The 141353-nt window shown below is 42.8% G+C and overlaps 1 protein-coding gene across 2 annotated transcripts; it reads right to left on the minus strand.

The window, feature by feature from the left end:
- Positions 1–292: 292 nt before the first annotated feature.
- On the minus strand, positions 293–95478 carry KIAA1324L (KIAA1324 like). 2 transcript variants are annotated; one of them, XM_032105418.1, is made up of 22 exons: positions 95146–95478; positions 46847–46967; positions 33049–33244; positions 32227–32374; positions 29582–29668; positions 27131–27236; positions 26337–26489; positions 25144–25232; positions 21712–21892; positions 20837–20965; positions 19799–19889; positions 18765–18867; positions 17865–18002; positions 17324–17587; positions 16274–16447; positions 14610–14799; positions 11195–11291; positions 9974–10075; positions 7666–7792; positions 6714–6892; positions 5862–6027; positions 293–3206 (listed from the first exon to the last, which is right to left on the minus strand). In XM_032105418.1, exons 1-22 carry the CDS (start codon positions 95272–95274, stop codon positions 3147–3149), a joined length of 3030 nt encoding a protein of 1009 aa, XP_031961309.1. In that variant the 5' UTR covers positions 95275–95478; the 3' UTR covers positions 293–3146. The 2 variants fall into 2 exon arrangements, with proteins under 2 accessions (XP_031961309.1, XP_031961310.1); XM_032105419.1 differs by lacking the exon at positions 46847–46967 and having other exon boundaries at positions 95146–95164.
- Between the last annotated feature and the right edge of the window lie 45875 nt (positions 95479–141353).

Consider the following 141353-nt stretch of genomic DNA (forward strand, 5'->3'; position numbering starts at 1 on the left):
CAGATGACAGATCATTGAAGCTACTCAGCAATTTCCCACTCTGGCTCTAAGACACGTAGTTTTCCCCAAACCTTAATCAATCATATTCTGTATTACAAACACCAACCAACATAATCAGAGCCAAGCTAGAACACATTTCTTGTGCATTTCCCCCCAAGCAAGCACTGTCAAATCTGAGACAATGACGTTCTGCTAATTTGCCAATAATTTATACAGACACCACTAAAATGTGCTTAATCCTCAAAGAGATTCAGTTGCTTGACTCCAGATTTCAAAGAAAAGCATGCAAATGTAGCAATAAAATGTATTCCGTTTAATCAAGTGAACACATAACAGACTGATTTACATTGTTTTATGGCATCAAATAAGTTTTCTGATGTGATTCCATGTGGAAGAAAAGGGGAAGGTTGCTGTTAAGTATATTTTGGCAGAGCATTAGAGGTCACAGACAGCTGATTTCTTAGTGAAATGTTAAAGGCTTCCAAAATTTGTCTCATGGGAAAATGGAAACTTCCCCTCTCTACTACATCTTTAATAGAAAGAAAAGAATAGCAGGAGTCAGCTCAAATATTTCAGTTTATACTTGCTTAAATTTTGGGAAATGCAGTTTTCTTATTTTAAGGTATATAAGGTCCACAGTATTTGTTTGCATCCCACTATGTTAGCACTGCACCAGATACGCCATTAGACTGCCTGGGAGAATGTTCAGTAACATCATGACAAACCATTTGGAAGCAGAGCTAAGAGTCATACAGCAAAGTCTGTCACAACTGTCAAAAAATTCCATTCCATTTTATTTGGAAAATATAATGGAAAGAGAGAGGAACCAAATGAAGCCTGTGTGGTATTAAGTCAAATTAAATATAGTTCATAAAAATTAAGGAATTTCTGCATTACAGAGATATGGGTCCAGTGATGAAAAAGGAAATAGTGTTGTGAAGAATGAACTGTAATTGTGGCTGAGAAAACATACAGAGAGAGAAGGGCAAAAACTAAAGGAGATGTAGACAGATGCAATTTGATGGCAGTGAAAAGCTCTACTCATGACTGAAGACCTGCAATGTTCAGGAAAGGCTGCAGTGCCACCAAACATCTCAAGTCCAAAATTTCAAATATATTTTTACTTTATTTTATGAATGTCCATCAGATATATATCTTTGATGCTACAACACACTAGTTGAATAAAAATCAACAACATAAAAACCCTCATCATAAAAGATCCAAGAAGTGAAATCCCAAAGCCATAACCATTTACTCTGTGAGCATATCATCTTTGACAACCATATATAAATGACATCATGGCAACAAATACAATGTACAATAATAAGTGTGCAATGGTACAAAATATACAAAAAGGAATGTGTATTTAATATACATTCAACATTACCCCATAAAAATCTTTGTTGGGAAAGTGAAGTGCCTTTTTAAGACCAACAGAAAATGTACAGCACTTCAGTTAAGATGCCTAAAGGATCTCCCATCAAAAGAGTAAAGCGTGTGTTCTTTCACTGGAACTATAAAATAACTGAGCTGAATTTTCCCTAATGAAAAAAAATCTAAACTTCATAAAATTTTTGTCCACATCTAGGGTATAATAAAATATTTAGAGTGCAGAAAATTCAGTTTAATTTAAATTTTACTTAAAAGTGGGCCCTCTTTTATTGATAGACCTAGCTCAGTCATATAAAATCAAAAATCTATATTCCTTATAGTAAAAAGACCATTTCTACCCATGTCACTTTTCTGGTTTTGATGCATTCCACAATTCACACAAATTTGCTGTAATGAAAATAGGAGTCTGACCAGAAGTCAATACATGAATTGTTGCTCATTTTCTCTGGCTCTATACATGTCTTGCATAATTTTACTCAAATATTTTTTGCCTAAATTTCAGATTCCTTTGAGCTCGACCTCAGTGGGAATTTCAGGAAATTATTACTGTGGATATTATGAAGATCACATGCTTATAATGTGGCTGATTTTATGGAAAAGTCCACCTAGCCTCCAGTTTCCAAGGCACTGCTTTGTGCCTTTCCTCCAGAGCTGGTACTTGCACTGACACAGAATGCATTTAGATGCTGTGCAAGTACATAACCCATGCTTACCTCTGCTGGACACCCATCCATCCATCCATCCATCCATCCTCCCTCCTTCCTTGCATGGGCCCAGGAATAAAGGAGGCTGAGTATTTCTAAGAAACCTCACAACTGACAAAGCTGATCCCTGATTCCCAAAAATGGAGATTTTTGCCGTACCTCCAGAGTTCAGGCTTTGCTGGTTCCCAGCCCTGTGAAAGATGACATATATGCCACCCAAGGGAGGACACTGAATCTGCCAAAGATGTCTCTTGAAAGGACAAGCCTCCACAGAGAGGGACAAGTGCAACTTGCACTGTAGGTACCACTTTACATCTCTTTATAGACTTTGAACCTGCTACTGCCTATAAACTCATGGGCCCAGACCTACAATTCACACAACAGCAGTTACCACATTTAAATTTAATAGCACTACGTTTTACCCCAGCCCTGATGGCCATGTCTTAGGCACCAGAATGGGTTCAATTTGCAGGTGCAACACTGTTCCCTCTTGCATTAGAGGTAAACCCAGACCATCCAAACCTTCAAACCATTAAAATCAGAAGTATTTTCCAAAGTTCAAAACTCACCTGAGGCTCATTCCGAGTACCATTCACAATTTTGAGTTCAAGAGAGACTCACAGTTATGCCAGTAAACAACAACACACAACCTTTGCAAGAGGCTGCAGGCCTCTCTGAAAATCATTTCTTAGCAATATGCATCGAAGGAGGCAGAAGGAAATGAAAGGTACCTATAAATCATATGGCATGCCTGAGTGATGCCCAGGTGAATGCAAAAAATTAATGTTATTTGCAGTATGTATATCTCTTCCTGAGTTGAATTTCATTCCCAGTATGGAATCCAAGCATCTGCTTTCTGTTTTTTGGCAAGGTACTCAATCACATGGTAAGGCAATCCAATTTTCTGTTTTGCTTCCTGTCTTCTTTCCTCCTAAATGGCCAAGCATTTCTCACCAAGATCACCACTACAATGTGTGTCAGAATATGTCTAAAATATGGTCCTGTAAAAATAGAAATTAGGTTTGTTTCTTTGAAGGCAGCATTAATTCTTCATATATTCTGGGATCTTGAAGATTTCAGCTGAACAGATTCAAAATTATCTTCCTTTTCCTGAAATGGAAAAGACAGGTTCCCATCAACTGGGTTTCCTCAAAATCTCTCCAGCAGTCAGCACAATCACTTCTTCTCTCAATATCCTTTGCCAAAAACTTCACTTTATTTTTACAACAGTAATTAAGGGCACAGTTTGACCCTTTAATATTTAACAACATTACTAATTCTGTAAAAATTTGCAAAACCAATAAAATTATGCTATAGCTATTGTTCATGGTACTTATTTTAGAGGGTACAGGGAAAGTCTGCATTTCATATTCATAGAACAGGACAGGTTGTCTGAGCTGGGGAATTGCAAGGTAATCATCTCTATGGTTATTATCACTTATTAATGTGTTTCCTACAATATATAAAGTGCTTGAAGCATAGTCTGTGAGTGTGAACACCACAGCCTTGCTCCTGGATTCAAATCTCAACACCTCTTCTGGGGCACCCACAGGACAAAAAGAGTCTACAGATCATCTGTCATCTTGCAAATCAGGGCTAGAGGGTTGAGTTTTCTCTCTGTTTCCATTTGCTGGGTGACAGCCTAGGCCATCTGGCCAGCAGGCATCAGAGTGAGCAAGAATTGTGGACATACACATCCAAATAGTTTAGAAACTATCTTAAACTACTTTCATAATCTGATTTCTAAAGCCACCCCATACAGATCAGGACTGCCTGGTGCAGATGTGAGAAAGAAGGGGAGAAATTGTCCTTTGCTAGTCTAGTGCAGAGTATGTGCTCTGAAGAACCTGGTACTGTCGTGCTGGAGACAACAGACACAACTAGAACAGCCTCCAATCTGAAACAGGTTTGTAATTATTTGACTTCTATCTTCTCATTAAAAATAACTCATCCCTTTCTATATTACAGGCCTAGCTCTCAATCCCTTGGGTTCTTAAACCCACTAATATCTTTGTGACATGCTGGAGAAACGCCATTGCCTGAAGCTTGAACATACAGTTAGGATGCTGCAGATTTTTCTTTTTCTCTCATTCTACATATCTCCTTTTTCTCCCTTGTTCTCCTCCATATATTTTTTCTACATTTGACATGCATATGTAGCAGGACATGACCCTCTTCATCTTTTGCATAAATGAGAAGTGATGTCTATAACATTTGTTTTTGATAAATATGTAACAAATTTGAGTTATCTGCAGGGATACAGGACACAGAGCTACGTAAGCTAATGAGGTACTGGAAGCTGAGTTTGCCAGCTATTGTTATCTAGCAGTAAAAAAAGAACAAGCTTAGAAATATCTGACAGGCTTGTTGAAAAAGGAGAGAACACTCAGGAAGATTGCTACAGTGGATACAGGAACATTAAAAATCTCCAAGTAGGCATTCAAGTTGTCTGAATACTGAAGTACTAGAGCTTGCTTCTATTTTTGCAACATCACCAGAAAATTTGATGTGATTTGATTTTATTTACATTTTCAATATTCTCAATATTGAATTAAGAATTAATATTGAATTTCTGCCCCTTTCCACAAGGATCAATATTGATTTTGCAGGACAAATAGTCAGGCAGGGGTCAAGGGAAAGTTCTGCACATTATCTGTGCAATGGTAACTTCTCCTAGGAGGGATATCTGGGGAGCAGGTAGAGTGTGGCAAGAGGACACCAGTCTAATAAATAAAGTAAAATAATAAAGAGAAGAGAATACTAAGGGAAAAGAAAGGCAGCACACAAGTATTAATTACACTGCACTCAATCACAGAAAGAAAAAAAAGGCATATAAGGAAAAAATCTCAAAATTCAGCATTCTGAGATATTATTTGGACAACAAGTTAGAGTACAATATTTTAAAATAAATTTTTGTTACGATCTTTTAAGAGACCTTCCTAGGAAGGTTCCTCCTTTTAAGAAACTTTCTAAGAAACTCACTTCAACAAAACTGTTTGAAAGGGAAAATGTTATTCACCTGTATCCTGATCATAACAGATGCCCCCACTGCAATCCCTTAAAGACAACACTACCCTTCCCATAGTGCAAACTTCAAGGCACTTGGAACAAAGACCGAAGTGCTTTTGGGATCTACCATGATGGCCCTCTGTGTCTCCTCTCAGAAATGTTCAAAGGACACCAAAGACTTTGGTGCTGTCAATTTAGACATGCAACAATCCACATCACATGTACTGCAGAAAAAAATGCTTTTCTGGTGTTGCTTCCCACTGAAATGGAGGAGGCTGCTGTACTGGACAACAGGCTGAAGCTGATGCTTCCTCTTCAGCTGAATCCTACTCAAAATTATGGTTCTCAAGTCAGCCATGAAGCCAGCCCAGGTGAGCTGCAAGCAGCTGGCTGTTGCCTGTGTTGCCAGTGTTAATTTTTTGTATGTCTAATAGCTTGGTTTGCCTCAGCAATGGAGGTGCCTGTGAGGATTCTGAGCAGAGAGATTTTCTCTGCCATTAGCTGGTTTTTCCTGGTGTCACCCATGTAATAAAAAATGCTGCTGAAATCTCTTTGTGGAGGAAGGAGCATTTACCCAAAACTCTACAACATTTTTTAATTTTATCCAGTCTGTGGATTTCAGCAGATCACTATGGACTGGATGAGGTGTGCGTGGGAGGCTGCACTGCTGTGAAATTAGCATCAAAGACTCATCACATCAGTAATAAATAAAGGTAATAATTATTTTTAGCGTTAATATTGGTAATTACTACTCACCTTTGTTGCCAAGGACTTGAGCTTTCCCAGCAGTGACTGCTTATTTGAATATACTATTTCTTCTTCATTATCTTCTCCTTCCATTATAGCACAGCTGTCAGCAGCTGGCAGTTCACACTCTTTTGAGTTCGTTGTCATCACTAATTTGGAATATTTATACTCCAGCCTGAAGATACAAAGACATACAGGAATGGATTTTTTCTCAAACGCCCCATACTCAGGGTTTTTGTAATTTAGATTATCTGCAGTCCTCCCACATAGTTACTTCTGAGGTATTTAGCAGAAATTAGATACTTTTCAATCATTAAAAATATGTAACCAAAATAACATTAACAATACACTGAGCTCTTACTCTCCAGTTAGTCCTCTATTCTTATAAAAGAACCATGTTTTCCCAAAAGACCACAAGTAGGTTGAGAGGGATCCTGCATGAAGAAGTGCTGTCTGGGGCAACAACCAAAATAGAACTGAGCAATATGGTCAAGAATCTAATTTTTTACCAAGGTGAAAGGGACTAATTAGACTGAAGAGACTCTTCTGGTCTTCAGAGCTTGAGAAAGCCGTGTTGCTTCAGAACCTAAACTCAACTTCAAACTCTCAAGGGTTAAAAAGACAGTTGCTATTGGGAAATTATGCCATTATAAATTACTGTGGATTTTCTATACTTTCCTCACCAGGATTTTTTATAGCCACTGTTGACAGAAGAAACATCACCTTGGTGTATGAATGGGTTGATCCTACAGGGTACTTCTCATCAACAGTGTCATAAAGTCAGATCCAGGAGAAGTCTTTCTGTTCACTCCATCAAGCTTTTAGCTAACTTTTATATATAATACAATTTGCAGTACTTACTTCTGGTTCTTCTTCCAAAAATAGCAAGTCAAGGCTATGAGCAGAACGGCTGTGAAAGCACCAACACCAGCTCCAACTTTAAGCCAAAAATCCACTGTTTCACAAGTGCTGGTCCTTTTTTCTGGCAAGGGAACTCCTTTGATGCAATGCTTTGGCTCATTCCATACATACAAGGTTTCCTTTCAAACAGAAAACACCAAAAAGTGAGCTGCTTGTAGGAAAAGAGAGAACTGTTTAGACTTAAGAGAAAACAAGCTGTTCTGAGGTAGAAAGATCAGATAACTTTTCAATGAAAGCAAACCAAAACACACCCGTCAGGTTTTCAGACTCTAGGTGAAGTCATATTGTCTAATCAGTCATCCCCTTGCTCATGCCTGCAGGTTCAGGCATGGCAAAAGGATTTCCTCTTTCATATAGCTCTCCACATGGCTCAATATGGATTGGACAGCTATTGGGAGTGAGTTGTGCCTGCACAGGAGCTCTTGATCAACAGGACAGTTTGACCCTGTGGAAGGACTTCCTAATATTTGACTAGAGAAGGTAGAAGCAAAAACATCACAAGCAAGTAGATGAATTTATGAACTGAAATTTGGAAACCTTTCCAGGCCTGCCCCTGATGTTTATGGCTATTAAAGAAACAAAGTCCTTTGGGCACTCCATCCTTCAGAAATAACTGGCCCGCATGTATGAATACATTGAGAGTTCTCATCCTTACTCACACAGTTGGTCAGCACAAGCCAGCTCTCCTCCAGGAACCACACTACCATTGGCACAAACATTCCTGAGTCTCGACACAGCTCCTCCCTCGGCCTGCATCCAAGCCAGCTCAGAGCCTGGGCTGAGATCTTCCAACCCTACCTGTACTTACGTATCAATTTGCACACCAAATTTCAACAAAAGTCCAAGTTATACCCAAATGAGCCCACTTGACTCGGAGACATGGGTTGTGTACCTGAAATCCTTTTTTGCAGGCTCCCTCAATCTCATGGTAGTCTTGCTCTGTGCAGAGAGGACAAGCTTCTGCACTTTCCCATACAAAGTAGAAAGTGCATCCATCGCAGGTGCCCGCGGGGCAGGAGCTATGAGGAGAGCAGAGCTCAGTTATCAGTTATGAAAGAAACACTCTGGGGTTTGCATCCTCACCCACATTCTGCTGCTGAAGATTGGGAGTGGGAAGTAGGAGAAACGGGTAAACATCCATCAAGTCAGCAGATGGAAGAATCTGGGGGAAGAATTTTTCCCAGTTTGTAAAATGCTTTCTCAAGTGAAAACAGGTGTTGAGCTATCAAAGCTCTAAAATAAGAATTCAGTTCGTGGCAGGGGGAGGGGAGGGCTTACACCAGTGTTTCACCAGTATACACCTCCATCACTTTTCCCCTGCACACGGTGGCTGTTCCAGGTGAATGCTGCTATCTGGTTCCTGTAGTTGTTCTAATGATGTCTGGGTGATTTAGTCCATATGGAATGGACTTGTCCTGTCATGGTTAATTACTAGAAGGATGTTCACCAGTTAATGAAGAGATAACAGCTTCTCTTACTCTAAGAAAAACTAATGGCCTATTTTGTATTCCGCCTGCAGAAGAAAGTTGTACTGGCAGTGGCAGGACAGTCACGTAGCTTTTGTTACTGACAATCACATCAGGTCTAACAGCAGCAATGGCCAAAAGTCCATGCAAGAAGTTTGGTCATGCAAATATGAAATATATTCATGCAGAAAAATGCATTTAAAGTTGTGTTGTTCCATATCATTTTGAAACCTGATATCCTGATCTGAAGCACTAAAATCCCCAGCTCTAAAAAGCCCATTCTGGCTTATCTAGATTTGAATTTCTGAATTCAAATTGTGAATTACAGAGCATTTTTCCAGCCTACATGGCAAGAGCACTGACAGACCTTTCTCCTCAGCTGCTTTCATCTTATACTGTAGCTTCATGTGATACTAAACAACATGCCTGGAGGATCAAGGAGCTACATTATTTGACATATATCTGATACCTCACTGCGTGAAAACAGCTGACTGCTGAGCTAATCAAAGGGGGATAGGAAAGGAGAAGTCAACATGAACTGAGATAAGGTACATGTGTCAGCTGTGTGCCATTTCTGCCCATGCTCACACTTTTAAAAGCAAGGTAGGTTGTTCGTCTCACTACTGATGCTTTATGACAGTTCACATCGTGTTTATCCTATGGTACTGGAAGAACAACTGGAGAATTTTCACACCACAGCTGACAGACAGTGGATTATTGCCCAGCATAATTTGTAGTGTGATAGGCCCCTCAAAAACTGGGGTAAGCATCTCCAAAGGTGTTCAAGTATCAATCAATCAATCCACTTCACCTGTGAAGTAGACTCTACTTTGCCTTCATTCAGGCAAGCACAGTTCATGTGTCCTGAGAGGGACAGGGATCAAAGCATCCCACACTTCTCGCACTGTTAACTTTTGGGAAGAGGACTTTTGGGAGAGCTTTTGGGAAGGAGGATGAGTAAAAGGGCAATTAGCAGATTTATACTAACATCCAGATGGACTAAAATGGGCCTTGATAACCAAAGAGGAGGATTATCAGTGTTGAAGGGAACTTCTGAAGAATCACAGTGTGTTGCTAAAAAGTAATAGAATTGATTCTTTTACTTTTTTTTTCCTTCATAATTTTTCAGTTATGCTTATGCTTGAAGTTATGTTTATGCAGGCATAAACAGGATTTTGGAAGAAAGAAGCTTTTTAAAGTCCCTCAAATCAGGCTGAAGGGAAAAAAAGTCAGCCAAATTGAACACAAGTGGTACAAGGTGGCCAGGATACAGTGATGAAACACATAAATAAATATATCCCAAACATAAAATAGACAGACAGGGCTCTCATAAGCATTGCAATAGCAGATTTCAAAGTCCCCAAAAAAATAATTTTCCCTAGCCACTGCTGTAGATCAAGAAAGAAAAACTACCTCTCAAAGCCTCAACTAGGCAGTTCTAATCAGGAGGCCAGTGATTAAAATAAGGAACTGAAATAAAGGAGAAGTGAAGACAAGAAAACATCACTGCATTTTCTTTTGCCTTTAAACTCAGAACAACCTGCCACACAGCCTAAACACAGTCAGTTGGTCTGCTGGAAGGTGATGGACACCTAGGAGAAACAAGTGACTGATGAGGGAGAGAGCACTCCTCATTTTTATTATATTACAATATAAAATTACTAATGAGTTTTGTAAAGATCACCTGAGGAGCAAAGACTTTTTGGCACTACTAGGACACAAAGACTGAAATACCTGGGCACAGAAAGCTCTCCTTGGTCTGGTTTGTTGGGGTTGCATCTCATTGTCACAACAGTGGCGCGGCCATTTTCACAGGAGGTTGTCACTGTTGAAGACCTAATGTCAAACAAGAGGAGAAAAGTAACACATTTCCACTACATTAAATGGATATTGCTCTTTCATAGGTCTGTAAACATTCATGCAGCTGCAATATTAATGAAATACCCTTTACCACAGCGCTTTTGACTTTGCCAGTTGACAAGAAAAAAAAAGAGCAACAGAATCAGGGTAGGCCTCACCAATTTATTTAAATCTCAAAGTGCTCTGAGATGCCACTTTGGGAACTGCTCTGGTTTTCTAGCTAGTTTGAAATCTGCTGAGTCAAGGACTAAACTTTCCCACAAAACAGAACAGAACAATTAAAAAGGAGAATCACAGGTGCTGTGGTTGGTGTGTTACTCTGCTGGAGAGGTTATGATGGCTCACTCCTGGCCTTGCAACCTGAGAACCAAACTTTCCTGAAATAGCACAGGGCAAAGGGGGTTAAAAAAATCTTACTCCAGCATGATAGACATTGTAAGCCAAGTTCATAGCATGCTCAAAGTCGGGTCACTGGTGTGGGGTTCAGTTTGCAGAATCAGATACATAATTCAAGTATTCACATAAGCATAAAGTGCTGTTATACAAAGTCCTATATTCAAATAAGTCTCAGCTTAGAAACACAGCTGACATGAAGACCAGCATGTAGACATTTGAACTGAGCTGATCTTTGAGCTACTTCCTACCCAAACTGAGGCATTCTTTTTGCAGAGAAGAGTGAAGAATAGGAAAAGCATACTAGTAACTGCATGTCAAAACAATTACTGTTAATCTTGATTAGTTTTTTTTTGTAGCATCAAAGTAAACACAAATGAAAGTGAAAGAAAATACGCAACCAGAAGTGGACATTTCAAAGACATATATGAGAAAATATGGAAAGTAACAGGACACTGAAAGTGGCATCTGGATGAATCAAAGCTCTGGTATCACTTCCTACAGATCAAGCATAATTTAGATTTGAGTAAAGAGTGCTTGCTGATTTTATAAGATGATCTTCAACATGTCAATCAATATCAGGCAGATACTGATTAAAGTGATAAATATTAAAGGTGAGTTAAAGCTTCCCCCTCACAGCTTTGCTTTCCTTTAAACAAATGAAGACATTAGACATAGCAATAAGCAGCATTTTTTACCTACTTGTAAAAGAAATGCACATCCGGAATTTTGCTTGGAGAGGGAGGAAACATATCTGCCTTGATGCTGATATTTTCCAGCATTGTTTCAACAGTAGCTCCTAAAATGTGAGAAAGAAAAAAAAGAAGGAGCAAACTATGAATGGATTTTTGAGGGTTTTACGTGTAGTATTTCCTCAGTCTGAAAGGTGTGGATCTCACTTAATAGCATTACTATACATTACACACACTTTTTTCTAACTTAACTTTGCAGATATATATGTTCCTCATACAGTCTGATTTCCTCATGTAGATATAGCAAAATGAAAAATTTAATAAAACACTGGTGTAAATATTTATTACTCTTTTACTTTAATTTAAAGCAATCGTTGGATATTAAAGAAACATAAAATAATTAAGGCTGGAAAAGGACTCCTGAAGAGATCTGATGCAACCACTCAGAGAATATGCCTCGAATGTATAACACTCACACCTCAAAATCATGTAATGACAATTTGCAGTACTGTGGGAAATGAAATAACAAGACTCAGAAGGATTATGGAATCATAGGCAAGCCTTGATGGCAAAATTTGGAACAAATGATAGCCTGGTGTGTGAACTACATGGATTTTGGGCAAAAGCTGAAAAGGAGGAAAATTCTATAAACCAAAGTTCTTAGAGATCCTTTCAACCCCATGAACCAAAGAAGACAGAAAATATTGGTGTTCCACTGCAACATTTCAGAAGAGGGAGTTGTACAAATGGCGCTGCATCCTTCTAGGGAGTTAAAAATTTCTAGAACAACAAGAAAAAGTGGTAGTGGTCAGAAACTGGTAGAAAGACTAAAGAAAAGAAGTTTTGCACTTGTTCTTGAAACAGTCCATAGAATCACAGATTCACAAAATGGTTTGGGTTGGAAGCGACCTTAAAGGTCATCTTGTTCCAACCCCCCTGCCATGGGCAGGGACACCTTTCCCTAGACCAGGTTGCTCAAAACCCTATCCAACCTGTTCTTGAACATTTCCAGGGATGGGGCAGCCACAGCTTCTCTGGGCAACCTGTGCCAGTGTCTCACCACCCTCACAGGGAAGAATTTCTTCCTAATATCTAATCTAAACCTACTGTCTTTCAGTTTGAAGTCATTCCCCCTTGTTCTGTCACTACACATCCTTGTAAAAAATCCCTCTCCGGCTCTCTTGTAGCCCCTTTAGGTACTGGAAGATGCTCTAAAATCTCCTTGAAACCTTCGCTTCTTCAGGCTGAACAACCCCACCTCTCTCAGCCTGTCTCCATAGGAAGAGTGATCAGCCCTCTGACCATGTTTTGGCCTCCTCTGGACTCACTCCAGCAGGTCCACATCCTTCTTATGTTAGGAAAGGCAAACTTCAACTATTTTAAAATTTAGCAATTGAGATAAAGAAAGGCAACAGAAGAGCTTGGTATCTTTTCTTTGTATTAGGAAAAAACAGGACTATCTCCTTGCTTTCCAAGTCAATGACTGGCCTCATTCCTTCAGTGGCAGGAGACAATACTGGCATCTACTTGGAATGAATGTTTGTGAACTAGCAAACCCATACCGAAGAGTGACCTTTAACAGAGCTTTTGATGACAGTGAATTGTCAAAAGACTCATGGAGAGGGGATATGGTGACCCAAATTACAATGCGGCTCTCACAATGAGTCAAAAAAATGGTAATGCAAAATGGGTTTCAGTTCATGGACAGATACACAATGAGTGAAAGGCAACAAGAATTTATGGAGAACCTCTCTTGTTGAACAAATTTGATCTCATTCCTTGAGTGCTGATGAACTTGGTTGCTAAAGAAAGTTATGTAAATTTATCAAGTATTTCACTAATTACCACATGAGATTCTAATTAAAAAGTTAGCAGTGTACTATCAATTAAGCTCACACTCTGCATTAAAAACTATTTAGCTAAGTCATTATAAAATTATCTGGCCATGGGATGTCTCCAGGCTTGTCTGGGCATCGATACTGAACTGTGAAAATGCAAGATTAACATCAGGGATCTGCAAGTAACTGTATAATCCATGCTGGTAAAGTGTGTAGATGAGACAAAGATTAAGAGGATTAAAAACAAAATACAGAGCAACTTGGTTGCTTGGTTCACTTGGGAAGATGGTCCCAAACAAACTAAATATATGACAAGTACAGCAAGAAATGAAGGCCAGTCTTAAGAAAGAGAGATTTTCCCTTGGAAACTGTAACTTTGAAAAAACATCCAGAGTGGACATCAGATCCAAGAAGCCATCATGAAATCCCATGAGTTTTGAAAAAGAAAGATGCAGGGATTCCAAATACAAAAGTGATTTTTATTGCCATTATAGAAAATTAAATACTGGAATACTATTTCATTCTATGCTTTAAGTATAAAAAGTTACAGAAACTGTAGAAAGAGCCACAAAAATTATTCAGATGCTCAAGATAAATACATGATAGCAAGACAATTAGAAGAACTTGGTCTGCTTAGTTTGTCAGAAGGGTGTGACAATTCCAGTACACAAAATATTTCTTCAAGAAGGAAAATGTAGCTGTGATATGGAGAAAGAATAACAAAAAGCAAGAGCTGAAAACTGAAGTCAGGGAAGTTGAAATAGGAAACAAGTCTGCTTTAAAAATGAACACAGAGACAGTGTTTGACCAGCGAAAAAAAATACCAGTGACCGTGGCAAAACTTTTATTTCTGGCAGTCTTAAAAGTCCAGGTTGAATGTTCTTCCAAAGATGTGCTTTTGTCAAACATGAGTTTCTGGGCTCAGTGCCAGGGGAAAGTACAAGCACTCAGTGCCTGTAATGGATAGGTGAGCAGACCAAATGACTTCATTGTCTAATCCGGCCTCAGATTCCGGGAACTTGTGAGCTGGACCAATGTAAGACTTAATGATGTGCACAGCCACGTGCTCCCATAAGCCTCCTGATTCCTCGCCTAATTAAGTCCCCACATCCGTTTCTTCTTGTGAAATTGCCCAAGTGGGATCTTGGCATGGGCAGAAACACTTGGATGAATGTGAGTATCACAGTCATTGGTCTTGCCCTGAGTGAGGTGGGTACAGAACATAAAAAAACCCCAGTGCTTTTTAATTACACTCTCCAGATTTTTGTGCTGAAATGCTAGGCACAGTGGGACCCACCAGACCAAGCACAAGGAAGAGTGAGTAACACAGAAACAGAAAACTAAAAATGGGCACAGCCCTTACTCTTCTCCTCCAGCCATCAGCTGAACTGAAACATCAGCAAAACACAGTGGCATCTGTGCAGAGCTGCTTTACAGCTCAGAAACCATCTGAGACTGATCCTGGGCTGCCCCTTCACTCTTCCCTCAAAGTAATGCAGCTGCTGAGCCAAGAAGGATTTACTCTGAAGCCCTAATATACGTGAGAATACATCCACAACCACAACAAGCAAAAGACAAACCATGTACCTAAGAACCTGTCAGCAAGGCTGTTGGACTGCAGAGCCAGGGCTGTTCGGAAACCCTTGCTGTCTGATGGGATGATGGTGGACTGACACACAAAAGCTCCCACAAAATTGGAAAAATCTTCCGATTCTGCAACCATGTCCTTCAGAGTAACATCTGTGATATTGTCAGTGCAAATTGCCATCTTCTTCCCCTGTGGACAATCAGGAAAAAAGGAAGAAGCCGTTGGTTGTTGGTAAGACATGAAAAAGTTTGGGAAGGGAGAGATTGCAAACTTCCTGATTGCAAACTGGATGAGATTCATTCCTTTACCTTATGACAAGTTGATGTCTCTATGTGTCTGTCATAAGAGGGACAAACCACAACAACAAACTGTGCCATCATCAAAGCTCCAATCAAAGCCTTGTACAGACTCAAATACAATGTCACCTCTGGCAGGTGTCTGATCAGAAATCTGTGCTGTGGAGCACTCCTCTTTGTTTATCTTGACAGCACAGTGTTTACTTGCAGAGTATAGTAAAATGGCTTGCAAAGGAAAACCCTACTTCCCTTGCCTTTAAATAATATACTGTAGAATACCTGTTTATTTGGGATTTAATCCAGATAAAATATTTTCAAAGCACAAATACATGAAATCCCTAAATAGATATATAGCCTTCAAGACTGCTTTAATGTCACATGTCAAGATCAGTGCTAGAATCAGAGCAACAGGAATGAAAGACAAATTACCAGACTCAGCTTTCCTAACAAAATATCAAGGACTCACCACCTAATCATATGGTTAGTTGTACTGTAGTACCTTTGTAGTAGGTTTGGAAAAGTGAAGACCAGACCCACAGAGGAGAGAGCATATCTGTACATTTGTGGATCTAGCTGTCAGCAGCTCTATCCCAGGTGGTAATTAAACACACACTGAAGCCTAAAAGTATGCAAAATGCTGTAAAGAAATGTGACTACTCATTTGTCTCAACTCATGCAAATCTTTTGTTACATGGGAGAAAGACTTCAGAACTTTACAGGGCTGAGCATTATTGTTAACTACACACATTGGCTTTCATGGGACACTGCCAAACACCGGTACTGCTCTGAAAGGTCAATTTATGTGTGTGACAACATGCTCTGTTTCAGTCCAAGCCCCAGACAGAGAAATCTTGACTCTGTGGCAGAGCCGCAGACTAAACAAATTTTTCTAACACTGTCCAAGGCTGCAAAGTCAGCACCTGGGCATCTTGGCCACTGGCAGACAGCAGGGTGACCAGGGGCTCTGCATACGTCTCCAGTGAAGCCATGACGGACACATATGGAAAGAAGTTGCCAGCTGAAAGACTCAGACTCTTCACTTGAGCTCCTTGGTGACAGCACACAAAGGTCAGGGTTCTGATGCAAGTGACTCAAAGGCACAAGAACTAAGAAAAGGGATGTGACAGGAATTTTCTTCTGAGCATTATTTATGGCCTAAACCACTGTCATCTCTGCTCTGGAAAATCACTTGGCTGCTCAAAAGTCCTCTTGCACTGCAAAGCGAGATCCAAAGAGAAGTGCTTATACAGTATTGGTGACAACTCAGCTAAAACAGAGTCCCTGTCCTGCCTCAGTATGACCCCAGAGCATCAACACAGGCAACAAATTGGCTCATCCTCCCAACCCTCAATGCCAGCTGAGCTCACCTCATTCCCACACAGGCTGATGTTAAAGAAGTGGAAGAACTTGGTCCCTCGGGAAGTGAAGCTGGGTCCACTCATCAATGAGCCCACCTGGCTGAGGCTGCTAAAATTGTAATTCAGGCTCTGGTTATCCTTGACATAGGACACCAGGCAGTCACTGAAGCATGCAGAGTGGTCCTGCAAAGCAGAGGCATCCATTAAAGAGCAGTTACAGAACAGCAGAAAAACATTCACCTAGGAGTTAAAGCACGGGTGCAGACAGGACTGCGTTCCTTGTTAAGGATGAAGGGGAACTCTCTCTTATTCCCATAACTGATCTTTCCCTTGGGAGAATTCCGGTTTCAGTCCCTTGCAATCATGTATCAGGACTGCAATGTTCCCTAAGCCTGGTCTTCCTGTCGTCTGCTGCATTAGCCAAGAGAATGCAATTTCTTGCTTTGTTTTGTTCTGGGTGCTTTTAGGATCCCAATGTTCCAGCTTAAAGCCCAGTAAACAGACCAAAACATGGCCTTGCTTACATTTGCATTTTGTAAAGGAAACACAAGAAACAGCTCAAGAAACAAGGGCAGGATATGAACTCAGTTGAAGACAGGCAGAATATGAACAAACTGGAGCTGTTCTTCCAGTACCTGTGCAGCTCCTTGAACATGATAAATGTTTACCTACGCTTACAGTTTCATGAAGGGGAAACTTGTTACACGTTTCTAGAGGCCCAGAAACATCATCCAGCTGAGGAAGTCCCTGAGTTTAAAAGAGCAGGCATCTGGGATAGTTTTGGTGGAAGTAACGTATATGCTTGCCCTGTTTGTACACTGCCCACAGTACATCTTCTTGAAATGAACCTTTTTTTGAGCTGATATTGTCACTTTTATATTATTATTTACAAACAGAAACTAGACTAGTGACATTGGAAGAGTGGGCTCATTGGTTATAACTATACTCCAGTGCTCACAAGGCACATGCCTGTAGGAAAGCACTTAAAGCAGCCCTTTGAGAGCTTCTAGCCCAATAAACACTGTCTGCCCATCGCCCAGAAACACTCAGGTTCGGTACCTTGGTGCTCTTGCTGCCAGGCCCACATGGGATGCAGGCCTCACTGCCATACACCTGGTGGATGGACAGGAAGGTGTTGGCCGGACACTCCTTGCACTGGCTGGTCTCTTTCTCAATGTAGTGTCCTGGCGGGCAGGGCACGCAGGACGAGCCAGACTGCTCGGAGCCCAGGGCACAGGCCCGGCAAGAAGAGGCGACTCCATCCACTGCGTTGGTCACCGTGATGGAGTAGATCTTGGCCATGTCATTGATGAACTGTCTGCTCTGGAACGAGAGCCAAGGAAACCACCCCGGGGTCATCACACCATGGCACTGAGACACTACCCTCATCTCTGTGCACCAGTTCAGGGATCAACTTATCCATGGCTCTGTCCTTCCTCATGGATTGTTTATCCACAGCTGCCTCCCAGAGGCTGCTTTGTGGTGAGAGCCACACACCCCTTTTGAGAAACCTGTGAGCTTCAACAGAGGGCAGGAGTTCTGGCAGTGAGTGTCCAAAGAATGTTGTGTTGTAAAGCCCCATACACAAAGAAGTACTTACATCTTGGCCCTCGTTTATTCTCTGAAAGGCCCAGGTGAATGTGAAGGAAGCATTTTTGGAGATGATGTGAGTGTAGGATTGTTTTTCTTTACTTCTTTCCCATGATTCCACCACATTGGTATTTTTTCGATTAACATCCTACAAAATGGGCATAATTTTTACAAAAAAAAAAGGAAGAACAAAAGTATGGTCATACTACACTAAGCACTAGTGTTTAATGATATAGAAATTAGTATATTAAAAGGACTCCACAATTTCATTTAACACTTAATAAAGCAAACGTACTTGTTTTGCACAACTGACAAATTTTCAGACTCTTCTAAATTTTCACTCAATTCTCTTTAAATTAAGAGTTGGTTCCTTTACACAGCCACTAAATACAAAAAAGAACCAGCTTCCCCTTCCAATGGAAGGGGCAAGGGATCTGCAGATCCAGTTGCCTTCCTCAACTGATGGACTTTCAAACAAACATTGGTCTGGTGCCCTACTGATCCTCCAGGTCATTGGCAGGATCAGGTTCAAATTTCCAAATTGTCCTCTTCCTATCCCTCTGTCCCACATCTCGACTTGTCTCTCCATTACTCCATGCTAACTCAACAGCACAAGAGACACTGATAATTTCATCAGTCAGTTTAACAGGGGGAAAATTGGCTCCTTAGTGCCCAATGATTTCTTTTAGAATAAATAGATAACCAGGAATGGTTCACGACTCACATGATGGAGGAATTTTACTAGGTCATTCATTAAATCCTTCCTGCAAGGACACTGCAGATACTAAACTAATGCCGTGCTTAATCATAATAAACCAAGTGCAACTAATCACACCTATGCAGAGGTATTAAAGTGACATGTGGAATAGCAGGCAGAGTCCTCAGTCATGGAGAAAGAGGTCTCACTTACTGCCATGAAGTACAGCACACAATCTGCTGAACAGATGGTCTCAAAAATAAAAGTAATCCGTCCGAGTTCTGACCCAGTTGCTCCTGTCACTGATGTCGGAGGTCTGTTTAACAGAGAAGGAACAAAACATTTACACGGCGCTCTCCAGACAGGCAGCAGTCAATCCTTCAAATTCCCTTTTGTATGGTGAAGCCATCAAAGTCCTGTCACAGAAAACCTGTCCTTGCAGAACGGCAGGTGCCTCTGCACTCAGTATTGGGTGCAGCAGGGTCATTTTTTAAGCATCTTAAGTTCTTTATGGTACAGTTCCCTCCTTATAATGAACACCCAAATTTGACCATATTGGTAGGGAACCTTATTATTAAAATGCATTACATACCTCAAGTGATTTACACCAATGTAATTGCACCTACCTCAGCTGGAATACAGCGAAGGGAGGATGAGGTTCATCTTCCACACCTGATCTATCTCAATATTCAGCACCTGGTGTGAGCTAGGAGTCTAAGCTCATTCTTTCGACAAAGACACAAGCAACTCAAGCAGGTATTTAATCCTGTCTGAGGGCTCAGGAGTGGTGGGATTCCCATTATTCTGCAGTGTCTGCATCTCCCTGCTGGCTCCAAGGGAAGCACAGACTGTGCAGGCTGCCTGGAGCCAAAGGGCAAAGTAACTTGGGTTTCACTAAAATACTTTTAGGGCAGGCACCAGTTTCCACCCCACAGCAGGTTTAGCTGGTTACTGTGGAATAATTTAGAAACAGAGGGATAGGAACATCTTTCCTCAGTTTCCAGACAGTCAACTGGCTGTATCTTGGACTGAAGCAAACACTGCTAAAAACCAAAGTCTTACACACTTGCCTGCCTCAATGGACAAACTGGGGACACAGGAATAAAATTTAAGTTTCCCCTTGTCTCTTATTTATTACATTATTCCACTTCAGAAAGGAAGACTCACATCATCCCTGGGATAGTGTGAAATAGGTATAAGGGACTGAAATAAATGCAAAATAGATGAAAAAATATCTCATTCCTTACTTAAATCCTGGGATGTGCAAGTTCAAGATAAGATAATCATTGTCAGAGCCTCCTGCACCACTCTGGATGTGATCACCAGCCACCTCCCAACCTTTACAGGACAGAAAAAGAAAGAAAAATTCAATAAATGGGGGGCAAAAGAAATCTATGTTACCATAATTTTTTGAAAATTCAGTATTTCATTGTATTTTAAAGATGCCTGATATAAATTACAGAGCAATATCATAATGCTTCCATTATGAAGAATTTTAGCAATTGTATGAACTGCTGATTTTACAGGCACTTGTCACCTTTGAAATCAGCAAAGCAATTGAAATTCCCTGACCTGTGCTGTGCAGCTCAAGGGGGATGATCCATCTGATATCTTTCAGCCTTAAAACAGATGAATCAGTGAATCTGCGTGTTAAATGTTAAGCACATACTTCAGTTCCCCTCTGCTCAACACACATAATTCAGAGCTTGAGTTACATCAGTCTGACAGGGTGGATCAGACTGAGGAAAATCTGTCAGAGAGGGCTGGAGACATCCCAAACAGGATCATTTTCACCAGTGAGCTGTGACTGCTCTCTGCTGCAATTTTAGCACATGTGCAGACAGAAAGCTTTGAGTGCTAAATGAATAAAATCACAGACTGTAATTAAGTTTCCTAAAAGAATTATGTGTGACCTCGCTGGGCACAGTTATCACAAAACAGAAAATGAGATAAACTATGGAGAAGACAAAACAGTGCTTTTTTTCAATGGGGATATGAACGCATCTAAAGATGCATTAAAGCCAGTGGTGGGATTGGTCTTTGCTGAGGGAACTCCATACAGGCTGCAGCTCCTGCCCTCTTCTGGTGTACAACAGATTTTTTATTTCTTTCTGATACTGTGACATTGCTTCCCACAAGCAATTTCAAGCCTGGTGCAACTAAAGGAAAGGGAGGAAACTGTGTTTTGAGTCATATAGCCAAGAGCACACTCATTTTGATGGGTGCTTCATTACAACAGGGATCCATGCAGGAGACAGGCAAACAACACAGGGAGTTTGGCTCACCATTCATCCCATCACACTTCGAGTTGCCAACATTAAAGCAAGATGTCTTCATGTTTCTTGGCAGGATGTTCCACCACTTGTACTCAAACCCAAGAGCTGGTTCAGTCCCAGCAGGGCAGGCTTTGCACTCTAAGGGTGAGAGGGCAGAAAAGGGTATCACACAGCCAAAACACATCTCAAACAGTGTTTTAAAGAACTTAGATACTGTTTTTTTCCTCTCTGAAGCAAGTAATAAGCAAAGAAAATAGTTTATTTCTTTGTAGTTAAACAGTCAAAGACTTATCAGGACCAGGAGAGTGGAAATGAGACCAGGATTTTATAAATTGTAGATTGTAACCTCGTGGTAACTAATCTGCAACTGGTCCCCCAAGTCACACTTAATTTTAATAGATTCAGCTGAAGGTTTGATAAACAAGAGTTCCCACAAAATGCTGTAGGGGACCATTGGGTCAATGTATCTCAGAATCAACAAGCCAGAGTTTAGGCTAGACAATGTTGGCAGGATGTTCATCTGACTGGGCTTAAAATGAGGTTTCCACAGCAAAGAACTTAGCATGGACAGGAGAATGGCTGAGAAGGAATTTCTGACTGTCAAAGTTCTGATTCCCTTCTCAGAATCCCTTAAAATAACTCTCAGGATGTTTATATCAGCCAAGAAATGCATCCAGAACACAGCAGGTCAACTTAGAGCAACAATCCCTGATAAGAAAGGACTTAGGAGAGAAACCAGATATCCACATCCTGCTCTCCAATGTTATTTAACAAGTACTTAACACAGAATGAACACTGGCTTATGATGATCTGTCACTAAACTAAGTCACATGCAAGCAGATGACAGCTTTTGGAGGGACATGAATTTTTTTGCAGATTCCTACCCTGTGTCCCATCCGAAAATGTGCCTGGTGGGCAGGGAGTACAGGAAGATGAGGCATTGTTGTAAAAGCCAGGATTGCAGGGTGGACAGTCCTGCCTCTCTCCAGAAGGAGGCAGGGTCAATGCATCGGGGAGATCCTCTCTGCAGATCTTGGGTTCAATCCACTTGTACATGATCTGAGTCTGGAAGGAAGAGACACTGAGTTCACACAGTGTACTATGAAGTTTTAGGACTAGATGCATCAAGGAAGGTCCCCTTTGTAAACTAAATTAGGGTATTCCCATCATTTGTGACCAAAAACAGACCTTGCACATCCAGGACAGTAAAGGGGAGGGAGGGTAAGGGTCACAGAAGTGATTAGGTTCATAGGAGATTCCACAATATCAGACTTTAAGAACAAAATAAAAATGTGAAGCTTAAAACAATTACTACTGTTCATTCCTATTTAATTAGTAAATTTCCCCATGCAAATGATTCTGAGGAACATCAGATAAATAATTCTAACTGGATATGCAACTTCTGCATTTTAACCACAGTAACACAAAATATAATTTCTGTCTTACAAAAGCCCTTTATTGGGAAGGCATCTCTTAGCAGAGAGCACCACACATTCTGCATTTTTAATTCATACTGGCTTGTTCTTTGAAAAGTCCCCAATTTCTCTCCTGCCATTTTTCACCTATTGAGAAAATGCCAAAACCATGAAGAAGCTCTCCCAAAACCCCTCCAATCCTTCTTCATCACATTAGAAGCAGTTTATGAACACTAACATGAGTCAGTCCATGGTGTTACCCTATACAACAGTATCACTTCATCATCATCACCCCCCTTTGAGGACACAAGTTTCTGTCTTCAGGAGAAGGATTAGGTGAGATGCATCACCCACGAAGTTGTATTTCAAATTTCATCTGATTTTGGGTCTGTCTCTGAAAGGGTTTTATATCTCAAGATGAAACTTAGCTGAGTTCCACAGCTGAAAAGCCCAACTGGCAAGAGTTTAACCTGTCCACAGCTCCCACTCTGGGTACTTCCACCCTTTGGTCCCAGTAATCAGGGATCTTGAGGCCAGAGGCTCAGGTAAGGGAGATTTCACTTCATGAATTTGATACAGAGCCCCTGTCACCCTGGGCACTGAGCTGCTTGCACTGAGGGTTAGCCCTCTGGTAACACAGCACACTTGAAGAAGTATTGATCCTCCTTGAAACTGTTTCAAAAAATAAGCTGGAAGAAGTTCAGGCTCAGGCCCTGGCTCCTGGGAGCTCCAATTAAGCTGAGGCTCTCACTCTTCATCCCTGCCTGCATTTTGTTGCAGCCATGCCTGTGCCAGGTCATGTTCCCAGGCTGACCCACATCCTGACTGACCCATGGACACAGTGTTCCAGCTTGACACTGGCCGTGCCTCATCTCCACGGACTCGTCTGGCCACCTTGGTTGAATCTGGTCACTGGCACTGGGTCTGCTTTGCCTGCTTTGTTCAAGCAGACTACTCCTGCTGCCAGAGTGGCACAAATTCCTATGGATCAGGACCTGTTCCTGCCCTTGCTGCTCCTGAACACTTAAGAGATTATCTGAAATATTGCTCCAGAAATCCTTCAGCAGCATCAGGGTGCACAGCATTTAAAATAAAAAGGCTCAGGAACTGGCAAAGCACCAGTGTGGTTGCCCAGAGCCCAGACACACTACACACCACAGGAAACCTACTGCATCTGAGCAGGGAGAAGAGGGTCAGAGAGTGCCTGTGGCCATGTGGTGAGGGGTTCTGAAGCTGGGGCTGAAGCGCTCAGCCTGGGATTTTAAAGCAGCAGGCAGATGAAAAGTCAAGAGTCAAGTGCTTAAATATCCTGAGGCCGCTTCTACACATGGAGTGGGACAGCAGAAGGGAGACAACAATCTATTGTTCAGTGAAAACCTGGCTTATTTTAGCATGGATCAATAGGCTGGTCTTTTACAGCCACTGTTCTCCTGAAGATGGCCTGCAGAGTCAGGCCCTCTCATTGAGCTGCATCACGTGGAGAGATGCCTGGGGAGTACAGCAAACTTGGACCGATTTTCAGAGATGCAGAGCAGTGAAACCAATCCTGAAAACTCAGCCAATGTGTGCCTGTGACACCTGCTGCTGTCATTGCAACTGGACAATGAAGGGTGTCTGCAGAAAAACCCACTTTGCATTCCAATGATGTCCACCAGTGAAGGGGAAGGCCAGTGAGGCGGCAGAAAAAGGGTCAATAACAGGAATCTATCCAATGCCAGGGAGACTTAGACCACACAGAGAAGTGACAGAACAATCTGCAGGAGGCTGCAATTAAAGCTGTACCTGGGGGTGCAGCCATGAACACTGCTGCTAATTTCTTGAGTCATTAGAGACAGTTAACAGAGCAGAAATCAGTGAGTCAAGACCAGGTTGCAGAGCCTGCCAGCTCTGGGGCTAAACTCACTGATGCTTCGTTATCAAAGCATAAGAGCTCTCAGCTGCATTTTGAAACTGGCTGATCAGGAGACTTCAAAATACTCCATCTTGCCACAAAATATTAGGCCAGAAACACACAGGTGTTAGGGAATTTGACTGACTGCAATCACATCTGAGAGATGGGATCTAAGAGAGATGGGAAAGAAACAAAACAGGCCTGACCACGTGTCCACACCTCTGTGGGTTTCCTATAGCAGTAAACAGAAGTTTCCTCTCCAAATTCCTCCAAAAATCCCACTTGACTGCTGAGACAAAGCCCGGCTGCTCCACCAGCAGGTCCCTCTGTGAGAGACTAAGTGGATCTAAGGTCTTTGGGTGAAACAGTGTCCTGAGAGTCCAGGTTATTTGAGGTATCCCGTGGGACAAACACATTACCAGCAGCTAAGCTGCTGCACATGAACACTCCAGGCTATGTATATACCATTGTTTTACCACACCACAGGCTCTTCTTTGATGCCAAAACTAATGGACATGACACACATCATACCTATGCAGCCAAACACTCTTCTATCTGAAACAGGAATGGTCCTATCCAATGTTCCTGTGCCATGGTATCACCTGAATTATGCCTGGGCATTGCTGGGACAGTTATCACAAGCCCAGAGTATGCCAGGAAAGATTATTAACAACTAAAGAGCTGGGTTTATCCTGGGACAGTACTTCACCCTGTGCTCCAACCAGCATGGAAGTATGAAAGTAGCACCAGTGACCTCATCAGACCCATCACAAGTGCAAGGAACTTATCATCTCACCACAACACATCTCTTAGGCAGACCCATATCTGGCAGATTCTTACAGAGGGATAAAGGCTGTGGAGACGGCAGGCAAAGCACAAGCCCAAAGCCTCAGAGAGATGCAATGCTGGAAGCAAAACTGGGAAAGTAATTGGGAAAGGGATTCCTAAAAAAAACTACCTTGTTTTCAAATGCAGAGATAGCGGTAAGGTCAATCATGCCTTCTACTTACTTTTCCCTCCTTGTCACATGGGGTATGGATCTGGAAAAAGTCTTTGCTTGTGCATGGAGGTCGCTCTATACACACACTAGATCCCTCATCTAAAAGAAAAGGTGAGAAACAGGATATTAAACTACCACATGGTCCCTGGAAACAAACATAACAAGCTTAAAATTTGTAGGTTAAAAAGAGTCAGCAGAAAAATACAAAAGGAGAATGAAAAAAATCAAATTCTTAATGAAGTCTGCATGAACCTTCCCCTGAACTGAAACGGGAGAATACCATAATTTTAAAAAATTAAATTAAATTAAATTCAAATTTCCATAGCAAGGAAAATACCAGCTATGCTCATACTGTCACACTGACTTTATTGATTCAAAATACCCAAGGGAGAATTACTAGGAAGAATTTTTTTACTCTGAGGATGGTGAGGCATTGGAACAGGTCACCCAAAAAAGTTGTGAATATCCCATTCCTCTAACCCTGTAGAAACTTCCTTACAACACTGGCCCAATTTTAACTCTTGCCAGATAACTTTGCAATATTTCCATTCCCTCTGTGAACACAGGCAGAGGTCCCCAGGCATTTGCCACCAGTGGTGATAGCAGGTGCTATGGTCAGGAACTGATTCTTCAAGGACTTTCTTAAAACTACTACAAGGGAGAAATCTGAAGACCTTTCGACTATGAAGACTAGATTAAGAGCATGTTATCTGATGATCACCACCTAACCACAGCTGGGAATGCAGAGGACTTTGGGACTAGGTTTTGCAACTAGATCACCACATTTTCCAACCACACAGGATGCAGGGGCAAGCCAGGAGAGAGCGCTTGGAAAGGACATTCCTCAAAACCTGTTAAGGCTGAAGATAGTGATGAAGCAAATTCGTGTCATCGCCAACCTATAACACAAATTACCACGAGAGGGCACAGCACGACTGTTCTATCCTTCAGGAGAACTATCCCCTTCCAGGTCATAAAGGTCTCCAGCCCTTCATATTAACACGGATGCCCCTAACAACGTTTGACTGCGGCCCATTATGTATCTATGTGCCCTCTGCATATTTTGGTAAGTCATTCATTTCCCTTTTACATCTCAACTGGAGACTATCATTGCTGGATACAACCACTCTCACATCTGAAACAGCTGATGACTGCACATTCTCAGACCTTCCTGGTTTTGCTTAACCCATTTGGTTTATGTACCTGCATAATAAATGTCTTCTTTACACTTGGTGCACTCTTTAGCCCCTTTCTCAGAGTAAGTGTCTCGTGGGCACACTTGGCAGCCAGATGCACCTGGTTTGTCACTGAAGGTACCAGGCTTGCACGCGAAGCATTCAGATGTGTACGCAACTCCTGTAAGAAAAATCCCAGGAAGAGCGCTGAAAGAGATACATCTGTAACTGCTGCCTACCTGGGCTTATGGCTGAGAGGAAACCAGCTCTATAAAACAGCATAAAAATCAGACTCAGTTTCACCACTCACTTTAGACACTTTGGCTTTGCTGACTCATAATTTAGGTCTTTAATCTTTACTCCTCAATGGAAGTCTGACCCATCTAAGAACTTTAAATGACACTCCAAGTTTTATTACGCTTACAACAGGACCAAAAGAGCAATCCTAGATTAAAAAGGTCATTTAAATATTAACTTAACTGTCACTGTTATGATATATATCTGTTTATCACTGTGGAGAGGCTAACCAATAATCACCGTCTTTCTATACTACATTAAAGAAAACCTGTTTGTTCCTTTTTTTGTCTATTTGCTAAGCCAGTCTTCTCCAGTAGACGGCAACATTTACAAGATAAACTAATTTTCCAGTCTTTACCTTACTGTGAAGTTTTGCTGTTCTGTTTCTACACTTCAAAGGAGGAGACAGGGGACAAGGAGCTAAAAAAAGCCACTTCAGTGATGTAGTCACAGCAGTAGAAATAGCACTTGGCAAACATTGTGATGAAAGAGTGAGATAAAACCTCAAAGACAAATACTACTTACCTTCAATTGTGATGTTCTTCACTAAAACTGGTTTCACTACTTTGGAGCCCATGAGAATCCCTGTTGTTCTCCAGTATAATATATTGCTACCTGATTTCAGAGTTACCTGCAACAACACGTGTGAGTTAGCAGACAGCCCCTTGCCAAGACATTGTTTTATTTCTTACTTCCATTATTCAAATTTCTTGCATCCTAGCAGCTTTTCCTATGCTGTTAAGTGGGTCAAGAGATAATGGGGAAACAGACAGATGTTGTACAGGCATATATGAGGAGTGCCAAAGTGTGCTTTATAAAAATGTTTCCCAACAACCCTGTTGGAAAAACACCAAGAGCTGTTTCTGACCTTGTTGTACGCAGAGTTTGGGAAAAGCTGTTCCTGCCTTTATCCAACTACTCCTGGCACTCAAGAGCTTTTATCTCTAGCTTTATGTTCAGATGTAGTCAATCAGTTTGTTTTTAAAGCCTTCATAACACTTTCATAAAGAAACTCAACATGACCCAGAGTTTGAAAATCCAGTTCACAGGTGAGTTTTGCTTATAGGTTTTAAAAATCAAGCTCTGCCTACATGTAGCACTGCAGTATCATGACCAGTAAGCCAAGCACAAACCATGGCTGTATCCAGCAGCAGTCTCATCCCTCCTGCTCACTTCTGACCACAAACAGCAGATGAGATGAAGAAAACAACCTGGTTTCTCACTGCCCTGACCCACTTTTTTTTTATGGTGTTGTTCAGCCAGTGGCTGCACAACCCCTGTGGAGGGGGCGGTGGGGTGGGGGTATCATGGCTGTGGTAAGGGGCAGTAGGAAGGCAGGACAACTCTTCCAGCAGAAGTGTTGGTGCATTCTGTCCTCAGCTCACTTGTGTAACTACAGTGTCACTCATCACTAAAAGCAGCAGGTTCACCAAGGCCCTGCATGGCCTGCAAAGCTGTACCACATCTACTGGCCCAGTACAGACGGATACCGGCCTGAAAGTGCTATGTTTTCACACAAGAGGGATAAACTCTACCAGCATAAGGGTCCAGCATAATGTGATTTACAGCAGTGAGTGCTGTACAGGCCTGGCAGGACCACAGTTTTTGTTCACCCAGGATAAAGAGTTCAAAAATTTAGCAGAGTAGAAATACAGCATATTGTATCTCCCACACCCAAACATCTCCTACCCATAGGGACAGAGGAGAGCTGAGCTACCACTTGTAACAGGGGAACCGGGACCATATTGAAACAGGCATCAGGTTGTGTAAGGTGAGTATGATACCCAATGCCAGCTCCAGTGCAGCAGGACTCACCTGCTGAGAGCAGAGGCAGCAACTGGAAAATTGTGCTCACAGAAGATACCTTGACAGGATTCGCAGTGCAGAACAAACCCTTCAGGACAGCCAGAACCATCATCTCACCTAGCTTATGTGTCTACATTTCAGCCAGCCATCCCAACAACTTTCATGGACAGTGATAACACCTTCACACCCCAGATGACGAGCTCAGATGACACCATCTCCCATGCAGACTGCTTACATCCCTCAGCTCACCCATGCCAATGCCCTGGCCTTGGATCTACCTCTCAGCTCATGCCACCCATCCCTCCTCACCCAGCTTTCCAGCCTCCCAGTGTAAGCTGCACTGGTCTTGCACCTGAGCTAACAGGCACTGCCAACCAGAGCTGGCTCAGAAATAGAATTTCTCTTCCAGGAGCATAAGCAGACCATGGAAAACAGAGAGTATGCTGCTGCCTATGCCCACAAAAGCCTTGTTCTTCTGGCATAATGTCACCTATGCTGGGCCTTTGCTGATATGGCTCTTGGGAAAAGGGTATGCTGGTGGAATGGAAGCCAGGCCTCAGCAGATTAGCTGGTCTGCACATGGTCCATCCACAGAGCAAACTCAGCCAGCTGGGTCACGGGCCAGCCAAAGGGCTCCTACCCCCAACATGGACAGGCTCATATCCATGCTGCAGGAGCCACCACAGTGCTGCCAGCTTGTTTTTCACACAAGCCCCCGTGGAGCAGAATCTGCGTGCAGTCCAGCCCTTCTGCACACACTTGAGAATAAAATGCCTGTCCTGCTTGTCTCCATGTACACACCCCACTGCTACTGCTCTGCCAAGACACAAGGAATAATCCTGTGCTCTCAGGAGCAAACAACTGTTGTAAAAGATTTCAATTACAATCATGCAAAGTGACTGTGGCATGCAGATTTGCATAAATCTATTTAACCTCACAAAACACTTGATTCAAAGCCCAGGGAAATCAATACAAAGTCTTGCATCTATATCATTTCCTTTGGAATCAGCCCCTTAGGGATCTCCATGACTTTTCCCCTCAGTAGTAGGGAAGCTCTGCTTCTTCAAATGCATTCACAGAAGCTGGCCCATGTTTCGTGTCTCGACAGAGGAAATCACAGACATTTATAAATGGAAAAAGTCTTCATGAAGGAATTTTTCATACACTTACAGAATGAGAGCCCCATTCCCCATTGTCTGTGAGCTTCACCCATTTGTCTGCTGTGGACTCCATTTCTTTGCACTGGTCATTTTGTATCTGTTAATAAAAACACAAGATCAGTGACTACAATCAAGTGCATCTCTGTTAGCATAATGACTTCTGGGAATTACAAGATTCAGCTCTGTTCCTCTTGTCTATATATATTTAGACAGCTGCCTTATTTGTGGCAAAATAAACCCCCAACTTTCAAAATCTGCTACAGGTTAAGAGTTCCTCCAACGGCCCCCTCTGACAGAGATGGCAAAAAAAGAGCAGGATGAGATCTCAGACTTGGCCTCACACTGTATGGTCGGACAAGGATGCTGCAAATCTTGTCTTGCTGCTTCCTCCTCCTGAGCCCATCAAGACTTAATTCGCTAAAAGCCAGAGGCTTCTCAGTCATAGGGGAAGCAGGAGTGGATGGGCCAAAGCTGGAAGACAAAGTATTTTCTCTACAGACAATATGTGCTTTGTCTTTGGCCTGCTGCCACCTGACCTAGGGATGAGAGTAATGCCATCAAGGGAGAGGCAGCAGGCCATGGAGAGTCTGTCCTGGCAGAAGTGTGAGGTTGGTTGTCCCTTGCCCAGGTCCAGTGCAGCTCAGAAGCATTTCATTACAGCAGGGTTTGGTGCACTTCTTTCTTCTTATAATTGTCTTCTCAGATGAAAAAGTACCAAGTCCCTCTGAGGCATGAGATCACATACTCAGGTTTTTTTGCACCAGGGAGAAAGGCCACTTCAACACTTTCAGACTTGACCTGGAGTCAAGGATCCTCCTTAAAGCTGCTCCATGTCAAGTCTGAAATAAGTTGTGCAACCCCACATCCTCCAAAGCATCTGTACACTCAATTCCAACCTAGATCAACAGCATTGAGGAAAAGAGGTGAGAAGAAGCACCTGTTTAGAAGGTAGATCCCTAATTATCTTGTGCAATTGAGCTACAGCATCTTTGTGTCTTGGTTCCCATCTGCAAAAACAAGGTAAGAATATATAGTGTCCTCTCATCAGGTGTAAATGGCTTCAATATGTAAATAGAGCCAAGGAAGGGCAGATCAAACACCTCACCATTTCCCAGTAAACTGCCACTGAAATGCCACTGTCCAGCGCTAAAGTGTCATTGTTAAATATATTTAAGCACAAAGGCATGCTGGAGGAAAAAATTGACTTTTACAGGAGCGTGAAATATGGCTTCCCTGAAATACCGAGGCTGACTAGGAATTTATGGGCATTTGGATAAAGGACTGAACCACTCACTGCTTCTTGAACATGGAATGATAAATTCAGAGAAGGTGAATGAGTGGGATATGGATAAAAGCAATAATCAAGAAGCCATTTTCAAAGCCAGTGCTCAGAGAAACAATATATTCGCTCCATTGCAGGAGCAGACCTGCCAGTCTCTCAAGCAACTGGAGCTGGGATTCATAATCCTGGCACATTCGCCTGACAGCAGAAAGCATATTTGCTGCTTTCTTCCCGTGAAGAAGGCAGGATAGCCTAATACAAAACAGAAATGGCTAAATAACATTGCCTGCATGGTCTGTTATCAAAGTGCAATAGCAATCTATCACACTGATGTAGCAGCATGAAGGTGCCTCCAAGAGGTAATTTTTGGCTTCCTTTCCCAGCTCTACTAAAGATAAGGATACTTTGCACTTTTTTCTAAACTTCAAGAAATATTAACCAACACCAGCTAAGACTTCTCACTCCTGTGAGTTGCCATGAGCTGTGTTTTTCTGATGGAAAACAGAGCTTGTCAGACAGGTACAGGGGCAGTTACAGAAGAGACTGAAAATTTCCAGTCACCTGCCTTTCTGAGTCACCCCCTACTACATTTTTTTCCATCCCAAATGGCAGGTACAACATGACAAGGACAGTGATACAGGTGTCAGTAGAACCTTCCAAAGCATCTCAGTAACGTCGGGCATCTACACCCCACAGCAAATGCTGGTGCTGGGAACCCTCCAGCTCACTGGACACCAACCAGTGCCTCCAGATGGGCAGAGCAGGCTTGCCTTTCCCATTCTGGTCACTGCTGACCAGACTCTTTCAGCAATTTGCGTATACCACGGTGCAAGCCCAGCCAGGCTGTTCCCATGTCAGAGCTAATGATCCCCAGCCCCTCCATTTCGCAGTGCAGACACCTAATTCCTACTGAAAATCACCTGAACTTCTCCTGCCTTTCTTTTCATCTTACTTACTAAATTACTAGGACACAAACTGACCTAAAGGTTTCCACATACTACTGCCTTGGAAGAAGTCTTTTTAAATGTCAAGTCCTTCAAAGACAACTCCAGTCAAACACCCCCAAATGAAATCATCTACCACCAATACCTGTCTTGCAAAAGGCTGGACTAACTGGGGCAGTCATGACTCCTAATGGAAAAATCCCACTGCATGGCAGACAGGATCAGTTCAGACTGAGTTTTGAAGATGAAATAAATGCCACAAGACAGTATAAGTGACAGAAAGAGAAGCACATTTTTTTTATCTTGTTCAGCAATAACAAGCTATGGGCACACAGGGAACTTAAAAGGGGGGAAAGCTGCTGATAATGATCTTTATCTGGGTTGAATTCTTACTATATAAGATTGGATTCACCATATAAAAAGCCTTACAAAAAATTCAAAGAAGATGTTGTTGTCAATATACTGGTATTCAAAGAAGACAGAGCCGGATTTCTTCAGGTGCACGGCGTAGATGAGAGAAACTGTACAGTCATCCCTGTTTGACTCTATGTAATTCCCTCGAGGCGTCCATGAAGAGCTGATGAACATAAACAAAACAAGCCTCAACTGAGATCACAGATACTGAGGAGACTTTTTGTGCACTACTATACAAAAATACGCTACATAATAAAGACCCCAGAATCCCACAACAGCTAACTGCAGTGAATTTTTAAATTTATTACAGGATTTCCATTTATTTTTCAGATACAGTAGATAAAACAATTTTATATCTATTTTTATATGGTAGATGAATAATATAAAATATAATACTTTTCATTAAAACTGCATGGGAAAGGACAGGGTACAAAAATTTAGTACTCAACCTATACAAGAAAGGTTTATTATCCACAGGTTCAATATACCTTCAATTACACTCAGAAACAGCCTTCTGCAAGCACCACAAGTCTAAATAGGCTGTAAAATGACCTTTTAGCCACATTTACTGTACCATGACCCTGGAGCTTTCCAGCTACAAATAAGAGCAGCTCCAGGCTGGTCTTAAACTCACTGGCTGCTGATGAGCCCAAGAAAACCATGTTGACAGCAAACAGATGGGACTACAGATTTTACCTCCCAGCCACTCTTGTTTGCCCTTAGCAGGTCTGGTTACCCTCTGCAGAGCTCAGATGAGTCATTAGGCAGCTCTGTGCTGCTGAGCTGTCTCAGGTTTACCTGCAGCTGCCTAACCCAGGTGCAAACAGAACTTCTTACTTGTTGCAACTGTCGGCTTTACTCTCAGATGAGCCAACGGCCGTGTCCATGAAAGTTGCCACGTTGGAGAATCCTGCTGGCAGCTCATCCCACTCGTCAAACTTGATCCCGCTGCCCAGTGAGTAGGTCCCCTCTGCACATTTGCTGCACACCTGGTTCTTCATCTCCAGGTACTCACCAGAGGCACAGGAGAAAGCTGGGGAGACAATCATTTACAACATAGGAATGGATTCATCAACCCCTATTAACTTCCATTCATTTTTTTGCCACTTAATTAATTAAGACTGAACTGCCACTAAAGGGAACTAAACAGAATGTCCCAGTCCCAGGAACACAACAGCTGAACTACCAACATCAGCTGCAAAATTGAGATGTTCACCTGCTTTTTCACTAATGTGGCAGCACTGAAACCAAATCCCAATGACAGCTCCTGATTCGCAGCTCGTCTCCATCAGCAAAAGACTTTTAGAAACAAAATATCTATTGACAGATTGTGTCCAAAAGCAATTTGTGAAAATGAGGATTTATAAGAGTTCTCCTCACCCTTGCTCACCCAACTGTTACACCTTGAACTCAATTAAAACCACCAGTACTTGAGAGCCAGAACAGACTTTTCTCACTCACCTAAGCTGAGTGTACAGTAGCAGGCTGACAGTAATGTAACACTACAAACCTTGGCTGAGAGTAGTAGACCTAATCCAAAAGTCTCTTCTGTGTTTCTCCTCACATGAACTACCTACAAAGCCTCAAACATCTTGCCTGATAGACCACGTGGTCGTGGAAAAGGTCACCCACAGATCTGTGACTAGAAGATGAGGATCTTTGATTAGGTTGACATTAACATGCTGAGAAAATAACCACTGGTTGTCAGCACAGCAAAGACAGTATTCAAAATCAGTGTAATTAAGGGAAGTATAATTAGGAGGTATATTCACAAAGTGGGTTTTTTTACTGATGTCTCCAAAATTATTTCCTCCAAATAGCTGTATGCTCCTTGTCCCCCTTATCACATCCCTGCCTGCTAAGGGAAGATTATTCCCATTATAAAACAGAAACCTGGACAGCAGCTGAAGTCCTGTATGCCCACAGAGCCCCATGCCTGTGTCAGGAATCATATCTCCTGCCAGGACACTCATTCCAATGGCAGGCCATCCCACTTTCCCTCAGTCCCATGCTGCATCATGTCCTCTTTGAGACTGAACATCCTGAATGGAAAACAAATGAGCACTTTCTGCAGCACAGAGTACTTCCTACAATGTTTGCAGATTTTTTAACTGAACTATGCCAGTCAAGCCAAAGCAGGATCCAGGACAACGCACACAACTCACATCCCAAGAAATGATGGGATTTTCTTCTGTTTCACACATGCCACGTTGCACAGTGACAGATATTTCATACACTCTCTTTGACAGACATAAACTCATTAGCCTGAGAAACTGCAGGATGAGACCATACTGGCAGCCAAGTGGTGAAACTGGCCCAAAACAATGATGCCGGCTCAAGTCCCAGAAAATGTGGTTCCACAGATGTGCCAATGTTTATCCAAACTGCAGAAAAACTTGTATGAGTGTAAGTACTTCAATAAACTCATGGCTGTGTAACACCAATCTCCATCTGAATCCAACTAACAGTTCAGGCTTCCATTTCTGTGCCAGTACTAGCAGGATTTGTTTGTATAATTGTCCTTGATGTCCACTGGAAACAAGATGAAAGGTCCATTTGATGGAATGATCTGCCAAAGGGTCATTTTTCCTTCTTGGTCATATCAGCATAGTCTGAATTTGAACCAGAGGCCTTCAACCCAACAGATTTCTAACCTTGTTGCTCACTGGTGATGGACCAAGAAGGAAAGTAGGCAGGATCCACATAGAGATGGGTGTTGGGCTGGGAATAAACAAGGAAATCCTCCCACAATGGATTTCAGTGAAAGACTGACAGATGGACAAAAAATCCACCCTCAGTGAGGGCAAGTGGTTCACTGTAGGCAGTGGCACACGAGGTACAGCTCACATCCCACCTGACTGACTCTGTGACCTCAGCTCAAGCCATAGGATGTACCTGCCCCTGGGGTGTGAAAGAGCTTTCTTCAGAGACTTGGACAAAAGCAGTGAACACGTCCATGTGTGTCTGAACTGCGACCACACTCTGTACAGCTTTTCACCTTAAATACATAAAGATGTCTTGACTCATTGCTTTAGCATTATTAATCAATCTTGCTTTATTTTATCCTTTTGAAGGGTGCAGAGAGAAGCTATCAGAAAGGGAAGTAGAAAAGTGAGTTCTCTCACAACATCTTTGAACTCTCTAACAGTTTCAACTTTTTTTTTAAAAGAAAGCTAAATAGCAAGAAATTGAGAGTGCTGCTTAACCATTCCAGAGTAATGAATTTCAACTAAGGAGTCAAGAACCATGAGCAATTCCCTGCCATAATGAAGATGCTGAGGGCAGCAGAGCCTCCTCTTCCACCGCAGTGAGGTTGAGCAGAGATTATTACTTTAACCAAACTAATATATTTTAACCCCTCGCAGACTGATAATTTGAGAGAAATAAAAGGGTAAAAGAGATCAGGCCAGCTGCCACATAGGACACATCATCCATCTCTCACCTTCCAGGAAACAGATGAGCCTTTATCTTATTTGGGTGGGGAATTGTCTTCTTTCCTTCTTCTAAGAATTGTATTTCAAAGGCAGCAGCACTCCTCATCAAAACACATCCCCCTGCAAGCAAACTGGCTCTGAGCATTCCAGCTGCTTGCCAGGTTCAATTTGCAGCTGACTGTGGCTAATGGCAACATCAACCACTTCCAGCATTGGAACAGATGCAACATTTGGTCTCGTTCCAGCTGGAGGGGTGTGGGCAGCAAATACAGTGTGTGGTGAGCATGAAGATGGTCTCCTCTCCTAGTGTCCCACAACTTGGTCTTCCACCAAGGGGGAGACCAAAAGCCAGGGCAAACCCTCTTTAATCTAAGTTGCATCAGTTCAGGAGCTTGTTCCAGCTGGAGACAGGGAGGTCAGAGTCACTTGTGGAAGAGCAGGGCACAGACAGATGATCCAGGGCATCCCAGGAGCTTCTCCTTCCTCGTGGCTGCTCCATACCACTAAGATATAGGTGAGCACAGATGCAGCACTTAGCAGCAGCCACAGAAACAGCCAACATTATTGCAGCATCGCTGTGTTTGTGAGGGTGACACACACAAGATGCTGCCAACAAGAAGGGCTGCATCACAACATAGGAAGTTAAGGTGTTACACAAAATCCTGTATTTTAGGCATGTGCTCTGATTCATCCTCCACTAAACCCTCCCTCTTGCTTCAGAATCCAGAGGAAAAATTAGTCTCCCAATGAGAGGGAGACTTTGTGAACACCCCTGCCCCCAGAGTCCATTTGTTTAGGCATTCGATACTTAATTTGCAGAGGAACCATCTCTACTGAATAACTGGACATCACTATTTCCTCTCCCTCTCTGACTTTATTATTACACCTTTCAAATATCAGTTTGGGTGCTACACACCAACTTACACACATTGCGAAGACCGCATGTGATCTTTCTTTCTGTGAAGAAAACTGTGAAGTGCATTAAAAGATTTCATGACTTGCCCCCACCATGGACATTTTTAAAATTGGAAGAACATCCAGAGGCAGTTAGGAACAGCATGACACACTGTGGTGCTGGATACACTGCTGCCTTTGGAGCTGATGCAATTATTGGTGATTCGCAGCTGTTGCTTTCTTAAACTACAGAAGTAAAAAAAAAAAAGATGCTGTGGTTTGTACAGGTGCCCAGCCTTTCTGACAAAAAGATGCTGTAAAGTACTGTTTAACCAGACACTGCCATAGGCAGCCCCACACATTCATACACACATGCAATAAAGCTGACACTGTATGCACTTAATAAAAAATTGACATGAGATATAGTACTAATAGTCACCAGTGTGTAAGTCCTGTCAAATAGACCTCATTTCATTCTTTAAAAGGATTACAAGGCACTTCATAAAGGTGACGGAGTGGATGTAATAGACTTAGGGTTTCTAATACAGTTAGCTTAGTTTTGTGTGTCACTCTGATCAAGAAAGGTAGTGCTGCACAACACCAGCGGGGCACATCTTAACGGGATTAAGAACTGCCTGAGTAACAGATCTCAGATGGGGCTGTCGATAGGAAACCATCCTTGAGCAGGGAGGAAGGGGGCAGTTTTGCCTGCCCAGGACTGAGTCTGATGGCTGCCCACATTTTTATCAATGATCTGCAGGCAAATAGAAAAGGAATGGCATTAAGATTGGCAGGGGAGAGACTGTTACCAAACCTGAGCACACTCACAGTGTGCTTTAGGCAGAGTCAGAGGTAAAGACAAGCTGCTGAGGGCAAGGAGTGCCAGCCCTGCCTGCAGAGGGCTGAAACGTATCCCAGAGAGCAGCAAGCCTGAGCGTGGGAGCAGACCCACCATTCATCAAGAACTTCCACTGTCAAGGCCTCCAAAAAAGGCACTAGTGAGATCTGGATAAATTTAGAGGTGGAGGTAGAGATATGTAGGATGAAATGCATATTACAGGGAAGAAGATTGTTGTAATACTGCATATAGCTGTGATTTGGCATTTTTATGAGGTCACTATGAAACAAAAGGGCTTCAAATGGTTTTAAAATTAGGGGTAATGTCTTGCAGTGAGAGATGTGAAGTGCTTAATCTATTTAGTTTATCACAAGAAGATTGAGAGTCAACTTGATTAATATATAAACATCTCCCGGGGGAGAAAACACAAGATCTGCTGCACTCCTTAATCAAGCAGAAAAATGCGTAAGAAGAGCCACCTTCTGGAAGCTGAACCCAAACAAACTCAAATTGGAAATAACGCACAGATTTTTAATAGGAAGAATGACTGGTTGCTGGAACAATCTGTCATGGCATGTGATGGACCCTCTGTCTCTCAGGTGTTTCACACCATAACTGGACACCATATGAAGAAAAGCTCATGCCAAATACCCATTATCAGCCCCACCATCAGCCTAGCCAGGTGTATTTTAATGGTCTGAGAGGTCAGACTAGAAAATCTAGTTAAAATCCCTACTCTTAAACTCTGTAAGTCAAGATCAGTGGCACCTTACCTCCCTCCCAGGACACACCATGAGGACTGGGGGGCATCCTGAAGCAGGAGCCCTGCCCACAGTGTAACTACTTCCAAGGAGTGCTTGCAATACATCACTTGGCAGATCTGATTGCACTTTACGACCACTTTACAGACATGGAAACAGCACCCCAGAGGGCAAAACAGACCACAAACAAGCTTGTCTCATTTGCCCTTTGACTGCAAGTCTCCAGGGTCACATTCTGTCTTTTAGTACAGCTGTGGCCCTCCTGGTGATTTTGGTGGACTAGGACCAATATTATTTGGCACATTTCACTTCTAGTAACTGACCATAACATTCTTGCATTGCTTAACTCTCTGATGCTGGGGATCAGGACAGGACTACCATGAACAAAGACTGACAAACTGAGTAGATCCTCACACGTATTTGACTACTCAGCTTCTCCTGAGGTCTTTCCTCTGCAGTGCTTTCTCATGTCAAATATCTTCCAGATACTACCACACAGTGAGAGGGATCAGAATATCTGGTATTTCACCAGATGATTAACCAAAGCTGTCTCAGTACCCTGCATCCTCCAACACCAAACTATAATGTATTCAAATGATTTCCTCCTTTAGGAAGCTCTGCCCACTCAGTCTCACCTCCTCCCCCATCCAGCTTCCCAACCCGAACCACTTGGACCCACTACTTCTACCTCCACCACTCTTCTCAGCAGACTTTTTCCTCCAGACATTTCTTACTTAACAATACCTACAACTATCTCAGGTCTTTTGTTTATTCTGTTGCTACTGAACATATGCACATTCATGTGTATACTTCTGTGTCCCCCTGGCTCTCAATAATTAGAATTTTAAAATAAAGACACAGGACTGGCTTTTACCAGGTTGTAACAACATTAGAAGGGGATAGCAATTGAGCAAATCTACACAAACCAATGAAAATACAAAGCAAAAATAATCTGAAGCACTGGCTTTCCAGCTCTCCCCTCTCCATTCCTGTGTTGTTCATCCAAAGTCCCACCACCTGGGATTCAGGTGAGATGCTGCCATCTCCTGCGGGCAGAGTCAGGGCTGAATTGTCTCAGCCTCCCATGATCAGAGGTGAAAATTGTAGCTCAGAAAGGAAACATGAGAGTGGCAGCATCAGGCAGCTGTGTCTCTGAACAGCTGCTGTTTTCAGCAGACACATGCCACAAGCCTCCATGCCTGGAGGGGCAGATGTGGCCAAGGACAAGCCCAGGGAGGCTTTTCAGTGACAGCCTGGGGCATCAGGGTCCACACAACATGGAACCAAGGACCAACCAAAATACAGAACGAGGAAGAAAAAAAGAGGAAGACAAAGGATGAGAGGAAATCATTGCTTCATTATTAATGTCTCCTATAATCTCACCAGCTTCAGAATGTCTTCTGTGAATAATTTATACAAGGCTTCTCCAATAGACTGTGAATAATTGATGTTCGTTTTCTTCAGTCATCATTTCCCAATGTGTTACCAGGAACCAGACTGAATCTTAATTTAAAAAAAAAAAAGGCTGTCTAGGCTGTTTAGGCTTGAACCATACTGAAGCCTGACATAACTTGGTGAAGAGTACCTTCTGTGGAAGAGACCTTTCCTTTTCTTAGGATTAAGTAGTTTTTCCTTTTATCCAAAAAATAATGAAATAGAGCAAAGCTTTTTTCAGTTCACCTCTTTTCCCCAGCTGGCCTGGCACATGGGACACTTTAATTATCATTTTATTGCATCATTTGGATACTGAAAGGGGTGGGTTTGGAATGGAAATAATCAATTCACGGCAGTGCAGTGTAGGGTGCAGGAAGGCAGCGATCACCAAGAGGTCAGGAAGCACATTTGCCACCAGGGTTTCAACAGCCATCCCAGTGGAGATGGCAGGAAACAGACCTGGAGGTGACTGAGCAGCTCTCCAGCCCCCACTGACTCCATCAGGCATATTCTGATTGCTCATCACCCAAAGTGGTTCTAGTGCCATTTGATGTTCTCTGCACACACACACAGTCCTTGCCTCTCATCTCTCTACCAAGCCATAATAAATCCCAAGGTCTTGCCAGCTGCTTCCCTACCGAGAGAGAAATTAATGACACAGAGGAATTTTTTTTCAACTCATTTAATTTACATTGTATACATGAACAAGGTGAAGAATTCATCAGAAGACACTAAGGCCAGCCTTTCCCTCCATAGTCTCACATCAACATGCAGTTCCCAGTAACTCTTCTCCAGGAATTAAATTCTAAGGGTTCAGTGCAAACTCCTCAGCTTTTTAATTATTTACCTATTTTGTTTTGAATCTGTGCTTCAAAAATCCAAAAACGTGACTTGTTCTGCAAAAACAGTGTCTTGCTCATGCACAGAGTAAAAATTCTGGAAAAAATACTTGTAAAACTGGGGTATCTCTCAGGGCATCAATCCACATGGAAATGCCATGGGAAAGTGTAGCCTCAAGCCACAGTCCAGGTGAGAACCTAATACTATCAGTAAGACTCACCTACCTGACTGGAGTTAGGAACACGAATTAGCAGGGATGCTCTAAGAGGAACAGGAATAAACATCTGCTGGGGTGTTTTGCTAAATCACAGCCTTTTAGTAGCAGCTCTCAAACTGTGCTGTGCACACCCCTGCTGGCTGAACAGCTTTGCTCCATGGCAGCCCTGCATTACTGTGTGTGTGCACACAAAACCTGCAGATGCCCACTGACTTCAGGGGAGTTAGGAGCAGGCCCAGTTCTTACCTGCTTGGGATATCCAACTTTACCAAAGACTGAAAGAACATCAAATTCAAAACCTTCTATTTAAATTTCCTGTTATGAAAGAAAAATGCTAAAACTCCTGCTGAACATGTAAATTGCCTTAAAGTGTTATAAAACATACAACCTTAAAAAGGTCATTTGCCCTAATTGAGTCTGCAATTAGCACGAAGATCCGTATCTCCTCCTGTGGTATCCTGGGAGCAGATTACACAAGTTAGAATACACTCAACAACCACAGCTCAGTAGCAATAAATCAGGTCAAATTTTGCTCTCAGACTCCAGTAAAGCACATCATAATTGAGGACAGTCTATTTTCTGAAGTTGGTGGAGCTTTTCACATTTGTCATTTGGTACAGGCTCACAAAACTCACTTCAGAACTAAACCACATTTCTGATTTCAAAGAAGTTGTTCCTACCTTAGCGGCACCAGGTAAAGGTGCACATTGCTAAGCAGGGCCACAGAATCACAGAATCATTGGAAAAGACCTCTAAAAGCATCAAGTCCAGCCATTAACCCAACACTGCCAACTCCACCACTAAACCATGTCCCCAAGTGCCACATCTCCACGGTTTTTGAACACTCGCAGGGATGGTGATTCCACCACCTCCCTGGGCAGCCTGTTCCAATAATTTGATCAAGTTCCTCTATATTATCAATATTTTTTTGTCTCCTTTCTTAAGAAACCTTCCTGATGATAATTATAACTGGCATTTGGATGCTGACTATAACAATGACCCTTACCAGCACTTTTCTCTCTTGAACACAGCAAATGCAACTCCTTTAAAAATGCTCTATTACTCTCACTATAGTTTATTATGCACATAGCACTACTAAAATATGCATATATTTATGAGATAAGGTGCAACCTATTCTTTCCTAGGACAGTAAAAAATAACTAATATTCTGTTAATATTAGAAATAAGGAATAAGAGAGTTAATATTTTAAAATAATATGAGGTCAAAATGTGACCCCTATTTTCCTTTTTGGGAAAAAAAATCTTCTGAGATGAGAATATCAGTGCACCTGGAGAGCACACCATGAGCACACTATTTGGGTTATACTTGCTGAGAGAGGGAAGGAGGGAGAGAGGAAGGAAGGATGGAAGGAAGGAAGGAAGGAAGGAAGGCAGGCAGGAAGGAAGGAAGGCAGGAAGGAAGGCAGGCTCCGAATTCAGACTCTTGAGTGTAAAACATGCAGCATATGGTCAGGCTGGCAGAAGAGCCTGATGGTGGCCACAGAAACAGACTGCAGTGCAGTGTCAGCATGAGGACGATGCCAAGTGCTGCTCCCACTGTCAAATCCCAAAAAGTCCCCATTAGACACTGCCTACAGCCCCACACCAAAACAAAGAGCTCCCAGAGATAACAGCCATGAAGGGGTGCAGGCAAGGACTTAGCCCTAAAGCAAACTGCTCCCTTGGACTGCCATCAATATTTTCTATTTAAAACCCCAAGCAACTGCCCTGATGGCAGTGATCCTTATCAGCTAAATTCCCTTCCTGCTATCAGACTCATGAAGGGATCAGAGGGAGATCTGTGGTAATTAAAAATGAAGGAGATCAAATTTGTAAAGCACATTCCTAACTGTCAGGAGTGATTCAGAGGTCTGGATTCTGCTGAGGGAAGCTCTCTGTCTGCCACCTCCACGTGCATGTATGTACCCTACCTCCAAAACAGTATTGGGAAAACGCCTGGAGGGGACATCTTAAACGGGAAGCAGAGGAGAGACAGAGTAGGTCTAGGAGTAATAAATATTGCCTTTTTCCTAGCCAAGATCTTTCTGGACTTTGAATGCATCTCTTCACAGGAACCCTTGCAACCGTAATGTGACAGCATTAAAAATGTGACTCAGCTCTGAACAAACAGAAACCTGAGAGGTGTCCAAGCAGTCTGGTTTGGCCATGCCATGGCCTGTCCAGAGGTAGCCCAGCCCCACAGGGTGACCACTGAAGTACCACACCATGCTGAATGGGAAAACACAGGCTGCAGGGTCTGAAAGTGGTGATGACTACAGCCCCATACGGCAAGGAGAACAGAAAAAATAGAGAGGAGTGAAATACAGAACAGGACACATTGTCCCAGTGCCTTGCAACTGAAGAGCTGCTACTGCAGCTTCCCTCACATATCTGGGTCACTGCACAGCAGGACCTCCTACAGAACCACAAAAACCTCTCCTGCGAGCCTCCTTCCTCCTTCCCACCTACCACCTACATGGGAGAGGTGTGGAGGGCAGGAGGGTAACAGGAGGGAAGGTGGATCATTGTGCTGCTCGTGCTTGTGGCAAGAAGCAGGTGAAAAACCCTTCTAATAACCAGGTCGTAACATAGTCAAAATATGACAGCCCTTTCTACTATGAACCCCACGACTATTTCTCAAAGGACACTCTCCTCTCTGCAGGTGAACTTTGCTGATTAAGTTTCTGAAGACTCAAAAACAGGGTAGAATCCTGGCAGGTTTCGGAGCCTACAGCAGTTCTAGGGAATGTTGGGGCTGTGCTCAGCAGGACACAGTCAGTTGTGATTTGCAGGTCGCTGTGTGCTTCAAAATGCAGCAGAGCACAGAGATATCCAACCTAATTTTAAATGGGTTCATTCAAATGAAAAGCAGTAAAACACAGCATCCTGAAAACGAGCACATCTCAAGATACCAACTGAGCTCTGGTGCAACAGTTCAATTGCTCCAGACATGGGAAGCACCTGAGCTAACACATTTTTAGCAATCTCAAGTGTCTTTCCATTCCACTGGAGGCCACAGCCTAGGCGTATTTACAGAGCAGGAGACATTTAACATATTGTTATACCATCTTTCAAATTCCTAGTTCAGGCACAATTTAAAGAGAATGACTGCTGAGCATTTGGAAGAAGGAGAGGTTGTCACAGTATTCTCAGGATTCAAAATTAATGACAGCCTGCACGTCACTTCTGTTTTCAGGGAGCAGGAAAGATCAGTGGCAGATATTCTCAAGCAGCAGCATTTCTGAGTAGATGAAAACAGCTGCAAACTTTGCAAAGTCAGCAGTGACAGCAGATGTGTTCCAAAAAACCTCACTTTCTCATACAGATTCCCCCATATCCATTGTGTCCACTGAGGGCTCTACAATCTCAAGGAGACAAAAAAGCCCTAAGAGCTCATGCTGCTTTACAACTGCAACTGCTATACAAGTGCAACTCTCTCTTAAGAGCAGAGACATGGTTGGCCGCAGTGTATCTCATGACTAACAGATGCTGAACAAAACTTCTGAAGATAACCGACCTCTCAAGCTAGAACTCATCCTACCCAGACTGATTTTACTGTAGGCCCTGATTCTGCAGGTTGAAGGACCAAAGAAAGACCCAAGGAGACTCCAGGATTCTACCAAATGCCAAAATGCCAGTGTGATATGTCCTGGCACAGGGTAAGTCCTCTGAGATGTAAGAGAATCTGAATAAATTTCAGAATGCCCAGAAAGACTCACCTCAGAGGATATGGCATAGTTCTGGCATTTCTTGACAGATCTTGGGATAAAATAGCACCAGGCCTAAGAGAGAAGGAAGGCATCTCAAGGAGCCATCAATGTGAGTTGTGTGCAACCCCTGGCCAAGCCTGAAGCACAAATCCCACTCTGCACACAATCCACCAAGAACGTGAGTTGTAGACGCCTCAGATACAGAACTTTTTGTTTTCCTTAAGGTGCAGAAATGCATGCTTTTAGTGTAAGATGTCTTTGGTCCAGCTGCTGTGCTGTCAGATGAGACAGAAGCCACCAGCTTAGAGAATATGACAAGACAGTAAGGAGATATTTGTCAGCATTTTCAACACATCATCAACAACAGACCCCCATGTGCAAACTCTAGAGATTTGCAGGGCAGTCAGTTTTCAAAAGCTGCCTCTCCCAGTTTATCCCACCCACTGGAGAATGGACTGTCAGCCAAACTCTACTCTGGTTAAAATATTTTACAGTAAAAACCACCACATTAGCCAAGCTGAATGGGAGAAGGGTTCCCTGCACATTTCTGCAGTGACTGACTGCTGTTGACAGATTCATGTTTTCAGGCTGAAAGATTGGTTGTTCTTTAAGCAAAAGGTGAAAGACTAAGAGATGAGAAACCTAAAATTACTTTTGTCATCAGAACATAGCCAGACAGCTCCTGAAGCCAGTTAATTTACTATACACAGAAAAAAACTGCAGAACTCCAAGAGCCCAGGGAGATGAGATCTGAGGGCTTCAGTAAAAAAGCCAAATATCTAATTGCTTCTCAGACCAGATGAACTGTCATGGGATTTAACAGCAACATTACAAGAAGGAGATGAGTCTTCCAGTATATTTAACAGAATCCTGTATTTTAGTGTATAATATCAGAGCCCATCTGCTGGGAAAAGTTTTCACCTTGTCTCGCAGAGGCCAGATATTGAGAAGCCAGAGATTCATCTATTGTTGTTATACACCAGCTGAATTCTCATTGTAAGTGATTTAAAGACCAGAAACAGGCACAAATAATAGAAAATGAAGAGGGAAGTGAACCATTTGTTGAAATCTATAGCAGAAAGTTGAGGATAGTGTAATGTTGCTGGACCTTAAGCTATTTATCACAAGATTTAAGAAGAAATAATGTATGTCAGAAAAAACGAGTTATACCTATGTACTCCAGGGTACACCAAAAGTGGTTGTGCAGCAGAAGAAATAAAACTATCTTCTCCTTTATAGTGCAGGTAGCAAAAAGTGATAGGCTTGAAGTATAACAACAGAGATTCAACAGCAGAAAAATCTTTAACAGGAGGGAAAATGAAAAGGACAAAATATATGAGCAAATAGCTGGAGAGCTTCTGGGCTCTTCATCACTAGAGTGCCTGAAAACAGTCCAGCCAAACATCAGCCATGAATGACAGTCCTCTCTACTACAGCTATTTGGGCTGGAGGATGAATTATGGGATCACCTGAGATGCTTCTCAGGTCTGTATTTCTGTAACTGAAAAAGCACCTCGTAAGGATATACAGAGATTCCAGATTTAAAACCTTGGAAACTAAACCCAAATACCAGGAATGACACATTGACAAATGACGCTTGCAAGCAGTCAGAAACCTTCCAGTGATCAACACTGCTACAGAAAACATTTATGTACCTCACACTGGAACATAAAGAAATGAAAATAAACCTTTAGAGAAGGAGAGTCAGGAGTGAGTAAATCTCACCTCTTCTACAATAGAACTGCAAAAACGTTGCCATTGTTCATCCTATTTGTCAGATACAATAATTTATACCCCCTGGTATAAATTACCGCTAGCATCTTTTGTGGAGAGAATTGCTAGAGCAAGGAAGCGTGATGGGAAAGAGCATTCAAACTGGGAAGCTACAAAGCAGTGAGGGATGTGTTTGCAGAGCAGCAGTTCGTTTATATGCCAGATGCAAAGAAGTGTTTCAACATTTTAAAAAAATGGAGAACCAAGTGATATGAAAACACTCCAAGTTGTTAGAAAAACAAATGCATAAATAAATAAAATGCAGGAGCTTCGTCATAAAAATAACTCAGGCAAGTAAGACATTTACCATTCCTTATACATTCAGCTTATGAATTAGCTAAATAATGAAAGTAATGAGAATCTGGACACTATGCAAATATAGTTTGACCACTCCTGGTCACCATTTGGGCAAGTACAGCTACAAATGAACTGGAGAGCTGCAGAACTGGGGAGCACGGCAGCTCAAGACAAGCAACCATACCTCTTCAGTAGTGCTGTCATAGATGTGCCTTGTCTGTGAATCAGCATAAAAGGCTACCTGTAACGGACAGTGACTTGCACAGATACACTGCAAAGACAATCCCTGCTCCACATCTCCAGGAGACAAAGTCGGATTGGAGGGGAAGGACAACTCAAGGAAACTCGGGACATCAGTGGCAGACCTTAGAAGCCCTACAAAGGTAAATAGCACAAAAAGCAGGTAACAGTCTGTAAAATGAAAAGTCACAACATACTGCATTCCTTCCCTTTCACGGGGTCAGGTAGTCCAGAGCACTCCACTGACGGATTCGGGACAGCCACCCTCCATCTGGAGCCACTGCTGTCGCACTCTGTGTACTCGAAGTGGTAATCTGTCTGCAAGCAATTACAAAGAGTTTCAGTTTCATCATAACATTTGCATATTAAGCTCATTAATCAAGACTGGGATTAGCAAACTCAGTTGTAATTAAACCAGAGAGGAAGTAGCTGGCGTGGAACATACTGTGCAGCTTTGATGATTGCCATGTATCATCACAAAGCAAGCACAGCACTCATCAGAAGCTGTGCAGCACAAATGCTAGGGCAGAAGTTGGGATTTGCAAAAGCACTTGATAGACAGGATGCAGATTCCACTAGAATTTTTTTCCCTGTCTCTTAGAGCAGGATTGATCAAAAATTTCTGTCCATCACAGTAGCTGATCTACAGCAGCCAGCAAGGCTTCCTCTTTGATCAATGGAGCAAGCCATACTCAAGAGCATGAGTCATGCCATGATAGGCTGGATGTCTAAGATGGATGGGATGATTCCTTCTGCAAGTGCCTTTCCCTCTTTGACAATTTCAGAGGAATCCCAGGCAAATTAGGGCAGATAAACCCAGTACTGGGATACCTCTGAAAATGCCACCCAGGGTCAGCTCTGAGGAGTACCTCAACGCAGAACGATGGTGTGAGGGGAGATCAGTGCCATGGTCTCTGTGGCTGAGATAAGCCCTGGGCAGACTCAGTGAAAAACAGTTAAGAAACTTCCTAGCATTAGCTAGGAAAGAATATTAGCTATTCATCTTATTAGTAGTATTGACTCAGATCCCACATAAAATCTAGACTCACATTTAATTACATTTTTAGTTTTGAGTTTATAGCTCTGTTTTCAAATTCAGAGCCCAGAAGTTTATGATTAAAATAAACCTCAGCAACATCTCATTCTTCAACCAGTTTGGTACCAAGAGAGAGTTGGGGTGGAGCTGGCAGAAACAGTGAATGACTTTCGTAAGAGGGAACAGACCTGTGTTCAAATGACACGTCCTGGCAAGCTCCTCAAAATGGCTCCACATGGGCAAGGCCACCTCCAGCTCCCTCTGCAGTAATCAAGGTAAAACACTGGCCATGTGCCTATTTTAGACACCTGTTGCAGAGGGGATAAGGAGATAACCCATCCTAGAAACACTTCTTTCTCCCCACTGGCTACAGAGGGAAACTAGCCACTTAATTTGGATGGAGTCTTCTCCATTTCCTTAGGGGAACCCCACCTTCATTACTGCACATCCCTTCATGGCCCACAAAAATAACACAAAAATTCATGGGGCCAAGGAAAATTTAGCCACAGGCTCGATGTTTCTGAACATCATTTTGGGGCAGCCTGGTATGGTGATCCATAGAGTCTGGTTGGCTCCTTTTAATTTATCTGTCTTCTCCTGGTAGGACTGGCCATGAACCAAGGAGGGAAGGCAGTGGCCTTGTCTGCAGCCCAAGGCACAAGCCCAAGATCTCTTTAGCTGGTGCAGCTCACTCTCGCTACAGCAAACCCCAAGCAAGAGGCAACAGAAATCTGCCTTCCTGACATGACTGCAGACATCAGGCCCTACCCTCTGCTACCCCAGGAGGAGCTACTCTGTGCACACAGGGATTATTTTGGAGACAATCTTTCCCTGTTCCTTCCCTTGCAGTTGACATTGTACATGATGGAGCAGAAGAAGGGGGATCAGCTGCATAAGAGTTGATCCATGCTGGCTCTGATAATAGATTAGTTAATTCCTGCAAATATTCAGCTGACTCACATGGAGAAGACTTGAAATTCTCATTTACAATGAGAATTTACTAAAACAAACAATACCAAGTTTAATACTTCTCCTACTGTTACCATAGCTCTCCAGAGATACTCAGATGTTAATAAAGTTCTACCTAAACATCATTAAAGCCGTTGCTATTTTGCATCCAGGTGCAAATAATAATCTGATTTCTCTGGAATTAATATTTTCAAAGCTCAATAATTATCTTTGTAGCTCAATCAATGGTTTAGAAACCTAACTCACAGCACAGTGACAAGGAAAACTATTTGTCTCAAAAAAACTAAACCCAGATCAACACATGAAATATGATATAACACACTCCCAACTCTACAAATATACTCAAATATAATATGTATTTTCCCCCTTTCATCTAATTATGCACTCTTTCAGGAATGCATTAAAAAAAAAAAGTCCTGAATCTTGGTATGAAATCTGCCTACAAGGTGACCAGAATACATAAATGTAATAGATCCATCTCCTAGTTCATATGACATAAGAAAAAATTAATCTATTAAATTAAATATGCAAGACTGGAGTGAAGCAGAGAAAAGGATATTGAAGCACTCTGATGCACTTTCAGATCCATTTCCTATTTAGTATCAGGTCAAAAAATTACAGACAGCAGTTTGGTGTCAACAATCCAGGCTGCTCTCATAGCCACCCTCTCAAACCACACTTCAGTGACGTTGAGCCAGCAGTGTAATTCCTCTGCAGCCAAATTGGGTCCCAGAAGTGAGGCAGCTGTAAGGGACACATCATGCAGTGCAGAAACATCCCCTCTAATGGTTGGATAGCTGTCAACTATCAACAGGGATTCAAAATTCAGGACAGCAACAAAAATTATAAAGAATACAAGGCTTCTGTTCTTCTTCCGTGTTCAGGCACATGAGTCAAATTTCCATCCCTCCATGGAAACCTCTCCAGCTTTAACCATTCAGATGAGGTTTCTGGAGAGATGGACATAACACATGTCCTTCCCTCTGACCACCCCATCCCTGTGTGCAACAGTGTCCACAGAGGAGTCACAAGACTCACAAAGTTTGTACAGCAGAACAAGAGTTCTCTGTGGTCTCTTTCAATTACTTTTCCCTGTACTGTGCTCAGTTCCCTTGTGGAAGTGTGGTTGGGGTGGGGTTTTTTGTTTGCTTGTTTTCTATCTGACTTTCAATTCAGCTTTATGTCTGAAGACACCTCTGTGGACATGGCTGTTTATCTGATAAGTGACAGTATTGAAGACTCTTCGAATTAACTTTTGCCTTTGGTTATATACCCATACATACACAAAAATCTCTGCCAGCTACCAATGCTACTGTCTTAGAATCAGAGAACCACAGAATCACAGAATGGTCTATGTTAGAAGAAACCTAAAGATCATCTAGTTCCAACCCTCCTGCAAAGAATCTGCAACAAAAAAATTCCCCAGAGAAGCTGTAGATGCCCCATCCGTGGAAGTGTTCCAGACCAGGTTGGATGGGGCTTTGAGCAACCTGGGACAGTGGAAGATGTCCCTGCTCATGGCACAGGGTTTGGCACGAGCTCTTTAAGGTCCCTTCCCAACACAAACCATTCTGTGATTCTATGATTCTATGAAACAAATACTGAGGGCTGCATCACAGGCACAGCAGCAGCTCACAACTTCAACTTTAAATTAACTGCTGTGGCTACTTATGGTGGGTGAATGTAACTACAGGGAGCTGTGGTTCAGCTACATGATCCAGCATCTCAAGCTGGTTTAGCAGCCATGGTGATGCCCTCAGCCCCCAGCATAGCTCAGGTCCATCCCTATGAGCTGGAAGCACACCTTGGCTGCAGCACCCACACCTTTCATTACACACAGTGTTTCAGGCATGGAAATTGCCCATTAATGCTGCTTACCAGGCTCAGTGCTTCTAATCTGCCTCAGGAATTTGAACTTTCAAATATAGAAGGCTGACCGTGGAGCCTCCCCAGCACCATGGGACACTCACAACACCTTTGTTTCTCATGGAAAAATGCTACTGCATTATGTTGGGATTTCTTCACAGAATCACAGAACAGCTTGGGTTGAAAGGAACATTAAAGATTGTCTACTTCCAACCCCATGACAGAAAAATTTCTTCACCCACCAGTTCTCTGAAATGAATTTCATGGCAAATCCATTGCTAGATGTTATCTGTTGCCAGCTACTACTCTGGCTCTGCTTTCAATGTTTTTTCCCACTATCATCAACTCATATAGTATCTTTACATTTGGCCACAGGCCTGTTTTAATTTTAACTGTAATTCTGACTCTGTTTTATTACTTTTCTGCTCTTAGCCTTCATCTTCTAAACATGTCCCTCCCTCAGTTCAGCTATAATTTCCTACAGAATTTCTTATTTATTGATCATAATTCCTAGGGTTTGGCAAAACTGGTTTGAATTTCAGACCCAAAAAGTAACTTTCCATTGGAAAGTGTCTCTCAAGAAAAAATTAACAACATCCACATAGGGTTAAACTTGGAAAACATGCAATTTTCTAAATGGAAAATCGTTGCAGTGCATGTGGCAGGGGCCACAGCAGCAGAGCATTCAGAGAATGGGCAGACAGGCCTCCAGAACACAGAGCTCTGACTCTCACCCCGCGGTTACGGCGAGTTCCCACGTTCCTAGAGGTTCTTAGTTTACATGTTTTAAGTTTATTGGTTCAGGAGTTCTCCACCCAGTTTTATGTATAAATTCATGTTTATGTATTTCCCCTAGTTGCTTATGTTTTAGTTCTGGAAAGTTCTCCCTTCTTCGATGCCCCATTGGTTGGTTCATGTAATTCCCTCTCCTAGGTTATCCCCATTGGTTATTCCCCTGTTGTCTCCTCCTCCTCAGTCAATCCCCATTGGTTGTTTCCCTTTGTTCCACCCCCGTACAAAATGCTGTGCTGTCCCCTTTTTCCTGGTCTTTGCCCCTGGACCCTCCACTGGCAGTAAACCAGCTGGAACCTACAGAGAGACCCCTCTCTCATCCTTTGCCTCTGCCAACACTTTTAGACCACCTTTGTTTGGGGCTCGCTCCTTGCAAAGGAGCCAGCTTTTCCTGCTTGCTGCAGCTGACAGCTTTCCTTGCAGGCTGCAGCCGACCCCTGCCTGCAGCAGCAGAAGCCAAGTATGTCTGCAGCTGGATGCTGTGCTGCCCCAACAGTGTCAGAAAATTGGGGCTGTTCCAAGAAACTGCTCAGGATCAATGTGTAGTCCTCAGCATTAAATTTCAAATGAAAGGTTAATGGTAACCTGAAAAATGCTACCAGAAATAGGCATCTGCGTTACCTGCGTTTGGTTTGCCCTGTGCTGAATTCTCCTTTATTGTTCTTGGAGAATTAGTGAAATCACATCTGCAGTACCATGGAAAACTGTAATGAGAAACTCTGTGACCTACACATGCTCTCTTGGAAGCACACCATGCCCAAGAAGAAGCCCTTGTGCGTGATGGCAAAGAGATGGTGCACCGGTCACAGCTCTGCCAGGGGCACGAAAACACAACAGAGTTTTTCCAGAGTCCTATGCTCAAAACACATCAATATGGGATTGATGCTGTGGGCCTGGCACCCTCGCACACACGCTGTGCAAAGCTCCAGCAGAGGTCTCCTGGCTCCCTGGGACCTCTGCCCTCGCCCCAGCCAACCACGAGCTCGCTGAGCAACACTTCAGCAAGGTGTGTCCCACCCTGTGTCCCCTGCAGCTCCCTTCGCATACAATTCTCGTCTTCATTTAAAGTGATATCAAGGGGCCCCCCTTGCCCAGCTCCCCGGACACCGTGAATGTAACATTAGATGTTTCCAGACCTCTACGTCTGAACTAGGTATCTTACAATCCTCTACAACAGTTGACTGACACAGGCATTTCCAGGGCACAGAGCCTCTGCGTTAAAGTAAATGCCTATTTCAGGGCATTTCTGAAACTCTGCAAGTATTGTTTTCCTCTTCACTGACTGGAGAGCCTTCTTCCAGACAACCCCCGCAGCAATGAGCTTTCTCCATGACAAAGAGCAACGCCCTCTTCAATGCCTTTCCTATTTTTCTGCACCAATTTTTTCATTCATGCCTTTGACATACATGGGATGCCTTGCACTCCTTCCACTTAATTAGAATTGAAGAGCAGAGAGGGCACAAGCCCTTACAACCAGTGCCCAATGCACTGAACACTCAGTCTGGGCAGAAAACACTGGATGAAGCCCAGGAGCAATGAGCATTTACCATATCTGTTATGAAACACAATAGCAAAAGGCTCCTGCAGTTTAACAGTTTGCTTTACTCCTGTTGTTTTCCAACCACAGACATCACTGAGGCAAACTAAAAAAAAAAAAAAAGAAAAAAACTCTTCTCTGCTACCTGCCCAGTATTGCTAACCAACAACTCTCCAGAGGTCTGACACTTACTCCTTCCCTGAACGTGGACTTCTTGTTCCACTGGTGCTTTTGCTTAACCCGATTAACTGCACACAATGCTATTAAAAGATACTGCTTGCCAAAAGGGGCATCCATAATCTTTACAGACTTCTGTGCTGTCTATATTTACATGTACAATAGGGATTAGCTGTGTATTTATTTAAAAAAAAAAACAAACCAACCCTCATCACAAATAAAAGCCTCTTTTAAGGAAAGAATGACTACGGGCAGAGATAAGAAGGGAATCCAGCCTCACTGAGCACTACTGTTATTCCCCTCAGACTCATCTCAATGAAAATGAGTCAACATTTTCACTTCCCTGCTACATCAAGAAATGTCACCCCAAAAGACAGCAGATGCAGGGACAAGGCATTCTCCCTGCGTGACTGTTTCCCATGTCTGGCTTCCATAGCATTAGCACACTCAGGGACTATGCTTTCAACACTTTGAAACTACTCCAGAGCTTTCAAGGCCTGCTTATCAGTCACTTCTAATTCAGGCTTTGGAAAGGAGAAGCAAGTTCCCATTTCTTGTTAGTTTTGAGCTTCTATCCCTTCCTCCTCTTTTACCACACTCATTATTTGTAATTATATCTGAAATATCCCTGCTGCCCCTCTGTGCTCCTATCACAGCAGCCCATGAGGGAGCAGCAGACCCTTGTGTCAGCAGGGCTGTCACATCACTCCTCCAGACCTAATGCCCAGCTCTACACTTCTCCCCAACAGGAGCGTGTTCCTCTTTAATCTCCTTTGAAATTACTTATATCAGTGATTTTCAGCTGAAAACTTGAGCCAAGCTTTCAACTATTCCTAAATCCCCAAATTCCTAAAGACATTTACGTGTATTCTGCCACATTTCTCTTTTCTGGACCCCTAATTCATTTGAGGGTTTTTTGGCAGTAAGAATCCCATCCCTAATTGCATTACATAGAACTTCACAAGGCAGCTGCATATATTCAGACTTTCTGAAAATCAGCCTATTTGCATCTTGAATCTAATTCAAGCACCAGGTTTCAACCACCAGAAGCTGAGTTTGGAACACTGCCAAAGCCATCTGGAAATTAAAGATGAACTGAAGAGGTTTACTGAATGAAAGCCAGAATTCAGCAAAAATATATCATCAATATTTGCAAGGAATCAGAATAAATCACATTTTACTAAGTATTTATATAACCTATTTAAACGTAAACCAGAATTCTAACCCAAATGTGTTAGAATAAATGTCCAGAGCTAGGCCAGTGAGCAGAGTGACCTGCAGTGGACAGATGCCTGCAGAATGATGGGTGAAGTTCAGAGAGCCACGAGAAGCTCTGTCAGCAGGAGGAAGACAGAGACAACCCTTAGCAATGTTTGCAAACAACAACTGATAAAAAAGCGTTTGGATGAATATTGTGTCCCACTGGAAATGAAAAAGGCACTGAGTTCTCACACTAACCAGGTCAAAGGACTTCCTTTGCTGTTGGTCAGCCTGCTGCAGCATGGGATGCTGACCACCAGAGAGATAACCAGGAGGTAGTTCCAGCACATCCCAGATGTTCAGAGTAGGACACATGAACTGCATCTGTTTCTCCCTCCACACCTGCTGAGTTTGTATAGACTCGCTTCCACACAAATATCTGAGGTTAGGTGGGACAATCCTTGCTGGTCCTTCCTGCTGCACCCAGCAGTGACCTGCTGGGCTGCAACTGACATTTTGAATGTGTTGGTGCAGCCTCTGAACAGCTTCCAGTCCCCCTCTCAACTAAGCCTCCCAGAGATGCTTGTCATAGAAGTCATGTCCTATTTCTATAGCAGGGTTATAAATTAAGAGATTGCAGGGCTAGAAGGGCATTTCAGAAGCCATTTAGTCCATCTTCTTACCCCCCACACCTAAACCATTCCTGACAGAACTTTGCCTAACCTTTTAGAAACCTCCCAGTGGCAGATACTACACAGCTCTGCAGGGTGAGGCTCATGGTTATTGGCTCGATAAAATGATGCTAATGTACTCAGACCATTCATCAGGCAGCTAATGAAGCAGATATCATCTGCAAGGAAGCTGAGCAGAAGAGCTGAGAGATATACGTGGGGGTGAAGAGTTTATTTGTTGAAAAGCACAGCCCAAAATATACCATTTCAGCATATAAAGAGATTCAGAGAGCATGGCTGGCACCAAAGGCTGGCTGTGTCCCCCAAGAAATTGCATTTACTATGCTATACAATTATATATATTTATTATATGATTTGTAAGAAGGTCGTTTCTTAAGGACAGTGCATTCCCATGTAACACAATATCAACTGTGTGAAACGGGCTGTGCTCTGAACAGTTCTTGTCTTGGCTGTCAGGCACTCTCTCTGGCTGTAATCAGTGGAAATTTCTCCAGCCTCACAGGGCACCAGGTCAGAGACCATCATCTTCCAGCAGAGGTGGTGCTTTCTCACTCTGACACTTCCTCAGCCTTTGCCAAATCCCTTTCAGCAGCAGCCTAGTAATGGCTATGAGAGTTTTTATTATCATTATCTTATTTTTCCTTTCAGGGACCATTTTCAGTCTGAAAAGGTCAGGTCAGCCAGCAGCCCTTTGACTATGAGAAATTTATTTTTCTTTTAAATAAAACTTGACAAAAAAGCTATGTGCAGCCCAACCCCTAGCCATCTTTGAAAGTGTCTGGGATTAGTTATTTTTGCAACCTACAGAAACAAGTAGCCTCTAGTAAAATAGTGGCTCTTTCATCCAGGGCCTTATCTGTTGCCCAGTTAAGTCAGTAAAAGATATCCACTCACTTCAAAGGACAACAGGATGAGCCACAGTTAACCAGCTCATGTACTCATCACCCTGATGATGTTTAAGTAACAGGTGATGGTCATTGCCATCCTTGCAACTGAAGCTCTAGAGAAAGCAGACCTTTCTACCTTTTAAAATAATCCCATTGAATTTCATGGAAGGAGATACCAAATAGAGAATTCTACAGGATGGCACAAAATGGCCCTCAAAAAGATTATTTTCAAGCAGAGAAACTATATTTGTGGAGGCATCTCTGGTGATGGTTTAATAAGCTAATAAGAAATCCTGAGCAGTTTGCTTGCCCCAAACTATGTCTTTTCTCTTCCCTTGTGTCAGCACTACATTTAAAAAGAACCTGATCCATCATAAAGTCATTTGTTCTCCTAGTTTTCAGCAGAACAGCTCCCTGCACACTGTGTCAGCACTGATGTGGACACAGGAAAGAGTGGCAATGCGTGGCCAAGGCAGAAAGATGGACAGAGGAAGAAAAGCATTTTCAGTCAGGAACAGGACTGACCTATTGGTCACACAGACTTAAACTGGATTAAATTGATGGTGAAAGCACTCATTGATCCTGATGTCTCCTTTCCCAGATTCCACAGCTGTATTATTCAAGGGTTTGGGTCTCTCGGGCACCACAGAACAGTTTAATGAATATGGAAATTAAAACAGTCTCTAGGGATACACATCTCCTAAGCCACTCAATAGCGTTTCCAAATGCATGTTCTGGATCTTAGCAACAAAGCCTTACAAATCTTCATTAAAGAGAGACTTTTTAATGCCAGTCAGACCATAGAAAATTGAGAGTTAAGAGAATAAACTTTGTGTTCTAACTGCATCTTTGGTGAAATGCTGATTCCTGTTTCAATACTTCCTACCCCTGCTTTACAAAAAGCAACTTGCAGGAAAGTCATCAGGAAGAAATTCAGACATGATGACACACACTTGCATTGTATCTTAAGACCTAAAATACTCTTTTCCTAGAGGAGAAAGGAGGAGTTAAACCTTTCACCCTGCTTCATTGCCCCTCCATATCTTGGCTGGGGTAATTTGGAGATGCGGGAGTGAGGGCTGTAACACATTTCAGATAATGCACAAGATGAATGTAGCAAATGGAACCTTGTAAAAATGGCAGGAGACATAAAATCCTTTGGCAAACAGGCTTGGGTCTCTTACAAGGCACAGGCAGGTTATCATGGACCAGAGGCATAAGTCCTACTCCTTCATCAGCTGCTGGCTTGCTTGTGGAGTCTCAGAGAAGTCTTCACTCACCTGCCTTACAAGTATAATCTCATTTGGCACACTGGAGATGATACATTTCTCTGCAAATTATTCTGGGAACCAGACCACTTTTTATTGTCTTACCTAATGCCAAATTCTAAGACAGGTCAGGAGTGGAATCCAGCAGCTGAGTTCTTTAACAGATAGTACTGCCTTATCTACAGGCAAAGGGAAAAACCACAAAACAGATTTGAATTTACTAATGCAATTCCACAGTATTTTGCCCACTGTTTGCATGGCTTCAGGGAAATGAAAGGCCTGAAGCACTTATTTTCTTTACACTTAAGACTCTGCAATAGGCCAGTTACAAGTGCAGCAAAGAGGACGCTTCTGCCAGGAGAGAACTTGTAAAAACAGCAGGTTAATAACCTGTTCTGTGTTTCTGGCTGGTCATTCCAACACATAAGAGCCACCAAAAGCACCCACCAGAAAGAGGGGATAAGATGTCAAATGGCACGGCACAGAAAACAGCAGAAGTTTCCCCTTCTATTTCCCTACCAACACATCCTTGTCATTATCTGTCACAAGAAGTCTCATCCCTAGGCTGAAGGGATACTCCCTGCAAGCATTTGCTTTAGGGTTCCACTGCCCAGCACTATGAAAAACAGTGCTGGTTAATATCTTTGGAGTTGTTTGGTTTAGAACAGGATGCCAGTCAAATAAGAGCAGTTCAAGCATCAGGAAAAACATTTCAACACAGCTCTCAGGTGGGACCTGCTGCCAGGACTGGACTGAGGAGTTCCACCTCATCAGAAAACTTTTTATAATATCCATCCCTGTATCTCCTAAAATACCACCAAACTTTTTTAGCTGGATGTTAAAAAGTTAACTGTCTCAAGGGCAACACAACTTTCTCAGGTCACAAATAAATTTAAATGATGGTGTAAAACTGCCTGGCATGTTTCCAACAGCAAGGATAGAAGAGAAATGAGAGAGACATGTCCAATATCCAGCGATTCCGCTGGGAGGAATATCTGCTAGATGTGATCAATTAATTCATTGTAATGAAGAGCACTGTAACCTGCTATCAATCATTTTTGTCCTGTGCTTTGTATCACATGGATTTCTAATATATGCACATGCCAGGGGACCTGCAGGAATATTATTCAGCGAGTCTTTCAACTGGCTTTTTTAACTACAAATCATTCAATAATTTGTTAACATGTCGGGGATGTGTTAATGATCTGATGACATTTCATTTACAACTCTTGTCTAGGTAAAGCCTCCAAGGTGCACTAAATACAAACAAATAAAAAAACCAGTCACCTTTAAGGAGTGTGTGGGCACGCACACACCTGCCTGTGCATTTTCATATGCACACACAGCAACTCACACGAGGATAATTCTGTCATCATTTAACCCACAGGATCCATGTCCCCTTGGCTGATAAAATTTGGTACAGCTCTGCTGCCTGCAGAGCCACACTGATTTACACCCACGGAGACTCTAGCTTCTTGTTTATCTTTTAATAGAATGACAAAAGTTTGTAAGAAGCAACACACAGGTCTTGGGTGAAGTCTGGGGTATCTGACCACTGCTCCATGAGACCCTCTGATGGTGCACCCAGAACCAAAACATCTTGTCTCTGCTCTTGAACCCTTCCAGTAATGACAGCTAATTAGGTGCTGCAGAATTAACTTCCATCTTCCACCTGTGTGCTGGTGGTGACTAATTGCATTCACAGAATGAATCAGTTCACAATTCCAAGCACGCCAGTAAATCTCAACATGGACCAGCATGAGGAGGTGCTGTAAGGATGGGATTGACCTCACCAGGACGCGGATGGCAAGGATGTCAGAGCAGGGGCTTGATGTCTTTCCCCATGTTTGAATAAAAAGCTGCTCTGAGAAAGAGTTCCTTTCATGACACAATATCTTGCTGCAGGTGGAGCACTGGGCACAAATTCTGCTCCCCTCCAGGGTCCTACCATGGCTCCTCAGGGTCTGTGGCATGAGCACATCAGGGCAATGCCCACAGTGTTCTGAAGGAAGATTGTATCTAACTGCTGCCTTCTCTTCTTGCTAACACCCACTGAAACCTTGTGGCTAAATCCGTGGCTGGATTTCCTCACGGGATTCAAAAAAACCCATTTGTTTTATCCCCTCCCTCCCCAGATGCTTTTAAGTTGTGTTACATATCACTGAAGTGCTGGTGCTCTGGGAGGAATATTAACATCAAATCTAAATACAGGCATTACAACTAAAGCCATCTGTTCCTTTCTGTTGATTACAAATCTGTTCTCCTCACCCAGCACTACTCCAGCCTCGTGATCTCTCCTGCGGCCTCTGTCTCTCTGGCACCCCAACAAACATGCAAATACACAAACTCCACTCCAATTAACCTCAACACAGGTTCAGACCAGCCACAAGGGATGGCCAAGAGCAAGGAAACAAGCATCTAGAGCTGCATAGAAAATATCTCGACGGACACTGAGAGGGAAACAAATCATGGGGGCAATGCAACTGACCATTCATAACACCATGAGTGCTTCAGTGCTTCACCTCAGCTGCTGGAGATGAACCTGTGGCTCTGGTAAGATAAAAATCACACTTCAAGAAAAGCACATGCTGCTCTGAATCAGAGCAGTTGCCAGCAGACCACCCTAACCTGGCCTGAGACAAGAGCAGGTCTTTGCAGAGCAGATGGGATACAGGTGCCCCAGAAATACATGAGGAACAATAAATAACTCGGGACAAAGCATAGCAGCATGCAGACCCACATGACAAACCAGGAGCAACCAAAGGCTCTTCCCTTTCTTTTAAGGACTGTGACCTAAAGCTCCAGCTAAAACAGCTGCAGTAATATTTCCCCACAAGCTCCACATAATCACTTTCCCCCCTTTCATTATTTCTGTTTCCTATTTCCATGTAAAACTCCCATGGGAAAAGGTCACAGAAGATTTGGATGGAAATACTCTTCAGCAAGCAGAGCAGGAAACACAATTTACAACCCCTTTCCTGGGGCAATGACAACCCTCTTCCCTCTTTCATGACATCAGAGATTCCAATGAGAATTTTCCTTGCGTCCTTGCCAAGCCAGATCAGCCTGATCCTTCCAGCAAGGAGCAGATCCCAGACTGCCCTCTTGTCTCAATCCCCTTGGCCAACCCTCAGGACGGCTGCGTGGGGCGGTCAAGCTGTTTGGACCTGCCCCAGGCAGTAACAATAGCTCAGGAAAGTTGTTTGTTCCCGCAGTTCCTTTTCAGGTAGCGTGGAGAAACAGAGCCAAAACCCAGCAAACAGAAGTTCAATCAATTGAAGCTCGAAATAGAAACAAAGCCGTGCTGACTGCCATGACAGAGCACAGAAAGGGCTGCACGGGCTTGAGTGCACACAGAGCTAAAAGAGCTGTCATATTTCTTCCTGGGGCTGCAGGATTTGCATGTGAGTCCCCCTGAGTTTATCAGGTTTTCATTGCATAAGGAAGTAGATAATCAGGGATTTACAGAGCAGAAGGCTCAGGCTCACTGCACTGCTCCAAGACAGATCCACAGTCGGGCTCCACATCCTTGCCATGCAGCTGGGGAGGGAGTTGCACAGCCTAAGACTACACGGGAACCAACCAAAAGCACCAAAGGCAAAATTCAAAGCAAGTCTGAAATTATAAGAATAGAACAAACCTATGCCTCTCACCAAAGCTGGAGCATCACCTGATGCCAGTGTATGAGGGAAGACTGTACTCCCTACTCAAGCCAGTCTCCATTAAGCAAAAGTTTTCCCAGCATGCTGCAAGTTCAGCACACAAGCTCTGGATCAGCTGACATTCACTAAGCTTGCTGCAAATTCATGTCGAAGCAGGATCTGTCTGCAGGGGTTCATATTCCTACCCTAACTGGAAAATTTGAAATTCTGAGGTAGAGATGACACCCAGTGAAATGGGTGAGAACAGCCCTGATATCCATACCTGCTCTCCAACGCTCTTCTCAGCTGGAGATCTAAAGATCTGAAATCAGAGTCTATTAAATAATCCTCTAATTCAGTGTTTAGCTTACATCTGCTTCCTTATGATACAGAACACTGAAGCACAGCTTGGGCGTTCTGGTGACTTTATCCTCAGAGCTTCTTCCCAACACAGAATCACAAAATTGTTTGGATTGAAAGTGACTTTAAAGATCATCTAGTTCAAACCTCCCTGCCATGGGCAGGGATGCCACACACTAGACCAGGTTGCTCAAAGCCCCATCCCACCTGGCCCTGAACACTTTCACTGAAGATAAGTGTTCTTATCCCAAATGTAATTCTGCCCAGGAGCTAAGAGCCAGGACACTTAGTTCCTTATTTGTAAAAGGTACAGAGAGCTTTGCTCCCATCCAGGCACGTGTTACAACAGCAGCTGGACTCTTCATTAGCTTGGAATCATCCTCCAAGTGCTGTGGCAAGTGGCACACAAGAAAATCAAATGCAGGTCTCCTGAGAGTCAAAAGACTGGACCAAACTCTTCCTTAAGAGCTTTCTAAATCTGTACTGTTGATCCTGCCTAAGGGATTGCTGCAAGGGAGTTGCTTTTGCCGTGGGAGGAAATCTTGCAGCAGCCCTCTCCATGGCAATTCCAAACAGCACTTCTGCAGAGCTTCAAAAAGCAGCAAAATAGGAACATTTAGCCCCACTTTTATCATTCTGAAAAGCTTTCTTGATAATCCATCTCTTTTCTTTCCAAGGAAAGCTCATCACATAAAATCAGGGGCACAGAGTTCTCCAGCCAATTAGGCAGGTGCCTTTACTGAGCAAACAGGCCTCCCCTCTGCAGGCCCTTGGCGTGTGGGCTGCTGTGCCAGGCCACCAACATCATCCATCTTGTGTCAGCCAGCCCCATGGAGCCAGCACAAGGTTAATGTAGTCAAGGTGCCAAAAAAAAGAAAGTATAATAATATACTGAAAGGCAATGTGCATATAAAGCAGCTGATTTCCAAATACTGTCAACTCTGCATTTCTCAGGCTAATGCTGGCACAGGTTCCCACAGCCTCCTCCCACCACTGACCACACTGTCCTTTGTAAGCTCTGAAGTTTCAAGCAAGGCTTAACATTGAAGCAAGAAGAGTGGAAATTAAGAGACGTTATATGGGCATGACATGCTTATATCTTAAAGTGGGCAACCAAATAAATTTTTAATTGACTCTGAAAATCAGAATTAAGCGTAGCTATAGCATGATTACATTTCCATTTTTCTCCACAAACTGTACTTATTTCAACAGTATCACATCTGTCCTGAGCTGGGAGTCTGGAATTTTGCTGTCCTCATTTAAAAGAGTCTAAATGTCTCTTTTGACTGTCCAGGGAGAGAGGCAGAGGCTCCAGAGGATGGTACATGTCATCTGGAGGAGTCCCTGCCACCTGAGAGTCTTTAAGCTGAAACCACTCAGGATGTCAAAGTCATTCGCTCTGAAGGCTGGAAGGAAGGAGGGGAGGAGGGAGGAATGTTTGAGTTGTGGGGTTTGCTCAGTTGAAAAGCAAAGGATATTTCAGAATGAAATATCCATGCAACAGGAGATGGTCTGCTTTCCAGCTGAAGTGCACTTGTCAGAATGCCTTAGAAAACATTCCCTTTAATGTGGAAGATTGCAAATCCCACCCAGCACAACATTTTCTTCCAAGGGGAAAAAAAAGGGGGAAAAAAAGGCATAAAACCAACCCAGTGAACATTTTCCCTCATTTGAAATACTGCAGACTTCAAATTTTGTCAGGACTCAGAATATAACCACAGCACAACCCGTAGAACCCAGCCAAAGCTTTATCACATCAGATGGAGACACCATCAGCACTAATTCATTGTAATACCAAATGCAGAGAACGTGAATTAAGGGTCTCCTGCAGAGCTCAGGGAGACTCCAGGGAAGGAGCAGCCCTGACAAAGCCACTCCATGCCTTCCCAACCTACTACCTTCCATGTGCCTATCTCTTTCAGTGTCCTATCATATTTATTCACAACCTGTCACACACAAAACAACTGGCTGCCTAATGCCATAAATTCAGTGTTCATAATGAAACATCATAATTAGCCTGCTCATCTCAACTACAGCAAATCAATATACAACTATGCACCACTAGGCACAGAGAGAGAGAGAAATAATTATGAATCTTCCACCACTGGCTGAGTATTTCACACACATACAGAGAGGCACAGAACCAAAGGCAGCAAATCTTAGTTACAGCCTTTCTACCCACCTGACATCTCCAGCAGCACTGGAAAATCCAACACAAGAGATGGCAAAATCAGTGAGGCATTCTGGGGGTTTCCTGCAGAAAATAACCTAGGGGGTTCTGCAGGAAACCGCTAGTGAAGAATCCTGGGGATTTCCTGCAGAAGTATTAGCTTTACATCCATGGAACCCACAAAGAGAAGGAATGAACTGCTTAATCAAATCCTCAGTGAGCAACACCAGACTCCATAACTCACCACTGCCTCCATGTCAGTCTCTTGTGAAGACCTGTGACCATTTAAGCTGTTTTGCTTCTGTAGGCTTTTACCTCCAGCCTCTACAAAAGCTTTCCAATTTAAAGGCTGAAATGTATTTTTAAAAATACATAAACACAAGTGGTAAGCAAAAAGTCACGTGACAGCAGATTATCTCAACAGGAATGAGGTTCCTTCCCTTTCCAAAAACATCATTCCTCTCCTGTGTTGTCCTTCTCTGTGAGAGATGCCCGAGTGAAGCAAACTGCTACAGCCAAGTTTCACATCCCAGGAAAACTGTTCTCTCTGATGGAAAACCCTGAGAAGCAGTGAGACACAGCTGCTCTGTCAGGAGCCATTATGATGAAGGATTACCAGCACAGGCCATCTGCCTGAGCTTGGGGGTTTGCTTTGCTTTTTGTTTTTTTTTTTGTTTTGTTTTTTTTTTTTTTTTTTTTTACTGTATGATGCTGCAGTAAATCAGGACAAAATTAAACCCAGGAGTGGCTGATCCCTTTGGGGCTGAGTTGCCCCTGGAGCACCACTATCACCACTCCACCATCCAGGGATATTAAAATAAAAATTCCCCCTGAACAATGATTCAGCATGATATGAACTGATTGGCCAGCATGTCTTTGTTAAAAACATAGTGCCAAATTGAAAAGGGGGGCTAAATCAATAGCCACAATTCAGGCTACATTCATTCCAAATCCTTTTCACTGTGCAAATACATTACAGTGATTCACAGAGACAGCCTCAAAGAAACAAGTGCCTCTGCGTTATTACACAGCAAAATGTAAGGTGCTTGGGAGTCATGTGGGCAGACAAATGATAGCATTAGGGATTTAATTGGCCTTTATGGATAAAAACGCACATGAGGAAGGGCAGGGCCATTAGCAAGCAGCAGAAGCCAGGCCAGAGCAGAGCAGAGGAGGAGCTCTGAGATGTTTTTCTCATGCTGGCAGCACAACACGGCTGTTTGCTGGGTGTGAAAGCCATGGTCAGGAAGCAGTGTCACTGAGGGATGACCCCTGGGTCGTGTCCTCCTCATGGAGACCAAAGGGCCATCTGACAGCAATGGTGGGTGATGGGTGCCCTGTAGAGTGGAGGAGGAAAGTGTAATCCCAGGATTTCCTTTGGGTTCAAAGCCGGGAAGCACTTTAAGGTACCTGGTGAAGAGGAACAACCTGACAGGGTAAGTCACGGAGGTGCAACCAAAAACAACCTTATCATGGGTTTGGGAAGTACCTCACCAAACTTTATGTTGCAACGGAGTGGGAGATGTCCTCATCCCACTCACAGAGAGGACAGAGAAAATGTTGTTCATTGCCTGAGACCAGTGATAAATGCACACTGGAGGATAATGGTGCACATCCTGACGCCTTTTCCTTTCCACCATTCACTACAGCTGTGCAACTGTGAAACCCAGCACACTGCAGATACACAGACAATCCCCATCCTCATCATCTGCTTCCCAGAAGCAATTTATAAGCACCAGTGGTTGATCCTGCCTGCAGCCCCTCAGCTGCCAAGAGCTGCACACCAGCTCGCACCACAAGCAATCCCAAACAGAGGAAACACTCTGAAGAGCCAGGACCTAAATTTTGTAGACAGAAGTGAGTGTAACTGGACCATTAAACACCATTCTCACATCCTGCACAGAGAATAAGTCTCAGTATTTTGGAATGGTAATGATGTAGCTGACCACCAGCTGTTTGCACAGGACCATTGCACTTACACAGAGTAGCTTCTAAAGAAGGGAAAACGGTGCAGATGATGCTACCAGGCACATAATCAAGTTCTAATTACCTTTTCCTTCTACAACCACATGGTACCCAAGCCATAAGCTGCATCATGTTAGATGGTAGACAGAAGTGGGAAAGCAGCTTTTTAGGGTCTTCCTTTGCCCATAGGAAACTCATTGCAAAGTAAGGTCCTACCTCTTAGTCGGTGGTGAAAAACCTGCAGCCTGCAAGGCACAGCTGACCAGCCAGGTGATTTAGGATATTACCCCTCACAGATACTTCACCCACCTGGGCCCTGGGCAGTAACAGAGCTCCCACAGTGGTAAATCATCTGACGACGCCCCATGCAGTGCAGAACATGAATTAGCAGCTAAACACCTAATGAGCAACAATCAGAACAAGGAACTCAGGAAAGCCAGGCTTAACTGATCTGTGACCTGTGAGGCTGCATGCAGAGCTGAAAGGGGAACATGTGCCCGCAGGGCTGTATTTGGGGTCACAGAGGATTGTAGGACTATACAGGCTCTCCAGGACAACTGGAGTGTTTGCAGCGTAATTACTTGTGTCTGGAGTTCATGGATTTAGTACAACCTTAGCTGGGTGGTTTGGAGAGGAAGATTTCTAACATAATTTAGTAGTCATAAAAGCACAAAGGTTTTCTAGGACTCATATGCAAGTAAAGTTTGTCTCTTTACCTAAGAGAATCTAATACGTAATTTCTTTTTAAAAAAATTGTCTCATTATTCAATATTGCAGTTCACGTGACCGTTTCGCTTTCATTCTAAGGGGGGAAAAAAAAAGTGCTCTTTTATGATCACATTCAGTCACAGGCTCCCCCTAAAGTCCTGAATGAACCAGAACGAGTTCATGGAAATGAATGTGAGCCCAGACAGCTAAAAAACTATTTTTCATGAGCAGAATTTAGGCGAGAAAGAAAGGGAGGCACAGATTTACTGGTATCTCAAACCCTACTAAAAATCACGGAACACACCACAGTTCTTAACCCTTGGAGATCAGGTTGGGGTGTTGATGCATGAAGATTGGGCAGGGTAGTCTGTGCTGCCTGTCTTAGAGAAAGAAAAAAAATTCCAGCAATTAAACAATTTACGTGTCCAAAGTTAGGGCAGAGGTTAGTCTAAATAAAGACATATGAGGAAAATGTTCAAGAGTGGCTTTGGTGGTCTGTTCCTTAGGTGAATAAGGTGCTTTCCTTAGCAAAGGCCATGAGTTTCTGAAGCAAACTCTCCTGGATTTACACCAAGCTTTCATGAATACCCACACATGTGAGAGAGAAAAGGCTTGTCTTAGAAAGGATTAACTCCTCAGGCCAAGCAAGCTTTAACACATGACTAAGGATTCGCTGAAGATTTATGTAGCCAGGAAAGGGGAAATAATTAAAAAAAAAAAAAAAAAAAAAAAACAACACAACAAAAAACAACACTGGCTTTTGCAGGCCAATAAGCACCACAGCTGAATTAGATCTGCCTAATGCTTGGTTAAGATCTGTAGCCTCAGGCAATCATTCTCTATTAAACAGATTATACTCAGCACAAACACAGGACATTTGTAAGCTTAAAGCTAGGAGGCCACACATGAAAAGACAGAAAATAAATTGTTCTGGGAATAGGAGCAGTAGGAAATCTAGAGCTAAAAAAACCTGGTTTTAAACTTAGGAAAGGAGGTGCTTAGTGTTTACCAGAGAAATGATCACCCCTCAAAGAACATCTTCTTACCCCATAAATACATCCAGGACATACAGACCCTCTCCTGTCCTTCTACTGAAGCAGGGAATACAATGATGGCAGGTCTCTGAAAGAGGCTCTCCCAGGGCCCCAGGATCCTCCAAAGCTCCTGCTGCTGCCAAAATGCTCCAGACCACAGCAGGGCAGATTTCTTATTCAGAGGACTTCATCTGGCCTTACACCGTGGCAGAGGCTCTGGCTCAGTAAGGTCAGTACTTATGGTCAGGAATTGGCTGGGAGTTTTCTGGTTGAAAAATTGCTCTTTGGAAAAGCATTGGTTTCCTGAGAAATTTTGTGGCAGTGACCACATTATTGTAAACTTTTCAAACTGAACCATTTAAGAAAATCTTTATGGCCCACATATTCTCGCTAGTCATTTTATATATAGGTGATCCACTTTTTCAGTTGAATGGTACAGAACACTTTAACCTCCAAGTAGACAAACTCTTAACACCTAGACTTGTCTTTTTCAGATTTCTTTTTCACTTTTTGTTTTAAAAATGAAGCTTCACTTCTATATTGAGCTGGTGTGTGCTTGTTCTGAGTTTTGCTGAGCAGAAAAAGAGCTGGTTCCAGAGAGGTTCAGCTTCTAACTAACTCAGAAAAGGGCCACCATCCAAATCCACCAAATCAGTAACTATCTCTCAGCCAGTTTCAAGCAGGAAAAAAAAAGTCTTGGACCAAACCATACAATACACCAAACTGTCTTCACTTCCATGGTGCAATAAAACTGCAACCTTTAGACAATGAAGCTCTGAAAAGCCACCCGGGATTTGATCCACAAAGTCCTCCTGCCACTGGGGATTTGATGCTCCCACCAACTGGTAAGAAAAGAATGTAATATGATCTGTCAGCAGAAAAACTGTGTGATAAAACATGTGTTATTTGTTTCTGAAAATGGCTGGAAGAGTCCCCTGCTTTGCTGGAGAAGCAGCTCACGCTTTGCTATTTTCTGTCTGACTGCATTTGCCACATTTCTGGAGTCCCAAGTAAGCCAAACTGAGCAGAGCAAAGCTGACAGCAGGACCCTCACTCTGTGAACCAATAAATCTGGTGTGGATAAAGAAATTAAATGAGAGAAGGAAAAACCTCTTTTAATAGGAAAGTTCTCCACACAGAAAAAACTATTTCAAAAGGGACCAGGAAAACACACCTGTCCCCACCTCACCCCAGAAGAAATCCCTCTGGGGCAGGAACCAGCTCCAAGAGGAATCACACCACTGAAGCAAGAGAAGGAGAGAAAGCTCCATTTCCATTCACCATTTCCGAAATGTCCTGGTGAAAAGGTTTAATAACAACGTGGCCTTCACTGATGTCACCATATTTTTATGCTATCCAAATTATAAAAGTCTTCAGGTCTATCACCCAACCTCACTCCTTTGTTTAGCCATGTGTGTGGTTGTACACAGCATGACTAGACATCAAGGACAGACTGAGGATAAAGTTTATTATAGACTGGAGCTGCTTATACATCCTCATATCTTTAATGTATTTCAGTCTTACAGCATCTATGACTCTGTTGCAAAGCCAACTATAAAAAGAGCAGCTGTGTGTTTTCATTGAGAAGAAGCTAAAACACAGAAGCAAGAGCACAGGCTGTAAGTGAGAAATGGATGGAAGGACACAGTTAAAGAAACCCCTGAATTCAGAGGAAGAACTTCCCCCCCCCTGCCTTCAGCACACTTTGAATCCATCCTCCTTCAGGAGAAGCGGAGGGAGATTTGCATTTCAGACTTGTATAAAATAAAAACCAAACAATATTTGCTGCAGAGCTAAAAATTGTCCTGGAGTTCAGCTGAGGAGAGAAGCTTTCTCATCTCTTATCGACTTCAAGGACAACTTCAATGCTTTTCAGGATTGTCACATTGCAATTTGCAAATATCTATGAATTTCCAGACTCCTACGCCAACTTGGCTTCACTGGAGGTTTCTTATCGGTTTCCTGTTAGTAGTAAGAGTTTCCTTCCTTGAATTTCCCTAATGTGATCTCTTTTTAACTCCAAAGTATGATTCAATAACCAAATGATAATTCTGTTCCTTTAGCTTGACTTTAATAAAATCTTGTAAAAGTTAGAGAGAAAATTATAAATTCAATACAATTCCCAACTTGTAGCGTGTCAGATATAAGATCTTATTTAGATTGGTGAAAAGTGTTCTCTAAACCTCGAGCCATTTGTTTATTGAAATCAAAGGTATCTATATATAGCACATTTGTACATTAAAAAAATAAAGTCAGTGCTCTGTGGATGTAATGCTCCAAGAAAGCAATGAGAGATTCCAATGTATTTCATACCTTCAATATAAATACAAAGCTTTCACCCCACATCTAGAAGCCACTTTTCATCTTTGGTATTATCACCAAGCTATCCTTCAGCATAACAGAACTGGTTGCCAATATTTGTCTTTGCTGCCTATTTTCACTTTCTTTAAACAAACAACTTGCTCTATTTTGATAACTCCTATCTACACTAACGCTCTGTAAAATGACCCCTCGTGCATTTACATCCAACTTCACGGAACTAAATTTCTGCTCCAGAGAGCAAGCTGTGAAAAATGTAAATTGCAAAGATTTCTACAACTCTCTTGATTAAAAGGAATTTCTTTGGTCCAAAGTCACCCTGTTATATCTTCACTGAAGCTACAACTTGTCCCAGTGCTTTTTTCCTAGAACATGCATTCTTCAAAGGAAACTACTGAGTCAAACTCAGTATCAAAATGTAATTTCATTTGCACCATTGAAGTCAATGGAGTTTCTTTACAGCTTGATCCAAAGGCACATTTCAAAGAAAAAAGGGAAAAGAAAAAACACCATAGGCTTATGAATAGCAGAAATCTTCCCCAGCTTCCTTCAGGATTGATTCTCAAGGTTAATTGGTCTTTTATGTACAGATGACTTGCAGGAGCTGGCTCTTTATCTCTGTAAATTCAGTTCATAAAACCATTTCTAAACCTGGCTGTGCTACAGTAGGGGAGGAAGTACAAGCCTAGTAGGGAAAGGAGATAAAGGATTATAAGGAGAAGGAAGAAATAAAACTAAGATGGAGGCAGCAGGCAAGGTCATTGCTGCCAAATAGGAAGTAGCAGGTTGTTTTAACTGTAAAGGATACATTAGAAGGAAATATATCAGCTATCATGTTATACATTCACAGAGTAAACTAGGTACATGCAGATAATATTGCAGCATGGTTACATGAAGTCAAAAGAGCATCCCACATTCAGAGCTGTTTTCATCTTACAATACTGAACGTTAAGCCAGTTCTTTTCTAACAGGAAATTTTTTCCTTTTTTTTCAGCTTTTCTCGCTCTTTCTGGGCAGTGGACAAAGGCAGCAGGTAGAACACAGTCTCATCAGCTGCAAAACACAACATCCTCACAGGAACTAGGCTGCACTTTCCTGATTAATTTAATGATCCTGAAACCCAAACACCGCCTGTAATTGGCCCTTGGTCTCCACTCTTGTGAGAGGCAGGCTCATTGAAGTCCCTCTGGCTTCAGGCACTGCCGGGAGCTGGAAGTCAGGAGGGGACAAAGGCAGGAGGGGACAAAGGCAGGAGGGGACAAAGCTTTCAACCCTCAAGCAGCCTTAGCAACATGGGGTGCCATCAGAGCTGTTCCTAAATGGATGCACACTTGGGACAGCACCCAGGACAGGCTGCTGGCTGCCGGGAGCCACCACGGCTCACACGGGTGCTCTGAGAAGGCAAAAGGGAAAGGGGCAGAAGCTGTGTCAAGATTGTTTTGGCAATCATCTTACGTGCATTTGCAAGAGTTTTTAAAGCCAGCAGTTCCATCAATGCTGTTCCTCAGGATACTTGTATGTGATTTTAAAAGGCTAAGTCCACCCCAATTTCCCAGGAAAATATTTTTATACCCCACTTTTGCTCCCCAGTGAAAAAGAAGTGCCTTGGAAAGCCTCCACTGCTGCCACCACAGGATGCAGAGATGGACCCAGGAGTCCAGAAGCCAGCCCCAGCCACCCCAGACATCCCAAATCGTTCACCCTGTCAGCAGTGAGATGTTCTCATCTCCTCCTGTTGATAATCCAGACAGCTCAGCTTCAACTCAGAGCTCAGGGGCCATAAATAGGAGAATAAAACTGATGCCACATTTTCCCTTCCCATTACAACCACTTACAATCTATTTGAATTTGAATTGAACTTTTGAATTTAATTTGAATTGAGTTTGAATCAAATTTGAATTTTAATGGAATTTTTCCATAAGCTGTTTATTTACACCCTTCATCGCTGATATTTTCTATTATTTCTTCAGGGAAAGCCACCACGAGACAGACTAGCACTTTTTGTCACCAAACTGATGTTTCTCACAACACTGAATTTCATCTGTTATGCTGACACCCTTCCTCCCTGGTTCTGTTTAGAATTTCCTATTTACAGGTTTCTACATTCCACTGAACACGTCTTTTAGATTATTTTTACTACAGATACTTTAATTATTCACTGGAAGTAATTTTTACTGGTTAATATAATTCTCCTCTAAAGAGTCATTAGAAAGTAATTTTTTTAATTATTGGTAGATCTTAGCTACCATGCAGACACTGAATCATCTGGGAGAGCATTGCCACCTGTAGTTACACAGTAGAGCTTTCCAGCATGTGGATCTACCCTTTAAACCCAAAATATTGAGTATTTTCATATCCAGCCCAACCTCAGAACTAAGCATGTATCTGTAGAGGCCTGATGGACCAGGGCCAGGATCTATATTGTCTCTTACCAGTTGCATGCCCTGGTATGTGTTGTATTAGATCATTTACAGGAGAGATGGAACTTCTAAAATTAAAATTAACAAACATACATGCGCACAGAAAACTGCCTAAACGTCCAGGAACAGCCCTTAAAAGAGATGTGAGACAGAACTGGATTTCCATTGCAAATTTGGGAAAATTTGGCTCAGTCTCCTTCTGAGCAAGGCATTACAAGTCTGCTCTTAAGGCACATCCAGTCAATTCACTGCACATGGCCAACCCTTTCTCTTGCATAGAAACAAGGCAGAGCTTCATGTCATCTTTTTTTGTGTACACCTAAAATACCAAAGAAAAAATAAAGCTAACAGTGAGGGTGTAAAAATAATTTATTGGATGCTTTGTCACTAAGTTACACATGTAGCAACCAAATATCTCCATGCCATGAATTATTCCTTTTTCCTCAGTGTTTCCTGTGCCTGCCAGTTTAGTACCATCTACACAGTTGCTGAGCGTAGTTAAAACCTGCCCTTATCAAAGGAAATGCTAAATAAAAATGTTTTTTGCTCTGTGAATACATTACCTGCTAAGAATTTCTGTCTGGACATGTCATTGCTTTGTTTTTAGTTCCTCAGTCACTTATCAATCCATGTGATGGGATTCAAAGCACAGGCTGAATTTCTTTTATGAGGAGATGTCAATGCAGTACGATACCAAGCGCAAAAAAGCAATGAAATTTGTCTGACGTGATTCGTTCCAGTGAAATCCATGATTTTTCTATTTGCAAGATAATGATTTTCTCTCCCCTGTTATTTGTTACACTGTTTTAGTCAGGTTTATGGGCCAGTGATAGCCGAGGCTGTCTTTTTTTTTAGAGAAACAATAACCTTTTTTTTTTTCTTTCTCAGAATTTTCTGTTACTCACTATCATACCAAACTCTTCATATTCATTAATTGAGTATTTGTTCTCTAGATTCAAATCATCCTTCCAGTTATTGTACAAGCTCTTTACTACTAATTATTTTCCATAAAGCTATTTCATGAGTGAGTATCCTTTCATCATAAAACACTTAAGATGTTATCGGTAATGGAGTTAGTGTAAAGTAAACATTATTCTCTCTTCTCTATGAGTCTAAGATCTCTCCCCATTTCTTTGATACATTTTGGCACAACATCACCTATTTTATATAATATATGTAATTCTTCATTTTTGTTTGCTATTTTTCCTGTATTTTTCCTATATTATCCAAAGATGTCTCTTTCTATCTTCACCTGGTTGTTTACCTTTCTCAGAGCAGGTATCTTTATCCCCCCTGTTTTTATAATACCATCACTTTCATCATGACCAGGATCATTAGTGGATTGGGTTCAGCCATCCAGTTTTAACCTGTTCAATCTTTTTTATTGTTTTGGTTTTTTGGTTGGTTTTCTTTTTTTAATAAGGAGAAGAATTTCCAAGTCTTGCTTCATAGCTTGTTGGGAAGCAGCCTTTTGGTGCTGTGAGCTGTATGTTGAATCAGATCACCAGAGCAAAAAAAAAAAAACACTAAATGATAAAAGCAGCACAACTCAGGCTGCAAACCTTTCCTGCCATTCCCACCCTATACCACACCATGGAAAATGCACTCCAACTTGAAGAAACTTTATATGCAGCTGTCTGGGGAAATCTGGAAACATTAATATTACTTGATCTGAGTGGCTTTTTTAGTCAGGGTTTTCCTTTTGGACACGTGTAGGTAACAGTTTCACTATATCCCAGTCTATCTGCATTGGTTTACCTGATGAAGAAATTACGACTACTGAAGTCATCCAAATCCATCAAAGCCCTCATCACTGGCTTACAAATGATTACAGCAGAGACTGTTATCTGTGGCAAGAATGGACACAGCTTCTAGGCTAGTGGAGACTCTCTTTCTGCTGACTCAATGGCATCTAACCTAATCTGAGTAAAAACATAATGGGAATCTTGAAGGAAACAATTTCTTCAGTCATGCTTCCTAAAATGATGCAACTACAGAGCAGGAATAATTGCCTACATCATCTACTCAGTAAGGCTGAATCCGTGCCTTCCTCTGAGAAGCAGCATCCTTCTTTTAGTGCCACATGCTTCATTAGGGCCATGCAGGTGCTGTGACTAATGGCCTCTGCTCAAGCGAGTCATCCCACTGACTCCAGAGAAATTGCCCACGTGAGCCAGAGTTGCCAAAAAACACCATTTGTCATAGACTGATGCTTTCAAACACATTAATCTTCCTACAGCTGCTCCTTTTTAAAAACTGTTAAAAGATTTACTGCTGATGAAGCTAGGTTATTTAGCAAAGTCTGGCAACCCAAAAGCTGAGGACTCCCCTTTGGCCACATTTAAAAATGGGAAGCCACATGGGAAGGTCTGTCTGTAGCACAGTGGGACTGAGCATGCCCAGGTTAATCTGAATGGGCAGATCTTTTGCTGAGTGATCTGGTCCCCAATCAGTAGCATTGAACACTAAAAATAGCATCCCCTTTGTTAGCACCCTGCTCCAGTACTTCTGTCATGGAACTGAATATACAACATCCACAGCATCCACCCTCCCAGAGCCACACTGCCTTGAGAAAGGGAATGGAAACCAAAAATACAGATGCCTTTTTCATTAATTCAAGAGTGTTTTTATTAAGGCATGTGGGACTGGCAGGACTAATCCTTACCCTCTCCATACTTCCCTTCTCAGCTCCTCCTGCTAGAGGCGGTTGACAGTTTTTGCAAGTGCTGCCTTGCTTTCCTCTGCAACACCATCCAAGGAGACACAGGAGGAACATGTTCACTGCCACAGCTGTCCAGAAATTTAATTTGCTGCTGAGAATTTAATTACAGAGAGCAATCAATGCAGCAAACTGAGAAGTGACCAAATGTGAAATGGGGGTGTGTGCAAAGCAGAGGTGTGGTACAGCAGTACCTTTCATCCTACATGTTGCACTTCATGTGCATCCACTAGCAAAAGGCTTTGTAGCATATGGGGATATTAACCACATAGAAAGAATGGTTGACCAAAAATAATGCGGCTTTTTATCAAATTTCATCATCTCCTCCAAAACACTATTTCTACAAAGCTCAGTGCAGTACAGTAGCTTTAACATGACATTCCCTAATTGAAATGTATTAACATTTTCCAAGCACACATTACCCTTTACGTACAAGAGCCATTTCTAGTCCCAGAAAAGATCATTTTACTTTGACATTCCTAATTAAAAGAAAAACATTGCTCACAGATAAATAATAAATGAGAGTGCAGATGCTCTTATCTGCATGGCAGAAGGGAATAGGGACTTACTCATGAGTATGTATCCAAAGGAAGCTCTAGACCTGTCCATACATAGCATGCACATCTGGGTACAACAACTACAGTCACTGACTCATTTTCCACCCACTTTTTCCCAACATCCCATCTAATTAATTATATGGGTTTTTTTCTCCTGAGGAGTCCTGTGATAACTAAGTACAATGAAAATGTATGTCTAAGAATGAATGCTGTTGCTCTTTGGGCTGTAGTTTGTTTTGGTAGTTACCCCAAGTTGGGACTAGTTGCATGTTTTTTCCTGAACATGAGAAACTGCTATAAAAAACTGTAATCAGAGATTAACATAATTTTACCACCTTGATTACTCATAATGGTATAGAAGAGTGAGTCAGGACTGTGACTCTGCATTAAATGCCTGGGAGGGTTGAAGATAACTGGCTTATAAGCATCCCAAGTTTCACTCTCCTGGATATTTCACAGCACAGACTTTAGGCTTTGGCTTTACATTAAGAAAAGTGTTCATTAGTGTTTAGAGCAAACCCCGGGAATAAGGCTTAAAGCTCCTGATCCTCCTTCTGCCACCAGCTTGAGCTGTTCTGTGGCTTTGAGAGTACCACTGGGCCACCCACTTAAATCTCTGCATCTCTAATACCTTGAAAGCATACTCTGATAAAGCCCTTCTCCACAAGACATGGGTATTACCAGATATGAGCATACATGTACACACAGGCTTGTTAATGTCCCCCTATCCCAGGGGTCAAGGGCTGCAGCATACTGGGTGATGCCTCACTGCTGGGCACATGGAAAACTCAAAAGCAAGGCACAATTATGGGCTGCTTAATTTCCAGGCAGCAAACCAGGTCTCATCCCCATCCCTGACCCTACAGAGTCAGAGAGGACAAATAGCTGCAAAACCTAAACCATGCACCAGTAATAAAAAAATTCAGGTGCAGATCCCAATTTTCCTGACTGCACTGGGACCCTGGGTCCTCTGGACATCCGATGGTCTGCTGCTCTTGGAATGATGACAGCAGCTTGTGCCCACCATGGCTGCACATGGCACAATCAGCTCCCACTCCCATGGGTGAGCACCCTCCTGACAGCATCAGAGGGAGCTGGAGCAGAGCAGAACGGCACAGTGTGCTGCTCATGGAAAATTAACAGAGTGGCCTTGCTCCTAAGAAATATTAGTGGCAAAACAGTAACATTATTTGACACCATTTCAGCCAGCCTTACTGATTGGAAAATTGTTAAGGCAGCAATTTAGGCTTAGTCACAAAAGGACAGAATTAGAACTTCACTATGGATTCACCTTAGCATCCAGAGCATTTCTCATCTGAATGTTCATTCTTGTTCGGATTATGGAGCCGAGCACTCCTGTCAGTAATTCCACCTCCTTCTTAATTTAATCAGACAGGGTCAGGATTTGTATCCGACTTTGTGTTAAGTCTTTTCCCTCCTCAAAGGCCATGCCAGTATGAGGGAAGGGAGGCAACACTTACACATGCTCATATGTCCTCAAAATAATTATTTCAAAGACCTAGAGGCTGATTCAAAAGGCAACATCCAGTAATGGAGAGAGAATGAGCCATCATTAAGTCTCCAGTTTCAGTAGCACATCTCTCAATCCTAAAGGCAACATAGCAACAAACAAAAAACCAATTTCCTCTATAATTTTATTTTTATTACTTTGCCAGTAACAGAGAACAGGTCCAGATTTTACCACTGCTAACTAACTCTGTTACTCTGGGAATAAAAGGCAAACACTGTGTTACCCTGCGTAGGAGGCTGAGAAACTGAGATGTCAATTTTTCTCTTTTGTAGAATTAGAGCAAGAAATTACATCAGGCCATAACATTGAGTGAAAATAACAGCTTTGACAGTCAAATTGCCCAAAGGCAGGAAAATACTGCCCAATTCTAGAGGTGAAACACTTCAGACAAAACAGATCATAATAATTAGAGACAAAGACCTCAGGACTGTCCAAGTATCTTGAAAAGCACACCTAATTAATCCCCTAATGAGGAGGTGAGAGGTACAAAGTTACTACCTATTCCCTTAGCTGGAGGGCTCAGGGAACACAAGGGCTGTTTTATGGTAAATATTCCAAGAAAATAGTCTGAAGAGATCTTCCAACACCTTCCACTACCTAAAGGGGATCTACAAGTGAGGTGGAGAGGAGCTTTTCACAAGGGCACAGGATGAGGGGGCAATGGTTTTAACTGAAAGAGGGCAGGTTTAAATTGGATATTAGGAAGGAATTCTTTACTGTGAGGGTGGTGAGATACTGGAACAGGTTGCCCAGAGGAGCTGTGGATGTTCCTTCACTGGAAGTGTTCAAGGGCAGGTTGAATGGGGCTTGGAGCAACCTGGGATAGTGAAAGATGGAAGTTGGGACTGGATAAGCTTTAAGGTCCTTTCCAATACAAATCATTCTATAATTCTATGATCTTCCCATGCAAGTGAGGTTTTTCAGTAGCCCCCAAGCACACAAAGCCTCACATGCTTTCCTTAACCACTGCCATGCAGTGATGGGGCTGCCCAAACCTCAGGGACTGAGGGGTATTGGCACAAAACTTTTCCTTCGTGGCTCAGAGGTGATGATGAGTCCTGGGGCACAATACATCTCTGGACAGGCAAAAACCTTGGCACAGCACCCAGGGTGGTGGGGAGATGCCCCTTCCAGCCAGTACAGCTGGAGCTTGAAGCCTCAAGCTTGTCATGACCCTTCCTGTAATAACCAGTGCCTTGTAATCCAGCAGCATTTATTGGATTAACACAGAGAAACTTTAGGAGCAGGAAAACATAAGAAGCTGCCTAGTTAGGAGACTATATAATATAGAATCTAGTTAAGTTTGTAATATAGATTTATATAATTTTGGGGCAAAAAACAGCACAGTGTCCAGCCAGCCAGCCTCCAGGATGAGGTTCCCACCACCCATCCCCACCTCCTCCTCCTCTACAAACCCTGCTCCTGCCAGCACACCATGTACATTACCCAGTTCTCCTGTCATGTGTTTCACCACATATTTAGCAGCTGTTCTTTCCAATCCCTGGAAAGAACAACTGTTTTGCTAGCCCATGTGTCAATTTGCCTTTCAGGATTCTCAGCAGCAACCCTATGTTTTTCTGATACACTCTCATCCAGTTATAATACTTAAACCACCCAGGGTCTTGTTATTTTGGATCGAGAGGACCTTTCTCAAAGGGTTCTGCAGTCTAAATACCACTCTGGACTTGATTATAAGGCCAGATTTTACCATTTCTGCCCTCAAATAGCAGCTGCTTTGGAGGAGGTCAGCTACTTTAACACGAGCATTGTCTTTGGTGTGGAGAAAAGAAATTGCTGCAATCGTTTTCTCACAGTTCTTCCACAAAATTCTTTAAAACACTTTACCCTTTGTAAAAAGATGTCAAACACAATAAGCTACAGTCAGACCTCACTGGTAGTAGACTTGTCAGAGGCACATTGACTTTCTGCAGGGTAGCGACGTGTCATCTGTGGCGTCTGTGAACTGTAACACCGAGCACTCACAGCCCTTCATGCTCACAAAGCTCTACAAATATCAAAAGAGACCAGCAGATAGTTCAGAGCCTTCCCTCTTGAAAATTAACCTCTATGAAGATGAATTCACTGTGACTAAGCTCCTCTCACTTCTCCATTTTCTTCCCTAGGAGTGTGCCAGTGAAAGTCCCTGCAGCAGGAAAGGAAATACTAAATCCTTTTGTGGTCAACAAGCACACGTGGAGGGTGGAATGGTAGGGGCAGGATAGGCTGGGACACAGGTTAAAGATGGCAATGCTGCCCACTGGAGAAGCACCACTCAGGGAGATGAATTCCACTCCATTTCACACACTGACAGAAGCCCAACTCTTTATAATAAAAACGACCAAACATGCTGTTGCACATGTGAATTCACACTGGGGGTTTATTTAAAAGAAAACTTGACCATTACTTTCTGAACAGACAGACGGGGTTGACCCTTTCAAATACTCCTTTGAAATCTTGCTTCACAATTACCTCATAAATACTGAGGTTTCATCCCACTTGGCCAGCCTTTCTTCTCAAGGATTTCTTCAGTGCCATGTACAGAGGCTGGAGTTAACTCCAAAACCAAAGCAAAAATCCCAGTGATTCCTTTTCTGCTATCAGGATTTGGGTTTGGGGGTTTTTAACCCTTCAGTCTTTAAACCTAACAAATTCATCTACAAATCTCTATTGCTTCTCAAAAAGATTTTAAACAAAGCTGATAGGAAAATCATAATTTTTCAGTGAGCTCCTAAATTTTCGGAAAAAAAACAGGTTAAAGAGAAAATTGAAGTAAAGAACATGATGATAAAGGATGTTTATACATATGTTTATCTTCCTTGTTCTAATGTTATTGAGTCATCTAGACTTTTAGTCACCCAGCAGTAATATTTGGACAGGTTTAATCCAGTTCCACAAAGTGAGTATTTTTCCATTAACTGCAACGAGCTTTCTATGAGTTTTTGTAATTTTCCTCAGATTTTTACAGCCAAATAAATGTAGTTTGTCAAACTGAGAATGACTTTTATTACCACCAATCTATGCATGACACTCTTTAATATTCATAACATGAAAATCTTACCATTTAAAATTTATACATCATGGGTTGTTTTTTGTGGGTTTTATTTTCTTTTTATTACATACATCTAAATGCACACATAATCGTATTTTCAGTTTAATAAATGCACACAACTTGCTACGTGGCTAAACTTCTTCAGTGATACTTTCACTGTATGCAGTGATTTTACACAATCCTACAGATATTCACCCCACTGCCTTGTATCCCTTTGCTTTCACACAGCAAGAATCAGTATTTTCAGGAGGTCCAGGCTTTTCAATGACTTTCCTGAGGTTCTCTCTTCCAAAGCGGGAATCCCTATTTCAATACACAACAGGAGCATTTCAAAATAACCTTTTTTTCACTTCTTCTTGTTTGTGACAAGAGGTTTTTCAGGTCACTGCAAGTGCAGGTTTATGGTGGACAACAGGGTCTCAGCAGTAGAAGGGACATCTTGACCGCAACCCCAAAAGACCAATCCCTTAAACACCTTGCTGAAGTAGGTTCCCAGGGCTTAAATCTGCAGTTATTGAAGTCAACTAGATTGAAAGATCATGCATTAACAGAAATGTTAGGCTTAAGGAAAAAATGTCAGGTTCAATGCCGATATTCACAATCTCATGAAGGCCCATCAAAGTAGCATTAATGGGCGACGGCTTTTTAACTCTCAATATTTAGGTATCCTATGCATGGCTGAAGTGGTTGCTTTGTTAACTACTGGAAATCTATCCCTTATACACTATTTTATAGCAATAAAAGAAAGGCAAAAAGAAGTGCAGTGCTTCACACTTGATTTTATAGTATTTTCCTTCCCTCACTGTCATAAATTTCTGCCTACAAAACCATAAAGGAGAAAGCTCACTAAATCCTCATGTTTTGTCATTTGGTATTCCCAGTCAGAGCACAAAGCAAACAAGTGCCCTGCAGAGGGGACAATGACACACTGACTCCACGAGGCACCAGTGGTGTTCCCCGAAGTGCTCTGGCATGGGCTGAGTGCCGCAGTGCCGGACAGATGGACAGTCCCCAGCTGGATGGGTGCCCCTCCCTGCTCCCTGCCACACGAACAGAGCAGCATCCAGACAGGCTGGCAGAGAACTGTTTGCACAAGGTCACTTCCATACACATAAACCCAGCTTTTCTCTTCAGGAAAGTAAATATTAGTGCCTGTTATTCACAAACACCAAGTATACAGCACGCCGTATGCAAACGCTGCGTGCATATGGACACCAGAAAAGCCACCCACATGCTGTATCTCAGATCCACACACCCTGGCACTGTGCAATCAGCCAAAATGTTCTCCTAGAACAGGATTCATGTTTCACTACCAATATGGTGAAGCTTTTTATTCAGAGCTACTCAGTTATTACAGTCGAACAGGCCTGACAGTATCAGAGTTGATCACAGTTCTAATTATAACTTTTAATATGCTGGATTTTATTCATTCCTCCTCCTTTTCAACCTTGATGTTTTATTCCCAGCTATTCAGGGCTTAAGACTCATAAATGAAAAGAGAAGCTTCTGGTTTTTTTGAGTATGGATGTCGCTGACTGTTGCCTATTCAGAAGGCAATCTGCACAGAGAGGGTTCAGGGTATAACTATTTAATAGCTCAGAAGCAAATCCCAAGAAGGCAATTACCTAAGGTACCTGCAGCATCCCAAGTGGCTCTAATTAAGCCGCTGCAAAAATTGCTGACCTCTAGTTTGTGAAGGATTCAAGGCCATCAAGGCCAGGTTGAGAGGGGGCCCTGAGGAACCTGGCCTAATGAAAGGTGTCCCTGCTCATGGCAGGGAGTTGGAACCAGATGATCTTTAAGGTCCCTTACAACCCAAACCATTTTATGACTCAGTGATCAGGAGATCCCAGGCCTGAGATGGACAGCAAGCAGATGAGCCAACTGCTTCAAGGAGAGCAAGCAGACCCAGGCAGCCTCCATTCAACAGATATATAAGCTTTCACCAGGTTTCCCTTGGGCACTGAGTTTTCCATCTCCCAAGACAATTTTTTCCTTTTTATTTCTGCTCCTTGTTCTCCTTCTGAACACCAACACTGTACCAAATATCAGCCCTTCCTGAAGCACCAGCCAAATGAACTCACTCCTTTTCATGCCTTGTCATGACCTTTCTTTACCAGATGCAAGACAAGGTGATAAATCTGGGTCCTTTTTTATAATCTGAAAATAAAGGACACAGGCAGACTCTCACTTTGGATGCTCCTGAGATGTGTAGAATCCACAAATTAGAACTACATCAGATATAAAACAGCTGAGTAGGACAAAATAATTTACCTCAGATGAGGACCTGAGCTGCTAACTTCAGTGGGGAAATTATATCCATGTACTTGAGAAAAATGAGCCAGATGGAGCAAATGTTAAGGCAAATACTACAGCATATTTATCTACAAGGCTCCTCCAATCTGAATGAACAATTTAGCTCAATATAAACATTTCTGGGCATGTGAAAGTACATCCAAGAGCTTGTGCATCTCCCTCTGTACAGCCACTTCCTCACTGAGCCACTGCTCTGAACCAGGTTTAACTTCTACAGTTGCAGTGTCCATAGGGAAAATGCGTCCTCAAGGATTCAGTTCCCTACTGCCAAATTGTCTCATCCTCACAGGGCTCCCAGGGGGTTCATGTAGAGGAGGATAAAGGTAATAATATTCTACAAGTTACCAACTTTAATCCTGTGAGGACCTGAACTATGGCCAGATTTAATCATCTGAGGAATCAACTTGGCCCATTTCATTGCATTTCCCCTCCAGTAGCAGTCCCACAGTGTCATCCTGTCCAATCTGCCACACAAATTCCATTTTAAAAAGCATATAAGAGGGCATCATCAGTTAAGTGTTAAAAAGTCTGCAGAACGTATACAGAAAAAAAGAAATATTTCTATGAAAATCCACAAAAGAGCATGAAATGAGCACCAAACTGACTTAAGATTTAAATATTCTTAACACCAATCAATCCCTTTTTTTCAACGCTGCACCTAAAGAAAAATCCTCAACTTACTGGAAGCAAGAGATTTAAATTCAATAATATATCTCAGTTATGTCAGAGCATTGACTCTGTGATACACAGAATTCTCTGACTTTAATCCAGGATAGTATTTAACATCAACTTCATCTTAAATAAGGCATTCATTTTCAAACTTCAGAGGAATTATTCATGTGCTTAAAAGCAGGCACATGCATGAGCATTTTGCAAAGCTTCCATCCTGTCCCTCTGCTGTTGGTTATCACTTTCCATTAGGTGTAAGAATTTTTCATAGCAGGCACCAGAAAAATATTAGAAAAGGAACAACACTGTTATTAGAGGGGAGTCTGGGTGATGCTCGCTTGTCTGATCTCGTATCATTTTTCTGCCCTGTCACCTCCTCTACAATTTCCTACCAAATGCATTTGCTCCACATTTCCCTTTCTCTTGAGAGATGTTGCTATGTGAAAAACACCCATGAGGTATTTGGCCTGCACAGGGCAGGATGTGACAAAGCCATCCCTCATTCCCTCGTCACTAGCGACCCATGTCTGTGTGCTCCTGGTGTGCTCCTCAGTCTCTCCATGGGGATGGATGAGTCTGGCTCACTTCTGGGCTCAGCTTTTCCCCTTCAGACTTTGACTTCCTCAGGGGCTGAATTTTAGGTACAGCCAGAAAGTGAATTAGTGAAATAAACCTTCAGTGTGGAAGGGAATGTTACCCCAATATAAAGTCTCCTCTACCAATATAAATAGTCCCCAAAAGAAGAGGGATAAGAGCTACACGTATTGGTCAGTTTTGTGTCAAAACAAGTGATTTGCACTAGAACTTGAACTCATATAATTTTAACCAAAGTGGCCACACTGACAGAAAACATGTTTATAGCCAGGCCTTTGTTACACTTATGTACAATTTTACTTACAATATTATATTACACTAATATATAGTATTGCATTTATATGTAATACTAAAAAAATTAAGCATTTTGAAAATGAAGAAAAGGTGCGCTTCTTTTTCCAAACACAGTTAATCCTTGTGGGGAAGTAAAAATAAAAATAACTTTATTGATGTTAGGCTTTGCCAAAGCTGCATTTACTTATACAAAGATTATTACCAGGTTCTGCATTTCACAAATACAAATTTTACTCAGGAGTCTTCTCTGTGGAAAAAAATATTGCAAAACCAAAACCCACCAGGCACAGAAAGACTGTGAACTGTTTGCTTCTCCCATTCATTGTTTTTCAGTGGATGTTTTGCTGCCAATATCATTCAGCATTTTATTTGTTTGCTGACCAGATGGCTGAGTATTTTCAAACAGGAAAAAAAAACAAAACAAAAAACACTACCCATAGCAAATAAGACCTTTTTTCTTAATAATTTTTAGCTGAATCTTTGTCAATACTCAATTTTGGAAATGCTTTATGTTTTTACAAATATTCCGTTTTGAGGGGAAAAAAATAAGGACAAAAAAGAGACTGATGACACCTGTGTCGCTAGAGGGACATCATGTTTGGGAGGTTTAGTTTGGGAACTTCTGCCTGAGTTGCAACCACTTGTCCCAGGATAGAACCAGCCCTCTGTGAGCACTTAACTGCCTTATGTGAAATAACCCAGTTCATTGAGCAAAGCAATATCTTAAATCACAGCCTGACAAGAAAAATATGTAACACTGTACACTTATGAGCAAGCCTCATCCAGTATTGCCCTCCTGGGCTGTCTCCAAGCCCACAGAGTCCATTTTCACTGCAAGAGTAACTAATAAATAAAACCAAGGAGAAACTAGCAGCCCAAGGCAGCCTGACCTAAGTAAACAGTGGAGAAAACACATCTTAGATTTAACTTGGCCATCAGCTACATTCAGCTTCTGGACTCTTTTCTGTGTCTGTGCTGCTAACTCCAGTTAAAATGATCTCTGGTAGCAGGGTCTAGCCAAGCCCTACTCAATACACAATTCTTCTGAAGTCCAGATTTACCCATAGGGCTAAGGAAGCTTCCTAGGCAGCTACAAAGTCAAATTCGTTATTTGTCAGCATTTCTAGCAACTAAAGAGTGCCTGGAGCTGCAAAATTCCCTCTTGCATCCAACCCAGATCTGGTGAGGGATGAGCTTGTCGTGACAGCAGTAGGCAGAGCTTTGTCCGTACCCATTAAAGCCTTTTCCAGGGGCAGGGTAATGTGTTATCACAAGGGCTGCATCAGTCAAATCCATCAGCAGTGACTCATCAGCCCGTGGACTGGGGGAAAGGCAGGAGGGAGAGATCAGGGTTTTGCTCAGGCACAGCTCCTCAGCTGTCCCTTGCTACTGATTGTGCCCGCGAGGTATGACCCAGCCTAGGACACAAAGAAAGAAATGCATTCATAGCTGGTTTACCTGCCTGGGCAATGCAGCCAGCCTGTAACCACGCACATGGGAAGCCATAAAAAATCATGCAGCTGCCTTTTTGCAGTGGGAAATTAAATACAGACACAAGGTCTAGCCCATTTGACAAATTACAAGCTGATCATTACAGGCAAGCTTAAATATGTGTGTCTAGAGAGAGAGAGATAGACAGACAGACAGACAGACATAGATAGATAAATGCTGCATATAAAATACAGAAATTTACCCTGGCATGAGCCTGATGTTAATTATTCCCTGGACAGGGACTCTGCTGTGTGATAATACACCTTTGGTAGGAAGCTGCTACAAGGCAAAGCAATAAAAACTCTTGGCTCACTAACAGCTCTCTAGAACTAAAACTGTGCTCTTGCTGCGTTTCCCTTCTAATTCAGCAGTTCAGAGGCAAAGATTTAGATCCCTTCTTCGGTGTAATTAGGTCACTGCAGAGACCTAGCTGCAACACTGTGATGTCCCAGCCTTACCACAACACCCTCAACCCTGCAGCTTACAGAGTGCTGCAAAGTGACCTTGTAGCTTGTGTAACAGCTAATGTAACTCACAGTGGAGACTGATTCCACATATGGGTCCTTATTTTACTTTAGGTAACTAAAAGCAGAGCATTTACGTGGCAAAAGCCAGCATCCCTCTGTAGACAGTGGAAGAAAATGTGCACATTCAGCAAAAAATCACTTAGAGGATGGTAAAAATTAATCTTGAGTGGCGATTGTCTCTGTCTTGACAGCTAGATACTTAGATCAAGCTAGGTGCCTAACTTGTACAATTAAAAGCAAGGTAAGTTCTTTTTAAGGTATGAAATGCTGGTTCTGCCCCATGTTACTTCCACACCATCACACTTGGACTATACATGGATCACTGGAGCAAGGTCTCTTCACAATGGTTTTCTGTTGTCCTGAAGAACTGAGTGTGCTACATGCCTTCCTAACATATAACATGTACCCAGTTATCATCATCCCATGACACAACTGCCTCCACTCATCTTTACTGCCTAACTGCAGGACTCCTGTGGAGTTCATGCAGAGCTTCTACTGCAGTGTCCCATGCTGTGCCAGATGCCATGGGCAAATCCATGCCAGGGAGCACACTGACAGCTCAGGGACCAGAGCTCTTTGGGTCTGTCCTGTTTAGCAGGCCAGAGACCACCTACGAGAGCAGGTGATCGCCCCAATAATTTATTTTTATTTCTAGCATGTGTGGTGCCCAATGAGGTGCTACTGAGTCTTCCCATCAGACTATCTACAGTGTGAATGCTAAATTTAAATAATGTCAAAGTTTGTTAATCAAATTGTACTTTCAGTAACAGTCACATAAAGCCTCCCAAAACCTTGAGTCAGGCATCATTGCTTCCACCCCATCACATTCATATAACCTATTTAAGTGCCACAGGACCTTAAAACACTATGCAATTTAGCTCCACTTCATTTAATTCTACAGATTTTCAAAGCCGACATTTTCAACTCTTCAATACTGAGAAGCCAACTTAACTTCTCTTTTCTCCCACATTTTTCAATGAAAGCTGTGATTCCTGCATGACCACATCATAAGGCTTTAAGGAAATCTTTTTCCCTTGTTTAGCAAAGCAGTTTAAGAGATTTGCAGGTCAGTATCACAATGGGCAATGCAGCAAACCAGCTGGTTTGTCTGGGGTTGTTTTAATTTAAAAGCTGGAACTGCAAAGCAATGACTTTTCAGAGGAGCCAGCAAACATTTAAGTAGGGTTAGCTTTCAGTACCATTAAAAATACTGGAAAACAGAAAGATACAGAAATTGATTGTTCTTGGCATTATGTCTCCTCTTAGCTGGGGTGAATGGGAGTGTGATCATTGATCACAGCTATTTCAGTAGCAGTTCAGGGCTCAGTCTTGAACTATTTGTAATACCTGGTTGGTGCATCCCTAAAAGGATGGCTTGACTCTAACAGAATGTGTTCCTTTGGTGCAGGATAGAGCAACGCTTCTGGATCCACTGCCTCTCACTGTGCAGAGGCTAACACAGAGAACAGTGGGCTTCCAGCTAAAAAAGGAGAATTCAGAGCCCTAGTGTATCCTATATTCAGCATCAAAACCAGGCATTAATTGACAGTCACCCTGTCAGATCTTCTGGAAGCGGAGAGAGTTGGCCTGGGTTCAGCTGTTGCTTGAGCAGCTCTAGGGGAGAGCCACTCTCCTACTAATCAGGACACTTGACATTCATCACAAGGCAAGACAAGCTGCTCATCAGCAGGTCTGCAGGGCAGGTGCTTGTGACAAAGGTGCAGCATGATAAGCTGAATCATTTCCCACTCCAGTTCTATCATGTAGCCTTCCCCCAGCATCCCTGAGATGAACATCAGCTCCTAGTCCCTCCAGGCAAGCATGAATCCTACTGTAAAGAAGTCTGGTTAGAGCCCCTTGTTCTTTCCTTTCAAGAGAAGTCTGAATTTTCAAAAAATTGGATTAAATAAGAACAAACAAAAGAGAGAAGAAAAGAACTGTCTTGGGAAATCTTTCTTTTCTTCATTTGCTTCAGGGAACCACGGAGCTAGAGATAAAAAGCAGCTTACCAGAAACAAGCAGCATTTGATCAGCACTGTTGACCTCCCAGCAGGAGGGAGCCATGGATATAAAAGGCTGGGAAAAATCAGCAGTCATCCATTTCTGCTCTACATCTCTCAAAAGGCACAGCACCACCCCTTGTGTGTATAAAACACGACCAGCCTGTGTGAAGATCTTCCTTTAAGAAACTTCAGAGAGTAAGCACAAAACCAGAAGGATTTCACACACCACAGGAAACACTGTGGGAAATGAACACTTTAAGAGTCAACAGCTCAGGTCTAAATCACCTTTACCCTTCAGTTGGCTGCTAGCAGTCACCACCTTGTGCACTTCAGTTTCCTGTGACAGTACAATCAATTTAGACACTGATTTCTCTACTATCAAACGTGTACTGTATTTTAACAAGCCAGCAGCAATTATGTTAATGACATCTCCATCGCTCCTCCCTCTGACTTCGTTATCAAATGCAATTCAATTTTCTGACCATATTCATTACATCAAAAACACCTCTAAGCATGTTCAGGTCAGTTCCAACCTCAGAGGGAAAGTTCACCCTCTCCCCAAAGCAGGGGTTTTTCATCAAATTGGATTATAAGATTAGCACTAGTAACCCACATCGGTAATTATCATATAGAATATAGCTCTTTTGACTCAGTCTACCCTACTAACTATAAGAGGGACAGGGATCTGCCCATACTCATGGACTGGCTCACCTTGTTTACAGCAGTATCTTCTCCTGATGTTCCTGTTCTTGGCAGGGTGAGCATAGTCTTTTAACCAATCCCAAACACCCTGACCCACTTTCCTGTGGATTATCCCTGGAAAATATTTGTACCTCTAAGGTGGAACAAAATCTAACCAAATGAAATTTAAGCATTTTCACCACCAAGTAACACAGTTCCTATCACTTTTTGTAGGTATTTTCCAATAGTCTTCAAGTATCACCATAAATCACCTCTGTTGTGTGTTGTATTTCCTGACCGCAAAACACTACCAGGTAAGAGAAGTTAATCACATATCAATGGGATGAGTGATTTGTCTTCTCTTTGTAGCAGTAAAAACTCAATGTCAAAGGAATTTTCTAGTTGGGAATACACCATCATCTGGAATTATTATTTTTTTCATTGAAAACATGTTTTGCAGCCAGCAAATACCTTTCCTCACAGGGACAGCACTTGCATCCCTTAAGTCAAAGCACAACAGAAAGCAACAATGCAATTCTTTCACACCTTTAACACACAGCTCTGGTTTTCTTCTTCCTACATCAGGAAATACAATCCCCTTGGCATTATCTCAGTGTAAATCCAGGCTAGCTCTATCCCACCAAAATTTTATGTTCTAGAAATAAAAGACGAGACTTGTGCTCATGGGTGGGTCCCAAAGCCTCCTGTACCACTTCTATTCCCCCAGAAACTAAACAATGACTGAGTAATCTCTGCCATTCTCCCAGCTAAACCCTCACCCGTTTCTTTTGGCTTTTTAATTTTTTTTTTCCTTTGGGCAGGTGAGTTTTCAGCCAAATCAGCGTTAGTTCTGACTCAGCACAGTGACAGGATCATCAGCACCAGCAGCAGAGCCAGCGGCTCAGCTGCACACGTCGTCCTAGATCATCTTAAATCAGCTCTGAGCCCACGTCCCAAGTGCACAGCGATTACTGTCTGGCACTCTTTATCAGAGGGTATCACAATGCTTGTGAAACAAGGTCATTATGAGATTTAGATAATGTTTTGTAATTGAAAGGGTTTTGTTTGTTTTCTTGCTTGCTTTAAAAGATGGTTGTTAAAAAACAAAAAGGGGTGTTTATCTATTTCTCACCTCAAAACCAGCGGTTTTTGTTTTCAAAAGACTGAAAACCAAAATGTTCCCACTGCCAGCATTCAAAATCTAAACATATTTTCAGGTCCAGGGTAGGACCTAAGGTGTTACCAAGGGGTAGTGAGCGGGACACTCTTTTCCAGGTAGGTGTAAGGGTTAGGGAAGATATGGCCGTGCTGGATAACAACATGGGACCTCCATAGCAGCAGCCTCTAGAAAAATCTTGGCACCATCTGGGAGACATTTGGGACCTGTTGCCAAACAATATTTCTTTCCTATCTCAAGTATAAGGCATTCAAAGCTACCTTTCTTTTTACCAACCTTTATCTGTTCTTCTCTAATTTTTTTTCTACGTAGTTGGTGCTTACCACTTCCTTCAGCAGGTGTTTACAGCAACCTACCATATGACACAGCAAAGCCTGCAGTGATGGCATCTCCCAGCTGCCCACAGCCTGAGCCCTGCAGGTGTGAGAGCCCCTGGCTCTGCCCCACAGTCATTGCAGTCGGTGGGAGCCCTGCCAACATCTTCGCTGAGCACAGGGTCAGGCTCGCGGAAAAGGTTCCCTTCAAGAGATTCCAGCATTTCTGACCCAGGTCACCATCTGGCATAAAGCAACACACAGTACTGCCAAAGCTTTCCCAACCAACACCTGGTGGACAGTGTGGCCCGGGGAAGGCAGCTGACAGCCCAAATCCCTGCAAAAAGCCATCCTGGCCCCTGGCTGGCTGGTAGTCCTGACTCCGTAATGCACGGATGTGTCAGGAACCCCAGCACAGCTCCCATTCTCACTCAACCTCAACCTATGAAGAAAAAGAGAAAATAAAATCATGGCCTTCTTTATAAATGATAAATCTCACCCTGAATGATCCAGGGATGTTTGATAATGGGAGAAATGCAATCTTGTGTTGGTTTAATGGCCACTACTCTTTTGAGTTTATGGTCTGTTACAGCACTTCCCACTATGACTAATTCTCTTATTCTTGAATCATTACAACCATGGCTCACTATCCAGTTTTTATGCCAGTATCTGTCTTCCTTCTCAGGTTTTCATTTCTGACACCTCACCAGTCTCTCCTGTGCTCCCCCCACCTTGCTCTGCTATGTGCTTTCTGCTGTGGTACCTGTGTTTTAGCATCTGTCTCCTCACCTTTTGTGCTCATGTTTCCACTCCATCGACTTTATTGTCAGCAGTTTTGTAGCCTGATTTTTGCTCCTCTTTCATCATCTTTATGACCCTTCATCACCACAGAAAATGGAAGCTGTACATTTCTCTTTCCCCCACAAAGACACAACTCTGTGTAGCAAGAGGTGAAAGAAATAAAAGAGTCTGCACAGGAATCTTTCCACAGCCTCTTCGGCTGACTATGAATTGTTCATAGGTTAAGTGTCTAATATCTTTCAAGGTGGCTAGAAATTAGGGAATATAACATTGGATCATCCCAGCAGCTGGTGGAGATACCACCTGCTCTGTTGCCAAAATAGCAAATGCAGATGCTTCAGAGAAAGGGACAAGAGTACCAATAAGGGACAGCAAGGAAACCAACCAAGAAGGAGAATTCCTTCGTAAATGACCTAATCCCTTCAGAGATTTTAAGGCCAACAGAGACTAAATGAATCTTGGAGATCAAATAGTCCCAGAGGTTGTTTACGGTTACATTAAAAAAAAAAATAGTATTAGCTTTTAACAGTAAAAACATTTAGCCTTTCATGTGCACAAAAATCCTTTTTATTTCTACTTTATCCTATAGATTTGCATCTCATTAATTTTCTCTACCCCACACATTGATGCCTGTTCTTCTTTCTCTTCCTTTGTCAAGTTACTCCCTCCTTACCGACGCAGCCCCACCCTTTGCTGTGATCACTCTGCGCTCATTAACCAGCTGTAGAACAAACACAGCGTTCACGGTTCCTGAGTACTAATGATAGGGCACAAAACCACTCTGACAGGTTTTATTCTTTTTTCTTTTAATCACCCACCCAAATTGCTTCACCGTCAGCACATGGGTTGCCTCTACAGAGCCTTCTGCAATGACTCCAAACCTCTTCCCAAGCAGGTACAGTTCACTGACAACACGAGAGTGTTTCAGATATTCAGATTCCTGCCAACAGACATCCCTGTTACTCCTGCCATGTGTACGTGGTGACAGGCGTGCAGGCTTATGTAACATCTTTCCAAGACTGACACATCTCCTCTCCATCCTTTACATAGAAAGACAAGAATTTCACCTTGCTTCCCAGGCTGCTTAGCTCAGTACCTAATATCCTGATTTAACATATTAATATACTTTAAAAACTTCACACTTAGCTTAGACATACTCAATTTTTTAACCTTTTCTCATCATGAAAATGGGTGCTATTTCAACACACCAAATCCACCCTACTTGACCAAAGTTCAAGTTCATGCTTCCCCTTTATTCTTAAGACTTTTTTGCCTTTGCCTTGCAAGTGATTTTACAAAAGACTCTTTCATTTTCCAAGAACATTTCTTTTTTTTTTTTGTCTTTTCCATAAGCATTCTAGCAGACTAGTGCAAAAATACATTCCCTTAAAGAAAGCATTTAGCATTACCCTTTAATTTACCTGTCTACTGAAACAGCAGGTAAACCGTGCAATGTATCAGAATCACATTTATTATCAATGTCAAAGGCATGTGTTTGCTCTCAATCTGCATAACAACTGAGAGTCGAACAGGAGTATGAAAGAAAACATCTTTGCCAGCAGGAGGATACTCTGCATCTCTCTTTGAAAGCAATTTGGCTGAATGAGAATTAAGAGAAGAGTCACTCCGTGAGTTTAGGGGTTTTTTTGTTATTCAACACAGAGGAAAGATGAAATTAAGAAAAGATCTATTTAGGTTGAGTATCAAATGTCCTAAAGGCAAAATCTGCTCAGATTTGGGTGAATCTCTGAGGGGAAGCTGAAGAAGACACATTCAGTTGAAAAGTTTAGAAAAAGCACCAAACACTGGAACATAACATGTAACAACTATTGTCCCTGCAGCAGCAGGGGGACTGGCATGAATATCTCATTATTTCCAACATAACAGCTTAATGTGTATTTAATGGCAGTGAAAAGCACGGGTGTCATCAATTCCACTCGAAGTCATAATTTATGCAACACATGAAACATTTGCATGAGTACCCTGATCATCATTGCCATAGCAGAAAGAATTCACCAAGCACTTATTATTCTTCTACTACTGTCCTAATTTGAGTTGCCAAGTCACCAGAGGCATAGGGTACAGTAATGGGTCTCCCCAGGTTCTGTACCCCAGAGGTACCCCAGCCATCCAAGCTGAGCCTGCCTCCATCTCTTGGAGATGCACAAACCACCTTTAAATTTGCTGCTGGCATTGGAGAGCTCAGGGAGAGATCACAATGTGAATGACCATCACAGCCTGGACTGAACACAACTTATGGCTGTACTGATTTACTCCAAAAACTCACAGGAATATTCATTCAAGCTGCTTGTACCTTTGGTTTGCAGCACAAACACACCCCTCCTAAATCCAGTGTGCTGAACTACTACAGTCCCTGACAAGCTAAGTCAATGACAAAAAGGTTTCTGGAAAGTGGCATTCCTGTACATTATTATTTTACTATCTATGTAATCAGAGCACCAAGGAGCCTCAGGCACAGCCAGAGATCCCACTGCTCCAAATGTTGTGCCAGCACAGAAATCTCACAAACCAGCAGATATCTGTATTTCTTGTAAGCAAGGGAACAGAAAAACAAGTTGTCAAGGAAGGAGGGGGGGGGAAGTGCTGCTGAAAAAAGATCCCCTGAAGATTGAAAATTAACTACCTGCCAGTACATTAAGCCTTGTCCTTCTCAGACCTTTTGGGTATAAAACAAAGGATGTTTACCAAGTCTTTAGAGGACTGCAATACCCTCTGACAGGCTGTGCTTTCTAATGGCACAACTTCATCCCTGTCTGAGTCTGCCCAAACCAGAGTCAATCTCATCGGGAGCTGATATGATTTTAATGGCAATACACCCAGGTCATTCAAACTGGGCTGAACTGGGGCAAATGGCAAAGTTTTGAGACAAAACCATTAACTTCTATTTTTCCCTTTTGTAAAGCAGTTCATCTGCTATCCTGGTTCTTCGTAAGCTCCATTTTTTTTCCCCTCTGCCTCCATCCAGACATGTTTGTAACTACATTTTCTGGGACACACTTTCATGGCTGCACACCCCCCAGCACAAGTAACACACAGCTTTTTAACCATGTGAGTGAGGGCTGTCTCCGTTTTAAAGAGTATTCAAGTCAAGTAAAACAACACTGTTAGCCTCTCTGAAAAAAAAAGCAAAAGCACAGAGGTCCATATCCAAAGGGGTATGGGAGTAGGGCTCCGGAGAGAATTTGCACACCTAAAGCCCAACATAAGATACTCAAAATACCAGCTCTACACTTTTGGTACCACTGCACTGGTTCAGCTCTCACATTTAACCATCTGCACAGGTTCATTTTTTTGAAGTGAAGACTTTAGGATGGGAACAGACCTAAAAGTACCTGTTTCCCTTCACTAGCTGAAAAGGGAGATAGGTAATTTAAAGCAGGTGGCTGCATAAATCCCTCTCTCTGAGAATGACTAACATTTAGGAAAAACATGCCCTGAGAATGATCAACATTTAGGAGAAACATGCCCAAAACAGACACTGGTTTGCTAGACATCACCTCTCCCTACGGCAAGATTTCCCATGCTAGACTAGCACTGAGCTCTGCTACTTGGAAGACAACAAGTAAATTTCATAGGCAAAGAGGGAATATTCCCCGGGTCCGAAATGCCCTCTTTCACCACAGGAAGGAGACATGGTCTTCTGCACCCCCAGCCGAGGAGGTCCCAGAGTGCAACAGCCTCCAAGCATGGATCAGGACCCTTTGCCAGCCAAGTGCTCCCACCTGGCTGCAGTCACCCACCCCCAACCCACTCTGAAAATGTACAAATTAGTTCTTGCTAAACGGTGGAACTGCGGGACGTGAAGTGGGGAAGCTCTGGTCCCAGAGCATCCTCGGATAGGAGGGGGTTAGAAGGAAGGGGACAGACCGCTGTTAACCGACTTACAGGTTTCTGCTTGCCTGAGCAGAGCCCCGACCACCTAGACCTGTCTGGGAAAGTGGTACCCAGCCTCCTCATCTCTACAGCAGGTTTAAAACACAGGAAAGACCCACCTGCTCTTTAACAGCAGCAGAGAGGATTTCCCTGCATGTAGGAGTGAGGCTGGAAACCCCGGAAAAGAGCTTCATGAAACCCAGCTCCCTTCCCCGGAAAATCTCAGGGGCCACCCGGGGCTGCACATCCCTGTCCAGCCGCCTCAGCCCCGCATCCCGCACAGCCGTGCGGGGCGTCCCTGCTCCGAACACACCAAGTCCCTCCAGGTTCGGGTTCTTACAGCAGTAGAGAGCCAGAAAGTTTCTCTCCCCCTGTCACACTCACTGCTCAGCCCCGGACACACCGAGCTGACACCGGGAGGCGGGACAGCTTGACACACCACCCCTCCCTTATTCTCCACCTTTGCGCTGATTTAACACAGTATTTCGAAAAACAGCGAGGCCGGCCGAGCCCCCTTCGTTTGGAGGGGGACTCTACTATTTCCATGCACCGAAGGGAGCAGCGATCACCACGGGCAAGGGGAGTGGGGAGTGCGGTTCGCGACCGACGGCCAAGGGAGCCGCTCTACCCGTGATGCGGGGGGGCTCGGCCCGCACCGCAGCGGAGGGTCCTCCCCGTGGGTCTGACCCCTCTATCATCCCACGGACAGCTCTGGGGGAGCCAGCAACAACCAGCAACACCACCTTGCTGGGATGCCACCCTCCTCCCGAGCCAGTGCAATATCCCCCACCCGCCCTTCGGGATGGGGAAAACCCCAAGAGGAGGAGGAAAATCTCACCTCTTCGCAGGGCGGCAGCTGCAGGGCGGCCGCCTGCCAGCCCAGCAGCCAGCAGCACACCCAGGCGCTGCCCGGGTACCCCCGCTCCGCTCCGGCCCGCCGCATCCTCAGCATCCTCAGCAGCATCATCCTCCTCCTCCTCCCCCGCCGCGGAGCGCCCGAGCACCCCTTCCCGGGGCGGGGGTGCTGGCGGGGATCACCGCCCCCTGCTCCTGCCGGACACCTCGGAGCCCCGGCCGCGGGCTGCCCCTGGCCCTGCGCCCCGCCTGCAGCCGGGCATAACCCCGGGGCTGTCGGACACAGCGGCCCCGCCGGCCGCCCGCCCCGGCAGCCGGCACCGCCAGAGCCGGGAGGAGGGGCCGGCAGCGGGGGGAGGAGGAGGAGCGGGAGGGGGAGGAAGGCTGGCGGCGCAGGCGCACGCTGCCGAGGCTGGTCCAGCCCCGGCGTGGCGAAGGTAGCGCGGAGCATCCTCCGGCTGCATCTCACCAGCCCAAAACCTCCGCGGCGGGGGCGGTAGCGGGGCCGAATCCCGCAGGCACCGCCGGCAGCCCGGGCCCTGCTGGGCAGCCCGGCAGCACCCCCGGCCTGGAACGTCTGGCCCCGATGGGCTCCGGGATGGGAGCGGCGCTGTGGGATGGAATCCCCCCTTCCCCAGCCCTGCCGTGGGATGCTGGCCCATATCCCCCGCTGTCTCCCGCCTGATTCCTCTCACCCCCGCACCATCCCAGTCCATGGCAGCGCCAGGCGGCGCGGAGTGCTTGCACCAGCTCTCCGCTCCTCGGACGCTAAGGATGCCCGTGTTCCCTCTCAAGGCGGGATCCCACCAGGCAAGATGTGCGCCGGACCGCTGAGCTCCTGGCCAGAGCACAGCAGCGACCTGCTCCATGAGATGCGACAGCAGCTTGTTCGTGGCCTGACCCAAATTATTCTTATCCCCAGAATTATGCACATTTCTCCATCGGTGGTTGCCTTTCAGCCCGAATTTTGTCTCCTGTTCCCCAGCAATGTCCAACTCCTCATTCCTAATGAAGTGTGTGACTGCCTCAGGCACTTATTGTCCTCTGCCTCCCTGGCATCTCTGCCAACCCTGCTCACTTTCCTGCTCCCTCCTGGGTCGTCCTTTCTGTTTCCTCTTATCTAACTAGCAAACCCCAGCACAGAGCTTCTCATGGCTAGCACAAGATGTTCCCGTCCCTATCGATCCACCTTTTCAGACTCCAATACATAGCCCTTTTTTTTTTTTTCCTTTTCTTTCAGTTCGTGGAGTGACTTTTTTTTGTAATTTTACTGCAGTTCCTGCTCATCATGATTCAGGTTTGACTCAGCTTTTATTCACTTCATGAAAAGAGATGCAGGGTATAAGGGCAGAGTCAGATCTTTGCATCATGCAACCCTCTGTCCATCCTGGTTGGTGTCATTGCTGTGACTGTATGCTAATATAAAAATGGCTCATTTTGTTCATTTTATGTCATTTGAGAGCCTTGCTGGAGCAGTCAGGAAGGGAGCTCTGTGGTGCTCTGCTAACGGAGACAAGTTTGCAATTTCTCTTTGTTCTTGTCCAGAGCCTTGCTCTGATTTTAGCTCCAGCTGGAGGAAGGAAAGTGGGTTATGGTGCTTCCATCGACGGCCCCATCGCTCACCAGGGTGCCAAATAAAGCACCTTGTGTAATCAGTTACATGAAAAAATCAAATTATCTTTGCAGAAAAAGTGGAGAAGAGGGTAGAATCCATGCTGCTGCTTTATGTTTTGTGCTTCTGCAGTGGGTAGGTCACAAGGTTGGACCCAAGGATTCATTGCTCACCTTAACCGCAGGATAAAATCCAGTGTTGGAGGAGCACTGATTTCAGCTGGAGCAGCATTTGTCTTCACATTTGGTAAAGTAAAACACACAAAGCTGCAGGTACTCCCAGCATACAGCAAGGGACTCACTCTGAAAATATATGGGAAAAAATATATTGGTTGGATTCAGCAGGTCTTTCATGCAAGGAAAATGGGTGCAATAGTCAACTTGCAGAAAAGTGCTCTTCTTGCTGCAGGTGCTGACCTTGAATAAGAATTCAGAGTGGGAAGCAGGTCTGGAGGGCTGCTGGCAGAATTGCTCTGTGCAGTGGAAGGGTTACTGCTGCTGACTCCCAGGGACCCTCCAGGGGGCAACAGGGCCGGCAGAAGCCAGCTCAGGTGAGCAGAACTTCCATACAGCACAGGGGTGGGTGAGGAAAGGGAGTACCAGAGTGTGCTTTGTCAGCTGTCCTGTCACCCTTTTGCATCATTAAATTATTTAACCTTAAAACTCAGAGCGGGGAGAAGCCAATTTACAAATAAAAGGCTACCTACTCTTCTTCACGACTCACTACATGTTACCAAAGCTTTTTTACTGTCCTCTGTGGAACTTGCTGTCTTCATAGCAAGAAAAATCACTAAGATCTGAGATTTTCTTTTTTTTGTCTTACTTTATGTTTCCAAATGACACAAAGTCCAGAAATTACTCGATCTTTAAAAGTATGATCACTTTGGTTGCTGTGCTATTTGAACAGGATCTGAAATGCCTGTGATATTAAATCCTGCAAATCTTACCTGAAAGCAGGATGGCAAAAATTCTGCAGTGCATAGTAAGCATCTGGCCAGCAGAAAATAAAATGTATACTGTTTAAAAAATTAATGAGCTCAGATAGACATGAACAAATGAGATAGAGGAAAGCAGTGTGGGATTTGAGACATATTGTGCAACTCTAATACAAAAAAAAAAAGTAGCACCTATATATAAGGCAGCAGAGATAAAGGAGCTTTAAATCTAGTAAGAACAGATAGCAGGGAGTGAAACAGAGTTTTGAGATCTGTATCTGAAATCTTGACCTAATATTTTGAGTCAAGTGAGAAGATACAAAAGTAATTCAGAAGATTCATGCAGTCTCACTTACAAACAATTGCCCAGCTCACCTACATTAAAGTACAAAACAAAAAGAAAGGAGAAAAGCAAAGTAGTAAATAATAATTTATACTCTAATGTGTTTCAAGTTACATCTCCCCTATTGCCTGAATTTTATTGTGCATCAGCCTGGTAAAAGTTAAAGAGGCAAAATTGTACCTTTATACTGCTGTCCTAAGTTGTGCCCAGAAAAACCCAACAGCTTTCAGGCATTTAGGATCCAGATCTGTAAACAATTCTTCCTGACACAAGCAAAATGCTGAAAGTTAATCATGGACTTTGATGTTTGCAAAGCTCAAGCCATAGGTTTTCCCTGTAGCCACGGAGCTGGGGCAGGGAAAGAGCCATATGTCACTAATGTTAATGACACCAAGTGAAAGGGAAAATTAAATGGCTTCCAGCTACTGTTTGGATGACAGCAATTAGTAACTACACTTGAGATTAGTCAGGTCTGTAGGCTGACAGCGGCTGGCTTTCATGGGAATACATCACACGGTAAATGAAGCTATTAACCCTTTCCTGCTCTGCCTGTTTCTGGTGAAATCACCTTAAAAACCTTGCCTGCACTCACACTTCACTTCAACTTTTGGAAAAGCTAATCAACATAAAGCAATTTCATGGAGTTTCTTCATTGAATCTCATTTTCTAACATTGTTGACTATCCACGTGGTTAAATTTTGTGATTGCTCTACAAGAGTAACTGTATTCCCACAGAAGGTAACATTCTTTTGTCTTGCTAACGCGTCCATCTGTGAGCTCTACCACGGTGTGTCCTGCTCAGACTTCTTCTTTTTCTTGAGAACCATGTATTTGCCCATATAACCTGGTCATCTGTGTACTTTCCATGAGGGAATACTTCATCTGAGACAAAAATTAACATTCTTTCAAGACATCAAGTCATCCTGGTGCTTTACTGAGTTCAGTTCAAGAAAGCTTTAAAATATGTGCCTGCTCCTACAAATGTTCTTACTTTCGGACTTCCAAACTCTTCAAGCTCTTTGGAAATTCAAGATACATAGCAATACTAAAAGAATGTTTATACCCAGGCCTCTGGTTCAGCTCTGACCTACTTAGACATCACTTATACTTTCAAGTAATTCAAGGACCATCATGGCTCCATTCTAGAATAATCTGGAGAACCCTACTGAGAAAGCTGATGTGATGGCTAAGCAGTCACTATAAAACAATTGGTGGCATTTGCAGTGAGATTTCTCTCAGGTTCTCCTGTAGCCATGGAAGAACCCGATGCTGGGATTCACCTCACTTAACTTTGTCATGCACAGCTTGCAGGGCTTTGGGAGTACTATTCACTCTCCCATAAAAATAAGTTATAAACACATCAGAAACCTTTTTCTAAATGGTACGTGAAAGCATCCAAGGCTGAAAGTGAAGATAGCCTTCATATGACATTGTTTTAATCATCTATTTTAGGAGGAGCTGAATGTCTTTTCTCTCCGTTAACTGCACAGGTAGTTCTGATATAGACACCTACACATGGTGAAATGAAGCCCACCCTAGATCATTTTCTGCTGTCTAGTGAGTGTCCTCTTTAAACAAGGTTCACATCCTCCAGCTTTTGGTGTGTGTTAAGTGGTACATGTCTGACTGGCTTATACTCCACACTCAGCCCCACATGCATCCAAACCAGAGCACAGCACAGGGAAAGGGACCTGGCACAGGGATTTCTGGGCTGTGTGATGCAATTGTGAAGCTTCTTCACGTAGCTGTAGCCTCCTGATGTAAACCCACATCTGAAAAACAAGGAAACAAGGCTTTCTGGATAGAGAAAAGCCAGGATCAGCTTTACTGCCTTTTCATAATTCTCACTCCTAGATGTAACATTCAGCATTTATCCCTTTCCCTCCTTTGGTCCTCAATGCTGTATTTTTGCCTCTTCTCCCTAGAGATGTTTAGAGTGCCTGTATTCTGCTTTTATAGCAAACTTCATCTTTGGATCCATTTTAGACCTCTTGGAGCCTTCCATTTGGGATTTCTTTGTTCATCTTTTCTCTCATTGTGACTACAGTTGAATTTTCTTGTAAATCTTACTTGGCTTGGCACTAAAACAGCTCCTTGAATACATACAATTTAATATTAGCTGTGCAAAAGTTAGACATAAAAGACCCAAAGTAATTCTGCACCACTTCTATCCACAGGCCTGGAGAAGAGAGGTTAGAGACGTAATCTGCCTTGCTTGAATCTGAATCACAAGAAATTCAGCTGTAAGAGAGGAATTTCTCAGCTTTTGAGATAGCCACATGATTTGACAGGTCTTTCTTTGCTTTCTAAACTAAGGGGAAAATATTAATTTTCAGTTTTATTATGTCCAGTCCATCTGATTCTCCTCCCTACCATATACAGAATAAAAAGAGATGATCTCTGCATTAAAATCAGTTAGCATGTTTCTTTTGAGTAAGAAGGAATAGCAAGGGTAAATATTTCCAAGACAACTGGGGACAGACAACAGGATCAGCATCCAAAGCCTTTTACTGCTGCTATTAGGGTTTCTTAGCCATTCATGCACAGGCATCTTTTCCCAGCAGACCTATTTATCTGCTATCGGGTAGCAAGAGGGTTTTGAGTAATGATGATTTTCTTGGCTTTGCATGCAAAACGAGCCTTGTTAGAGGACTCCCAGAGACCCATGGTGACATGGTTATGCCCAGAGAGGACAGGCCATATGGGGGGGCTGGGTGAGCAATCTGAAAAGTAATGTAGGGTAAACTATTAGCAAGCTAAAATCTATATGATCTGCCTGCGTTGATTTGGTGTGTGAACTAAGTTAGGAGGAATGACATGGACTAAATTGCTTTCTGCAGCAGAGAACAGTTATTTGGTGTAACCTTGTATTCAATAGTGATGCCAGGTATATTGAGGCTGATCACATCCACTCTAGGCTGGCAAGGGCTCTACAGATGCACTCGGGGCTCTAGGAAAAAGCAGAAGGCAAAGCAGCCTCCACGCAGTGCTGTATTTCTGACCAAGGAGTCCCTATGCTGCCCAACTTCTCCAGTCACCATTTGTCCCTTGTGCCATCACCAAAGTGTCAGGGGCCACTGTCCCATGGTGTGGTGAGGAGAACTCCCTCTCCCAGCTACCCTATCAGAAACATCTTGCTTCTCTAGGAAAATAAAAATCAAAATGTCACAAGGCTTCCACACAGTTCGACCAGACGACCTTTAGAGGTCCCTTCCAAGCCAAACCATTTTATGATTTTATGATACTGTCCTCTGGAAGGAAACAGGGCTCATATTTTCTATTGACCTGCCTGATCTCGATGGAAGCTTTGCGATTAAAACGCTGCATTTTCAATGGTCTTTCAAAGGTCTTTCTGCTTCCCCTGAATCAATGACAATATCTCCTCACTCTTCAAAAGCTTCAAAGAAAACAATACCAGGCACTCCAAGGGACATCGATGGGAGCCATCCTGAGCCAACATTAAAATGCTTTGAAAGCCCCACCTGTTTGATAAACAGGAATTTTTGTAGATAGGACTTATTTTATCACCTTATTATTGCTATGGTTGGTAGCAAAAATGAATTGAGCTGACACTGCTGATAGGACTGACACATGCAATGGCAGCAAATGACTGCAACTCAGTATTAACAACAATATTGATTTTCTGCTCCCAGGAGAGCCTTTGTAAACTTTCAAAACCCAGTTTTTCCAAATAAAAAGCACCCAACTAAATGTCAGAGATTGTAACAAAGTCATTTTAGTAAAAGCCAGAGGTGTCATTAATCATGTGAGAAGACTGTGATCTCACGTACGTGGGTGTGAGATTGCGCTGGCCCTACGCAAGCACATGACTGAAATATGACTTTTCAAGGTGACTTCAAGGTGAAGCTGTGGCCAAGCAGCCTGATCTACCCTGACAGGCTGACCTCCAAGTCAGTGCAGAGTCCCATCTCCATTTGTGGGGCTTCAGCTGTAAGGAGGCTGAAGGAGCAATATGCAACATTCACTTGACTCCTAATCATAGAATCACAGAATGGTTTGGGTTGGAAAGATCACCCGGTTCCTGTTCCTTGCCATGGGCAGGGATGTCACCCACTAGATCAGGCTGCTCCTGTGGATAAGGATTGATGTAAGGCAAAGCAGGGCATGTGCTGTTAGATGATTTTGCAGCTATGACAGGCAAAGCTTAAAATGCTCAGTGCTCTTAGCAGCTTTCTTGGCACCTGGGAGCCTTTTGCCTCCATCCTCAGCATTCCTGGAAGCAGTAAGTACCCTCAAACGTTGTGTGCTGATGCAAAACCTTCGTAACAAGCTCCTCTTCTCTCTGCCGGTTACTGCAATTAGATGAGCACATCCGACTGTCACATGCATCATCTGTTGGAGAAGTTGTTTTATCCTAACATGGCGACAGTCACCGTGCAGGCTCTCTGTAGTTCAGCTCTGGATGAGTCACGGCGCATTTACCCAGCGCATCAGGCTCGATTATGATTAATTTCTGAAAACAATTTCTGCAGCCATTCAGGTGCCGCAGGCAGATGCCTGCGTGCTCAAAAATAAACAGTGAGTAAACTCTTTGCCTGTCTTGCTGAGTTTACAGCCTCCCTCTCCTAAAACTCCTACACGTTTTCATTTGTTAGACCCAACTCACTCTATTGATATTCATGGGAAAAGAGGGAGGTTTGGGGCCAAACCCATCAGAAGAGCAGCACCCCCTATCCTAGGGGCTTTTACCCCTTGCTGAGAGGGAGGACCGCTTGTGTGGGGAAAGGGATACACAGATCTGGAGGACAGCTGGGCTTTGCATGGTTTTCTGCAGGAGGAGGAAGCAGACCTGTACATTTCACATCAGCCCTGTCCCCACTTCGAGGAGATGCCTCAGAGTCAGCCTTGGTTGTTCCCTGTGTGGTTTGAGGGTGAATTGTCTATTAAAGCAGGTGCTCTGAGTCCTATAAAGAGCATTGTAGCATCTTTAGGAGTATAACCTGTTTCCCTCACAAGGAATATGGCAGTATTTGAACAGGGAATATACCTTTCTCTGCATGTTTGCTTCTCCAGCTCCCTCAGGATTATGTTGTTTTGACACAAAGTCTCAGTTTGATTTGCTCCACAAAAATACTGATTGCTCTGTCAGCACCTTTAAATTTGGTAACACACCGCAGCCTTCAAAATCCACAAAGGTAAATTTGCAATTTAAGGGGTGAGGTGATTTATTGCACTATAAATAGCTCACTGCATTAACATGCTAGTGCTCAAGTGGCACTAAGCTAAGTAGAATACTTGTAAATGTAGTTTTTTTTGCTTTATTAATTGTTCTCTCATGAATTTGCTTTCCTCACTAGGGTTATGTTGGTGTCTGAATTCCTCCTCCCTCTTTAAAACCACTGCTTAACTTACTACCTTACCCAAAGGTAGTAAGTAATTCCATTTTCCCCAATATCTTTCACAAAGCCCCCTTTCCCTACAAACTCACGTGAAAGAAAATATTTTGAATTACAAGTCTATGAGGCACTCTGGTTCATCTTAAACCCAACTTTCTGAACAGAGATTCCACTCATGTGCCAACCCCACTGCGTATGAAGATGTCGAACAGCAGAGCAGGGGTGAGTCCCTGAGAGAGATCTGAGTGTGGTGGTAAAACAAGAGCTCCAGGGACATGTTTTTCATTTTTATCACTGCCAGTGACGCATCCCAGGTAAAATTTATTCTTTTGAAGAACATCACCTCAAAATTTACATCTTAGTTAAAGGCTTACTATGGCTTCTGATGTCTCAGGAAAGCCACTTTGTATTTCTTTATTTCTCTGTAAATTAGTATTTAATCAGCCTTTGAGATGTTTGGATGAAAAGGACTTACAGCAGGACAGGAGGGGTGTGTCTGCCAGCTGATTATGGCCAAAAAAGTGCAGTATGCCAGCTGATTATGGCCAAAAAGGTGCAGTATCTGGCAAATGGAATCCAAGTCTTCTTGATCCAGTCTTCCATAGGACCATGGATGCTCATGCTGGAGCATTTGTCTGCATGTCCTTGGCACATGGATGCTCATTGCAGCCTAGACCTGCCCAAGAAGAGGTAGAGATGATCCATAAGGAGCCTGGTCCTGGCACAATTATTAGAGGGGGGTGTCAGCATCCAGGGTGGGACCAAAACAGCCCACCCCACACCCAAAAGATGACAGATCTCTTCCCCTGCTGAGGAATGGAAAGATTTGTTTAAACACCTTGTGAAACTATGTATTAACTCATCCCTAGATATTACTGAGAAATAGCGAAGGTGAGGGCAAGGTGAATCTTCAGTACCTCTGGCTGTGAAAAATACAAACACTAATGTCATTAGAAACCCACAGACCTGCAAGAGATCAGAGGGAGTGAATTTGAAATTAACTTTGCAAAGTGAATCGTGTGTTTGAATTAATCTCTAAAAATGTGCTTTACCATGGAGGTAAGGTAGAATGTCAGCCTGAGGTTAAAAGCTTTGTCAAAGCAATCTCTGTTTTAAGACTTAAAGTGACCCTTGATATTTATCAGAGTAATGAAATCACAGGCCTTTTCAAAAGGCTGATGAGACGTTGTATTCAGCCCACCCATCATAACAACTGAGTGGTTTTGCTGCAGCTGAACAACTCGCTTCTCTGAGACAAATCCCACAGACTGAATATTCTTATTTCCAGGTATATTTCTGCCAAACTCCAGAGTTAATTAAATATAGACATATATTTAGATATAGATATATATTTTTATTTTATATTCTTATTTAACTAACATACATATATCTAATATCTAACATAATACCTATATATATCTCTGGTGACTGAAGTGGCCAAACAGAGGACACCCAGCTGACTCCCAAATGCTCCAGATGACCCAACAGGCAAAGATGCTGCAGGCAGCAGGGATAACAGAGGTGACTCAGCCCACTCCTTGCTGTGTCACACGCAGCTGGACAGAGGCAGACGTCACTCCACAGGCACAGACACGGCAGTGCACTGCCCAGCTGGATGTGCAGGCTGCTGCCCTATTGGTAATCCATGGATGCCTGAGGCTGGTGGTAAACAGGTCTTTAATTTTCCTGAACACAAAGCAAACACAGAAGATAAAAACCCATGAAGCCAAACCACAAAGAAGTTCTATGTCAAAAATATCAAATGAGTAAAGTGTAATTTCTTTCCAAGGACAACACTTCCCTGTCTAGTCAATGCAGGTAGCTTATACTGCCAAGTACTTTCCCGTTTTTTTCCCCAGAAAATCACTGGAAAACACTCAAAATTTGGAAGGAAAGGAGAACCAACAACATGCCTGTGTCCCTGAGAGTGAGGCAAAATTTAGACATTTTGTGGGAACTTGTGTAAGATGAATTGGGTGCTTCATCCTGTTCCAGTTGCAGCTGACCTCTCTACATGGGCACCTACATGAGAACCCAGACAGCTGCTTTCTGTGGGTACTCCTTTGTGTGTCTCCAGCAAACACATGCAAATGGCATTTAATGAATAAAATATCAACTAAAATGGAATTTTCTGGAGGCAGTGGAAGCACACGGGGTCAAGAATCGTTCAAGTCCTGAAGGTTTAAAAGTAGCACAGCCATTGTGAAGTCTGATTCCACTTTTGTCACCCAGCGTGCTCAGGGTTTTGTGCTGATGGACTGTAAGCCTGGCTCAGGCCAGCTGACCAGGACCTTCTCCATCTATAATATGTTCACCTCGTGATTTTCAGACAACCCACTGCCAGCACAGAGGAAACTGTAAGGTATATTATCATTTATCTTTTGATATGTCACTTTAAAACTAATAGCTCATTTAATATTTTGCATTTTATTAAGTTATGCTCATTTTACTCTTACCTTAAAGCTTTCTTACTTATTTCAGAGATTTAAAATGTTCTTGGCAGAGTGACAGCCAAGGAAGAGCAACATTAAAACAAAGTCAGCCTGCCGTGCCAAACATCCTGAAGTGGTGTCAGGAGTTCCCAAAGCTGACAGCTGAGTTTATGGAGAAGGGACTCTCACTTGCAAACGTCAACCAGAGCTGCTGTAATATCCAACCAGACTATGTGGGGAGAGGTCGTGGGGTCTCCACACAGTTGCAGCACTGAGTTTATAACACATATTTAGTAAGTGAGCTAAGAGTAAGTGTGTTTTGTACCAACTGCAGTTTTGATTGAAAAAGATTGTGGGATGATTGTTATCTATTGAATTATTGAAGGATTTTGTCCTGTTACACTGATTTGCTAAAAATAGCCTAAAGCTCTCTCTGATTTTTAAGGTGGAGCTGTTGGAGTATCAAACATTTCAGAGCCATCTACTGCGCATTTGGATTCACATGGCTTATTTCAGACATCTGTACTAAAATAGGATGAATGACGTCCAACAGACACCTATTTCTTTCTGGCTAGGATAGTCCTAGGAACTTGTTGAAATGCAGGTATCTGTGCTGTAGACACACCTTTGCTCAGGGGCATCCCAAACTAGCTGCCTTCAGAGAATAGTTAAAAATCACTGACATTGCTAAGAATATTTCTACTTGTTCCAATGAGGATTAAAAGTGACCCTACAAAGCTCCTACAAGGCATTTACATGATTCCAGCCCATATCAAATCTGTTGTTTTCACCAAGATTTTATCCAAACATGAGGACATTTCTCCATGCTAGGGTCTGCAAGTAACAGCAGGGATTCGTGATTCACGGTTGGTGAAGCTGAACTGCCCTGTTTGGAATTCCTTATTCTCAAAAACTGTAAAACCCTGCAGTTGCCTCCACAAGGCAACTGAATTTTAAGCACTTTACAATTTTCACAGTGCTTTGATTTTTGGACAGGAAAAAAGGGTCCATTTTTTTTGTGCACAAAAGCAAAGTTATCATGTGCAATTTATATTAAACTAGCATGCCCTCATTGGCATGATACCATTTTGCAGGATAACTGAAAGCAGAGCCCTTCCTAATCTTAGAAACACAGGTCTGGAAGCAATCTCCAGGGCAGGGGATACCTCATCCACATTCCAGGCACTGAAACTCGCAGCCTCGTGCAGCAATTCTGGGAGCTGCTTTTATGAAGGTCATTATCTTTCTTAACCTCTATGCAAAATTCATAGTGCCAAGAGCCAGGATTTACTTTACATAAGCCATGGTAATAGTCTCCTGAAGTCCTTATTATCCCATGCAGAAAAGAAATATATATATATTCAGTTTTCTTTTTGATTTAGACCAGACAAGACAAATTCTGGCTTACAGAACCAGTTGTGCCCGCTTGATTCATAAAATCATCCCCTGAAAATCCACTTTTGCCACTCAAAGAAGATCCGCTTTTAATCACATCATTAGGAGAATCACCTCTCAGATCTGCTGTAATGCAGAACTGCCCTGGATTGCCTCAGAGAGCAGCTTGGGACAGAAAATAGCATACACTTCTTAGTTTTTACTGTAAACTTGGAGCCTAATAATGACATTTCCTCATCAAATAAAGTAGAGCCAAACCTGCAGATTTACAGAGTAAATGAGTTTTAATTCTGGGGCAAGGAATAAATAGATAAAGCAGAAGCAAAGCTGATGGAGAGGGAGCAATGTCCCACTTGTGTTTGTTTGATAAATGACTGTTTCTCAGGAGGAAAATACAGAAACATTGATCTGATGCCCCTTCACAGCCAGGTGATTACATGGGCAGAGCCTTAAATTTGGGTGGAGCCCCACCACCATTTTCATGCGAGATTTCAGATTATATGTTATTTCAGGTTCTTACTAAAATTATAAGAGAAAGGACTACAGTGTGACCCTGATACCTGGGATTTGCTTCCTAGCTAATCCCTGTCAACAGTGATGCTTAAGGACTGTCATCATAATTTCCTGTTCAAATTTTATTGCCAGGGGAACATTACTGAATAAAAAGATACAAATCACACAAAACCTGTTTACATGCTTAAGTTTTAATCACAGAGGTCTGGGGCTTCCAAGTTCTGTTTTGGAAAGTGCAATAGAGTGATATAGAGATGGAGAATTTACCTCATTAGGAAGAGTTCCATGTATCATGCTGGCTTTTTGTATATTTGGGCCTTTTGGTTTTAAGAATTACATAAGAATTCTCATGAATAGTATTCCCTCCGGATAAAACTGAGAGGGAGGATATCTCAATGCTGTCACACAGTAAAATACCATCTGCTTCTATTTAAGAAATCCATGATAATGGAACCCAAAACACTTTGATCAGATGTTTAATGTGAGTTTTGAATTAGTATTCCAGATCAGCCTCGTGAAAAGTTGCCAGCTCCGAAATTGCTTCTCAGCTCCTATCCGTGACGACTGAGAAGGAACAAACAATATTTCATTCTGGGAGAACAATAAAAACAGACTTCCCCACAAATCTGATGAGTTTGTTACAGCACAGAAGAAAACCCTGACGTGTACTCAGACTGTATGCAGTTATAAACAGCAGATTTGGGTCAGACTGAATGAAATGGCTCTCACTCTGAATCATCTAATTACAGAGCATTTAAGAGCCTTTTTCTATATATGTAAATGGGAATTTAATATTCCAACATACTAAGATTGCAGAGTTGAATACCCTACAAAATGAAGACTGAGTAGAAAAGTAAAATGGCAGAAAGATGCCTCTCCTAACCCCAAAGAAAGATTAGGAACCTCAAAAACAATTTCATGCGTATCAAAATAAATGTCTATGCCTGGCTGCAGAGACATCACATGACCTTGTAGGGATCTCTTTAATCATGGTAGGACATGGCCGGGGGAATGGAACAAGAGGCTGAGGGGAGACCTCATGATGGTCTTCAACACCCTTACAAGGGAAAGAAGAGGGTCAGGCTTATCTCTTTGCTAGTGACCAGTGACAGGACCTGAGGGAATGGCCTGAAGTTGTGTCAGGGGAGGTTTAGGTTGCATATCAGGAAAAGTTTCTTCACCCAGAGGGTGTTTGGGCACTGGAACAGCTCCCCAGGGCAGTGGTCACAGCACTGAGCCTGACAGAGTTCAAGATGTGTTTGGGCAATGTTCTCAGGTTCATAGTGTGACTCTTGGGGTGTCCTCTGCATGTCCAGGAGTTGGACTTGATGATCCTTGTGTGCTGCCCCTTCCAACTCGGGATATTCTGTGATTTTATGAGTTCCTAATGTGATGCTCATGAGCTTGCAAAAGCCAAAAATTACTCTCCAGCTGCTATAGCATTTAATACATTGATGTCAAAATATCACAGATCAGACCAGACTAGGTTTATTCCAATTATTTCTGAATTTCCTGTTTAATCTGCATATTTTGGGACTTGGTATTGCCCACTTTGCAACTTGTTTGTACAGGAAGAATTACCCAAGATATGCATACCAGTGAAGTGAGGGGCTGGGTGGGAAACACCTGTACCTTTGCCAAGACAAATAAAGCTGAGCAGATGTAATCATTAGGAGATTTTTAAGAATGTCATATTTCCTGTGAAATATACCTTAGAGTTCCCCAAAACACTGAATGCCTTCCTGTAAAAGCCTCAAGGAACAAACAGAAAATGCTGAGGTTATTTCAGTCTGTAAATGACTGCAGCCTCATGAAGACAAACTCACTCTTCCTTTACGCCAGCTGCAGAATTTCTTCCAAATCTGCCTAGAATCTAATAAATCATTCACATCACCTTTTCTTTTAATGGATGAATATTCATAGTAAAGGTTTGCAATTATAATTTGTAGGATGCTAAATTTCTGGCAAAATTTGCACAGAAATAACCAGTTCCTTTTTAATTTTAATGATCACACATCTTTAAGGCACTTGTTGAAGCCACCTATAGGAATTCAGGCAAGTACTGCCACTTAGTGAAACTCAAAGTATGCAGAGTGTATTGCTAATAAAGACACGGGTGATAGCTTTGGTGGAAGAATTCCCTCTTGAGTTCCTCACTTATTTTTATCTTTCCCTTTGGATGTCCACAAAAATTGGTGCAAGCAAGGTTTGGAAACAGGCAGAGATGAATTGTCATCTGTGGCCTTTCCATGTGTCACACTGGCACTCCTGGCTGTGCAAGCTCTCACTCGTTTGGCAAAATAAAGCCTGAGCTGTTTTCTCCTCTAGGAATGAAGTGCAAAGCTGAACACCAGGACTGAAAGAGCTTCACACCAGGTATGAAATTTCTCTTTGGTATCACAGCTAATCTGTGTAGAGGGACCATCTGTTCAAAGAGCAATTCTGCCCATCTCAGTTCATTTGAGTACTGATGATGGGACTTGGGTGACTCAGTGCTGTGCAGATCAGATCTCCAGTGGCTCTGTAGGTAACCTGCAGCTTCCTCGAGGCTAGCTCTGCTTCAACCCTGCTAAAGTTAGTGGAGATGCATAACATTGACTCAGACTCTCAGGTGCAACCATCATGAAGAACTCACCTGTTCCCATATTGTTCCTGTGCCATCTTATTTAAGTGCAATTACATTTACTATACTGGAAACTTTCTCATTAAAAATTTAAACAATGTTATGGCAAAACAAGCACATGTGCTTTTATTCCAGGCTGCTATCTAAATATCCGATCTCCTTTCACAGAGCTGAAGTGATACAGGGATTAATTACCATGCCAGCAATTTTCTGAAGGCTAGGTACTAAGATTTTTTTAGTATTTTGACTCTGTAAAGCATCTCAATGGTATTAAAACACCCATGAAACTTAAACACAAGTAGTAAGCGAGTTTTCCTCCATTTATCCAATACTGTACTTTCAGGTGTGTACTTTCAGCTGTTGCAGGATCCAGACACCTTGTACTCAAAGATCAGGTTCAAACACAAACCTGCCCTTTTCTTTCCCCTTCTTTCCCTCCCCCTCCTTTCTCCTTCTCCTTCCTTCCAAGTCTCTAATACTCTAAATAGGATATAAACGCCTGGAGTATAAGTGTGGGTTCACTTCTGGGTTTGACAGAGAATTAAACTATTTTGTCTCCTAGCAAGAGAGTGACAATTCAGCTATTTTTTGCAATAATCTGTACCACTGCTGTGTACTGACCCCATCTCCCTCCCTTTGAACCAGCTTTGCTGCTCTCACAGCCCTGCCCAACCCAGGCAGCAGCCACAGCACAGCTCAGACAAACCAGGAAGGCAAGGCCAGGCAAGGCAAGGCAAGGCAAGGCAAGGGGGCATCCTTCAATTAACACTCAGCAGCATCCAGTTAGCCTAGAAAGTGGTTTTTAATGCCTGAAACTTTGAAGTTGAAGGAAGATGACACACTACCACAAAGGCAGCTTTCAGGAGCTCATGACTATCTTTGTCCCAGATTCATGTGAAAAGACTTAGTATTTTCAAGAGAAATTCGTTGCTGGATGTGCCCTGGAAATGCAAACCAAATCACTGTCCTTCAGCCAGCAGGTGGGACTGGGTTGGGTCAGGATTGCCCATGACTGGTAAAGGAAAGAGAGGTAACTGTGAGTGAAAAACTACCAGGGCAGAAATTAGCAGGGTGCAGACAAAGTACTAAAGAGGCTTTGTGACTCCTTATACCCCCTTTCTTTTTTTCTTCACTATTTAATACTTTTCTGAAATCCTGTGCTGACAGCACATTGAACTATTTAGCTGTTAACTATTTGTTCACTGGAGAAATGTATCAAATTAACATGGCCTAAGTCAAACCATGGGCTGTTTGGAGGAAAAAAAGGTCCTGCAAATCTCCTTAGATCTGTTGAAAAAAATGGAAATGTGCAACTATATTCTAGCAAAGATATTCCTGATAAGGTTCATTTCCCTACGTACAATTAACAGAATTCTGATAAAAAGGAGTGGCTTTCTCCAGAAATCACTGCTCTTCAAGTTAATTCTGACTCAGCAGGGAGATTCTTTCCTTGATCAAGATGATCACCATTTCATTCAGTGAGCTGCAGTGCTGAGTGTTCCCAATTCCTAATGGCTGTAAGGTGTATGTGCAACGGTTTGTGCCTTTTCACAGAATATTTATGGGGTGAGACTGTTAGCCATTGACAGGTAAGTTCTGAGGTTATGAAATGGTGGAACCAAAATGCAGGCACCCCCAATCCAATCTGCAATTGAAGAAAATTAGACACATAATTAATCTAAATAAGTCTGGGAAGCACAGCTTGCAGGAAGAGGGAGAAGATACCCCTTTCCTCCATTTATTTGAAGAAGGTGAAAAGGAGCTTTGTTCACAGGTGCCTTGTTCACCACCTGTACAAGAAACGTATTTTGGATTCTAGGTGGTTCCTTCCCCCAAAAAAAGATATAACGAGAATTATAGCTGGAAACTGATGCTAAATAATTTCGTATTAAAAATAAGGTAAGCCATAGAATGGTAATAGGAAAGGCAAGTCATGGAACAACATGTGTAGGGTTGTGTGGGTTGTATATTACCACAAATCTTTAAATCATGGTCAGATATTATTCTGAAAGGACCACTACAGCTGAAACAGAATTTCCCACTCCATGAAGAAATTACTATGTGGGATTTGGAGGTCTGTGCTATACAAGAGGTGAGTTAGTTAGAGGTGACAGCCTACATCCACTTGAAAAATTGGTAAGTCCTTTCTCTCTGACCATCTCTCTGATCTCTGTGGAAAGGGGAAGTTGATAAAACCACCATTGAAGCCATAACAGAAAAAAGTCAAACAAGAGCCAAAGCAAACAGCAGCTGGCACAACAAATATGAATTTCAGGTAATGGTCATAAACAACAGGCTGGAACTGTGGATGCTAATGAAGTGAGAGCAAAGGTCAAATCTTGCTCTTTAATAACATGGTTGGTTCAAAATAACAAATAAAAGGAAAGTGTCATCCACAAAAAAGCCCATTTGTGAGAGTAGTGCAGATAACTGGTCCCCACCCCAGCAGTGCCTCAGTTCCTATCACAGGCACAGAAGTGGTGTCTCCAACCAAACCAACACTGAAAAGGCACCTGGGAGACTGAAATTGCTGCTGATCCTGCTGACCAAACTCCCTGTTTCATGGTATTCCTCAATCTGCTGATCTGCACCCCCCTGCCATCTCTTCTCTGAGAAACACATTGTAAAATGTTTGGGACAAAACCACCTTTCTATTGTGTCTTTTTGTGTGATTGGTCACACAAGGGGCTTCAGGTCTTGGCTTTGTCACTTTGGGTCTATGGAAATAGTTGTGACAGTAACAGATAATATTTCATCCTCTAATCACTGTTGCCTGCAGAGCCCCTGGAAATAAACTCACACTGGTATCCACATACTGATGTTTAGGGAAAAGATTCAACATTTACAGAGACTCTGAGGATATTAATTCATAGCAGGTCAAAACCCAGAGAAGTTCGGTCTTGATGAGGTAATTGTTGGATCTGGTTTCTTCCCCATCTGCTTGTGTAAGATTTTGGATGCAGCTGTGCAGACACAACAGGGGCAGGACGCTGAGCCACACGAATGTGGAGACTGATCCAGACTCTCAGCTCCTGTGAGAAGCAGTAACCCTCAGATAGCTGTAAGTAATAATCAGATTTTATGCATATCACAAGAAAAATCCCATAATTGTCCTAATAGTTCTATGAACAATTTATCCCACTATTTATTTCTTTGTTTGCCAGTGCAGTAACCTGAACACAGATGGCCAGGAAATACTTTTTTCCATCACGTGACCTTTGGGCTCTATTGTCAGCTTGCTTTCTGCACCATGGAGCAAGCTCATTTGTGAAAAGGTAGAGGGGAAAAAAAAAATAGAGTAACCAAAAACTTTGTATTAAATGTATTTGCTGGGGCTGGGGGATGTACCTCTGAGTCCAAACTATCTTGAAACCGGCTGTTTCCAAGGCAGAGAAATCTCTGGGTGACCCAAAGTTTATTTAAGTCATTAAAGAAAGTGTAAAAGATCTCACAGGAGAAACTAAGAATCATGCCATGGAGCCAAGAGGGTATTCAGGAGTTAGGCTGAGGTCTGGGTCACTGCCCTGAGTCAGGATTCAATCCTGAATCCTTCATCAGCCATGAATCCTCCATTTACCATGTCTGTCCTGTCTCTGCCACAGGGACATTTTACTTTTGAAGCTCAAAGACAGACGGAGGTAAAAAAGCTCTTCTTCAGCTCCCCATGTTCTAATCAGGATTGTGGTTCCCAAATTGACAGGGAAATGGTGGAAGAGTCATCCAACCTCTGCACAGTAACCATTCAGCACTGAAAATTATCTCTAACTGGAAGTGGCTATCTAAGTGGCCAAGGTAGAAGGAAAAATTAGGGATTTCAAACTCAAAGAATAAATAAATATAAAAATTTTTTGCTAGTTATGTAGTTCCAGGATATCACATCAATATTAATCAAACTTCATGGCATTTTAAGTCAGTAAATGTTTTCCTTATCTCAAAAATAAAAAACCTGCCAGGTTGACAATGATGAGAGAGAGGGAAAAAGGTGCTAAAACACACAGTTTTAAAGGACACAGTGCTTGGACTGTCATTTAAAACCAGTCTTGTATGTTTGAGTGGAACTAAACTGTGTTATAATCATGTTATGAAACCGTGAAAACCTGTTTAGAAGCCCAGACTGGGATATGTCAGCCATGGAAACAGCAGTGTACAGATGATGCTCCAGAGGCTAATGAATTTTAAGAGGGCAGCTCAGACATCTCCTTCTTAGAGAAAGGAAAACTTTTTTTTTTTTTTCTTTTTAATTTTGGTTAGGGTTTTCTTGATGAAAATAGATCTTAAAACTTCTGCTTTTTTTTTTAATCGAATCCAAATATTTTTACCAATAATGGTTCAATCAAAACCTTCTTTCACAGAAAGGTCCCAGTTTTGGAAAAAGGGTGAACTGAAAATTGACTAGTTCTAATTTTCAACCAGGGCAAGGCAATACTTCATGCAAGGTTAAGCAGCAACACAGAGGCAAAGTGAGGAGACAGAACTCAGGTTTGCCTGCTCTGTGTGCAGCTTCACCACCGTATCACACTTCTTTCCATTTCCTATTTGCAGAAGCAGAACAAAATAAATTTGCACAGAGCTGTCCAAATCAAAAAGCAATGATTACCTGCAATGAGCAAATAGAAAACAGAGTCATTTCTACAGAAAGCTGTCTGACTCTCATATATGCTGCTGAACTGTTGGTAAATTAGTTTTTTCAGAGGTTTTTTTCTTTCTGATAAATTTGACTCCCCTTTCTCTTATTGGCAAAGCACAAAACAGACATTTTTGTTAATTTACTGGGAAGTTAGTTCTCTCTGCTATTTTTTTGTGACTTAATGCAATGAAGTTGCATAGAAATAATACCTGGGGAATACATTATATTTTCGTCACTTCTTCATTGAGATATTCACCTCTCTCTGGGCTCTTCATGCACATAATAGAGCTATCACACACTGTGAGGTTAAAAAATAGCTGCACAGAAAAAATGAACTTGACTGGCAGATTCTGTGAAGGTCACAGTGATACCATGATGATTTTTTGCCTTTTCTTTTATACCCCTGTTATACCTTTTTACAGCTTCTGTATTCTTAGTGCTTTTTGCCTACATTCTTGGACTTGTTTGTCAAGCTAGGAGACCAAACATTTTAGAAGCTTTGTAGGTAGAGGTTAGTGTGCCCCAGACCCCAAGGTCCTCTCCAGAACACATTCTGTAAACTAAGATAGAACCATCCAGGGGAAGGTTCCTTGGGGAGGGGGGCTTATTCAAGCCTCTCATTGGGGAATTTTTGATAGATATGCTAATTAGTAAGACCTATAATGTTATACCAGATCTTTTGGGGAGGGCATTTTTGCGGGGTGCATTTCAATGCATATGACCTGGACGTAGTGCACCTAAGGATCCTTAAAATAAATACCAAGGTAAAATCCCTTTTTCCCTTCCAACCGTGTTTGACTCTTGATTTTAAGACCAGGAAAAGGCATCAACAGAGCAAGAGGGACTTCACACAAATTCACATGGCACTCAGGGAAAATATCTTATCCTGCTAAATTCTGACAGGGGCCACCTCTTAATCCCTTCATCTGAATGTTATGAAAACTGGGAGAAGGCTGGATGTAGACATAATCCCTACAAGTGACCTTTGCTGCCTCTCTGCCTTGGCTTCAGACATAAGCAGCTACACATTTAGAAAATATTCAGAGATGAGTTCAGAGCACGCTGGAAATCTGCACCTGAAACCTTTTTAATGCTGGAGCCTGACTTGCTGCTACCAATGATCAGAGTGGAGGCAACTCCATCAGCCTGAAAGAGCAGAGTATAAAAGGCTACAGCATCTCTCCTGTCAATGAGAAGAGCTTCTGTGGTCAAACCATCATTAAAAAGGGAAGGACAGGGGAAAAAGCCAGAAATCTGTGCAGCATCCTGCATCAGACCTGAAAGATGGACTGGCCTGACTCTCAGCTGCTGCTGCTGCAGGCAGCAAACAGCTCTGAGATTAAAGGCACAGTACTGATAAGCAAAAAAGAAAACAAAACCAACCAACCAACAAAACAAAGCACAAACAACAAATTAAATAATTGATTTCAGCCACATCACTGCATATATATATATATATATATCTCAACAGTATTTATTTGTTCTTTTATCAAATTGATAACTTCAATATTCACTGTCAATTGCAGTGTACTTTGGCTTTTTTCCTTTTCCATACTTTTCCATTTACTCCTCACAATGCCTGTGGTGTCTAATACTCACTACAGAGATAAGTGAATTATTAAAGGCTGTCTTATCAAGAAGGCTGAGGTGTTTTTAAAGATTTTTTTCATATATGTAACTGGAACTATTTTTTTCCCCAAAAGAATTAGGAATTGCTAGGCTCTCTAATCATAGGGCTGTTTGCCACAGCTGGAAATATTTTTGATGTTATATATGGAAATTATTTCTATTTGCCATAGCTGACAATATTTCTCAGCAGGGAATCTGCAAAGTCTAAAAGGGACTTGCAGCTCCTGTGCAAGGACCTCAAATTCAGGCTCTTTAACTTGTATCATTCCCTGGATTTCAGCCATTCTGAAAAAGGTCCTAAATACCCAAATATCATTTAAAACATTTTATAGCTTGGGATCCCATCATATATATTCCTGATCTAAATTCATAGAATCAGTCATGATTGACATTAGAATATACTAAGGTATTTACACAGTGAGAATGCTGAGGACTCATTTTTAAAATTTCTCCTGCTCATATGGATGTTCACATTGTCCTTGAAGGAAGAACATGTAAGAAACAGATCTCAAGACTATGATTTTAACATTGATGACTTTAGATTTTCTTTCCAAAATAGCTGATTGATGACAGAGTATTTTAATTGGTATATTGTTCATTTGAGGGGGGAAAAAAAAGGGATTTTGTAATTTCTTGTTTTTCTTGTCAATTCTATAAGCAGAGATGCTTTTTTTTTCCCTCAAACAGAGTTTTCTGATCACCAGTGACATATCAGCTGCAGAGATGAAAAAGATTTCCTAGATAGTTAACTCAGAATCACCTGTTAGAGACAGGCCAGGTATCCTCTCACTGTTCCTTACACTGATGGGCAAAGCTGGTTATTTTATGTTATAATGCCTCATTTGCTGCTCATAGCTTTGCCTTGCTATCAATGTTTGAAAAAGCTGTGTTTCTGAATTATGGAAACATTTCAGATTAAGTGAGAGAAGGAGATGGAAATACAGATTCTCCATCCAGCTGAAGTATCCCTCCCATATTTCTTTTTGTCACCCAGTGACCTCTGTCATCACCACCATCTTCTGACCCTGCCTCCTGCTCCTTCTAGATACTGAGCTGCAGTGAAAGGTGCCCTGCCAGCAACTACATGCCATAGCTAAAGATTTGTGTTGATTTAATTTGAGAACAAATTCATTTTAAAAAAGATCAGGCAGATGAAAACATAAATTGTAACAGGAACCAGGATGCAATTTGTAGTACAGCACTGAACTGCTACAATGCAGGAATGTGGCCATATGTTCGTGAGAGTAACATTTTGCCCTTTATTTTAATTCTGGTTGGCTCAAGATGGTTAGAAAGCTTTTACAAATGAGTTGAAGGAATGAGTCTGACACTTGAAATGTACTGATCACTTCACTGGTAAGAGCGATTTTACTGGTTAACTTCATCAGTTTAGACTGACAATCTGCTAAAAAACATTGGACAGATTCTGACAAGAGTCATCCAGGTGGGATAAATCCAGATTTACAGCCATATAAATGAGGAGGATATGACCCATCTGGCATGAATTAAAAAAATATATAACCACAAGATCTTCCAGATGCTTTCAAATCCCTAGGAGGATCACTCCTTTTCTTTCATAGGAGTTCTATACAGAGAAACCTGCACTCTCAAAATTATCATAATGAAGAAACTCACAAATCATTTGCAAGCTCAAAAAAAAGTTTTCTGCTTGGACATGATCCAATCCCCAGTGCAGCAGCACTCTGACATTTACTAAGGGATTAGCACATCCTCCAGCATCACATCCCAAACACCACAGCACTGCAACCTCTGGCCCCGCACATACGGCTGCTGCCTGGTATCAATGTGAATTGCACAAACACTGCAGCTGTGCTGGCCCCGGGTGAGCTGACATTTGTGTTAATAGCTGTCAGAGGAGAAAGCTGCCCTGTAACTCGGACCTGGGGGAAGAGGGAATCTCAGCCAATGGTAAAACCCTGATAACAAGTCTAGAATTTCTCAGTTCAACCCTTTTTTGAGCTGGTTGTGGACTGTGTCCTGCAGCTCATAGCTGGGGATCAACTGGTCATGCTCCCCTGTATCCTAGCCTCCGGGAGGGCATTTTAGCTTCTGCCTAGCACTTGCTCCTGTTTTGACCCCCCTGAGAGGTGGGTGGCGACTGCATGGCTTTGGGAACTTTCACAAGTTCCCAAATTGTTCAAAACAACAACCCAAACCCTATATGGACCGGGTGCTCCAAGGGAAGCACAGCCATGCACTGGTCCACAGGTACAGACCAGTGGACTGACGGACAAGCTATGATTAGGGCAGTCCTCTGGCAGGATGTCACACACCTGACTGAAACAGGAGGAGGGGGTGAGGTTGGAGTATCCACCTGTGAACAGATCCCCAAACTTGTTTTCATCTCACAGGGCTAGAATAGCCCAGAGGTTGCTACCAGCAACCAAGCTGGATAAATCAGTGCTCTGGGAACAAAGAATTTGTCTTGCAGCCTAATGTTCGCACAACCCTTCACCTGTGCTGGAGCACAACCAAAGGGCAGGACTGAGAGATATTAAAGAGCTGAAAGGTTTTTTATTCCTGAAAGCTGAATTCACAGTCCAGTTTCTCATTTGATAGATTCATAGCTGCCAGCTACAGGCACTTCAGGGCAGATTCGTTGTGTAGGAGCACAATGTGTGTACTCACAACTGTGATCCTGGAAGACATAAACACAAAGCATTGATTCCTCACTCCTTTGTTTGAAATGTGCCTGTCTGTAAATGCTGATTATAAACCCATTTTCTATGAGATCCATGTTATCATCCTGTCCCTCTACTATGTAAAAGAAAAGTATCCAAAATGCAACAAAGAGAAAACTGGTTATCTGGTAAAAGTGGGATGTCCAGTGCATGATGATGGCATATGAGCAATTCTTCTTACACTGGAGCACAAGTTAAAACCTGAGATTTTCAGTAAACTAGGAAGGACAAACAGACAGCCTGTATCTGGGACAATCTTCCTACTTGTTCACTCCCTACAGGTTCACATCATTAGCTGGTCTAATTCTGCACAGTCTGACTGGCTCCTGCAGTGGAGTGAGTTTACAGCAGGTTATTATTCACCCCTACAAAGGTAAGGGGTGTGGAGACCGCAGAGGAGCAAGTCCACCTCTAGCCTGAAGAAGTAGATTTATCCTTCTGACCTCTGCAGATACTGCTGAAGTAAAGGGCTTAATGAGGAAAGGGAAAATTTAGGCACAATGCATTGAATTAATTGTGAGGAAAAGACCTGAGCCATCACATAGTCCTCCCATCAAGGCAGGGACAGGTGCCAGAAGCAATTGGTTAAAATTAATTTTACCATTCATTCTGAGGCAGAGAGCAGACAGCAAAGCACAGACTACAGGGCTGAACAGCTCCCAGACACCAGAGAAGAATTTAGATCTGGTGGGTCTTGGACAATGCTCTAAATGCCCTGGAACACATATCTTCAGTATGGGACCCTGGAGACTGCTACAGACACAAGAGACAGCTCCTGGAAAGGCAAATGTGGAATCCCAGTCTGCATTTTCACACTGGGCTCAGGGCTCCCACTGGTGACTGAAGCCATTGATAGCAGTTTCACGGGTGGAACAAATTCAGGAATCATCCCCCCAGTGAGCAGTTTTAAATTAACCTGATTATTTCATCCCAGCTCTTTGACAAATGAGTCTGATTTATTTAGCTCATTTAACAAGTTCATTTTAATGAAGTTATTTATATAACTCTGTGATGCCATTAGCCAGATTACATGCTGTCCGAAGGGCATAATACATGATCTCATTTCCAACTTAAACCCCTTCTATTTCTTTCATCCTCTAACTTAAGTAGCAGGAGATCAGAACATATGTTCTTCTGTTTCTCTCTAGATGGCAAGAAGTCATTTGACAGCTGCCAGGTATTATCAGCTCATTTAGTCACTTCTTCTCTAGCCTAGGAAATCAGATTAGAATGTGAAACATGTTTCTGGTAAATCACAGGGAAATACAAACCTGTTTGAGGTCCAGAAACATATCACTGTCACTTTTGGAAATGGATAATGTTATCCTGACCACTGCCCTTTAAATTGTCAAATTTGATTTACTGCTTTAATTGCTTCTGAAGATTATTCTCACCAGTTTTTGCATGTCTGTAATTGGAAAAAACAAACTGGTTGTGGCCCGGGTTTCTGGTCCTACGCTGTCATAGATTTTCCAAGACACAAACTTCTCATACTCATACTCATGCTCATACTTCCCCACAGGAGTGCATGGGCACATGGGCACAGAAATCCACTCTACTGAGCACCCAGAATGTTCGAGCCTTGCTCTGAACACAAGAGAGCTCAGGAAAAGGCACCTGGGCACTTTAAATCACCACTGGAACTGGGCCCTGGCACTGGGTATAATCTTGCACTGAGACCCATTGATTCTTTGTGAGTTCAGGTGGAATTACCATCAGCAAGATAAATGTATCTGAAGAACTTGGCCATGCAGGACTGGACTGACATTATTGATGTTAGGTATGAGGTGCTGGGTTTGGAAAATACTACCTGAGGTCCAGATGTGCTTAAACATCAGGGACCTCTCCCTGGTCCTTCTGATGCAAATGCAAACATTTCTCCAGAAAAAAAAGGTGCTCACTTCTTTTTTCATGAGAGCTTCTGGCACAATTCCTTCCCTGTGAGCTAGCAGGCTTCTGTCCAGGCTCCTCCTCAGTGTGGAGCATGGGTCCATGGGCATGTTCTCCTCAGCAGTGAAGCCACCCAGAGAGATGTCTCCCTGCAATCACTTCTGCTCACATCCTGCAGCTCTCTTCTCTGACTTTTTAACAACTTTATGGGTTTGTGCTGGAAACTGGGTCACTGGAAAGATCCAGGGCGAAGCAGAAAAATGGCAATAATTACCTATTTTGAACATTTTTTTTAACCCAGATTATTTCAGTCATGTAGCATTCTGGCAGGGATGGTGGGGGGATCTGCTCCCTCTCTTCTTACACGGAGTCTGACACGAACCCAGGGTAGAAAGCCTAATGCTCAGCTGGGCAGGACAAAACAGGAGTCTCACACGCAGTTCCCTGGACTTTCAGAATATACCCTCACAGGAAAAACCTGAGGCTAGTGACAGAAATCCTTGTCTGGCTCCAAGTGTGCTGGCTGCAGGAAGAGGGTCTTTCTTCTTGGTGCTTCTGACCTTTAGCTCTAGCATTTTCAGCCACTCTCCAAGAATACAGGTGCTCCATGGACCTACCAAGCAAAGCAAGAAGAGTTTAAGCACCTCTTGGACAGCAGTTCTAGAAAGCAAATGAGATCTATCCCTACTTTTTCAGCAGCTTTTTAGAGATTTAAATTTAGACATTAAATAGGCTGATCCCATCCTTCACTAGTTCCTTCAAATATTCTCTTTTTTTCAATATAAAAAAGCGTTTGGGTTGGTTCTGGGGTTTTTTGTTTCCCAGAAAGAAACCACTGAGACAAACCTTTAATCACACTGCACATGGCAAGAAAAACAATCAGCAGTGGATCACAGTATCAAGCATGTGAGATAAAAAAACCATTAAAAACTAGGGCAGAAGTGACTCTCAGGAGTTGTTTAGGTTGTGTCTCGGGTATATCTATTGACAGAAACTTCAGACTGCTATTAAAGTCTGCAAGACCAGCATAGGCCAAAAAAACCAGTTTTGTAAACATAAGAAAACTTTACATTGTGGGGAATAATGCCATGAATAGTTTTTCTTCCAGTGGAAGGATTTGGGTCTGAGTTGCATTCTGCCTGCCAGCCCTGTCATAATCCAAAGAGGCAAAAATAAAACTGGCTGACCTGTTTAGATGGTCGAAGCTGGAAGCAGAACAACACAGAGGAGAAGAATTTCATTTTGTAGTAAAACAAATTTAGGAACAAACCCTAATGAAAATATAAAGGAGATGCTGCTTTCTCACATCCCCTCGAAGTTGAAAAAGCTGGTTCCCAGCTCCTGGATATATCGCAGCACCATCTGCTAGCAGACAGTAGAACTACACCATAAAGGGCACATTTTCCCAAAGACTAATTTATCCCCTTCAAATGCACAGGAGGTTTGTCATTGCTTTCACAATAACACAGCATTTAACAAAAGCTGCCAAAAAGCTGAACCTACGTAACATAAATCAACATACAGCTCCAAAACAGGACAAGTTTTTCCACTGTGGAATACATCATTCTCCTCCCACACCTTTAACTCATCAGAGTTCAAGATCATGAGCATACAGCTTCAAGTCCTGGGATTTTATGGGTGACATAAGCCAAGGAAGCAGCTCTTGGCCCTCAGGTTGTCCCTCTCTCCCCTACACAGCCACAGTCCCCCTGTCCACCCATGGTCCCTGCACACAACCTGTGCACAATGCCATGCAGAAAGCACCTGTTCACCTTTGCAAATGCAGAAAGAACTGCATTTGCCACCTTCTCCTCATGCCTCCCCCTGTGTAGCAGGATGCTCTGCCTGGAATGGGGAAAACAACTCGAACAATGCTCTACTTCCAAAGCTATCAGTGGTAAATGAAGAAGGGAACCTCATGCTGCTTTTGGTGCTGAATAATGCTGAAACCAGTATGATACATCAATCTCAAAGTTAAACATCCTCATAGTGAGATAAAGATGTGGTAGACCTGGTAAGATACCAGGATAAAAGAACAAACAAGTGCTACTACTGATCACTAACCTGGAGGTGCTGAGCTGACACACCTGGCCTGGAGACATATGACTGACAGCGCATCACTTTATACTATAAAAGCCCAGTTCCAAATTTTAACAGTGGGGTCTTCTAAAATCCTTAGGGTGTATGTGTGGGGATTCCTCCCTTCAGTGGGGACATCCCTCATGCTTATTCCTCAAGGCTGAGCGAAAGAAATCTACCTACAGTCATTGGTATGGGTGAGTAACATCAATCTCTACTTAATAATTGTTCTTGCTAGCTTTAATACAATTGCTTTAATACAATTGCTTTAATGCAATTGCTTCAATATCGCTTCATAGTGCACTATATTAGAATAGTTATAGCTCCTGTACTTTGTACTAAATAATTCTGATTAAGATCTTTTTGTCTAATCATTATCATAATAAATCATATATATTTATATAAATACATCTGGTTTGCCATCCTTAATCCTGTAGGACAAAGTTGTATAAAGGTTCGATTATGCATAAATAAACCTTTAGACATAAACTGTTGACAAAGTCAACATAAACGGTTGCTCAGACTGGATCCAGCCACACTCAGGCTCCTCTCTAAGAAGGACTTTAGAAAGTAAGGGACATCCTCTCTGCACCTCATGACTCAACGGGAGGGCTTCTCTAATGAACGCCCATGACACGCTGCCATCAGTGCCTTTGATTTTGGTAGCACACAGCAAAGCACTTCCCAGCTGGGCCCCATCTGCTCCTCTCATCTGCCAGTGATCCTGTGAAGTCTCATTCCTTCTCCTCTTCCGCTGTCCATACACCCATCTTAGAGAAACCAGTTCCTCCTTCCAGTTTTCCCGGATATCCCCTCCAAACACCAAATCCTTATGGATACTGTAAATTGCACAGCTGCCTTCCTGCTAAACAAAGCACAATAGCAGGAAGAATGGCTCATCCCAATGTCGCTGGCAGCTCAGATCAATGTAGACCTTGTCCTCTGCTCACTGTCTCTGGAACTCTGATTCTTTTTCTTCCTCCCATTTAGCCGTACCAACAAAACCATTCCTAGTCTTGGACTAGGTTCAGTGGGATTGCTACTGCCATGGCCCCAAGGTATGGAGAGAAGTGGGCACCTCCAGATAGCAACCCAGGTTGTAGGTGTGCAGCCTGCACTGACTGCCATCAGAATTTAGGTGTCTCAGCAGAGGTTTGCAGAAAAAAGAACGGAAAATGCCATCATTCTCAGCTCTGCAGACTGTGTATTGAGGATCCTGAATACATTACCATTCTCTAACATTTTCCAGGACTCTGACAGAGGTTAAGTGACAGAGCAGGCACTCAAAATGAATACATAGAGACTTTCAAGGTGGTCAGTCCATTACAGCCTCACACAGGTGCAAGTCAGGAAATTATGAGATTGTCACCTGTGGTGATGCGATGTTTTTATTGTATTTTTGTATGTTCTTTTACCCTAATGGTTCATCCCTACCTTCCCCACTTCTGCTCCCAGTTGGTCTGTCCCAGATCCAAGCCATTCCCCCAGTGCTCCCAAAAATGGTTATCCCCTCCTCTTGTTCTGGCACTATCAATCACCCAAACCCCTCCCGGAGTTCTGGACTGTTCTGTGTCTGTCACCCAAGCCCTCCCTAACTACCCTAATATGGTCGCCATCAATCCCCCGAGACCCTGCCCCCTCAGATACCACCCCTCTTGGAAATCCCCTAAACCTCCATGCCCCAGTGGGGCATGTGACCCCTCTCCCTCCACCCACCAAGACCATTGGACCAGATGTGAGTCCTTCCATCCAGTGTCCCTCCCTCCTGATCTGCCTATTGGTCCCTAGTTGGGTTACTCCCCTTGTTCAACCCCCCTTTATAAGGTATGGTCGCTCAGCAACTGTTGATTGTTCGCCATGGACTCCCTTCAATAAAGTTAGATTACCTCCCATGGCAAGCCTCCCCACTACTTTTTATCTTTCCCTTCCTCGAGGGCTGCTGACTGCTACAGTGCCTGGAGCCTGTGCTCCCCTGGGTAGAGCAGAGGCTTCAGAGGGCAGCCTTAAAGCTCCGTGCCTCCAGCTGCTCCCCACTCCTGCCGCACACCGCTGGAGCTAGCTTGGGCAGTGGACAGCAGCGGTCACTGTGATACTCACCAAAGACAAGGTCTCAGGATGAGTGAGTGCTCTCTATAAGATTCTTCCTAGGCCAGGTCACAAGGTAATAATTGGCCATTAAAAGTGATCTCCAAACATTGGCGGACCTTTATTCACTGTGTGGCACTTTAGGATGGATCAGGCCCTGGCTAGGGATTACCACCAAAGACCTAGCCCCCCTATTCATTTGTTAAAAGGGAAGGAGGAGCTGAGTTCTCCTAGGACCTTGACCCCAGAGACAAGGGCTGCCTTGGAAAAGGTAGAGGTTAAGATGCGTGAGAGGCAGGCGCATTGTTGCAAATTGGAACTGCCCTTCAAATCCATTGTAATGGGAAAGTTGCCCCACCTCAACAGGCTCATATTGCAATGGGACCGGGGCCAGAAAGACTCTCTCCTAATCATCGAGTGGGTGTTTCTGAACAAGACAAGGTCCAAAACCATCACTAAGGCCTAGGAACTGATGGCCCAGTTAACTCGGAAGGCTCGGGCAAGGCTTCGGGAATTGGCTGGGTGTGACTTCTCATGCATTCACTTGCCGGTCTGCTTGGAGCAGGACAAATTGTCCTCCGCCAAACTGACCAAAGAGATGTTCAAGCAGCTACTGGCTGAGAATGAAACGCTTTAGATAGCTACATGGGACAGATTTCAGTCCATCCTCCTGCTCACAAATTATTCCAGGAATAGTTTGTTCTGTTCCCAAAAGACATCAGAAGCAGGCAACCTCTAGAGGCTGTGACAATTTTTACAGACGTGTCCAGAGCATCCCATAGATCAGTGATGACCTGGAAGGATCCTCAAACTCAGCAGTGGGAGGCAGACATTGAGTACGTTGAGGGTTCCCCTCAAATTGCTGAGTTGGCCGCGGATGTCAGAGCCTTTGAGAGGCTCCCTGAACAATTCAATCTGGTCACAGATTCGGCCTATGTCACAGGAGTGGTAGCAAGAGCAAAGAGTATGAAAGAAGTTTCAAAGTAACATCTCTTCCGGTTGCTCTTGAAGTTAGTATATCTTGTCTCCCACCGAGAGCATCCATTCTTTGTGATGCACGTGAGGTCGCACACAGACCTGCCAGGCCCGATAGCCAAGGGCAATGAGAGAGTGGATGCCCTTGCCGCCCCTGCAGAAATGGCCAGGATGCCAAAAGTTTTCGAGCAGGCAAAACTGAGCCATCAAACGTTCCACCAGAACATACCCAGACTGGTCCGTCAGTTCCACCTGATGCGTAGTCAGGCAAAGGCCATCGTGGATATGTGCCCACATTGCCAGCGGTCAGCTCTCCCCTCATTAGGCACTGGGGTGAACCCCAGAAGGCTGGCTAGCTGTGAGGTGTGGCAGACTGATGTCACTCACTTTCCCAAATTTGACCGACTAAAGTATGTTCATGTCAGCATAGATATCTTTTCCAGAGCAGTCTACGCCTCTGCCCACGCAGGAGAAAAGGCTGAACATGCCAGAAAACACCTCCTCCAGGCGTTTGCAGTCTTGGGGGTCTCCAAGGAAATCAAAACAGATAATGGCCACTGCTTTAAAATACATTATTTTAATTTTTAATTTAAATAAGAGTTGTCTCTTTCCTCACAACTCTTTTGGGGACTCGTCCGGAATCCTTCTTTTTGCCCTAAAATCCAGGGATTTTGGTTAATTTTTTTATTTTTGAATTTTTGCAATTTTTTTTTGTTTCCCCTTGGATTTACCAGACTGCCACAAGGATCACTGCAGCAGAGAAAGGACACCTCGGGTGGAGAAGAACTTGGAAAGGCCTGACCCCTTCTTAAAGGGTATTTAGTTAGGGACCTACCCTTTTTAGGGCCCCTAGTTTTTTGGGGAAACCTTCAAGTGGAATTCTTTTTATAAGTGTGGTAGTTGGCCTTTCTTGGGGAGGTTTCCATGTTTTAGGAGTGCGCGCGGCCCCATTTCGATTTTATTAGTGTCTCAGTCTCCTCGGGTCTAGAACCGAAGAGACACATCATTTTAAACTCCTCTTTTCTCTTTCTCTTTGGCAGGAAGGGCCACCATTTTGAATTTTCTAAATTTCAGCGGGAAGGACCACTATTTTGAATTCTTAGTTTTTGGTGGGAAGGGCCACCATTTTGTGTCCTTTTAATTTGTACTACGCCATTTTGTTGTTCTAAGTGAATGCGTCAGTTTGTTCTAGTTGGACTCTTGTGGTCAGTGCTATCTAGCACCTTTATACTCTCTGCTGGTTCAGATTATTTGATTTATTGGATTAGAGTTGTTACTTGTTTTATCTGCTTTAATCCTAGAATCCTATTTTGGTACTTTGGATTGCTGTTTGTGTTATTCATTAGAATCTTTTTTCTTCAATTATAAATATTTTAAATTTACAGTTAAATCTATTACTTAAAACTAACAAATTACTTAAGGCAGGCAGGGCCACCATTTTAATCTCTCTTTTGCTAATAAAGACCACTGTGGTCCCTAAATTTTAAGTTATATATAAAGTTATCTAAATTTCAATCATACCTTAAACGATTTAAATACACACTAATCATTCCTATTATAATCTAAAATTAATTCCTTTTAGTCCACCATATTTGTTTTTCCCATGGATCCGCCATATTTATTTTTCCACTAGTCTACCATATTTAATTTTCCCACAAATCCACCATCATTAATTCCCTTACACATCTACTATCTTTACTTACCTTTCTCTGCATTAGTTGTATTGCGTTTTATGCTTTTAAATGTATTACCATTGTGATTTTATATAGTGATAGCGTATTGATTTTAAGTTATTTCATAATATTATCTTATTATACAATATTTTGGTTTGTTTTCACTACACAATACTTTGGTTTATTTAATTAAACAAATTCTTCTGCACAAGCTACTTGTTTGCTTCCCAGTAACAAAATGAGGCAAACAAATAGCGAAAGAAAAGACCCAGTGAAGAAATACAGAATCTTCCCAGACAGCCCATTATGGCAGATGCTTTTAAAATGGGAAGAAGATGCTTTAACTAAAGAAAAAGACCAGTTCCAAATGATTTGTTACTGTGTTTTTAAGTGGCCAAAAAATCAAATTCGCAAAGATGGGCTCAAGTGGCCCAAGTATGGGTCTTCTGAAAAGTGGCTCTGCGAAGCTTTACATTCCTACATACATTACAAAGCTCCAATATATTCTGATGAATTAGACTATGCTAAAATTTAGTTAAATCATTGGCAAAAACAAGATGAAGAACAAGACAAGAAAAAAAAATTGGAAGAGGAAACAAAATCTAATTCAATTGGTTATAATAAAAATTCAAACCAAATTTTACCCATTGCAGAAGAACCAAAACAAAAACTAAAAAAAACCCTAAATTAAATCAACCAAAGTGGGACCGTCTAGACCACCTTCCTCCAGTAACTGCTCCAGCAAGGAGAGTCCAAATCGAACAAGAAAGGGTCCTTCCTTCATCGAGTCACCCAACCGAAAGGGACTCAGAAAGTGAGAATAAAAGTGAAAAAGAAATTTCTGTTCCTTCCTGCTCTCACACAGACAACTGGATACAAGATTTCCTCTAGTCAGGATGGCCCAGTATCTTGCACTAGAAAGAAATCATTTAAAACACCCAACTGTCCCACCTGCCTTAGCACCCTCCATGAGTCTAAAATTTTACCTCTTAGGTACCCATTGGAAATGCTCAAGGAGGAATTGGTTATGTAACCGTACCTCTGGCTTCGTCAGAGGTACGAGAATTTATAAAAAGGAAATGAAAAGTTTAATGACTGACCCCATTGGTCTAGCTGATCAATTTGATCAATTCCTCGGCCCTAATATTTATAACTGGGGAGAGATGCAATCAATCTTACAATCTTTATTCACAATAGAAGAACAAAAACTGATTAAAGCCACAGGAGTGACAGTCTGGGACAGAGAAAATAATTCTAATCAGGGCCCGATTGGAGAGCAAAAACTACCAATGACAGACCCAGAATGGAATCCAAATTCTGAAGAAGGCAGGAGGAACATGAAATATTGCAGAAATCCAATTACAAAAGGTATAAGAGAAGCTGTTCCCCAGGTTAATAATATGAGAAAAGCATTTTGCGGGGAACAGGAAAAGGATGAGTCCCCAACAGCTTGGATAACTTGGTTAAGGAACAACATCCAACTCTATTCAGTAATTGACCTAGACAGTGAAGGTGGTAAGACTATGCTAAAAGTACATTTTGTACTTCACTCCTGGACTGACATCAGGAGGAAATCAGAAAAATTGGAAAAATGGCCAGAGAGGGAACTGGATTAATTGTTAGAGGAAGCCCAAAAGGTCTTTGTTTGGAGAGATGAGGAGAGGATGAAGGCCAAGAGCCGGATAATGAGCAACAGCACTAATATTCCAATCCACAACCCTCCTACACAAAGAACTTTCCAAGGGGGCATCCCACAACAGCAAACCCAAATTTTCCCTCAGCCACAGACACAAGTTTTTACTTGTAACATACAACCTACCTTACAATCTACCTCAATCGTTCAGGGACCTAAGACGCTAATTTGCACATGCTGTAATAAAGAAGGCCACGGGCACTGGCACTGTTTTAAAAAACAGAAAGATCAAGGAGTCCTCCAAGTGGAGGGACAAATTTTAAATAACTGAAGGGGTCAGGGGCTCTATTCTCTGGGGGAAAAACACTTAAAAGAGCCCTTGATAAAATTAGAAGTTGGACCCCAGAGACAGGAAGTGGAGTTTTTAGTGGACACAGGTGCCGAAAGAACCTGTGTCACTGAAAAACCTCCACGATGTTTTATCTCACAAAATGTGTTAAATATATATGGTGCAAAGGCTGAAACTTTTGCCATCCCTATAATTAAAAATGTAACCATTTCCATACAAGGGCGCACTCATACGGGGGACGTTCTATACCTACCTCAAGCTGGGACCAATCTTTTAGGACGTGACTTCCAAATACCTCTAGGAGTTGGGGTGGTACCGCAAAGCAGGAAAATGACCACTAAATTGTTTGTTTTATCTCTAGCAGATGAGCAATACATTGACCCAGTAGTGTGGGCGAAACCTGGCAACCGGGGAAAAATGGACATCACACCTCTAACCACTGAGTTGCTCCCAAACAGCCCGCCAGTACGTGTACCACAATACCCTCTCTCCAAGGACAAAAGAAAGGGCCTGAAGCTTGTTGTTATGGACTTATTACGAGATGGAATTCTCGAGACCTGTAAATCCACTTACAACACCCCAATTTTGGCTGTCCAGAAACCAGATAAGTCATTCCGGCTTGTACAAGATCTGCATAAGGTCAATAAGAGAGTCCAAACCAGGTATCCGTTGGTGCAGGACCTCTATACACTCCTGAGTCGGGTACCCCCAACACATGCCTGGTTCTCTGTTATTGACTTTAAGGATGCTTTCTGGTCATGTCTTCTAGATTCTCATTGCAGAGACATCTTTGCATTTACCTGGGAGGATCCAGACACTGGACGAAAGCAGCAGCTGCGCTGGACTCACTTGCCTCAAGGTTACACCGAGGCACTCACACTCTTTGGCCAAGCGCTAGAAGATTTGCTAAGTTCCTTTTCTCCACCCGAAGGGATTCAGGTAACTCAGTACGTAGACGACCTGCTCCTCTCTGGAGGACAGGAGTCTACGGTGAGAACTGCTACAATTCAGTTACTAAATTTTCTAGGGAAAAATGGACTAAGGGTGTCAAAACCTAAATTACAATTCGTGTTACAGGAGATGAAGTATTTAGGACACCTAATTGGCCATGGCACAAAAAACCTCAGTGCCGAAAGAGTAGAAGGAATCCTAAATTTACCACCTCCAACTTCAAAATGAGAAATTCAGCAATTATTAGGCCTACTTGGATACTGCAGACTGTGGATTGATCAGTATTCACAATCTGCCAAATTTTTATATGAAAAATTAATGGAAGAAGAACCTTTTAATTGGACTGATTCAGACACACAAAAATTACAAAATTTGAAAGAGAAATTAACGAAAGCCCCCGTTTTAAGCCTCCCTTCACTAGAAAAGCCCTTCCATCTATTTGTTAATGTGGAAAAAGGAATTGCCTATGGCGTCTTGACCCAAGAGTGGGGTGGAGTCAGGAAGCCAGTTGCTTTCCTTTCCAAGTTACTAGATCCAGTGTCCAGAGGATGGCCAGTCTGCATCCAGTCCATCGCCGCAGCAGCCGTTCTGGTCTCAGAGAGCCAAAAACTCATTTTTGGTGGGAATTTGACTTTGCATACACCACACTCAATTAAAACCATTTTAACACACAGGGCTGCAGAGTGGTTAACTGACCCGAGAATGGTCAAATATGAGGCCATTCTCACGCACTCAGACCACCTGAGGCTAGTCATATGCGCACATCAAAATCCAGCCCAATTCCTTTACGGGAACCCCATCAGAAAATGAAATTGAACATAATTGTATTGATATAAGTGATATCCAAATAAAGTCAGAGAGGACCTAGTGGATTGTCCCCTCAATGAAGCGGAAATCCTCTTCATTGATGGGTCGTCTCGAGTGGTAGATGGAAAATGGTGCTCTGGCTATTCAGCGGTCAACGGACACCAAATGTGCGTGCTAGAAAAGGGCAAATTACCATCAACCTGGTCAGCTCAAGTCTGTGAGCTCTATGCCCTAGAAAAAGCACTCCACCGACTAGCCGGAAGCATCGGGACCATTTACACCGACTCGAGATACACCTATGGCGTAGTCCACACCTTTGGAAAGATCTGGTCTGAAAGGGGGTTCCTAAACACCAAAGGAAAAGATATCTTACATAAAGAATTGATTTTAAATATTCTAAAAGCACTACAACTGCCTCAGGTGATCTCAGTGGTGCATATCCCAGGCCATCAGTCAGGAGCTACGAAAGAAGCTCAAGGGAACAACCTAGCGGACTTGGCAGCAAAAGAAGCAGCAGTGGAAGGAGAGATAAAAGCGATGGAAGTGAACCAGCTTCCAACTGACACCACCACAACTGACACTACTCCACAAACTAACATTTTACCCACGCCCATTTTTACTTATCAAGAGAAGCAAAAATTAGTATTAATTGGAGCTAACGAAGATTCTCAAGGCCGCTGGTATTTACCAGATAATCACCAAATTTTAAACAAAAATTTAACCCGAGAAATTTTACAAAATATTTATCAAACCAATCATTGGGGTTCAAAAGCTCTGGCGGATCACTACCTCAGAACTTTTGGATGCATTGGTGTTTATGAAATAGCCAACCAAATAACACAGGACTGTGTAATCTGTCAAAAAGTTAACAGAAAAGTAATGAAAAAGAACACTGGCAGAGGAATTGAATTAGCAATCAGGCCTTTCCAAAACATTCAAATTGACTTTACGGAAATGCCACCTGTCCAGAGGTGGAAATACCTATTGGTAATCGTTGATCACCTTACTCACTGGGTGGAAGCCATTCCAACTGTCAACGCAACAGCCCAGACAGTGAGTAAAGTGATTCTTGAACAAATTATCCCTCGTTACGGGATAGTCCACCGCATAGATTCAGATCGAGGTACCCATTTTACCTCCCACATTGTGCAACAGTTAGCTCAGCAATTAGGAACAAATTGGAGATTACACACCCCATGGCATCCACAAAGCTGAGGGAGAGTGGAACGGATGAACCAGACAATCAAGAACGCTCTCACAAAATTAATGCTGGAAACAAAATGGACATGAGTAAAATGCCTTCCACTCACTCTTCTTAGAATTAGAACACAGCCAAGATCTGATTTGGGTTGTTCACCATACAGGATGTTATATGGATTGCCCTACCTTGTTACATCACAAGAATTGAACGTGAAAGAGTGTGGGAACACCAATGTAGAACAGTATGTACTGTTAATTGCAAAAAATCTTGAGCTGCTAAGGGAAAAAGGTCTTCTTCCACAAACACCTCCACTTGATTTTAATTTACATCACATCAATTCAGGTGGCTGGGTGTTAGTAAAATCCTGGAAAGAGAAGTCATTAACCCCATCTTGGGAAGGTCCATTTCAGGTCCAGCTAGCAACCGAAACTGCTGTCCAAACATTCGAAAAGGGCTGGATGCACATCAAGAGAGTGAAGGGTCCAGTAGCACCACCACCAACTGAAGGAAAGAAACCTCCAGACAAACCATCGAATTAAATACCTTGTTTGAAAGCTCCACTTAGCATCCCTCAGTCCAAGTTGATAAAACCCTGTAATCTCAGTTCATCCCCAGTTATACCTCGTTAATAAGCGCTAGCTACAAGTTGTTAGACTAAGTTGAAAAATATTTAAATTAAGTAGTTGTTAATTCTGCTCCTTGTTGTTCCCTTTTTACAGATTCTGCCTTCACACAAACATATTGTCACATCAACTGTTACAGTAAGGCTCCATTTGAAGCCAGCATTCTCCTTCAATAACAGTACAATCAGGCTCCAAATTTACAGGCATGATAACTCTAACCTTTGACAAGGCCAACCCCAAAATAACCATGAGTCTGAGATCACTGAGATCCAGGAGTCTGAGATCACTGAAAAACCATCTGAAGGTGAGACGGCCAAAGAAAGGACTAGAGAAGCAAAGACGACAAGCCCCACCAGCAGAGGCGACCCGAATGCTAATATCTCCTCCCGGGCCTGCCTGATGGGGAAGGTGAGCGACATCCTCCTACTAAATGTGATCTGTCTCTGGATCCTCTGGCTCCCCTTCACACAAGCAGGAGACAACCATTGTAACAAATGTTACAAGACTGTGTATCAGGCAGAAGGAAACTCATTTCAAATCCCGACACTTTTTCCGAGCACATACTTACGTTAATCCATCTTGTTAAAACCTAACAGAACTGAGTACCTGCTCAGAAAAAGGTCACAAATATTGGATTGGCAGAAACATTGGCACCCAAACGCATAAGCAGAAGGGAGAGTGCCACTCCCAAGACGATTGGCTCTGTTTCAATTTTAGATATATAACCAAAACAGAAGATTTATTAAAAAGAAACACCTATGACACTGATCTGATCCAAGAGGTGGTCATAGAAGAAAAGGAAAAGAAAAAGAAAGCAATCCTTTGATGTCAAGGAAAACCTTATTTATTGACCTGGCAGAAAGGATTGGACAACAGCTAAATTTAACAAATTGCTGGGTGTGCGGAGGAACTTAGAATCGGAAAGTTGGCCTTGGCGGGGAGTCAGTCTTGGACCCCCCAATTTAATCCAACTGAGCGATCTTTCCCCCGCAACCCGACATGAAAATGAAACCTGGCTGCTAAGCAATTCTGTTATTGGAGAAGAATGCATCTGGAGGAAAGGAAGAAAATTTTTAAAAGAAGTTGGTGAGACAATATGGAAAAGGTACCTGGTAACTGATGGGCAAAAACACTGGTGGATACCCCAAGAGCCAGATGTATTCTGGTCTGCAGAAAAAATTAAAAACAAAAATTGCATTTTGAATTCTGTTAAGAGACTCTGGCAGTGCTGGGATCAAGGAAATCCATACTCCGTTCTGCCACAAATTTCCAAGTACTGGATCACAGCAGCAAGGATTCAACCCCACTTCTGGGAGGCACCACAAGACCTCTATTGGATCTGCAGTAACTGAGCTTACTCCAACTTGCCACGTCTCTGGAAAGGGAGGTGCACTCTTGGAGCCATTCAACCAAACTTCTTCCTACTTGCTGAAAACGCTGGAGCCCACCTCGGAATCCCCCTACAGGACGAGCTTTCTCGTTCTAAGAGACATAGGAGGGACCCAGAGATGGAAAGAAGAAGAGTGGCCAGCAGCGAGGATCCTAGAAACTTACGGACCTGCAACATGGGCACAAGATGGGAGCTGGGGATACCAAACTCCCATCTACATGCTAAACCGGATCATCAGACTGCACGCGCTAATTGAGGTAATTCCTAATGAGACCTCTCTTGCTCTTGAACTGCTTAACACCCAGCAAGGGCAAACCCGAGCAGCCATGTACCAAAATCAGCTAGCATTAGACTACTTACTAGCAGAAGAAGGTGGAGTATGCGGCAAGTTTAATACCTCAGACTGCTGCATCCACATTGATGATCACGGTGAAGCCATCATCAAGATTACCCAAAACACCAGGAAACTAGCCCATGTTCCAGTGCAGCAATGGCAATCCTTGACCACTTCCAAATGGTGGGGAAATATCTTCCAAGGACAATGGTGGAAGAAAGTTTTAATCATTGTTGGACTTTCCCTTACAGGACTTATTTTTCTCCCTTGTTTAATCCCTTGTTTTATCCGTCTAATCACCACAGTCGTCCAAGGCATGCCACTCATCCAAGATCTTCAAGGACAACAGCAGCATCTGCCATCCACCCAAAGAATTATGTATATCAATAATAGCAAGGCCAAAATAGAAAGAAAAATTGCCCAGCAGATGTGGGACAGTTTTAAAGAACTTGAATCCATCCCCGAAGAGTTATCCACCTTCACTTAAATGCAAAGACCAAAGATGCGAGCATAAGAGAAAAAGGGGGAACTTGTCATACATGAAATCCCTAATTATGTTTGGTCTTTGCATATTAAGTGTTTTAATTAATTCTAGGTTAAGTATTTTTAAATTGAGTATTAAAATTAACCCATCAGCCCAGGTACAAAAACCAAGTTTTATTATCACTATTTTCAATTGTTCAGAGTAGTTTATTAAAAGAGTTACACTATTCCCAGTTAAAAATCCCCAGTTAATAAAATTCCCAAGTTATGTTCCCTTCTCAAGCCTCAAACCACATGTAAAGCACAAGAGTTATCTTTTCCCATGTTTATTGTATACTTTTACAAGTGTTTTAATACGTTTTAGATGTATTTTAATATTTTTTAAAGTGTCTTTATCTTGCACCTTAATTCAAAGCCTAACTCCAAAACCCCAGTTTCTAACAGCCACCAGCTATTTTTAGCTCCTCCGCCATTACCCTGCAGGCCAGCTCCTTGGCAACCTGAGTTTTAATGAAGGGACTTTCCCGCCTTTACTGCAACTGATATCACCCCCTTGATAACGACGTGCTATTGGTGGACTGAGATGATCTCACAAAGAGAAAGCACCAATCATTTCAAACCAAAGGGGCAGACTGTGGGCGGACCGGGGTGGAGCAAAGGCACTATAAAACAGTGTGCAGCGCCAGCCAGAACTCAGTCACACCTCCAGGTTAGCTGTTGGTGGAGACCAGTGCTGAGCACTAAAGGCCTAACTCCTATCAAGGAGCCTTTAATAACCTTTTAGACCCTTGGATTAGCCAAGAGCCACCTCAGCACTGCAAGTATTTTTTCACCATCTGAGGTTCAGTGCTATTTCAGCCAAAGATCTCAGATCCCTGCATTCCTGGGGCATACCACCTATCGAGCCATAGGCTCCCAAATTTTTATATTTTTCCAATTTCTGTAATTGTTCTGCTTTCAATAAATTATTTCGATTTTTAATTTAAATAAGAGTTGTCTCTTTCCTCACACTTGGGCAGGCATCCCCTCTCGCCTTCTTGGAGGGCCGTGCACACTTGGGCGACTGTCGCTGTTTACCCCCAACATGTTCCAAATTAAAACTTGGGAAAAAAAGAAACTGGATTGGCTCACAAAAAGAGACACTTTGAAAATTTGGACGAAAATTGCGACTCCGAAATTTTTCATTAGTCTCATCTAAAGAGATCTGCCATGTCCCTTTTTTTATTTTGGGTAGCCGCGGCGAAGGCTCTAGGGGAATTGGGCACCCTAGAGTGTTGGGTAGCTAAACAAGTCAATTTGACCTCAGCCGCCATCAGCGACCTCCTCGAAGACGAGGAAATAACCAGGAAGGCAACACTGCAGAATCGGGCTGCCATCGATTATCTGTTGCTGTTACAGCACCATGAATGCACAGAATTTGAGGGTCTTTGCTGCATGAACTTGTCATCACAAGCCCCAGACATAGGCGCGACGCTGAGGAAGATGCAGGACATGGTCCAGCAAATTAAGCAAGAATCTAAAGGATAGCTCAAAAGCTGGCTGGACCAGTGGGGACTTTCTGGTTGGGCTTCTTCCATCGTCAAAGATTTCTTTTGGATTACCTTCATTATTCTATTAGTTTTGTTTCTATTCAGTTTGTTAAAGAAATTTTGCCTGTTACCGCCACTACACTCCCTCAAGTCTACCACACAGAAGTTACTGAAGAAGCAGCAGCGGCTCCACCAGACTGGTTATATGAAAGAAAACAATTTTTAAATTTTTTAAAACAAAAAAGGGGGAGATGTGGTGATGCAATGTTTTTATTGTATTTTTGTATCTTCTTTGTCTAATGGTTCATCCCTACCTTCCCCACTTCTACTCTCAGTTGGTCTGTCCCAGATCCAAGCCACTCCCCCAGTGCTCCCAAAAATGGTTATCCCCTCCTCTTGTTCTGGCACCTTCCCTATCAATTACCCAAACCCCTCCCAGAGTTCTGGACTGTTCTGTGTCTGTCACCCAAGCCCTCCCTAATCACCCTTATATGATTCCCATCAATCCCCCGAGACCCTGCCCCCTCAGATACCACCCCTCTTGGAAATCCCCTAAACCTCCATGCCCCAGTGGGGCATGTGACCCCTCTCCCTCCACCCACCAAGACCATTGGACCAGATGTGAGTCCTTCCATCCAGCGTCCCTCCCTCCTTATCTGCCTATTGGTCCCTAGTTGGGTTATTCCCCTTGTTCAACCCCCCTTTATAAGGTATGGTCGCTCAGCAACTGTTGATTGTTCGCCATGGACTCCCTTCAATAAAGTTAGATTACCTCCCATGGCAAGCCTCCCCACTACTTTTTATCTTTCCCTTCCTCGAGGGCTGCTGACTGCTACAGTGCCTGGAGCCTGTGCTCCCCTGGGTAGAGCAGAGGCTTCAGAGGGCAGCCTTAAAGCTCCGTGCCTCCAGCTGCTCCCCACTCCTGCCGCACACCGCTGGAGCTAGCTTGGGCAGTGGACAGCAGCGGTCACTGCGACAGTCACCAAAGACAAGGTCTCAGGATGAGTGAGTGCTCTCTATAGGATTCTTCCTAGGCCAGGCCACAAGGTAATAATTTTTCTTACAGGAGATTCACTCTGCAGTGAAGAACCCACACAGGCTGCCACCAATGCCCTGGTACTCCTTCTCTGGCATCTCTCTCTTTCATGGCAGCTCTTCACAGCCTGAGCAGTTCTCCATAGCCAGCCCCTACCAAACTGTGAGCATATAAATTAACAAGTGTTACAGAAATACTAGATCATTTATATATATAAATACTCTTTCTGTCACTGAGTAATGAATGTATTTGCTATACCCATATATAATGAGATACATATCTACACAAATAGAAATTTATGTAAATATGAAAAACCTCATAAACAGGAATCAAGGCCCTTTCTACATTTTGCATTTTTTCTCCTGAATCTTGCAGAATAAAACTTTATTTTTTCTATGATGAAAAAGGATCTGCACCAAGCTTTCTGTCACCACCCACGGAATCAGATTTAGGATTATTAAATTCACACTTTGCCTTCAGGATTTATGGTGAGTCATCAGCATGTCGATCCTCCTTCTGACATCTTTGCCTTATCAAGCAGCACCACAGTCTCACTCTTCCCCTAATTCCTGACGAGGAGTGAGTTTGCTGTACCTACAGAGCAATGATAATTGGGCTTTAATTGGAGCAGAGGGAGAGATGCTCCATCTCTGAGATGCAACTGGTGGGTCTGGAGCACATGGCAGTAGGGACACCTTGTGGCTACCAGGAATACAGGGCCTCTGGAAGAAAACTCAGTATGAGTTAGTGAAAAGCTAACTTAATCTAAAAAAGAGATTGTTAAGTCCATAGCAAACTCTGTGTTTGAGTCTTTCATCAAGTTAAATAGGTATAGATGCATGTAATTGTTCCATTAACACGGGGTAACTCAGGATTGATGAACCTCATTTGCTCCATGGAACAAGAGTCTGTTACAGAGAAAGATTTCATCTTGATCCTGAAACACCAGAGAACTCCAGTCATCATTCTATCTACACATACCTTGAACCTGATATAAAGGGAATGTCTCTGAGTGTGGTTATAGCACATATCTGTTATATCCTTTCTATTGCATAAACAGGGAATGGGGCACAAACAGAGGTCATCATTCCAAAACTGTGCATAGTCTTGCAGATCTGTGACTAAAATGGTGGCAGAAAAATCCCAGTGGCCCAGTCCTCAATGTGCTGCCACTTCACAATTTATCGTCTTTATATCTCACTATGATATGTCCCAGAACAACACCACTGTGTAAAAGGACATAGAGATTTTGCAATTAAAATAATGCTTTCTACAATCAACATCCAAATAAATAAGATTAAAATATAATAAGGAGAAAGGCTTTATATTCAGCATGGAAAAGGCTCATAAGTGATGACATATTAGGAAACTGATTTATGGAAGGAGTCCTCTTCATGTTTGCTGCTTACTGCATGAGGTCTTTCTAGAAATTTTCACATGGTGAAGACTTATATGAAATTTCAGAAGTATTGCTTCCTGCAGTCTGAACACAGCCCCCCCAATGATCATACAGGTCAAGGAAGTGGTACCCTGTGAATTTTAAAGCAAGCCCATAGCTGCCTTGAAACGAAAGCAAACCAACCAAACAAACCCAGAAACAAGAAACCACCACAACAACAACAAAACAGACATGTACTTCAAAGAAGGCAAATATTGTGTCCATGCTTCATGTGCTGCAAAAACTGGGGGGAAAAAACCCAGAAGCTGCAAGAGATCATGGCTGATGAGTCCAACAGCTGTATGCAACCCTAGAATAGCAAATTGTAGCTCTACTTTGGCCAATTAGTGCCTAAGGGTACCAGGCACTTCATCTTTTCCCTGGAAGTCAACTACTGGGTATGGAACTTGGCATTCCTGAGGTTTAATGTCCAGAAATACCGAGTACACAGAGACCAGAGTTAATTTAAATGTCCTTTGAACAAAGGAAAAATCTTATAAATCCTGCTTTCAGTTCCATATACCAGCTACCTTCTTGTCCTAGCTATGCATTTCACCTCCATTCTTTCACCACCACAATTTCATGTGCAATGTCTCCTCCCTAAACTGCCCTGTCTTCCCATAAAAACACTTTTTAAAGCTCCCAAGGTTTGGGGAGAACACGGCTGGAGGTCACACATAAGGGAAGTGGCCAAAAAGGGGCCTTGTGGTAGATGTGCAATGAGGTTTTTAGACAAAAAATTGCAGGTAGGGGATGCTATACACCCTCTTGCCCTTATGCGCCTGGTTTGTCTGTGAGGAGCTCAGCTCTTTTGCCAAGGATCACGGCACCCACAGGCACCCATTCCACAAGACAGCAAGCACAACAAGCTGGGCACCGCTACATGCTTGTTTATTCTCGGCTTTATGGATTATTTTTGATAATTTGCCTTGGTTTTGTGAGGTTGTTGGGCAGGAGGGAAATGAAAAGTGATCACAGAATCACGGAATGGTTAAGATTCAAAGGGATCTCTGGAGACTATTGAGTCCAACCTCCCTGCCAAGGCAGGGTCACCCAGAAGAGGTTACACAGGAACGCATCCAGGTGGGTTTGGAATGTCTCCAGACAGGGAGATTCCACTAGTTCCCTGGGCAGCCAGTTCCAGTGATGTGTCACTCTCAGTGTAAAGAAGTTCTTCCTCATGTTAAGGTGAAACTTTCTGTGCTTTAGTTTATGGTCAGTGCTCCTCATCCTGCTGCTGAGCACCACCAAGAAATGTCTGGCACCATCCTCTTGGCACTCGTCTTTGAGATATCCATATGCATTGAGATTCCCTTCCAGTCTTCTCCAGATTAAAAAGGCCCAGCTCCCACAGACTCTCCTCACGAGAGATGCTCCAGAGCCCCCATCCTATGTGTGGCCATTGATTAGAAACTGATTGACATCCGTTGATTAAACACTGGAATGGGCTGCCCAGGGAGGTGGTGGAGTCACCACTGCTGAAAGCATTTAAGGGGCCTGCATGTGGCACTGAGTGCCATGGTCTGGCTGACAGGCTGGTATTCGGTA

Source organism: Corvus moneduloides, chromosome 4 (assembly GCF_009650955.1).
Source record: "Corvus moneduloides isolate bCorMon1 chromosome 4, bCorMon1.pri, whole genome shotgun sequence".
NCBI lineage: Eukaryota > Metazoa > Chordata > Aves > Passeriformes > Corvidae > Corvus > Corvus moneduloides.

What these genes read in the sequence shown, in the direction of transcription:
- KIAA1324L (XM_032105418.1), bottom strand. Translation starts at nt 95,274, where the DNA reads ATGATGCTGCTGAGGATGCTGAGGATGCGGCGGGCCGGAGCGGAGCGG. An exon ending in TTGCACATCCCAGGATTTAA is followed by an intron (nt 18,868 to 19,798) that starts GTAAGGAATGAG and finishes TCTGTTAAACAG; the next exon opens with ACCTCCGACATCAGTGACAG. An exon ending in GTGTGCTGTACTTCATGGCA is followed by an intron (nt 18,003 to 18,764) that starts GTAAGTGAGACC and finishes CCCATTTTGTAG; the next exon opens with GATGTTAATCGAAAAAATAC.